This window comes from Capricornis sumatraensis, chromosome 9 (assembly GCF_032405125.1).
Source record: "Capricornis sumatraensis isolate serow.1 chromosome 9, serow.2, whole genome shotgun sequence".
Lineage (NCBI taxonomy): Eukaryota > Metazoa > Chordata > Mammalia > Artiodactyla > Bovidae > Capricornis > Capricornis sumatraensis.
Window position 1 is genome coordinate 8,616,059 of NC_091077.1, and position 139,632 is coordinate 8,755,690.

General features: G+C 51.2%; 6 protein-coding genes across 14 annotated transcripts; 1 reads left to right on the plus strand and 5 right to left on the minus strand.

Moving 5' to 3' along the window:
- Positions 1-3,270: 3,270 nt before the first annotated feature.
- On the minus strand, positions 3,271-34,285 carry AP1M1 (adaptor related protein complex 1 subunit mu 1). Of its 2 annotated transcripts, XM_068979730.1 has the most exons (13): positions 34,119-34,285; positions 28,435-28,591; positions 25,753-25,820; positions 23,970-24,100; positions 22,486-22,633; positions 21,397-21,432; positions 11,865-11,991; positions 10,754-10,896; positions 10,239-10,310; positions 9,476-9,634; positions 4,925-5,050; positions 4,247-4,322; positions 3,271-4,076 (listed from the first exon to the last, which is right to left on the minus strand). In XM_068979730.1, exons 1-13 carry the CDS (start codon positions 34,158-34,160, stop codon positions 4,054-4,056), a joined length of 1,308 nt encoding a protein of 435 aa, XP_068835831.1. In that variant the 5' UTR covers positions 34,161-34,285; the 3' UTR covers positions 3,271-4,053. The 2 variants fall into 2 exon arrangements, with proteins under 2 accessions (XP_068835831.1, XP_068835830.1); XM_068979729.1 differs by lacking the exon at positions 21,397-21,432.
- Positions 34,286-38,627: 4,342 nt separating this feature from the next.
- Positions 38,628-44,916, minus strand: FAM32A (family with sequence similarity 32 member A). The gene is made up of 4 exons (XM_068980639.1): positions 44,805-44,916; positions 44,545-44,686; positions 39,954-40,007; positions 38,628-39,711 (listed from the first exon to the last, which is right to left on the minus strand). The coding sequence occupies exons 1-4, from the start codon at positions 44,876-44,878 to the stop codon at positions 39,643-39,645; spliced, it is 339 nt and encodes a 112-aa protein (XP_068836740.1). The 5' UTR covers positions 44,879-44,916; the 3' UTR covers positions 38,628-39,642.
- A 12,848-nt stretch (positions 44,917-57,764) lies between these two features.
- Positions 57,765-68,076, plus strand: CIB3 (calcium and integrin binding family member 3). Of its 2 annotated transcripts, XM_068980910.1 has the most exons (6): positions 57,765-57,815; positions 58,049-58,083; positions 60,022-60,133; positions 61,249-61,396; positions 62,424-62,619; positions 68,055-68,076. In XM_068980910.1, exons 1-6 carry the CDS (start codon positions 57,765-57,767, stop codon positions 68,074-68,076), a joined length of 564 nt encoding a protein of 187 aa, XP_068837011.1. The 2 variants fall into 2 exon arrangements, with proteins under 2 accessions (XP_068837011.1, XP_068837012.1); XM_068980911.1 differs by lacking the exons at positions 58,049-58,083; positions 60,022-60,133.
- Positions 68,077-70,532: 2,456 nt separating this feature from the next.
- HSH2D (hematopoietic SH2 domain containing) lies at positions 70,533-78,896 on the minus strand. Of its 2 annotated transcripts, XM_068981271.1 has the most exons (8): positions 78,874-78,892; positions 77,595-77,651; positions 76,874-76,924; positions 76,441-76,588; positions 74,257-74,346; positions 72,464-72,629; positions 71,861-71,995; positions 70,533-71,045 (listed from the first exon to the last, which is right to left on the minus strand). In XM_068981271.1, the coding sequence occupies exons 4-8, from the start codon at positions 76,563-76,565 to the stop codon at positions 70,533-70,535; spliced, it is 1,029 nt and encodes a 342-aa protein (XP_068837372.1). In that variant the 5' UTR covers positions 76,566-76,588; positions 76,874-76,924; positions 77,595-77,651; positions 78,874-78,892. The 2 variants fall into 2 exon arrangements, with proteins under 2 accessions (XP_068837372.1, XP_068837374.1); XM_068981273.1 differs by lacking the exons at positions 76,874-76,924; positions 77,595-77,651 and having other exon boundaries at positions 78,874-78,896.
- A 4,098-nt stretch (positions 78,897-82,994) lies between these two features.
- On the minus strand, positions 82,995-103,356 carry RAB8A (RAB8A, member RAS oncogene family). Of its 2 annotated transcripts, none has more exons than XM_068979791.1 (8): positions 103,233-103,356; positions 97,833-97,893; positions 95,511-95,571; positions 91,334-91,411; positions 89,177-89,266; positions 88,555-88,620; positions 87,008-87,058; positions 82,995-84,299 (listed from the first exon to the last, which is right to left on the minus strand). In XM_068979791.1, exons 1-8 carry the CDS (start codon positions 103,354-103,356, stop codon positions 84,207-84,209), a joined length of 624 nt encoding a protein of 207 aa, XP_068835892.1. In that variant the 3' UTR covers positions 82,995-84,206. The 2 variants fall into 2 exon arrangements, with proteins under 2 accessions (XP_068835892.1, XP_068835891.1); XM_068979790.1 differs by having other exon boundaries at positions 82,995-84,281; positions 86,966-87,058.
- A 4,176-nt stretch (positions 103,357-107,532) lies between these two features.
- TPM4 (tropomyosin 4) lies at positions 107,533-132,288 on the minus strand. 5 transcript variants are annotated; one of them, XM_068979747.1, is made up of 9 exons: positions 132,080-132,288; positions 125,745-125,870; positions 121,116-121,249; positions 117,484-117,601; positions 116,854-116,924; positions 115,787-115,862; positions 113,499-113,561; positions 113,343-113,412; positions 107,533-108,972 (listed from the first exon to the last, which is right to left on the minus strand). In XM_068979747.1, exons 1-9 carry the CDS (start codon positions 132,191-132,193, stop codon positions 108,890-108,892), a joined length of 855 nt encoding a protein of 284 aa, XP_068835848.1. In that variant the 5' UTR covers positions 132,194-132,288; the 3' UTR covers positions 107,533-108,889. The 5 variants fall into 5 exon arrangements, with proteins under 5 accessions (XP_068835848.1, XP_068835850.1, XP_068835852.1 ...); XM_068979748.1 differs by lacking the exon at positions 107,533-108,972 and adding an exon at positions 110,578-112,362; XM_068979749.1 differs by lacking the exons at positions 125,745-125,870; positions 132,080-132,288 and adding an exon at positions 125,214-125,423.
- Between the last annotated feature and the right edge of the window lie 7,344 nt (positions 132,289-139,632).

Here is a 139,632-nt window from a genome sequence, read left to right on the forward strand (position 1 = left end):
AACCTAGGTTTACGTTTTCGAACATATTTATTCCTTACTCCTTCTTGCGTCTGAACCTGCCATTACCTTCCTTTTGCCTGAAGTAATATAATTTAATATTTTCTTATAATTTAATATAATTTAATAATTTCTTATAATTTAATATAATTAATATTTTCTTATAATTTAATATAATATGTGAGTCAGCTGCTGGCAAACTAACGGATTTTGTCTGAGAAAGGTTTTATTTCAACCTGTCTTGAAATGTTTTTGTTGGGTGGGCAGTGTTCTTTCAGCACACTGAGAATGTCGCTTTGCTTTCATCTGGCTTCCTTTGTTGCTGATGTAAAGTAAGCTGTTTACCTCACGGTCATGCTTTTGAACTTAATATTTTTCCCCCTGGCTGCTTTAAAGGTTTTAGTTTTTCTATAAACATTTTACTGAAATGTTATATACAGAAGAGTGAGTAAATCATAAGTTGTTGATGCATTTTCAAAAGTAAGACCATTTTTGTAATCTGCATCCAGATTAAAAAAAATTCACTAATATTTCCTAATTTCCACTACATTTTCTTCTTTGACACATCGTAATTTAGAAGAGTTCTTTAAAAGCTAATTATACTTGGAAAGTAAAAAAGAATTCATTTGTTGTTAATTCTAACTCAATTCTCTTGAGAATTTCTTGGAGAATGCAGACTCTAAGAATTCTTAGAAATTTGTGAAAACCTTTTCAGGGTCTGTCAGACTTTTTTTTGTTTTTTGTTTTTTTTCCTGAGGTCTGTTTGGTCTGATATCAATATAACTGCATGAGATTTATCTTGGTATGTTAGCATCTTTCTATTTTTAACTGTGCTCTGTACTTATGTTTTAGGTGTGTATTTGACAAACGGGCTTCCCAGCTGGCGCTAGTGGTAAAGAACCCACATAAAGAGACATGGGTTTGATCCCTGGGTCGGGAAGATCCCCTGGAGGAGAAAATGACAACCAACTCCAGTATCCTTGCCTGGAGAATCCCACGGACAGAGGAGACCAGCAGGCTACAGTCCGTGGGGTCACAGAGTCGGACACGACTGAAGTGACTCAGCACGTCTTTCATAAACAGGGTGGAGCTGGATTTGGGACTTTAGCTCAGCCTAACAGCATCTTAAACGAGCAGGCTTCATCTTCTACATATATGTGTAGGACTCCTAATGTGTGGATTTATTTTTACAATCTACTTTAGTTTCTATGGCACAAAATGAAAAGTCATAGTGCAGTTTTTCCTTTTTGGCCACGCTGAGTGGCATGTGGGATCTTAGTTCCCTGACCAGGGATCAAACCCGTGCCCCCTGCATTCCTGCATCGTAAGTGTGGAATCTTGACCGCTGGACCACCAGGGAACTCTCATGTGGTGCAGTTCTAAGTGCTGTTTATCATTAAAAGATTCTTAGGATACTTGCATTTATTCTGATTTTCCTATGCTTCTCTCTCCTGTTGGTTAAATTTTTCTTTAAATCCTTTCCCAACCACTGATTTGGGAGTTATACATGGATACATGGCTTTTTTAGACTTTAGTCCGTCTTCCTCCCAAACAGTATAAAGGTGTTAGGAGCCACGGATGCCAACCACCTATCTCCTCTATTTTGCAGGATGCTGTGCAGAATTTTAGTTGTACCTTAGGTTATTACTCAGACATTACTTGTTCAATATTATGACTGCTTTATATATAGTCAATGATAGTTTAGATATTCCCAGTGCCTTCCGAGTTTTTTCAGCATTCCTCCTCTTTCCTTCTTCGTGCACTGAATCTCCTTTTTAAAAATAATTTTATAGACCTTTGGCTGTGCTGGGTCTTCACTGCTGCGAGAGGGTTTTTCTCGTTTCTGAGAGTGGAGGCTACTCTTCGTTGCAGTAAGCAGGCTTCTCGCTGCGGCGGCTTTTCTCGTTGCGAAGCATGGGCTCGACAGCACACCCGCTTCAGTGGTTGCTGTTCCGGAGCTCTGGAGCACAGGCTCAACAGCCGTGGTGCTCCGCAGCATGGGGAATCTTCCCAGATCAGAAATCGAACCTGTGTCTCCTGCAACGGCAAGTGGGTTCTTTACTACCGAGCCTCCAGGGAAGCCTTTGAATCTCCCTGATGTACACACGTTGTTGAGGGTTTGTTACTGCTGAACGTTTCATTTTGTTCTTTTGCAGCTTAGCCGGGCACAGAATTGGTCATCAAGACTGGTCATCTTCTCTGAGCAATCTGAGCGTTGTTGCCATCGTGAAGCCAGCTCTCAGCCTGTTTTTTTCTTCTTTTTTGGTGTTCTGTGTTTTTAACCTTCTTTGTATTGCTTTTATACGCTTCACTAAGTGTCTGATGATTTGTGTTTTGACTGTGATGTTTTTTAGTTATAGACTTAGGTTTATTGATCCTGATTTGGGCTCACTGGTTTCCTGAATCTGAGAATTTAAAGATTTTCATTCATCTGGGGAAATTCTGGCCACTGTCTCTTTGTACGCTGTGGCTCCCCAGGGTCTCCTGGAGGGGGCGGCCAGGGCTTGCTGCAGATGCGGGCATGGCAGTGAGGGGTGGGGCATCAAGGTGCCTATAAGGGCTTTGGCCTGAGCCCTGGGCCAGGGCAGCGTTCTTTCCTCCATGTGGCGGATGATGAAGACTCCACTTGGGTTGATGCCCAATAGACCTCCAAGGGGGGGCTGGGTGATACGGGAGAGGGAAAGGGAAAGGGAAACGCAGCCCCTGCAGGCAGGAGGGGGCAGGCCTGTGACTGCAGTGGGCAGACAAGCTGTCTTCTGCCCACGGCCCTGCCGAGACCCCTCTCTGGCGGGGGCGCCAGGCAGCGGTCCTCAGACTCCAGTGCACATATGAATCACATGCGGAGTCTGTTAGCCGGTCTCCTGGCCCCATCTCCAGAGACTGCCACGGCGGGTAAAGGAGGGCGCCTGTGAACCTGCCCGTGCGGTGGGATGCTGTTGCTGCTGGCATTGGACCACACTCTTGAGGAAGACCACTGGGCTGCGGAGGGGAGCAGGCTGCTGGTGGCCCGAGGGCTGAGGGCTGTGACGGTCATCTCAGACGAGACGGAAACGTTTGCCTGTGTGCCCTCCCCTCTGCAGCCCCTCTGGGAGGCCCCTGGGCAATGGCTCTGCTTGCTCATTGCCTGGTCCCGTCTTCCCCAGCGGACACAGGGGCCCCAGGAACTGGTGCCACACTCAGGTTGGTGTGAGCCTGCCCCTCTCCTGGGCACCCAGGAGTCAGCACAACGCTGTACCAGAAGGAAGGCATGTTTAACTGATGGAGTTTAATGTACTCATGGCACAAACATGGACAGGGTTGGGGGTGGCGGTGTCCAAGCACAGATGGGGATGGCCTGGGACCCCCACCCTCTGAGGCTGGGGGCCCGCGCTGGACCCCTCTTCCCCTGGTGGGACAAACACTGATGTGGCTGAGTGACAGCATCATGTGGCACGGGCTGGCCCTGAGAAGGTGTCTCTATTCAAAGCTCCAGACCAGGAGCCTCTAGTCGAAATGCCAGGTGCTGGGAGGGCGAACCGGTGTCAGCCTCACTGGGGAGGAGGGCGAGGAAGGGGAAGCCTGTCCTCGCTAAGTGCTGCCTGAGAGCTTCAGGATGGGGGAGGGAGGCACAGACAGCGAGGATCACGTACACAGCAACGGCCAGAGACAAAATCTAGGAATGCTCGATAAACCCACAGCGTTCAACAGAATGGCAGCACAACGGCGGCCCTGCCAGCCTGGCCAGAGAGCGGTCTGGGCAGTGCTTCCCACTTTCTGTGACCGGGAGCTGAACAGCACAGAAGGCTGTATTTGACCTCTGGAGGGAAAGATGCCTTTCCTTCTCCCTAAACTGACTCAGGGACTGAGAGACAAGACCTCTTGAAGAGGAGCCTCTTCTGGGAAAAGGGGACTTGGGAGGTGAGAGTGGCGGCGGCAGAGCAGGTGCACCTGGGAGGAGGGGCTCCTGGGTGGAGCCTGGAGGGGCACCGGGGTCCAGGGGAGCCCCTCCCTCTGGCAGGCTGGGCAGGCACTTCCACCGGGAGCCCCCGGGCTGGGAGGGTGGGCCACCACGGCTGCTCACTGGGTCCGGAGCTGGTAATCTAGAAAGAGGGAGGGGGGCGTCCACTGTCTGCTCTGACCCTGGAGGAGGGGCCGCCCCACCTGCCCTGACCCTGAGGTTGCTCCCCGAGCACCACGCTGGGGACAGAGGCACGCCCACCAGGGGCCTTTTCAGCAATCCCCCCCTGCCCCAAGGGCGGGTCGCACGTACCTCCGTTCTGAGTGATATAACGAACCCACGGTAAGGCCTGGTAGCCACTCTTCTCGATGATCTTCAGGTAACGCACCTGCGGCACAGGTATCAGGGCCCTAAGCATGCACACGCCACCCCACTCCTGGCTGCCCACCGAGTCACTCCTCCTGGGGCTGGGCTGAGCCCAAGAGGGCGAGGGAGAGGGCGAAGCACCTTAGTCTATATCACACTCAGGCTGAGGGAGGGTGGAGATGCTTCTAGAAGGTGTGGCAAGAGCCAGATGTGCACTCGCAGGCACGACCCTCTAGCAGATTCCTAGAGAAGGGGTCAATCCCAGGGTTTTCTGCCCCATACAGGGCTTCCGTGGAGGTGCCCAGGAAAATGGACCCCACAGTGGCAAGTGTGTGGACATTAGTTTTGGGGGCTGAATGCATCTCTGAGCTTGGAGCACAGGTCAGGTCTGCGTAGACCACTGCGGGCCTCTTTCCATCAGGGCCAGGCTGCCCATGGAGATGGGCAGGGCTGGGGAGCAGCTCGGAGTGCTGGGACAAGTCAGCTAGCACCCTCTGCTAACTGGCTGCACTCGTGTCTGTCCCCTTCAACCCTCTGAGCCTGGACTGGTGCCTGGCCCCTGAGAGGCCCCGCTGGGCCTGCCCATGTCTGCTCCGGGGCCCCGGCAGCCCTGGTCACACGTGCCTGGATGCCAGAGGTAGTGAAGTAGGGGATCTCGAACTTGACGCTGATCGGGGGCTTGCCCTCCTTGTCCTCTGCCTCCACGCTGGGCAGGCCAAAGTGGGCCCGCATCAGGTACTCCTTGCCGCCCTGCGGGAGCAGACCACAGAGGAGATGGTCAGGCGGAGGCCCTGGCAGGTCCATCCAACAGCTGCCCCTGGAGAATGCCAGGCTGTGGGCCTGGCCAACAAGTCCCTTCCTGCATGGTCTGTGGCCACCCCGGGCCTCGGCTCCTGCAACACACTCACACTTTCCTTATCCTCTAAGCCTCCTGGGCTGCCCACACCAGCCCCGCTAGGGAACATTCGCCCTCTAACTCTGAGGATGAAGAGAAACTGCTACAAGTCCCCAGGCACAGAAGCCTAGCTGCGTCAAGGAGAAGAAGAACACTAGGCCTTGGGGAGGAGGGAGGGAGAGGAAGAGCGAGCGCTGGCACGGGGACAGGGCTGCCTGGGACTGGTGAGCTGGCCCTAGGGCTCCCCCCGGGAGGGAGAGGCTCTGGCCCTGGAAGCTGACTCCAGAGCTGGGACTTGTGGTGGGGGAATGAATGGCTGCCCTGGTGGCGCAGTGGTAAAGAATCCACCTGCCAATGCAGGAGATGCTGGTTCGATCCCCGGGTCAGGAAGATCCCCTGGAGGAGGAAATGGCCACCCACTCCAGTATTCTTGCCTGGGAAATCCCATGGACAGGGGAGCTTGGCAGGCTACAGTCCACGGGGTTGCAAAGAATCGGACACGACCGAGTGACTGAACTCTCAGCCATAAGGGGTCAGGAGTCCTGGCCTGGTTGTCCCAGTGCCTGGTGAGTAACAGAGAACTGCAGGGAGCAGTAGGAAATGCAGCTCTCATCACACCAGGACACGGAGGGTTTCGATCCTCAGGCCTTTGGCTACAGGAGTCACTGCTGACCAGGGCTGCCTCTGCATGGCCTCGGCAGAGCAGCGCAGAGCTCTGCCTCTCCAGTGCTGTGCTCACCCTCCCCTTTCAGGGATGAAGTGAGAGGTCAGGATCTGCTCATCAGTGCAGGCGTGTGGACTCTGCCTGACTTGGTGCTGTGTGCTCAGTGAAGGTTCTGGGACAACAAGGGGAGAATAATGCAGTCTCAGCAATAGACAAAGCAGGGCTTCCTTGGTGGCTCAATGGTAAAGAGTCTGCTTCCCAACGCAGGAGACACAGAATCGATCCCTGACCTGGGAAGATCCCACAGGCTGTGGAGCAGCTAAGCCCATGCTCCACAGCTGAGGAGCCTGTGCTGTGCAGCCTAGGAACCGCAGGTACTGAGCCCACGCACCCCAGAGCCTGTGCTCCACGGCGAGAGGAGCCGCCGCATGGGGAGACCAAGCACAACTGGAGAGTGGGCCCCGTTCCTGTTTACCGAAACCAGAGAGAAGTCCACGCGGCAGCGAAGACCAGCACAGCCCAGATAAATAAAATTACAGTCAAAGCAGACAAACAGGCAGCAAAGGAAGAAAGCCAGCTCCGTCAGTCTGTGCATGAAACAGTGACCAGACCAAAACCCTAAGCTCCAGAAAGACCAAGTGGAAAATGAAAGCCAAAGAATGCGTAGATGCAGGCCCTCCCGGTGGGTGGCAGAAGTCTGCAAGCCTACCTTGTGTCAATCAGGTCCATGTAAATGGGTTTAATTTCCTCTATTAATGAGACTTGGAGACTGGCTCACAGACCAAAACCCAACTCTACACTGTATAAGCAGAGTCAGAAAGATGAAACCAGTAGAAAGAAAGGGTGAAGGCATGCCGGCCAAAGTCAAACAAAGCAGAGCAGGGCTGGGTTTCCCTGCGGTCCAGTGGTTAAGAATCTGTCGACCAATGCAGGGGGCACAGATCTGATTCCTGTTGGGGAAGGTCTCACATGCCGCAAGGCAACTGAGCCCGTGTGCCGCAACCACTGAGCCCACGTTCTACAGCCCGCGAGCTGCAACTCAACTACGGAGGCCTGTGCACCCGAGAGCCTGTGCTTTACAGGACAGAAGCCTCTGCAATGAGAAGCCTACGCATGGCAACTAGAGGGCAGCCTTCGCTCACCATAATTAGAGAAAGCCCATGCATAGCAATGAAGACCCAGTGCAACCAAAAATTTTTTAAAAAAAGATTAAAAAAAAAAAAATGCAGAGCAGGACTGCTGCCACAGGGGAGAATTAAGGGCAAAGCATTCCAGGTGCAGAGGACAATTTTCACAGCCCGAAAGGCTGCTGTCCTACAAATCCACAGGGAAGACACAAGAGTTATGAGTATACACCAAGTGACATGGCAGCAACTTCTGTTAAGCAGGCGCTACGAGAGATGAAACAGGAGCCAGAGGAGCCAGAGGAAGGCAGAGCGACCCAGCTCCCTGTGTGGCTGATGCCGCCACGGCATCACAGCAGACCTCACGGTGCTCGTGCCAAGGTCTCTACCCCAGTTACAGGGGCCTTATCTTCTCAAGTACATATGGGATATTCGCAAACTTTGACCTTACATTAACACACAGTGAATACTTCAATAAAGCTTATAAGCAGAAGAGCACGAGTAACCTTCTCTGACCTCAATGCAACAAACTCAAAGTGAGATAAAATGGAAAAGAAAGCCCTTAGGCCAGAAAAACAGGAAACAAACAAAATGAAAAAATACTCATTTGATTACAGAATTTCTAGATAATAGTATCAAATATTACATGCCCGTTCTATGGGTTATATAGCTAAGGCAGGCTTCAGAAGAATATCTGTGGCTTAAATATTTATATCAATACAAATTTTAAAAGAAAATAATAAAAGTTTAAAAACTTGAAAGGCAGGACAAAGGATGAAGAAATTAAAGACTTATAAAACTGGAAAATATGACAAACAAACTAAAAAGTGAATCTGGAAAAAAAATAGACAAACCGCTAGGTAACCTTATCAAGGAAAAGAAGTAACAAAAATGCCAAACAAGGTATAACAAGGGAGGAGTCACTGTCCTAAGAGAAGGGGGAAAAGAGCCCCCTTTCTACAACTCTGTGCAGGCAGATTTGAAAACCTGGTTAGGATGGATAATTTTGTAGGAAAATACAAATTTACCCAAACTGACTCTAACAGAAATAGAAACTCGAAATGGCCTAATTTCCACAGATGAGTTAGAAAGAGTAACAGAGATACAGATGGCCACACACAGCCAAATGTATCAATCCTCTCAAGGTCAGATGATCTCAAGGCCACTTTAAAGCTGTTCTGCAGCATGGAAGAGGGAGACAAAAAAAAAACTATGAAACAGGTACAATATTGATACCTGTTGAGACAGAGGTACCAAAAAAAAAGTCAGTCTCAGTCATGAATCTCAATGTAAAAATACTACGTACACTGTTAACCAACAGAGTTAATGGCTCATCAAAGAAGACATATCATGACCAACTGGAGTCTGCCAGAATGCAAGGATGGTTCAAGATCCATCCTGTGTTGATATCCGAACTGACAGACACTGAAGAGGCATTTGGCTAAATTTGTTGCTGTTTTATGCTAAAAACACAGCCAAGTAGAACTGGAATAAATTACAGCCCAAAGCAGCAAGACACTGAAAAAGGGAAACCCTAGCAGTTCCGGTTGGAGGCAAAGCCAGGAGGTTGCTCTCTACCACCACTTACAGGCATGGAGACAGCAACAGAAGCAGGGAGATGCCAGGAGTCATAAGGTGCCCAAGAATAGGAGAGGAAAAAGGGTAACTGCAACTGCCGCAAACATATGAAAGAGTATCTAAGAACCCATGAGAACTGAAAAAAAAACTACCACAATCAAAAAGATTACAAAGCGTAAATACTCCAGAGGCGAGGCTGAAAGACAAACACCAAACTAAGGAAAACCATCTGCAACTGCTATCAAAGAAAAAGTACTCCCCTCGCCCACGTGCAAACAGCTTTCGGAAACCAACAAGAGAGTGACCAAACTTGAAAGAAAAGTGAGCAAAAGGACAGCTACAACAGCTTCCAGAGCAAGAAACATGAACGGGCCCGAGACAAAGCGAACAGGCACTGCGTCTTTTCCCCATGAGGAACGGGCAGTCCGTGCGGCCTCACTCCTGCCTCCCAGTCCCTGGGCGCTCTGCCCCCAAACCCAGACTCCAGTGCTCCAAACCCTGAACGCCAGCCAGGTGGCCACGCCAGCTTGTGGGTCGGGCAGCAGGTGCTCTATGTTCCTGGAGCCGGTGCTGCTCTGGCCCCAAGGCAGGCAGTCTGCACCCCTGGAGGCAAGCTGAGCTCCAAACAGGAGTGGCAGGCAGAGAGAAGGGCAGCAGGAGGGTGGGGCGGGGGCGCTGCCCTGACTCTGGAGACAGGCGGGTGCACACACAGGAGGAAGCTGGAGCACCCCCGCCCCACCCCGCCCCTGTTCTCCACCCACCCTCCCTTCTGAGCCTCCCCGAAGCCCCAGGCGGGGATCCCAGCCCTGGGCCTGAGGGGCCCACAGCGGTCAGGCTGCCATGCTGCACGGGACCCAGGGAGCAGGCAGGTGTGGGTGGGGGTCTGGGGGGCGCCCTGCCGAGAGGGTGCTCACCGGGAAGGACTTGATGGACCACACGATCTCACTGTTCTCGGGCACCCACTTGACGCTCCCCACTGTCGTCTTGAACTTGGGTGAGTCGGCATCGTTGGGCACAGGGATGTGGATTTCCACATTGTTGGCTGTTGATCGCCGCTTGAACTGGCTCTTGGCCTGGAGATGAGGCAGTGGGCCCAAGGGTGCAGAGGGCGAAAAGTGAGACAGCCCAGCTCCCACCCAGCCTGCTCCCCAAGGGCCACAAACCCCTTAGCCTGGCCTGTGGGATTCCCCCAGCCGATCCTGCCCTCTGAGGTTTCCTTTAAGCTCAACTTTGGAAGGTCACCTCTGCCTGCCTGTCTCCTCAGCCTTTGGGGCTTCCCATCCTTCTCTGCAGTCCTGGCCTCTGGGGACAATGTCTGCATCACCCAGACTGGCCTGAGATGGACGAGGTCCCTGGGTGGCAGAAGTGTGCCACCTGGACACTCGGTCACAGCCTGGCCCCACAGTGGCTGCACCTAGGACCTGGGCGGTGTGTCCTGTGTCCCAGGCCCACTCTCGGCGAGCTCATAGGGAAACAACATGGATGACAGCCACAGGTTCAGCCCCGGGGAAGGGGCCACAAGAGCCCCAGTGTGCCCCCAGTCCTGCATTAGGACCCTGTGTCAAAGGCGCTGGACAGGCCAGAGAGTCCAGAAGGCCCGTGCCAGGCGGGGCCGCCCCTGTCCCCCTCTTACGCCCTGCACATCCGGCTGACGCTGCGTGCAGGACGCACACGCACCTTGATCATGTACTCGATGCGGCTATGGGAATGCTTTTCAATCACGGACTCGATCCAGATCAAGGGCTTGACCTGTAGGGGAGACGGAACACGGCGTTCTCGCCTAGTCGTTTTACAAAGCTCCCTTTCACAGAGGGGAAATAGGGCAAGTGACCACTGGGCCTGGTGTGAGCCCAGCACCAGGGGCTCCTGGGAGAAGCCAAGCTGGAGCCAGGATGGGTCAGAACAAGAGAGAATGCAGAAAGCATCACAGAGGACACTCTGGGGTGCTGCTGGGGAAAGGGGGCAGTGGTGCCAAAGGGTCTGCCCCACCAAAGTTCGGAGCCTCGTGTTGACAAGCAGGCTCCTTGGAGCCCGGGCTGCCCCTGGGGCGCTGTGCCCATCCCACAGGTCACTTCACAGACCCGAGACTCACCATGGAAGAGGCGGCTCCCACGCAGCAGGGAAAAGGGGTGCTGCCGGGGCGAGGCGGGGGTGGGAGCCTGGGGCCCAGGCGCTGGCGACTGTGCACTCACGTGTGTGTTGAGACGGTAGGACATGAGCTCGAACTCGCCGTCAGGCGGGATGAAGGAGATGGTGCGGTCATTCTCAAAGCGCGAGAGCCGCACGCACTGGTGGAACTTCACGTCCTCCAGCTCCACGGACTTGCTTTTGCCACCTGCAGGGAGCGGGGATGTGAGGGCGTGATAGGCAGACACCAGGTCCCCCAGGCCACTCTCTCAGCAACGGTGCCCTGCTGTCTGGGGCCCAGCCCTGCAGACCAGAGCTGCTTCCAAATCTGTGAGAGCGTCTTGGGCCCCGAACACCAAGGTGGCCGGCTCTTGAAATAGCCATCCCTGCCTTTCTTCACCCCCAGGAAGCCCTATCACATCCCAGCAATGGGCTGAGGGCAGAGCTGGTGGGCCAGTTCACTCTGAGCCCCCAGCCTGGGGTGCTGCCTGGGACATGTTTGCTGAATGACGAACAGACCCCACTGGGCGTGCTCAGGGATGATTTGGGGTCCCCTGAGGGCCCTGGGCCTGTCGTCCCTGGGATCCCATCTCAGTTTCTCAGCCCAGAGAGGCTGAGGGTCGAGCCCAGTTCTGGGAGGGGAGCTGTTCTGCTGGGTGGATGTCTGAGAGGCCCTCATGAGCGCTACTGCTGATGTCACTATGACAACCTTCCTGTGAGTGGGAGGGGAGGCTGGAGGTCAAGCTTGGGAACATCAGAGCCCCAGCAGCCCTGGGCTTCTGAGGCCACCCCGGCTGCCACACCACAAAACGTTAAACCCAGGCCAGGGAGGGCGAGCTCGAGCCGCTGTGTGTGGTTTCTGCACAGCTCAGCCCCAATGCCAGGGGTGAGGACAGAAACTGGGCCCAGGAGGAGAGGGGCCCTGCAGTCCCTGAAGGAGGCGGGGCTGAGGACCTCCTGTGTGACCAGCGAGGTGCCCATCTGTACCTCTGGCCTGAGAGCCGACAAGGGGACTGGACGGGAGGATTTTCACTCCCCTGTGTCCTCCAGGCCCAGGCGTTAGCCGACTGGTTTTCACCGTTGTAAACAACGCGACAATGTTTCTAAGGCAATATGCCTAAGGTGAACTTGTTGACCACTCAGGCGGACGCTCCTGGGCCCGGGCAGGGTACTCACGGCCCGTGTTGTCGAAGAGGACCTTGTCGTTGAGGCCCAGGCGCAGCTCGGGCATGCCGGACAGGAAGACGCGCATCTTGATGGAGCCTACGATCTCACTGCGCAGGACGTTCCCGTTGGCACTGACCTGGGGGGTGGGGGGCCCGGGCGTGAGGGGAGGCCCCGCGCCCGCGGCCACTGTCCCCCACCACGCTGTGTGACCCTCCCGGCCTCTCCCACTCTCCCTTCTCTCTGTGCCCTGAGCTGAGGAGGCAGTGTCAGGGCAGACCCCCAAGGCAGACACCCGCGGGCCCCGCCCTCTGGGTCTCAGGCCACAGCAGGCTCCTCCCACTCGGATGCGCCAGCTGATGCTGCGCCTGCAATCCCTCTGAGGGCTGACCCCTCTGAGGTGCCCCCAGGATGCCCAGGGCAGACCTGGTGGCTGGAGGCTGTGTGCTTGGCTGGCCTGGGCAGGGATTCTATCAGTGTCTGCTCATCCACTGGGCTCTGTGAGGTTTTCTCGGAGCAGGGTGGACTCACTTTCCAGAAATCTATTTCTTCATGTGAGGCTGGGTGAGGCTACTTTATGCTCTAGGTGAGCCTAGGGCTGGTTGAACATGGAGCTGCCTGGGTCCTGCTCCCAGGGCTGCTCTGAGGGCTGATGCAAAGTAACAATTACACTTAAGCAAATACAATCCCAGCTCTAACACTGCCTGGGCAGTTCCTCCTTGACTGGGCAGGGCTGTGACTCGGGCAACTTTTAACTCCTGTGCAGACTGGAAGGCATCTGAGGGTGCAACTGAATATCACAGCACATAGGAAACAGCCTTGTGGACACAGTCGGGGAAAGAAAGTGTGGGGTGAATGAAGACGGCACACAAAAGGGAAACATACACCACCGTATGTAACATAGACAGCCGGTGGGAATTTGCTGCAAGATGCAGGGAGCACAGCCCAGTGCTCTGTGACAACCTAGAGGCGTGGGATGGGGAGGGCGGAGGGAGGGAGGCTCGAGAGGGAGGGAACAGATGAATTCCTATGGCTGATCCCCAGGTATGCACATGTATGGCAGAAACCATCACAATATTGTAAATCAATTATCCTTCAGTTAAAAACACATACATTTTTATAAATAAATAAAGTAAAAATCACAGCAGGATGATGGGGAAACCCAGGGGCTGTCCTGAGGGAGCTGGGCTGCTGCAGCACGTCTCCACGGCCCCATTTTAGAGATGAGGACACTGAGGCATGGAGCAGCTGGCAGAGGTTCTGGGGCTGCAGCCTGGCCCACCACCCCACAGTGCCATTCTGTGAGGATGCCACATCCACACCGGCAAGCAAAACAAACTCAGAGACCTGAGCCTACGGGCCACTCTTTGGAGGCCTGGACTTCCTGATTTCTGTGGAGAAGCAGGAAAATCTGTCCAATCTTTAACTCAAATATCTGGAAGTGCCGTGGGCAGGCATGGAAGACCTTCACCTCTGAGGGAAGTGACTCAGAAAAAGGCACAAAACAGCACGGAAGGCCCTTCCACCTCCCATCACTCACCATGCTCTGACCTCGCTGGCCTCTCGCTGACCTTGCTTCAGCAGGCAGCGCATGACCTGACCCCCATCTGCCTGCCCGTCCACCTCCATCCACACTCTGGTGAGGGGTCGGGTCGGGCTGCTCACTGCAGGGTCCAGCATGAGGACGGTGCCTGGGGCAGCACGTACTCGTGAGTCCGTGTAGACACGGCCCCTCGCCCCTGAGCTCTGGGCAGCTGGCATGCCCACTGCCTTACTCTGCGGGTTCTCAGTGCCCTTAGTTCTCCTTCTCTGGGGGGCTATCCCCCCTGGGGGAGGGGGGCTGGGCAGCCCTCTAGAGCTGAACAATGGCAAAGGAGGCTTGGGAAGTGGAGATAAAAGCCACGCAGCCTTTAAGGCCAATGCTGGCCGTGACAGGAGGCCCAAAGCTGGCACCGTCCCAGGGCAGGCGTGGAGATGAGTGTCAGCAATACGGCTGCTAATTATACCCGTAGAACCAGATTTTCAGAATCTGGAGGCCAGTGTTGATTTTGGAGGCCGCCAGCTCTGCAGTCAGACTCAGGAAGGTGTGCTCTAACCTGCCTGGGACGTCCCCACTGCCTCGTGCTGCCCCTTGTATGAGAGGACAGGGCTCGCTGGACAGCGCCATGTGTGCGGACACAGGGGCTGGGGCAGCCCTGAGCTCCCAGCGCTCTCCTGGGCAGCTGCTTACACACTACTCCTGGGATTCGCTTCTCCACCTCAGGACACCCGAGGACACGTCTGGGCTCAGTAAACGATCCAGATGAAGGTCCTCAGGCAGGAGGGGAGCACAGGGAGCCACAGTCACCTCATGGCTTAGAAAATAAGAGGGCAGATACATTTACATTCAGTCCACTGGGAGAATTTTTTAGAAAGTGCTCTCACTCAGAAATTCCATGCCTGGGCACTCAGCCCTCCAGAGATCCTGCCCAGGCAAGGGAGATGCCCAAACACCCATGAGGATGAGCAATCATGCTCATTTCTGCACTGGCTGGAACAGCCAAAAATGGGCAAACCCAAAGAGCCCATGTGACGGGTTTGGCCCAGGCTGCCCTGGTTTGCCCAGGTACTGGGAGTGAGGTCTTCTGTGTGGAGACAGGCAGGCTGCAGGTGAGATGGAACTGGTTCCCGTCACCTGTTCTCTGACACTGACCACAGCTATAATATCTGGGCAGGGGGCTTCCCTGATGGTTCCATGGTAAAGAAGCCACCTGCCAATGCAGGAGACGCGGGTTGGACCCTTGATCTAGGAAGATCCCACGCAACTAAGCCCATGTGCCACAACTGCTGAGCCAGTGCTCTAGAACCTGGGACCGCAACTGCTGAAGCCCACGCACCCTGGAGCCTGCGCCCCACGACGAGAAGCCACTGCAGCGAGACGCCTGTGCACTGCAACTGGAAAAAAGCCCAAGCATTAACAAAGACACAGCATGTGAATTAATTCAATAAAGTCAGCAACAACAGAAAACCCGGGCAGAATGCACGGGCAACTACTGGGAGACCAAAACGGTGGATCCAGAAGAGCTGGCCGAATGAGCAGTGTGTGAGACGCAGCAGAAGCCTGGAAGTGGAAGTGAGCAGTGGGGTGTAGCCAGAGCTTGCAGAAGCCTCTAGTTCTGACTTCAGGGCCAGAAGGGGAACTCCTGCTGCTCGGAGAGAATATGGAAATCCCCCGCTTCTCCCTCTTTTCACTTTTCTCACGGCTGTCTGTGGCCCAGGCAACTGAGCTGCTTTTCCAGGGTTGGGGGTGGTAAACCTAGGATTCCAGCCCCAGTGCAGACCGGCACAAGACTGGGGATCTAGAGCCCTAAGTTTTTGGCTACAGATCCAAAAAAGGAAGCCCCAGGCAGCCAGAGAGCACAGGTATACAGCAGACAGTGAAAGGTTCAGGAAAAGGAGAAAAGGAAAGATATAAGCATCTGAATGCAGAGTTCCAAAGAATAGCAAAAAGAGATAAGAAAGCCTTCTTCAGCGATCAATGCAAAGAAATAGAGAAAAAGAACAGAATGGGAAAGACTAGAGATCTCTTCAAGAAAGTTAGAGATACCAAGGGAACATTTCATGCAAAGATGGGCTCGATAAAGGACAGAAATGGTCTGGACCTAACAGAAGCAGAAGATATTAAGAAGAGGTGGCAAGAATACACGGAAGAAATGTACAAAAAAGATCTTCACGACCCAGATAATCATGATGATGTGATCACCAATCTAGAGCCAGATATCATGGAATGTGAAGTCAAGTGGGCCTTGGAAAGCATCACTACGAACAAAGCTAGTGGAGGTGATGGAATTCCATTTGAGCTGTTTCAAATCCTGAAAGATGATGCCGTGAAAGTGCTGCACTCAATATGCCAGCAAATGTGGAAAACTAAGCAGTGGCCACAGGACTGGAAAAGGTCAGTTTTCATTCCAATCCCAAAGAAAGGCAATGCCAAAGAATGCTCAAACTATCGCACAATTGCACTCATCTCACATGCTAGTAAAGTAATGCTCAAAATTCTCCAAGCTAGGCTTCAGCAATACGTGAACCGTGAACTTCCTGATGTTCAAGCTGGTTTTAGAAAAGGCAGAGGAACCAGAGATCAAATTGCCAACATCCGTTGGATCATGGAAAAAGCAAGAGAGTACCAGAAAAACATCTATTTCTGCTTTATTGACTATGCCAAAGCCTTTGACTGTGTGGATCACAATAAACTGCGGAAAATTCTGAAAGAGATGGGAATACCAGACCACCTAACCTGCCTCTTGAGAAATCTGTATGCAGGTCAGGAAGCAATAGTTAGAACTGGGCATGGAACAACAGACTGGTTCCAAATAGGAAAAGGAGTGCACCAAGGCTGTATATTGTCACCCCGCTTGTTTAACTTATATGCAGAGTACATCATGAGAAACGCTGGACTGGACGAAACATAAGCTGGAATCAAGACTGCTGGGAGAAACATCAATAACCTCAGATATGCAGATGACACCACCCTTATGGCAGAAGGTGAAGAGGAACTAAAAAGCCTCTTGATGAAAGTGAAAGAGGAGAGTGAAAAAGTTGGCTTAAAGCTCAACATTCAGAAAATGAAGATCATGGCATCTGGTCCCATTACTTCATGGGAAATAGATGGCAAAATGGTGGAAACAGTGTCAGACTTTATTTTTTGGGGCTCCAAAATCACTGCAGATGGTGACTGCAGCCATGAAATTAAAAGACGCTTACTCCTTGGAAGAAAAGTTACGACCAACCTAGATAGCATATTCAAAAGCAGAGACATTACTTTGCCGACTAAGGTCTGTCTAGTCAAGGCTATGGCTTTTCCTGTGGTCATGTATGGATGTGAGAGTTGGACTGTGAAGAAGGCTGAGCGCTGAAGAATTGATGCTTTTGAACTGTGGTGTTGGAGAAGACTCTTGAGAGTCCCTTGGACAGCAAGGAGATCCAACCAGTCCATTCTGAAGGAGATCAGCCCTGGGATTTCTTTGGAAGGAATGATGCTAAAGCTGAAACTCCAGTACTTTGGCCACCTCATGCGAAGAGTTGACTCATTGGAAAAGACTCTGATGCTGGGAGGGATTGGGGGCAGGAGGAGAAGGGGACGACAGAGGATGAGATGGCTGGATGGCATCACTGACTCGATGGACATGAGTCTGAGTGAACTCCGGGAGTTGGTGATGGACAGGGAGACCTGGCGTGCTGTGATTCATGGGGTTGCAAAGAGTTAGACACGACTGAGCGACTGAACTGGACTGAACTGAACCTCAGGAAGTTGTTTATGTCTCCAGACCTCTCTAGAACCAGGTGTGCACAGACAAGATCCTACAACCAAAGGCCTTGAGAACCAAACTGTTCCCAGGCCCGATGAAATGCTGGCCACTGCATATTTGGAACAGACGCAAATAGCAAAGGGCACAAAGGCTTTGAAAACTGAACTGATACTCATGGCTCATAGACTGGGGGTTGAAACTTATGGCCTGAACCTAACCAGGTCAATTGTCAGCTAAAACAAACCAAAAAAAAATCAACATTTTCTGTATAAATAAGACTTAGAATCCTACCCCAAGATATAACCTAAAATTACGTAGCATACAAAGAACCATGAAAATTTCAGCTCACATGCAAATACAATCAATAGACAGCAATACTGACATGGACGTTGTGATTCTATGAAGAAGACTTTAAATTGCTATGTGAAAAATCATAAATACTCTTACAACAAATGTCAAACTAGAAAGGCTCAGGAAAGAAATAAGACTATAAGCAGAAGGATCAAATGGAAATCTTAGATCTGAAAAATACAGTGACAAACTAAAAGCTCACTGGATGGGCTCAAGAGCAGAATGGAGATAACATAGTAGGAAAAGGGTCAGTGAACTGAAAGTTGATCAACAGGAATTATCCAGTCTAAGCAACAGAAAGAAAGATGGAGCAGAATGAATAGAGGTTCAGAGACCCTGGGGACAATCATAAAAGGTCTAACATTTATGTTACTGGGGTCCAGAAGGAAAGAGAGAAATAGTAAAAACATATTTGAAGAAATTATGAATGAAAACATCCCAAGTTTGGTGGAATACATAAGTCTGCAGATCCAAGGAGGTGAACAAAACCCAAACAGCAGGAACTCAAAACTATCCATACCGAGACACATCATAAACTATCTACTGTAAACTAAAGACAAAGGAAAAATCTGAGAAGCACCCAGAGAAAAACTACACATTATTATTACCTACAGGGGAACACTGATGTGAGTGACTGTGGATTTTCATCAGAAATCACTGAGCCCAGAAGGAAGCGGTACAACGTTTTTAAGGTACTAAAGGAGAACTGTCAACCCAGAATTTGATATCTAGTGACAGTATCCTTCTGGAAAGAAGGTGAAATAAAGACATTCTCAGATGAAGGAAAACCAAGGGAATTTGTAGCCTGTTGCCCTGTTCTGAAAGAACTGCTACAAGAAGCATTTTAGACAGAAGTAAAACTGTACCAGAAGGAAACCTGGAAAATTGGGAGTGAAGGGAGAGCAAGAGAAACAGTAAATACCTGGGAAAATATGGTAGAGAGTCTTCTTTTCCTTCTCAGTTCTTTAAAGCATGCTTGGTAATTGAAAGCAAAAATATTTAACACTGACTAATATGTTTTTCAGTATAGAGAGATAATTAGGACAACTCTACAATGGGGTAGTAAAGTTTCTAAATTTCAAATGAAGTTGTAAAATATTAACTCTAAGCAAATAATAAGAAAGTATGTATTTTATAGCAACCACTAAAAAATATATACAAAGAAAAAATGATAGAGTGAAGAAACAAAACGGAACACAAGTGTTCAAGTTTAATTGGTATTTACAGAACACTGTATCCAAAAAGGGCAGAATGCACATTTTTTTCAAATGTACATGGACATTCACCAAGACAGATCATATTCTGGATCATTAATCTTAACAAACTTTAAAGACCTGGCAGTAATATAAACTACATTCTCAGACAATAACAATTAAATTAAAAGTCAATGATAAGATAACAGAAAAATCTGTAAACATTTAGAAATTAAACAATACACTTTCATTAGGTAATTCATGGGTCAATGGAAGTCTCAAGGAAAATGTGAAAACATTTTCAACAAAAATGAAAACCCAACGTTATCAGTGTAGAATACAGCTAAAGCAGTGCTTAGAGAGAAATTTATAGCATTAAATGTTTGTATTAGAAGGAAGAAAGCCTTCAAACTAGTATCTTCAGTTACAACTTTAAAAAACTAGCAAAAGAAGAGCAAAGTGAGCCAAAATCACAATGAAGACAAAAGCAGACATCAGTGTGATTGAAAACAGAGAGACAATAGGGGAAGTCAATGAAATCAAAGTCGATTCTTTGTGTAGATCAACGAAACAGATAAACCTCTCATAAGAGTGACAAAGAGAAAAGAAAGACAACATAAATCACCAATGTCAGAAATGAAAGAGCGGTATCAGTACAGACCTTGCACATATTAAAAAGCTAATAAGGGAATGCTATAAACAACACTATGCGTACACACTCAGTGACTGAGATGAAACAGACCAACTTCTTAAAAACTGCAAACTACCCAAACTCACTCAAGATGAAACAGAAAACCTAATCAATTCTATAGCTGTTATATAATTGAAATCTGTAGTGAAAAATATTCTGAAAAAGAAATCTCCAAGCTCAGATAGTTTTACAGGTGAATTCTACCAAATAAAATTAAAAATAAGCAATTTGCGATAGCTTCCCCAAAATGAAATACTTAGGTGTAAATCTAACATGAAAATTTGTACATGGTAGAAACTATAAAATGTTGATGAAAGAAATAAAATATTACCTAAATATATATAGAGAGACATATATTTCTCATGCATTGTGAGACTTAATATACTAAAGATATCAAATCTCTCCAAATTGATTTAACAGAGTTATTTAACGCAGTACCAATCAAAATCCCAAGACAAGCAGATTCTAAAATTCTATTAAAGGAACTAAAGAGCTAAACAATTTTGAAAAACGGGACTGTTAGGAGGATCACATTATCTGGTTTTCAGATGTACTATAAAGGTACAGTTATCAAGACTGTGTGGTACTGGTGAAGAAACAGGTACACGGATCAATGGAAAAGAACAGAAACCAGAAACAGACTTGTACAATATAGCAAATTGATTTTTGACAGAAATGCAAAAGCAATTCAATGGAGAAAGGACAATCTTTTTTAAAAAAATGAGGTGGATGAAACTGAAGCCGATTATACAGAGTGAAGTAAGCCAGAAAGAAAAACACCAATACAGTATACTAACGCATATATATGGAATTTAGAAAGATGGTATGTGAGACAGCAAAAGAGACACAGATGTATAGAACAGTCTTTTGGACTCTGTGGGAGAGGGAGAGGGTGGGATGATTTGGGAGAATGGCATTGAAACATGTATAATATCATATATGAGATGAGTCACCAGTCCAGGTTCAATGCATGATACTGGATGCTTGGGGCTGGTGCACTGGGACGGTATGGGGAGGGGGGAGGGAGGGGGGTTCAGGATGGGGAACACGCGTACACCCATGGTGGATTCATGTTGATGTATGGCAAAACCAATACAATATTGTAAAGTAATTAATCTCCAATTAAAATATATAAATTTATATTAAAAAATAAAAAATGATGTTAGAACAAGGCAAAAAATTGTTCAACATGCAAAAAATTGATATAAGCCTCATACCTTACATAAAAGTTAACTAAAAATTGATCACAGATCTAACTATAAAACTATAATCTTTTAGAAGAAAACTTAGGAGAAAAATCTGTGACCTTGGGTTTGGCAATGAGTTCTCAGACATGGCACCAATAGCATAATCAGTTTAAAATTTTGATATTTTGTTTTTTTTCCTGAATATTTTTTTTCTGTGGACCACTTTTAAATCCTTTATTGAATTTGTTATAACACTGTTTCTGTTTTGTTCTGGTTTCTGGCTGAAATGTATGTGAGATCTTGGATCCTCAATAGGGATCAAAGCTGTACCCCCTTCATTGGAAGGTGAAGTGGTAACCAACTGGATTGCCAGGGAAGCCCCAAAATACTGGATACGTGGACTTTCTCAAAAACCTCTGCTCTGTGAAAGACAACGCCAACAGAATGAAAAATGACAGACTCAGGAGAAATATTTGCAGATCACACATCACATTGGATAAAGACAAAAAAAAAAAAGACTTTATCCAACACAAAGAATTGTCAAAACTCAACAATCAGAAAACAAACTCAACTTAAAAATGATCAGAGACATGAAGAGACACACCTCCAAAGATATATGGATGAGAAAGAGGCATACAGAAAGATGCTCAACATCATTAGCCACTAGGGAAATGTGCATTAAAGCCATGATGAGATACCTAGCAGGATGGCAAAAATAAAACCGTTGAGCAAGGCGGTGGAGCAACTGGAATTCTCATCCACTGCTGGTGAAAATGCAAAAATGTTACTGGAGAGCAGTTGGACAGTGTCCTATAAAGTCAAACAGACACTTACCATATGACCCAGCAATCCCACTCCTGGGTATTTGCCCTAGAGAGATGGAAACTTTTGTCTACACATAAATCTATACAGAAAATGCTCATAGCAACTCTTCACAATTGCCAAACACCGGAAACAACCCAGATGTCCTTTGATGGGTCAATGGACAAACCAACTGTGAATCAGAATATAAAATAAATGAACCAAAGAAGACATAAACTTTGGATAAACAGAGCAATCTGGATGAATCTCAAGGCCATATATTGAAAGAAGTCAGATTCAAACTGACACACTCTGTATGATTCCACTCATACGACAATCTCAGAAAGACCAAGCTACTGTGACGGAGGCCGCAGGAGCAGCTGCCAGGGGCGGGAACAGGCGGGAGGGCGTGGCTGCCGAGAGGCAGCATGGGCGAGGTGTTTGAGGTGATGGAGCTGTTCTGATGCCCGGTTATGATAATGGGTACAAGTCTGTACACGTGCTAAATTCACAGAAGATGTGGTCAGTTACCAACTAACAATAACTTAATAAACAAAACGAAAGAAACAAACATGCACAAAACAATAAGAAGCAAACCCCAAGCAACTCCAAAAGCCAGCTGTAGGACTACACCTTATGTTCTCAGTTTTACACAAACATGTCTGTAAACCTACAGCAGGAGGGGCCGAAAGATGACAACGAATCCTTCTGTGATGTGGCCTTTCTGATTGCGGAGCCCTGCACTTGCTCGCTTTCTAATTATTGCTTCACTTTTGCCTGGAGGCATGCAGGATCCTAGTTCCCCAACCAAGGTCGAACCCAGGCCTCCTGAAGTGGTAGCATCGGGTCAGCCGCTGGCCCACCAGGAAGTCCTGGAGCCCTTGGCTGTCTAACCCTATACATTTCTTTTTTAATGGTATGCATGCATTCGTTCTAAATAAGGACAGAAACGAATGCAGGTAAAACAAGCTCATGTTGCAATGAGTAGCCCTGACCGAATCCCGTCGATCTGCTTTCACACAGAAACTGTTTCTCAGGGCCTTGCTAATTTTAAAAGGCAAGTTGCTTTTATTTCCAATCACGAAGAAGACAACATTTTTTAAAAAACAAAAGGAAGCCTACCAGGAGATTGACGGACTCAATGACATCCAAGAACACCTCGTTCTTCCGGTACTTGATGCCCTCCGAGCGCCAGGACACCGCGTTGGTGACAGTGGCCGGGGGCCGCGGGGCCCCCGTTTCCAGCTTGTGGCCTTCCTGGGTGATGTACCTGTGGGCCCGGGCTCAGAGTTAGCTGGCTCAGGCACTGCCATATTGAAAGCAGCCCCTCCCTGTAGCAGGCGCCAGGAGAGGCAGGCTCTGGTTTCACCTGGGGCCATTTAACACAACAAGATCATGATTTCCAAAACCCCAACAAACTCTTCAGTTACTATGAGTACAGAGCTCTCAGTCGCAGGGCAGCAAGGAGACAGCGCTGGTGAGGAAAACAAGTAGTGGGCATGAAACGCTTCCCCGCTGGGCATGCAGAGACCGCCGACCTCCCTGGGAGAGTAACCTGGTGACCCTGATTCCACTCGCTGTTTAGTCAGAAGTCACGTGCCACCTGACCCTGTAGACTGCAGCCCACCGGGCTCCTCTGCCCATGGGACTTCCCAGGCCAGAAGACTGGAGAGGGTTGCCATGCCCTCTTCCAGGGGATCTTTCCAACCCAGGGATCAGACCCACGTCTCCTGCATTGCCAGGTGGATTCTTTACCACTGAGACACTTGGGGAGCCCGTTTGCTTCCACTTGGGGAACAACAGATGTGGGGTGTGCTGAATTCACACGGCCTCTCAGAGTGTCCCTCTGCTCCCCTGTAAGATGGGAAGACAGCAGCTCTGACTAACTGAAATGGAAAAAAGTGCTCACAAGAGGCCTGCTTCCCAAGACGTGCTTAATCAACAGTGACCGTTATTTGGTGCCCAGGATTCCAAAGGAGGGAGGTTTTTCATCACAATCTCATTTATGACAGTAAAAACAAAGGCAGTGGGACTTCCCGGGTGGTCTAGTGGTTGAGAATCTGCCTTCCAATGTAGGGGACGGAGGTTCGATCCCTGGCTGGGGAACTAAGATTCCACAGGTTATGGGGCAACTAAGCCCACGCGCCTTTATTAGAGAGCCCTCGGGCCGCAAACTATAGAGCCCACTGGCTCTGGAGCCCGCATGCCACAACTGGAGTGGAGCCTGCATGCTGCAAGAAGACCTTGCATGTCCTAACTGGAACCCAAAGCAGTCAGACCTGAACAAACGTGTTGAAAAACAAACACAGAACAGCAGCAGGTGAGTCCCTAGAAACAAGGCACTGAGCGCACTTCTGTGGATGGAAATGAAGACCTAGCAACAGCAAGCATGCTCACGCCAGGCAGTGATGCTGAGTGGGAAAGGAGCCAGAGCTGCCCCAGGAACTTAGAAAACTTCTGGTGGGCTGGAGACAGGCAGGGGACCAGCAACAAGAATGCACATCTGCCTCCTGCAGCTCCAAACCTGCCCATGACTTCAACACAGTGACATCGCCTGGCCTGACCCCCGCTCAGCCCTGTCCCCGGGCCCCATGCCACCCACTCACTCCTGCAGGATCTTGCTGTCTGTGGTCTGGGGGTAGCCGAAGTCCATGAGCTCATCCAGCAGCTCGTAGATGATGACGAAGTTGTCTCGAATGCTCTCCTCCTCCAGCTCCTTGAAGTATTCTGAAAATACCTGCAGTGTTGCCGTGGGAGGCAGATCAGTGTGAGGAGGGATGAGGAGGGATGAACGCCTGTACAAGTGCATTTGCACTTCGTGCCCCGAGGCCCCTGCCAACAGCCCTTCTGTTCATAAGCTGTGTTTGCCCGGTTCCCAGGAGTGCTCGGACGAGGTCTTGGGCTCAGGGAACGTGGGCAGGAGGACAGCAGTGGCTGCCTGTGACGCGGGAACCAGACTGGGGGTGTGCAGGGGTCCTCTGAGACCTGCTCAGAAGCCCGAGTTCCCACCCCTGCAGGCCCACTATCCTTTCCCTGACCGACACCTCCAGGCCTGGGACCCCTTCCCAGCTTCTCTTTCACCCTGACCCTTTGCCTCTGAGTCAGGGGTGATTCAGATGAGGGACAAGGGCCCCTGCGGACAGGACAAGTAGCTCTTTAGGCCTCTCATGACCTCCCTGAACCCCAGTCCGTACCGTTGTGCCTGCAGATAAGCCTGCCCCATTTCAACAGAAAATTTCAGAGGATGAAAGCAGGGGCACCGGGGGAGCCAAGAGGAAGAGGAACTCAACAGAAGGCCTTTCAGGAGCACGAACACGGAAGCAGGAAGGCAATGCCAGTCACTGCAGGGAGAACCTTCCTCCTTCCCGCTTCCCCATCTCTACACCCCAGGACCGCAACTGCTGGGTCACTCCTCGGAAGTCACAAACAGCACCAACTGGCCCACGACAGCTTGGGGAGGCCGGCTGCCCCTCAGCCTGCACGTGGGGCCTCTCCTGCCCCGTGTCCTCACCGCCCTGCCCCCCATCGTGGAGTGGAGGAGACTGCTGAGCGGGCTGCACACAGCACCATCTGGAATATAAAAGCTTTCCCGGGCGCACCCCAAGCTTCCTGGGTCGGACTGTCCACTCTCTTCAACCCCATGAAGCCCCTACTTCAGCCAGGCCCCTCCATCCACCTCCCTCCTGGCCTCCCTGCTGCCTTTAGGTTCTTTTCCCGCTCAGCAGCCAGAGAGGATCTTATATCAGGTCTTGTCAGTCTCCTGCTTAAAGGCATCCCCCACCTCGCATCAGACTTGTAACAAAACCTGAACGCCTCACTAGGCCCTGTGCAGCAAGCCCCACCCTGAAGCCCAGCCCAGCCACCCTGCGGACAGCTCCACCCTCTGTCCGGGAACACTGGGCACCACAGGCACTTCTGTCCCAGGGCCTTTTCACATGCCGCTCTGTCTCCCCATCTCGCTGGCAGCTGGGCCTGGCACGTGTCACCCCTCTCTAAGGTGGGACCTCAGGCCACTGCGCCTTTAGAGGCCCCCCAAGGAGATTCTGAGCAGAACTTGGCTCCACCCTCCTCCTGCTTAACCCATCTCCCCAATCCCTGACTCAGCGGGTCACTCTCCAGCCTTCCACAGCCAGCTGGGGGCACACCTGCCCGCTTGGAAGCAGGGCACACCCCTGGCCTGAGCCTCGCCTCCTGTCCATTTCCCTCTCCTCACAGGCAGAGGGGCGAATAAGGCCGGGGCATCCCACTCACGGATTAGAGCTCCCTCAGGCTTGTTCCTGGGGTCCAGCTCCCCCAGGGACGCTGCGGCCCTCGGGTGGCCGAGATGGGGAGGCACGCTGAAGGGCCAGGGCGACGGATGCCCTTCACGGCCCCTGTGCCTCAACTCACCTGCACCACCTTATAGAGGAAGGAGAACACCAGCGACACGCACGCGTTCTTCTTGGAGGTGGCGACCACTGCATGGCAGCCACAGTTAAGGAGCGTTCAGACGTGGGGCTGCCACCGCCCAGACTCCCGTGCCCTGCGTGTTTTGGAGCTGCCCCCAGTCACTGACTCGGCCCTCAGGGTTCCCCAGCTCCTGGTCTGAGCCAGGCCTGGGCACTGTGGTCACAGACAGGGGCGGTCCCGGCTCCCAGGGAGCGCTCAGCTGACAGAGGGGCAGCAGGGGCACAGGAAACCCACCCCAGTGGCCGGGTGAGGGGCACTGCCCACGGGAGGTGACGCCTGAGTGGAGGGCTGAAGCCCGGGGTGTGGCAGAGGGCACTTCAGTAAGGTGAGCAGCCCCGGGGGAGCAGCGCGACTCATCCAGGAGCGGAAACCAGGAGCACAATCTGCCCTCCTCCAAAGCCCATAGCCTACAGGACCCTCCTGAGGTTCCCGGCTCCCCGGCCTGGGCCGACTCTGGCTCCAGCCTGTGTTGACTCTGGCTCCAGCCTGTGTCCTTCCCCCTGAAGCAAACCCTCTGAATGAAGCCTCTATTTTCTCACCCATGGGCTTCCAGGTGGCTCAGTGGTAACAACCCACCTGCCAGGAAGGAGCTGTGGGTTCGATCCCTGGGTCAGAAAGATGCCCTGGAGCAGGAAATGGCAACCCACTACAGTATTCCTGCCTGGGAAATCCCATGGACAGAGGAGCCCAGCAGGCAACAGTCCATGGGATCACAAAGAGCCAGACATGGCTTAGGAACTGAACAGCGATATCAACATAATAGGGGCCTGGGAGTGGAGTCGCCAAGGTGATGTGTGTAAACTGGCACACACTCCGGACATGGGGACGTGTCCCCAGCTCCTGGGGTCAGTGTGTACTGGGAACTTCCTGTTCCTCTTTCCCTAAGGGTTTGATCACCTGGGAGAACCGTTTCTTTGCACTGCACCCTGGCCACCCCAGTGCCAAGCTGTGGGCTCCAGGAGGGAGAAAGGGGCCATCTTCACCCCACTTCCAGCTTCATCCCGGCCCAGCACAGGGCCACAGGAAATGGACGCTGGGCCAGTCAGGGGAGTGCTGGCTTCCCTAGACCAAGCAACACGGGTTCCAGGTGCTTTCTAAGGAGGGGCAACGGGCACCTCGAACCCTTTGGCTGGGCTTGGAGACTGCCACCTGACGATGGAACTTGGGCTGGAGGTGAGCAGATGCCCACTCAGGCAGGGTGCGCTGAGCACTGGCATCCAGAGGGACGAGCCCTCGCTGTCTCCTCACCGGCTGCCCATGCATGGACACCAGGGCCCCACTGGGAACTGGTCTGACGGCTCCTGCTGAGCCGGCACCGCTACTCCCCCACCCCCCACAGCTGGGCAACCATGCCCAGACCCAGGGCAGCTTCTCAGACAATCTCTTCCTGGCTCACGGGCTGCCTGCCCCACTCTGCACAGCTGCCCCCTCTAGAGAGAGGTGAAGAAACAGAGGTGCACTGCAGGGAGCCAGGCCTCAGGGCAGTGGGCAAGCGCCCCGGGCCAACGCCTTCCACCCCACAACGTGCACACACAGCACGAGGGACAGCCCTGCTCTAGTGCAGCTCTGACCTGGCAGGGCTGTATGGACCCAGGATTCTGCATTCCCAGAAGGCTCCCAGGGGATGCTCTGGCCCCTGGACCACATCTTTGCTAGCAAGGTCGCGTCTGTCTCCAAGAACATGGAAAAGGGGACAGAGCCCATGGTGGCTGGGCGTGATGCACGTCCACAGCTCGGCTGACGCAAACAGCGCTGCAAGGAGGGGTCACTGCTGTCACTGGACCAGGGGGAGGTGAGGACCTGCCTCCAGCCACACGGCGACCGGAGCACGGGGCTGTGGGCTGCAGAGCCAGGCTCTGCCCGCAGCAGTGCAGATACCAGAATGCACCTAGCGGGGTTGACCAAAGCCACGGGATGGCTGGTCAGACCTCCTGGATGGGAACTGGCTTAGCCAGGCCTCCCCATGGGCCTGAGCGCAAGGGGCTCTGAGATCTGGGCAGGGTGGGGAAGAATCTCTCCCCTTCTCTGTATCCCCGCACCCCTCACAGTCCAGGCTTCTGCCCACCCCCACCTCCTATGTCTACTTCTGATCCCTGAAGTCCGGTCTCCACTCAGCAGCCAGAGAAAATGCAGAAAATGCAAATCAGACCGTGTCAGCCCTCTGCCTGAAACCCTTCCAAAACTTCCCAACACACTTCATTCAGGTGGTTTCCTACAGGGCCCTGCAGCGCACACCCTGCTGACCACTGGGCCTTGCTCCTGCCATGCACCCCACTCTAGGGCTCCAGTCACCCCCACTGCAGCTGCCGAGTGAGACTTCACCCAGGCCTAGCATCCCTCGTGCCAGCAGACACCTGAGGCAGACACCTGGCCTTCCTGCAGGTCTCCACTGGGATATTCCTTCCCCAAGCAACCCGTCCTGGCTCCTTGGACCTCTGTCCCACTTGTCATCCTTAGGCAGCAGGGAGCTCCAGAAGACAGGGCTGTGCCTGATGGCCCCCCGCTGGCCTGATCCAGCTAGCCCTGGGGACAGCAGCTCTCAGTTGCACGTGTGTGTGTGTGCACATGCGCACACACAAGCCCACACAGGAGCCATCTCCCCCACCCCCGACAAAGGGATACGATACAGGTTGTTGTGCTTGATCCACATGAAGCGGACGCCTCCGTGGGCCAGGATGGGCGACAGCATGCCCTCCTCCTCCTTCTCCATCAGGATGGGCATGAAGTGCTCCACCTCTGACATGTCCACGTCGCCGCGGTAGTTCCGGCAGATGAGCACCTGGGCGGGTGGGAGAGAGGGAAGGCACTTTCACCTCGAGTTTCACCACCCTCCGGCCCTCCTGGGAACCCCAGTCATGCCTGTCCATCGAAGGGCCATTCGATCTCCACGCCCCAGGGAATTCCTCAAGGAAAGCTTTTCCCCACGTGAACATCTACTGGGGCTACTGAGAGTCCTGTATGGGGGCCCTGGGAGGGGGCTGTGGGGCAAGAGTCCAGGACTGAATCACGGGGAGACGCCAGGTTGTGTCCTGCAGGCTCTAAGCGCAGACCTCCTCCACGCTGTGTTCATGCACCTGCCCTTCTGGCTCTGACAGGAGAGGGGCACTGCTGAGTGTGCACACCTACTAGATCCCGCCTGTGGCCTGAAAAGAAACCCTTCTCGTCTCTCTCATGGGTCCAGACGTGCAGCATCACTGCTGATGGGAATGTGAAATGGGACAACCACTTTGGTAAAGTTTGACCGGTTCTCAGAAAGCTAAAATCAGCTTATAACCCAGCCATTCCTCTCTCAGGTATTTATTTATCCAAGAGAAAGGAAACCAGACGTCCACATGAAGACACATGTGCGGATGCTCACAGCGCATTATTTGAAGAAGACTCAGGTTGGCGAGAATGCCAACATCCTTCAAAAGGTGAGTGGAGACAAGAATTGTGTCCAACCACACTACAGAAAATTGCTCAGCTATGAAAAGGAATGACTCCTGACACCGGTGACAGCAGGAGGGAATTTCAGGATCACTGAGCCAAGGGAAAGAAACCAGACAATGGAGACCGGAACTATGTGATCCCACCTAAACAAACACATCCCGGGAAACGGTAACAGAAAATACATTAGTGACTGCCTGGGGACAGGCTGGACAGGCATGGGTGTGGGGAACCTTTAGGAAGTGACAGAGTGTGTGCCCCTGGTTTTCTGGGTGTATACAATGATTGAACTCATCAAACGATATGCTTTATATGAGCACAGTCAGTTACACGTAACTCACTGAAGGAAAGAAAAGGAGGTGTGAAGCTACACCACGGTGAGCAAGGCTCTATGTGGAGATGCTGCCCAGGGCAGCTGCTGTTCCCGTGCATCCCTGAGGACAGCCAGCTGCAGGACGCAGCCATGTGCAAAGAATGACACCACTGCGCCGACCAGCCTGGGAACCGCCTGCCTCAGGACCTTTGGTGTCGCATGCTTGCTAAGTCGTGCCCGACTCTTTTGTGACCCCCACGGACTGTAGCCCGCCAGGTTCCTCTGTCCATGGGAAAATACTGGAGTGGTTTGCCATTTCTTTCCCACAGAATCTTCGTTTCATAAAATACGTTGTCTTACTGCTGCCAGCCAGAGAGAGTGGTCAAGTGAGTGACCGAGAAAGAACCTTCCTTTCCTAGTTTCTCGTTTGTGGCCTACAGGCAAGGGACCCTGTGCACTTATTGCTGTTCGGAAGGTCTCTTAGAGACCCAGCACCCAGTGGGTGAGCTTGTGGGTACCTGGCCCAGGGACTATGACATACCCTCTCATATATTCTTTGCCAGGAATATATGCTGCCTCATATAAATCCCGCCTACTATAAAGTGGACTGATATTTTTAAAGCGATGAACAGTGATGTCTGGAGAGGTGGCACCACCCGCCTGAGGTCACACAGTGAACAAAGGAGAGCCCAGGTTCTAACCCCACTTCTCACTCCCTGCAGGGCCACTTCCACTCGATAAACATTGCTCTCCTGGGCTTCTTAAGCCCACCTTCTACTCCAGGTTATCCAACTTTGGAGGATGCAATTGGCACGGAGCCCCTGAGGCCCCAGTATATTCTGAGGAAAGAGCAGGGAGTTATATATTTTGCTCGCCTTCATCACACAGGCTGCAGAGGCCCACTCACTCATGCTCTCCGCCATACACTATGCGGGTCCTGGGGACACCAGGGTGACCAAGACAAACAGGGTCCCTGGACTGAGCTATTTGCTTGAAGGGAGATGAGACTCTGCAAGGGTGAGACCTTCAAACTGAGCCCTTAGGACACAGGTGGGATAGAGGCAGAGGGGACAGTGGAGCTAAAGCCATGGGATGGGAGGCAGAGCCCACAGTGGGTACCTAGGAGCACTGGTTAAGTACAGTGAGGGCAGCCTCGGATCCTGGCCCACAGCAGCTACTCAGTAAGTGTCTCTGCAGTGGGCGTGGCGGTGAGGCAAATAAGGGCAGGATAATGCCCAGGTCTCTAAATGGGCACCTGTGTGGATGGCGGTGTCACTCCCTGAGAGGGAGAGAGACAGCAGGGCTGGGGGCTGGTGCGGAGCTCATCTGGGGAAATGCTGAGTTTGTGACGGCTGTGAGACCTCCAGGGTGTCCTGACGGCCCGCGGATCTCCAGATGAGTGCTCTGGACTTTGGTACAAATTCAGGGGTCATTGGCACAGTGACAGAAATCAAAGCCTGCCCCTTGGGACTTCCCTGGCAGTCCAGTGCTTAAGACACTGAGCTTCCACTGCAGGGGACACAGGTTCAATCCCTGCTCGTGAAACTAAGATCCTGCAGGTGGCGAGGCACAGCCAAAAAATAGGAATGAATGAATGAGTCAAAGCCTACCCCAAGTAGAGCAACAGTATGTGAGGCATGCCAGGCCCAAGCAAGAGGCGCCCACATCCGAGGGGAGGGCAGGAGAGAAGGGGCAGCAGTGAGAGAAACAGGGGAACAGGGACACAGCAACCCCGAGGCCAGCGGAAGCTGCCGAGGAGCAGAGGAGTGGTGCCAGAAGCCGCAGAGGCGAGAGAGAGAAGGGCAGCGAAGCGTCCTAGTGGGCTTTCCATCAGCTCAGTGTGGCCTCGCCAGTTTCCCTGGAGATCTGAGGTGCTGGCTGGCAGGTAGACGTGTGGTTGTGAATTTCCTTGATGTCCCATTACCTTCCTTTTTTATTGAACGCAGTTTCTGCAGAAGGCAGACTTTCAAAACACGAGGTCCAAGGGGCGTGGAATAAGAAGTGTGGGATGGTCAGGGAGGATGGGAGGCAAACCCACCCACGGCAGCCTCCTCTGAAAGACATCTATAATCAGGCTTCTCCCAGGCTACAGTCTCCTCATGGCGGCTGTTCTTTCTTGGGATCAAAGTGGTCTCCTCCCGCTCTCCCCTCTGGACCCCCTTCACCCACGGCCCTCTGGGTCCCATCCTCCAGGATCCAGCACTACCCACGACTACCCTGCCTCAGAGGGCTGCCCCTCATCCGTGGGCCTAGTGTGACATCTCCGCGTCCACCTGACTGCCACCTGGTTGCCTGCCTAGAGCTGGCATCTCCCTCCTCCAGGAAGCCTTTGTAAGCACTTCTCCTGCCAGCCCACACTGAGGTTGGGCAACTGCGTTCCCTGAGGGCCTCGACCTTGCCGTGGTAGCTAACTGATCACCTGGACCCAGCAGCTGCTTGGATCCGTCAGCTTCCACGCACCTCCCCTACAAGACCTCAAGGCCCATGGCGACTGTGGACCAGGGGTGGTGCTGCACTTGTCTCGTGTGTCTGCTCGGCAAGTTTATACACTTGCCTGAGGTCATGCAGCTGAGCAGGAGGGGCAGGTTTTGAGCTCAGCCTCCGACCTGCTGCATGCAAGGTGCTCATGAAATGTTTGCTGGAGGAATGAGTGATCTGAGGAGGCAGCCTGCGGGACCTCTGGTGACACGGTGGCCAGGGAGGAAACAAGAACACACGCTACATGGGGTGGGGGGTTGGAGGTGGGTGGGAAGTTCAAGAGGGAACATGTGTATACCAATGGCTGATTCATGTTGATATATGCAGAAACCAACACAACACTGTAAAGCAATTCTCCTCCAATTAAAAAAAAAATATTTAAAACTAAGAAGAAGAAAAAAACATGCTACAAAAACTCAGGGAATACTGCACCGTCCCACCCCTGGGGTGTCCTGTGTCTTTCCTTGCCTCCAAGGACTCAACCTTCTCAACCTCCCGTCCTCAGAAGGGAGCCGAGCACAGGGCCTCACTAGTTGTTGACTTTGGGTGGCATCCAAGGAAGGCAACCCACTTAAGGGAGGTTTGGGAAAGTACTGAGGGTAGGGAGCGAGGGAGCAAGGGGCAGGTATTTCTACTCTTCACTCCCTACTGCTTCTGGGCACACTCCTGCCCACTTCACCTGGGACTGGCACCCATGTTTCCCTCACTCACTGATGTGGGGCTGGTTAAATGTTGTTGGCACTGTCCCATTATTGGAAGCCCTGGTGGCTCAGCGGTAAAGACCCTGCCTGTTCATGCCTGCCAATGCAGGAAACATGGGTTCGATCCCTGTGTTGGGAACACCCCCTGCAGGAGGGCATGGCAACCTACTCCAGTATTCTTGCCTGCAGAATCCCATGGACAGAGGAGCCTGGTGGGCTACAGTCCATGGGGTCGCAAAAAGAGTCGGACAGGACTTAGCGACTAAACGACAACAAACTGTCCTACTCTTGTTACTCCTCAATGCAAGAGACCAGATACTCACTTGCCCTCTAGCCAGGACAGACTTGGGGGAAGGCAGCAGGCCACTTCTGAAAGGCTTCGAGATCCCTCATATAAAAAGCTTTCTCAGAAACCCCCCAGGAAGGCCCCCTGGGAGCGGGTCCTAGGGTTCTACTGCTCCTTCACGTTTCAGCCGGTTTGTCACTCCCCCTGGGCAGTGCTCCAGTATCCCCGGTGGAGGCTGACTCTATCAGATCCTCACTGCTCCACCAGAGCAAGTTACATTTATCTGTGCTTTTTAAGATGAGTGTCCCTCCCACTCACCAGATCGTGGGCTCCAGAAGGACAAGGTTCAGGGACTGACTCTGGTTCCGCTCACCAAAGGCAGCCCAAGGCTTAGCACCCTGCTTGGCATTTAGTAAATGCTCCTCAAATATCAGCTAAATGAACAAATGACTCTGGATTCAGCTCCTAGAGCCGCCACTTTTCTGTGACCGATGTGACCGTGGGCACTTTGTCTGTGCCTCGGTCTCTCCCTCTGCGAAAATTGCACTCGGCCAACCACCTCACCTAGCCCTTGTAACTCAGTGTCACAGTGAACGTTAAGAAATTGCTTCAGGGACTAATACACAAAAATCGCTGGATAAACAAAACGGGCCGAGCTCCCAGAGGGCGGTACTGGCCCGAAGGTACACTGTCCCCGACACGCTTCACCACCGCTGGTCAAGGGTCGCGCAGCCCCTGGGCGCCAGGCTTGGCTTCCCAGCCGGCTGCGGCCCGCGCTCTCCACCGCCTCGGGTTGCCCCGGTCCTCCACAGAGGCCTAAAACCCCCAACCCACAGACGTGGGGATGAGGGTCGTGCAGCCGGTTATCTGGCAACTGCGGCAGCCCACCGCGTTACCTAGCAACAAGGTAGGCCTCGCAGACCTAAGACCCCTTCCTGGATACCCAGCAAAAGGGTGGAGTCCTCAGGTGAGGCCAAACGGCTTCCTTGCCGAAGACCAAGGTGGCTCCCATTGGACGGTTACCTAGCAACAGGGTGGGTCCCCGAGGGGCGAGGCCCCCGCCGGTTGCCTGGCAACGCGGAGGGTTGGGAGCCCTTGGTACCTTGCCCTTCAGGTCCAGCACGTAGACGGCACTGGCGGACATGGCGGCTGCGGAAAGCCTCGGCAGAGGCCGAGGGCGGCGGCGACAGCGGGGACTGCCAGGCGGTGAGCCGGGCCGGGCGCACCCCGCGGCAGTTCCTCTCCACTTCCGGTCGGGGGAGCCGCGCGCGGACCGTTATGTCCGGCCGAGGAGGAGCGGTCAAGAATGCGCCGGCGCAGGGTGCACTGTGCACAGGCGCAGTTTGTCCGATGTGCCCTATTTCCCGCTCCTCCCTCAAGCATCCCGGAAGTAAGCCCAGAGGGGCGGGGCGGGGAGAGGCCTGGAGGCGGCGGGCGGGGCCAACTGAAGCTGGGCTCTGGAAGGTGCCAGGCTGGGTGAAGCCATAGCAGCTGGAAACTCCCACTTTGCAGGCCAAATTAGGTGAGAAAATCCTGGTGGTGGAACCCACCCAGAGCCATACGGAACTCAGTCTGGTGGGGAAGTCTAGGAAACAAATATACAGTCACCAATTGTGACACCCTTTATCAGTTCAGTCACTCAGTCGTGTCCGACTCTCTGCGACCCCATGGACTGCAGCACGCCAGGCTTCCCTGTCCATTACCAACTCCCGGAGCTTGCTCAAACTCAGGTCCATTGAGTCAGTGATGCCATCCAACCATCTCATCCTCTGTTATCCCCTTCTTCTGCCCTCAATCTGTCCCAGCATCAGTGTATTTTCCAATGAGTCCCATCAGGTGGCCAAAGTATTGGACCTTCAGCTTCAGCATCAGTCCTTCCAATGAATATTCAGGAGTGATTTCCTTTAGGATGGACTGGTTGGATCTCCTTGCAGGTCAAGGGACTCTCAAGAGTCTTCTCCAACACCACAGTTCAAAAGCATCAATTCTTCAGCCTTCTTTATGGTCCACCTCTCACATCCATACATGACTACTGGAAAAACCATAGCTTTGACTATTTGGACTTTTGTTGGCAAAGAAATGTCGCTGGTTTTTAAAGTGCTGTGTAGGTTTATAGGAAGCAGTAAGATGGTTGGATGGCATCACTGACTCAATGGACATGAATTTGAGCAAACACTGGCAGACAGTGAAGGACAAGAAAGCCTGGTTTGCTGCAGTTCATGGGGTTGCAAAGAGTTGGACATAACTTAGAGACTGAACAACATCAACAAAGCGGGTGGTTACTTGGAAAGAGGTCAGACCAATTCTCTTAATGGCCCTAAGTTGAGTCTTATCAACAGTGCCTGTCACCTGTCAGTGTTAACACTTGTCAATGAACAAGTGTGCCAGTTTACTGCCTGAACTGATCTCTTGAACACCACACCCCACTGAACATAGGCAAAAATATGTGATTACTATAGTTAGCAGTTACTGTGGGTAATACAGATTGTGATTCCTGATTAATCTAATTCAGTTATATCTCTTTTGCTTTATGAACACTGGAGAAATGCCTGCATTTCATCCCAATGAACCATCGCAGTGCCCTGGGCCCAGTCCATCAGTGTCAGAACCATTTACCCAGGCTGCCTGCCTCTCACTTATCTTTTTATCTTCCCTATTACCTCCATTTGGGGTTTTGAAAGAGAGTTTTTCCAACTCTGTGATTATATATACTATACTTGGGGTAGAGATGTAATTACAAGAAAATCCAGAGAAGAAAAGTAGAATTGATGCTGAGCAGGGCCCTGTGGGACCCTGGGGCATGGAGGTCCTTTTGTCCCCCATTCCTTGTAGGCAGAGCTCTTGGCCTCCATGACCTTCTCTAAGTTCCAAAGGGCAGAAGAGTTGCTAATCAAAGAAGCAGCAACAAAACCACCCGAGAAAGAGACTCATCAAGATTAGGAGCATGAACCACGTAGGACCCTGCAGAAGAAAAAATACAGGACTGTTACTGCCTTGATCCTTATCACATACTCAGCCAATGTAACCTTTCCCTGCTCATGGGGGCAGATGGTGGTGGGGCGTGGGACACCGTTCTTGAGATGCTGGCAGACTGTGCTCCCCCTTTGCCTGGCAAAGTAATAAAGCCAGTCTTTCTTTCTCCTCCATAACTGTCTCCGTATTCCTGTTTGGCACTGGTAATGCAGACAGCCAGGATTTTGACGACAAATCTTTAAAGATTATCAAGTGAATCCTGGGCTGGAAGAATTCTTGCACAATGCAGACAAAGTCTGCACCAGCTGTCTTAAGAAATCCTATATTGCCTGGCCTCATTCTTCCCTAATTTATTGCAGTGTTTTAGAAAAACATGTCTCTTTTCTAATTACAAATATCTTACTGAAGAAAAACTGAGGAAATGACAAAAGCGTAAGACAAAAAGAAAAACCATAATGGGTAACACCTCCCATTTTGAAGCATTTCCTTTTCAGGCTTGCTCTGGGTTGACAAAGGTCCATACAGTCAAAGCTATGGTTTTTCCAGTAGTCATATATGGATGTGACAGTTGGACTATAAAGAAGGCTGAGCGCCGAAGAACTGATGCTTTCGAACTGCGGTGCTGGAAGTCTCTTGAAAGTCCCTTGTACAGCAGGGAGATCAAACCAGTCAGTCCTAAAGGAAATCAACCCTGAATTTTCATAAGAAGGACTGATGCTGAAGCTCCGATACTTCGGCCACCTGATGTGAAGAGCCAATTCACTGGAAAATTCCCAGCATCAGCCAATTCCCTGATGCAGGGAAAGGTTGAAGGCAGGAGGAGACAGGGGAGGCAGATGAGATGGTTGGATGGCTTTATCGACTCCATGGATAGCAGTGTGAGCAAACTCCAGGAAATAGTGAAGGATAGGGAAGCCTGGTGTGCTGCAGTCCATGGGGTCACAAAGAGTCAGACAGGACTGGCAACTAAACAATGGCAACTGGGCATTTTAAATGTTTAATACAGTGTCAGCAGGGCTAGGAGGACAAAATCTTTTGAGGAAACAGACTTCTAGGTGCCAAAAGTACTGTCACAGTATGTGTGCTGTGCTTAGTTGCTCAGTTGTGTCTGACTCTTTGCAATCTTCTGTTCGTGGGACTTTCCAGGCAAGAATACTGGAGTGGGTTGCCATGCCCTTCTCCAGATCTTCCCAACCGAGGGACTGAACGCAGGTCTCCCACATTACATTGCAGGTGTTCTTTACTGTCTGAGCCACCAGTGAAGCCCTGAACACTATACATAAATTACTTGTAACCTGCTTTTCTCCATATTTGGAGGAATTTGAATCACACCTGAATTTCATCCTTGGCAGTGAATGTATAGGACCATAGTTGCTCAGTTGTGTCTGACTCTTTGTGACCCCATGGACTGTAGCCTGCCAGGCTCCTCTGTCCATGGAATTTTCGAGGCAAGAATCCTGGAGTTGGTTGCCATTACCTCCTCCAGGGGATCTTCCTGACCCAGAGATTGAAACTGGGTCTCCTGCACTGCAGGCAGATTCTTTACTGTTTGAGCCACCAGGGAAGCTGCAGTCAATGAACAGACCTCTGTGACATCGCGAAAAAGACCATACTGATTGTGCTAGACCGGAATCTCTCAAACTTTCCTGCACACTGGGGTCACCTGGGGAGCTCTGAAAAACCTTCACGATGGAAGCCCACCCAGGAAGCACCGGCGTGTTTTCGATTCTTGCTGCCCTAGGTCTTTCTTGCAGTGTATAGGCTGTTGGGTGCGTACACTTCTCTAGTTGTGGCGCTTGGGCTTAGCTGCCCCAAAGCATGTGGGATCTTAGTTCCCCAACCAGGGGTGGAACCCATGTCTCCTGCACCGGAGGGCAGATTCTTAACCACTGAACCACCAGGAAGTCCCAGCATCAGCGGTTCTTAATGCTCCCCAGGGGAGCCTACCATAGATTCTGAGAACCACGGTGGTAGACTGTCAGCCCTCAGTGAACCACATCTCCTGGTTGTCCGTGCCCTGTGTAGTTCCCTCCCAGAGAGGGTTTGGCAGTGACTTGTGTTGGCCCCATGGAATAGGTTACAAGAAGAGAGATTCTGGAAGACCTCTGGCACCATGCAAGTCACTGTAACTTATGTGAAATAAACTATACCTCATGAAGCAGAACCTCCCAGCTGAGCTTGGTCAACCCACAAAATCATGAGAGGGAAAGCCCATTGTTTTCAGTCTCTCTATTTTGGAGTGGTCTGATGGGCAGGGAGAACTGGAACAGCTGTCTTCCCCACTGTCAATGCATGCTTTTCACAGCACCACCACATCATGCTTGAAGACCCCAGCTGCTGACTCATGGGTGGTAAAGGCCTGAAAGTGCCTTCCAGTCAATGGGGGAATCTGCCCCAAGGAGCCACTGCTAATGAGACAGTACGTCACCTCCCTTAGGTGGGTTGCAAACCACAGGTGAAAACATGTGTCATCTACTTTTTCCAAATTGAGGGATAGTGGTTTTGCAGTATGGACATTCTCTGTGAGTGATAATAAAAGAGGCAACATTTCTAGTGGTAGTCAAACAGTCTGTAATTAAGCTACTCAGACTTCTATTTAATAGCTTTTTTGTTTTATTCTGCATTCCACATGTGGCAGTCCCCAAACCCAATACTTGGTTTTTCTTCCCTTTCTTATTTTTTCAGCATCTCTGTCAACACATTTTCTCCCAATTGCAAATGCAACTTGATCCTCATCTGGTGGGGACACAGAGACCCTCGAAGATCCTGGCTCTCCAGCATGGGGACCTGAGTCCCTCCTTTCAATTGTGTGCACGTCTGTGCTGGGGCTCTGCCTTGGTGAATGCCAAACGCGTAATGTACCAACTCTGAATAAATACAGGGGGCTGCTTGGAGCCCAGGGTTGAGGGTAAGATGGCAGGCTGTGTCTGACTGGGTTCCCTTACAAAGAAAGTTGTGTTGACTGGCAATGTCTGCCATGGTGACACCCACTAGACCCATGTCTGGAATGGGGATGCTGGGAGAAGAGGCTACACGCTGGCCACAGGATCAGAAAGGGACAAGGTGTATGCTCCATCGGTGCCTTAGGTGCTGGTTCTGTTTCCCAGGCTGTCTAGCCTCACTGGCCAGGTGGCTGAGGAAGCAGTCTGAAGGCTACAGAGCTCCAAGTGGCTTCTCCAGGCCCTAGGAGAGCACAAGACGCAAGCTAGAAGGAACTTAGAAGGGCAGGCCGTGCAGGGCTCTACAGGGATGTACATGCTCAGGGCCGCGACGACATCAGCTCTTTGTTCTCTGGAGTCAGTTTTATCCATGCAAAGCCAGCTGGCTGGCTGTTGAAGAGTCAGAGGCAATTTGGGATTAAGAACACTTTTCCACGGCACTTACCCAGAAATAACCTTCATCTCTGGATAAACTTTTCAAACTAAAGAGGTCTCTCGTCTATGTGCTACTGAGAAATCAAAACTGAGGAAAAGGACAGTCTTACTTTAATCAAGTTCCAGAATGAGGACACACAGCTTTGAAAAGCAGTGTCTCAGCAGAAGACGCAAGGATGTGTGCACAAGAACGTTTCTAGAAAATACCAAAGGCCCCAAACATAGCCAACGTTGCCTTCTGCTCCTCCTTGATGCCACTTGGTACCCAGGGTGGGCCTACTACTTGGTCCAGCTGACTTTGGGAATGTCATAGTGCTCCGTGAGCGTGTCCAGGTGTCTGTTGAAGTCCTGGGAAAGCCGAGGGGAAATGCCATGTCAGCAGTGCCCAGTCCCCTTTCTCCACGTTCTGTCTCTCCTCAGTGAACCCCCACCCGCTCTCAAATCCACCCTGCCAGGCCTTCTGGATGCCCTGACCCTGGGGAGGTTGGGTAGATCTGCCAGCACTCCAGTGCTCCTCTGCCAGGCTCCCAGCCTCATGGCCCAGCCTGGCCCCTAGGTGGCCCAGTCTCCCCCACCAGCACGTGACTTACCTCTACTCTCTGCTTGTGAGTTTTGGATGCTTTCTTCAGGATCCTTTCCATTTGCTGAAGGGAGGAGAGAAGTGGAGGTGAGTCACATGCCTGGTGCAGCCCAGGCCAGCACCGGATGGAAGACAAGAGCCTGGGCCAGCCTGGCTCTCACACTCAGTATGGCTGGAGGTCTCAGGATATGCACCCCGCCCCTCCCTCGACTCCACTCAGGAGGGTCCCACAGGGATGCCTGGCCAAAACATGCGCCACTAGGAACTCACATCAGCTGCCCTTTGGTCTGAGTGGTGGGAGACATACTACCACTGACTTAAGGAGAGACTGGTGGAAGCTGTATATACGCTTCCTGCATCCTTGGGCAATTGACTGCTTTCCCAGTTTGCAGAAAAAAAAAAGTCTCAGAAGAGGTCTGAGGAAGGATGACAAATGAGGAAGGTAAAGGGCCTGACACAGAGTAGGAGCTTGAGTGACAGCGTGTGCGTGCTCAATCGCGTCCGACTCTTTGCGACCCCATGGACTATAGCCCACCAGGCTCCTCTGTCTATGGGATTTTTCCAGGCAAGAATACTGGAGTGGGTTGCCATTTCCTTGTCCAGGGGATCTTCCCAACCCAGGGATCGAACCCGTGTCTCCTGTATCTTCTGTACTGGAGGCAGATTCTTTACCACTGAGCCTCCTGAGTGATGGTACACAGTGTCAAGAGGGCTACAAGATCCAGATCACCTTGACGAGCATAATTCTGGAACATCCATCCTGTAACCACCACGCCCTACCCCATTCCTTGCTTAACACCAGTGGTGCCTGGTATGAGTTAAAAGCGTGGGATGCAGAGTCAGACAGCGGGGGCCACATCCGGCTCTCACTCACTGGCCAGCTCACTGTGGTGCCCCCCCACCTCCCCTGCAAACGAGCCCAGCTGCCTGGAACTGCTGCCCTGGTGCGGTCCCCTACCATGCCGGCTCTGGACTGGTCCTGTGCCACAGTTCACCTAACAGAATTCAGTGCCAGTGCTGAAAACATAAGAAGAGGTCTTAGAAGCTAGTCATCATGCGGGCAGTCTGATGACCTTCCTGGAAAGAACGGACCTGGAGCATGAGATGATGTGTGGGGAGCAATGTCCTAGAAGGAGCACTGAGGTACCAGACACACCATGGTGAAGCTATCTCGGGCGTTCCAGCCTGGCTGGGGCTCCAGCCCCAGCTGCCACCTGGCTATACCAGGTTCCCAGGGAGGCCAGCAGAAGCAGCACCCAGTTCAATCCAGCCAAGCCAGGGAAGCTCGAGAGATACTGGAGACTGCCGCTCTGCCGCCGCCTCTGCTGCCTCCTCATCTCCCTCTGTATCCAGCTGGCGCCCATCTAGCTGACTCTCCCTCTCTCTCAAGTCTCTGCTTTGTCCATCCCTGCCTCTTCCTGCTGTGAGCCCAGTGGGGTCCATGTCTCCTCACGAGAGGCCATGCTGACTTGGCCAGCTGTCGCCAATGCCAGGCACTTGGCGGGGCTCCGGCCTCCCTCCTCCCACTCCATGCACCAAACTCACAGGCTATCATGGGTGCTGTCACATACCCCACTTCACAGACAAGAAAAAACCAGGACCAGAGTGAAGAGTGGGTGATGGAGCTGGAGATGCCAAGCCTTGACCCTTTCCACCAGGCTGGAGCCTTCCTTCTAGGAGCTGTCCAGCCTATAACACCCACTGTGCTCAATCCAACACTGTTTCATGAGGGAATCCGCATTTCCCAACTGTCCTCGCTTTGCCTGCACCTGCTCCCCGACGCCCCTCTCCTCCGTCAAACAAAACCCTCAGGAGTACTTCATTTCCAACAACAAAAATTTCTCCTTGATCTTCTACCCCTCCAGCTGGAGAAGTTTCTCCATTCCCTTTGATAGCAAATCTCCTGAGACTTGTTTCAAATCCTTGTCTCCACCTCTGCCTTTCCCCATCCCCATTTGGATCCACTCAAATCAGTCTTCCTCTCCTCCCCATCACAAACACCAACTAACGCCTTGGAGTGCAGTTGATCGCTTCTAATTAAAAAAAATTTTTTTAAGGAATTCAGGGTAAATCAGATTTATTTATGGCTGTGTGAGGGTGGGCTCCTAATGGTGGCAGTTGGGTGTAGCTGTCCCGCAGCCTGTGGGATCTTAGTTCCATGGATGCTTAACCACTGGACCACCGGGGAAGTCCCGCTTCTTCCTCTTGGAACGCTTTCTCCACTCAGCTCCTACGAACATGCTCTCTCCTGGTATCCTTCTGGCTTGTGCTCCTTTGCAAGTTCCTCTCTCCCACCCTCTGATCGTCACAGGTCTGATCCTAGACCTCTTCTGTCATTATGCGTCCTCGAGGGATCTCATGTAGCCCCAGAACAACTACCCAGACCTTTCCTCCAAACTGCAGGTTCAGGTATCAAAGAATGTCCATGACAATTCTCTACTTGAATTTTTAACGGGCACTCAAATTTAACTTCTAAAACCAAGATCTTTTCTTTTTTTGGCTACACTGGGTCTTTGTTGCAGCATTCGGGGTCTTCACTGCCATGCACGCTGTCTTGCTGCACACAGGCTTAGCTGCTCCAAGATATGTGGATCTTAGTTCCCTGACCATGGATGGAACCCACGTCCCTTGCAGTGGAAGGCAGATTCGTACCCATTGGAGAGAGAGAGAGAGAGAGAGAGAGAGAGAGAGTGTGAGTGTGTGTGTGTGTGTGTGTGTGTGTGTGTGTGTGTGTGTGTGTGTGTGTGTGCATGCACACGCTCTGTTGCTCAGTTGCCCCATGGACTGTAGCCCATCAGGCTCCTCTGCCCATGGAATTTTCCAGGCAAGAATACTGGAGTGGGGCAATAAGAGAAGCCACTTCAATGAGAAGCCCTCACAATACAAGGAAGAGTAGCCACTGCTGGCCACAACTAGACAAAAAGCCCTCACAGCAATGAAGACCCATTACAGCCAAAAATAAATAAAATTATATATATATATAAAAATATATATAAAGAATACTGGAGTGGGGTGCCACTTCCTACTCCAGGGGATCTTCCTGACACAGGGACTGGGTCTATGTCTCCTGCATTGGCAAGTGAATTCTTTACCACTAGTGCCACTTGGGAAGCCCAAGAAGTCCCTGAAACTAAGATCTTGCTCCCCCACTTTACAGAAACCTGCTTTACTTACAGTCCTTCCAATTTCAGTAAACCAGTACCTCCATTCACCCAGCTTCTCCCAGCAAAAATCTTGATCATCCTTGATTCCTCTTTACCAACCCACACCCAACCCATCAGCTTATCTGGCTATTCTTCCTTCAAAACCTATCCCAAACCTGATACCTTCCATTACTTCCACTATGACTGCCCTAATCTGAGGGGCCATTATTGGTCACTTTGACAGTTGTATGAGCCTCTCTCTCCCATCCCATCCCAACTCCAGCAGTAAAATCCCAGCCCTGCCTCTGACTAGAACCTTAAGGAAGCAGCTTAAGTACATTCACTTGTTAAATCCTCACCACAAACCTACAGGTTTGAGGTTGGGACTTGAGTCCATTATAGAGATGAAGAAATTAAGGTGTGGGAGGTGAGCCAGCTCGCCCAGAGTTACATCATCAAGAGCAGCAGAGACAGAATGGGATGCAATCTTGTCAAAGCCAGTTAGTTGTCTCTCTCTCTTTGTTCTTCTATGACTCAATTAGGCCTAGAAGGAATGAGTTAACTTTTGCTGATATTACTGGACCAAATCACCAAGACCAGGGTTAGTGTTTCTCAGCCTGGGCACTAGTGACATTTTGGGCCAGATCAATCTTTGCTGGGCGTTGGGCGGCGGGGGGTGGGGGTGCACACATTGTCTCAAGCATTAGCAGCACCCCTCCCCACCCCTCAACACACCCAAGTTGTAAAAAAAAAAAAAAAATTCTGTAAACATTGCCGAATTGTCTTGAGTGGGGAGGTGGGGGAGGAAACAGCATCTCGCGGGAACCACGGGACCTAGACTGCTTACTCCCTCCCCCAAGCATAATGGGCAGAACTTATCTATCCCACGCTGACCTATCCTTCCGTCACCCGAATTTATTAAATATTTAACATGAAGAGAATTCATTCATCAGAGCTTGAACATACAACATATTTGAAGCTGCCAGCGTTGTCATGGAAACACTTTGCGGTGACTTACAGCAGTGAGTACGCTCGTTTAACGTCAACTGCGAACAACTGAGCGCTGACTTTATGCCAGACTAAGTGCCATTTATCCACGTCACCTCATGCAAAGTTTCCATCCCTCTCAGGAGACAGCATTATCCTGACCCTTGTATTTGTGGAAACTGAGGCACCAAGAGGTGAGTCACTGACCCAGTGTCACGGGGCAAATGAGCGACAGCGTTGGAATCTAAACCTGGGTCTCCGTCTCTCCCCTTTGTGGTTCACTCTGGCCGAAGAACCTTCTTGTCCTGCCCCCCGTGAACTCTTCCTCTCTTACGCACTATCTTCTCCCCGGAATTAAGGTTCTCTCTACCGCTCTCCCTCCCCCGTGCGTCCCGGGTCTTGCCTCTGAATCCATCCAGGGAGACCCCGACCCGCGATGAGAGGCATCCCGAGGCTTCCCACCCGCCTTACCCGCTTCTCCTGCATCTTCTCGAATGCCGCTTGGGCTGGTGTCCGCTTGTCCAGTCCGCGCCGCTTCTCCTCCTCGTTCTTTTTGCTCGTTCCCATCGCTTCCAGGAGTTTCGCCTTGTCTTTGTCTTTCTTTTTCTTCTTCCTGGAAGATGAGTTGGGTAGGAGAGGTGGATAACGGCGCATCAGAGGACAACACCCAGAGGTCTCAGGGAGAGGCTTAAAGAAGAGAATACAGGGTCTCCTAGGATCTCAGGGCTTACCGCTTAGTCACTCCGAGCTCTGCGACGCCTTTCAGCTTCAGGGGCCCCTTTTGGACCTGCTCGTAAGCCTCCATGGCCTCCTGGAAAGTTCGGGTCGTGAAACGCCACACTTCCGGCTTGATAGCCCCTCCCCCACGCCCGCCTCCCTTCGTTTTTATTGGTCATCTAGGCGGTGCGCATGCGGTCTTAGAATCTTGACCTAAGCCACACTTCCGGGTTCCGGGCGGCTGGCAGGGAGAGTCAAGCTCGTCCCAGGCTCTGCATCCTGTCTCCTGCCAATATTGCTGACTTTGGCTCCCGTCCCCGATTTCCCCCGCCTTGGGCGCCTGGACCCGGGAAGCCACTTGAACAGAGCCCGTATTTCCTAAAACTCAGCGTTTTCTTGGTGCTTCCCAGGTGGCTCAGACTGTAAAGAATCCGTCTGCAATGCGGGACATCTGGGTTCCATCCCTGGGTTGGGAAGATCCCCTGGAGGAGGGCACGGCAACCCACTCCAGTATTCTTGCCTGGAGAATCCTGAGGGATAGAGGAGCCTGATGGGCCACAGCCCATGGGGTCGCAAAGAGTCGGACACGACTGAGCGACTAAGCACAGCACAGCAACGTCTTCTTGAGTGGTTTGCACGTATTTGGATATTGTGTTCTCTGTCACTGCCATATTTGAGGGTTCAATGGATAAACTAATTTTGTAAACCGTATAAGTAATCGTTAGTTTTTCAGGTAAATGAGGATAGTATGTGAAATACTTTTGTGGTATTTAAAATATTTTTTTAAATAGATTTAATTGGGGTACAATTTATAGACAGTAAAATGCACCCATTTAAATTGTAATCTTTCACGAGCATTGTAACGTGTATGTTGTTTGTTGTTCTGTCACTGGGTCGTGTCTGACTCTGCCACCTCATGGACTGTAGCACACCAGGCTTCTCTCGGAGAAGGCAATGGCACCCCACTCCAGTACTCTTGCCTAAAAAATCCCATGGGCGGAGGAGCCTGGTTGACTGCAGTCCATGGGGTGGCGAAGAGTCGGACACGACTGAGCGACTTGACTTTCACTTTTCACTTTCATGCATTGGAGAAGGAAATGGCAACCCACTCCAGTGTTCTTGCCTGGAGAATCCCAGGGACGGGGGAGCCTGGTGGGCTGCCGTCTATGGGGTCACACAGAGTCGGACACGACTGACGCGACTTAGCAGCAGCAGCAGCCTTCTCTGCCCGCCACTATCTCCCAGATAGTGCCCAGACTTGCCCAGACTCATATCCATGGAGTCTACGATGCCATCCAACCATCTCATCCTCTGTCGTCCCCTTCTCCTGCCTTCAGTCTTTCCCTGCATCAGAGTCTTTTACAGTGAGACAGTTCTTCGCATCAGGTGGCCAAAGTATTGGAGTTTCAGCTTCAGCATCATTCCTTCCAATGAATACTCTGAGTTGATTTCCTTACAGATTGACTGGTTTGATCTTCTTGCTGTGCAAAGGACTCTCCAGCGCCACAATTTGAAAGCATCAATTCTTTGGCACAACTCATTAGCATTAAATACATTCACAGTGTTGTGCATCTATTTATTTTTTATCAGATTACAAAAGATACACAAACATTAACTGTGGAATATGTAATTTAAAAAAATATAGAAAAACCCAAAGAAGACAGTAGAACCCATCTAGGGAAGAAAAAAATCTGTTGCTGTGTTAATTTCTTTATTTCAATCTCTTATCTCTAATTTTTAAAAGTAAAATCGGGATTTTACTCCATGCTTGCTTTCTCTTTGACTCTTTTCTCTATCAGAATATCACGACTGCTTTTATAGATTTATTTTCTTTTTTCTTTTCATGTATTGAGTTAAAAATTTTATTGTTGAATTTTTAATACTGAGGAAAACAGGGATGAAACCTAAAATCTCCCATAATTTTTTCTAACATAAAAAAAATATATATATATATATGTACACACACACACACACATATGTGCGCATGCTCCATGTAAGAAAACCATGCAGTACAGAAAAGTTAAAAGAAAGAAAGAAAAAGGAAAACAAGAGTAGAAAAACAAACTAAAGAGTAGAAACTTCCCGTTTCCTTCCAAACCAATTAACACATTCATTTTGATTCTTTACAGCACAGAAATGTGTGTTCGTTGTTGTATTGTCTCTTAAGTCATGTCCGATTCTTTGCAACCCCATGAACTGTAGCCTGCCAGGCTCCTCTGTCCATGGAATTTCCCAGGCAAGAATACTGGAGTGGGTTGCCATTTCCTTCCCTCAGGGAACTTCCCAACCCAGGGATGGCACCCACATTTCACAAACGGTAGGTAGATACTTTACTGCTGAGCCACTTGGGAAAGCTAAAAGTGTGTATATGCATATATATATATATATATATATGTATGTATCTGTGTGATGTTCTTTTATTTCTGTCCCTGATTTTTCATTTATCAAAATGTCTCAAAACTCTTCACAAGAAAGCAGGTACACCTCTACCCCACCTTTCTCAAAGCTGCATGTCTGGTGGCTGAGTCCCTCCCCAATGACCATCTACGTGCCCATAAATTTTACCTGACTTTTGCAAGTGGCCTGAATCTGTAGCTGGCATATTGAGTGCAGCACTTTCACAGGCTCGTCTTTCAGGATTTGAAATAGCTCAACTGGAATTCCATCACCTCCACTAGCTTTGTTCATAGTGATGCTTCCTAAGGCCCACTTGACTTCATATTCCAGGATGTCTGGCTCTAGGTCAGTGATCACACCATCGTGATAATCTGGGTCATGAAGATCTTTTCTGTACAGTTCTGTGTATTCTTGTCACTTCTTCTTAATATCTTCTGCTTCTGTTAGGTCCCTACCATATCTGTCCTTTATTGAGCCCATCTTTGCATGAAATGTTCCCTTGCTATCTCTAATTTTCTTGAGATCTCTAGTCTTTCCCATTCTATTGTTTTCCTTTATTTCTTTGCATTGATCACTGAGGAAGGCTTTCTTATCTCTCCTTCCTATTCTTTGGAACTCTGCATTCAAATGGGAATATCTTTCCTTTTCTCCTTTGCTTTTTGCTTCCCTTCTTTTCGCAGCTATTTGTAAGGCCTCCTCAGACAGCCATTTTGCTTTTTTGCATTTCTTTTTCTTGGGGATGGTCTTGATTCCTGTCTCCTGCACAATGTCACGAACCTCCATCCATAGTTCATCAGGCACTCTGTCTATCAGATCTAGTCCCTTAAATCTATTTCTCACCTCTACTGTATAGTCATAAGGGATTTGATTTAGGTCATACTTGAATGGTCTAGTGGTTTTCTCCACTTTCTTCAATTTCAGCAAATTTGCCAATTTTTCAATAGGCCAGCAAATTAGGAAAACACAGCAGTGGCCACAGGACTGGAAAAGGTCAGTTTTCATTCCAATTCCAAAGAAAGGCAATGCCAAAGAATGCTCAAACTACCGCACAATAGCACTCATCTCACACACTAGTAAAGTAATGCTTAAAATTCTCCAAGCTAGGCTTCAGCAATACGTGAACCGTGAACTTCCTGATGTTCAAGCTGGTTTTAGAAAAGGCAGAGGAACCAGAGATCAAATTGCCAGCATCTGCTGGATCATGGAAAAAGCAAGAGAGTTCCAGAAAAATATCTATTTCTGCTTTATTGACTATGCCAAAGCCTTTGACTGTGTGGATCACAATAAACTGTGGAAAATTCTGAAAGAGATGGGAATACCAGACCACCTGACCTGCCTCTTGAGGTCAGGAAGCAACAGTTAGAACTGGACATGGAACAACAGACTGGTTCCAAATAGGAAAAGGAGTATGTCAAGGCTGTATATTGTCACCCTGCTTATTTAACTTATATGCAGAGTACATCATGAGAAACGCTGGGCTGGAGGAAGCACAAGCCGGAATCAAGATTGCCGGGAGAAACATCAATAACCTCAGATATGCAGATGACACCACCCTTATGGCAGAAAGTGAAGAGGACTAAAGAGCCTATTGATGAAAGTGAAAGAGGAGAGTGAAAAAGTTGGCTTAAAGGTCAACATTCAGAAAACGAAGATCATGGCATCTGGTCCCATCACTTCATGGCAAATAGATGGGGAAATAGTGGAAACAGTGGCTGATAGACACTTACTCCTTGGAAAGAAAGTCATGACCAACCTAGACAGCATATTAAAAAGCAGAGACATTACTTTGCCAACAAAGGTCTGTCTAGTCAAGGCTATGGTTTTTCCAGTAGTCATGTATGGATGTGGGAGTTGGACTGTGAAGAAAGCTGAGTGCCGAAGAATTGATGCTTTTGAACTGTGGTGTTGGAGAAGACTCTTGGGAGTCCCTTGGACTGCAAGGAGATCCAACCAGTCCATCCTAAAGGAGATCAGTCCTGGGTGTTCATTGGAAGGACTGATGTTGAAGCTGAAACTAATGCTTTGGCCACCTGATGCAAGTAGCTGACTCATTTGAAAAGACCCTGATGCTGGGAGGAATTGAGGGCAGGAGAAGAAGGGGACGACAGAGGATGAGATGGTTGGATGGCATCACTGACTCGATGGACATGGGTTTGGGTAGATTCCAGGAGTTGGTGATGAACAGGGAGGCCTGGTGTGCTGCAGTTCGTGGGGTCGCAAAGAGTCAGACACGACTGAGTGACTGAACTGAACTGGAACTGAACTGAATCTGTAGCAGTGGAATTGCTGAGTCCAAAAGTAGCTGCGTTTATGCATTTCAGTTTGTATTTCTGTTGCCCAAACTGTGCCAGGGACTCTTTTGGGAGGGGATTAGCAGTGTGGAGAGGGAGAAAAAGTGAAAAGAAGCAAGAAGCAAGCTCCCATAAATCTAGAGGGGGCCTGATGAAAGAGGGCAAGATGTCCGCCTTTTCCCATTCTACCTGCAGGGGGCAGCAAACGACTGCCCAGTTTCCAGCCATAGGCTCACCCTTCGGCTGGCTGGAGTTGATGAGATCGCCAAGCAACAGCTTTCCCATGACAGCGGAAGGGAGCAACCAGGTAGCACCAACTTCTCAGGGAGGGACAGGACAGACTCAGGTGGGAAGATCTGTTCTCCCCTAGGCAACCCAGCAGCTTAGGAGCCCCCTTTTTGTCACTTCCAAAGCTGTGTGCCCTGGAGCAAGTGGCCTGACTTCTTTGAATTTCTCTTCCCTCTTTTATAAACTGAGAATGATGATTACAACAACAGGTAATGCTTATATGAATTCATATGGATAACCTCATTTACTCTCACACTCACCCTTTTATGTAAATCATCCTCAGTTCAATTCAGTCATTCAGTCGTGTCCAACTCTCTGCAACCCCATGGACTGCAGCATGTCAGGCTTCCCTGTCCATCACCAACTCCTGGAGCTTGCTCAGACTCATGTCCATTGAGCCGGTGATGCCATCCAACCATCTCATCTCATCTTCTGTTGTCCCCTTCTCCTCCTGCCTTCAATCTTTCCCAGCATCAGGGTCTTTTCTGATGAGTTAGTTCTTCACATCAGGTGGCCAGAGTATTGGAGTTTCAGCTTCAGCATCAGTCCTTCCAATGACTATTCAGGACTGATTTCCTTTAGGATTGACTGGTTTGATCATCCTAATTATATATTAATAAAACCCTAACCCTAACCCTAATTTTAATTTTAATTAACATCCAAATTTTATATTAATAGGTATAGAAACTGAGGCTCAAATGTAATCCAGTGCATACTGAGTGTTCGGCCCTTGTCACCCACTATGAGGCCATCCTCTCAAATAAGAGGATTATTTTTATAAATCTTTTCATAAAAATTATGCATTATTTTATAAATCTTAGGAAAGTGTTTCTCAACCTTTACTCCCCATTATTACCTCCTAAAGAGACCATTTTAATTTAATTTAAAGAGAAAGTTTAATACCAGTGAATTAAGATTTTGTCAGGGAGGTTTAAGCTTTGGAGGACCACTTTGTGACCTATTGAAATATTTGTTTTCTTGTCCCCCACTCTCCTGAACCAATTTTCATCTTCTTGAGGGTAGTATTAACTTCACTGATAATTTGTGTTCTAAGGGGGTAAACGTGGCAAATAAACTATGATACAATGCTTTTGATCACCTAAATTTTTTATTTCATTTCTTTTAATTTGTATTTTGTTTGGCTTTGTTGGGTCTTAGTTGTGCGGGATTTTTGGTGTGGTGCATGGGCTCTTTAGTGGTGGCAGGCTGGCTCAGTAGCTGCAGCTCACAGGCCCCAGGGCGTGTGTGTTTCAGTAGTTGCAGTGCGTGGGCCTGGCTGCTCTGAGGCCTGTGGGATCGTAGTTCCCCCACCAGGGATTAAACCTGAGTCCTCTGCATTGCAAGGCAGATTCTTAATGACTAGACCACCACCCCTTAATTTATATCCTCTTAAAGAGTGTCTTTATTTTTTGGGGCTCCAAAATCACTGCAGATGGTGACTGCAGCCATGAAATTAAAAGACGCTTACTCCTGGGAAGAAAAGTTATGACCAACCTAGATAGTATGTTCAAAAGCAGAGACATTACTTTGCCAACTAAGGTCTGTCTAGTCAAGGCTATGGTTTTTCCTGTGGTCATGTATGGAAGTGAGAGTTGGACTGTGAAGAAGGATGAGCGCTGAAGAATTGATACGTTTGAACTGTGGTGTTGGAGAAGACTCTTGAGGGTCCCTTGGACTGCAAGGAGATCCAACCAGTCCATTCTGAAGGAGATCAACCCTGGGATTTCTTTGGAAGGAATGATGCTAAAGCTGAAGCTCCAGTACTTTGGACACCTCATGCGAAGAGTTGACTCATTGGAAAAGACTCTGATGCTGGGAGGGATTGGGGGCAGGAGGAGAAGGGGTCGACCCAGGATGAGATGGCTGGATGGTGTCATGGACTTGATGGACGTGAGTCTGAATGAACTCCAGGAGATGGTGATGGACAGGGAGGCCTGGCGTGCTGTGATTCATGGGGTCGCAAAGAGTCGGACACGACTGAGCGACTGAACTGAACTGAACTGAACTGAAAGAGTCTCAAGATTTTCATTATATAACTGCTGCTTTGTCTACAAACAAAGAAAATACAATGAATCAGTTAGGGCTTCCTCAACGTCTTCATCCTCAGAGTATATTCTTCGAAATCATTTTCCAACTTTTCCAGGTTGTCAATATCTTTGCTTGATCACATAACATCTCCCTCTCTGCTATCAAGGACTCTTGCAAGGAGCATTTCTTTAAGACGATCTGCATTGTTTTCAAAGACTAAGGTATGGAAAGGGGGAAAAACACATATTGTATGGCAGGAAAACGGGGGAATAGTGCCTTCCAAGCAAGACAAAGTTGTCGGTAACGTGGCACAGCCCTCGAGTAATCCCTGGTGGGACGTTGCTGGTGGCCCAGTGGTTAAGACATCATCCCCCACTGCACGGGGTGCGGTTTCGATCCCTGGTCGGAGAGCTAAGGTCCCACCTGCCTCATGGCCAAACTACCAAAACACAACACGGAAATAATATTGTAACAAATTCAGTAAAGACTTAAAAAAAAAAAAAAAGGCCCACATTAAAAAAAAAAAGTAATCCCTGGTATGACATGGTAATGAAATTGAGCAGGACCCTGGAGGGCCTTGCCTGAGACAGACCCCCTTGTCTTCTACCGTTTGTTCTTGGAAAAGTTTTAGTGTCCTAGGCCTTTCCCAAGTTCTGAAGAGTGAACTCAATCAGAGAAGTGAGAAAATGTAGAAAGAAAGGAAAACAGTCAAGCAAACAAAATAGTAATAGTTTAGTCATTGACATAGTAAAAGACCTTTAGTTCCTCCTCAAAAACTATAGATGATATTCCGAGCCCTAATTGAGCTGTTTTGGTTTCCCTAATGGCTCAGATGGTAAAGAATCCGGCTGCAATGCGGGAGACCTGGGTTTGATCCCTGGGTTGGGAAGATCCCCTGGAGGAAGGCATGGCAACTCACTCCAGTATTCTTGCCTGGAGAATCTGCATGGACAGAGGAGCCTGGTGGGCTACAGTCCACGGGGTCCCAAAGAGTCAGACACGACTGAGTGACTAAGCACAGCACACACAGCAGATATTGAAACCGCCAGCTGGTGGAAGAAGTTAACTGTATGCTGCCCACAAGCAGGTAACCCCAGACTGGTTGGAATCAGAGGTTGACGATCAAGATTCCCCCAAATAGCCACCTTGATACCTCACCACCAGCCAATGAAAAGGACGTACAAGAGCTGATCATTCACCCTGTGACTTGCTCTTTCACCTTGCTTTTAAAAACCCTTTCCTGAAAAGCATTACGGTCTTCAGGTCTTTTGAACATGAGCTGCCCATTCTTCTTGTTTGGCTCTGCATTGGGCACCTTGCCATAAACGCTGAAATTTCCTTCTGAGCAATCCGGTGTCATTAGATTGGCTTTACTGCAGGCAGGGGTCAGACCCCAGTTTGGTTCAGTTCCAATGAGCTAGGTATATCACCTCTGAGGTCTTTCCCCCCCACCAACCCATAAATTCAGTCCAATCATAAGAAAGCATCAGATAAATCGAAATGAGGGCCATTCTACAAAGGATCTGACTAGTATGCCTCAGGACTGTTGTTGTTGTTGTTCAGTAACTAAGTCGTGTCTGACTGTTTGCAGCCCCATGGACAGCTGCACGTCAGGCTGCTCTGTCCTTCACTATCTCCCGGACTTTGCTCAAATTCACGTCCATTGAGGTGGTGATGCCATCCAACCACCTCATCTTCTGCCACCCCCTTCTTGTTTTGTCTTCAATCTTTCCCAGCATCAGGGTCTTTTCCAATGAGTTGCCTCATCACATCAGGGGGCCAGAACATTGGAGTTTCAGCATCAGCATCAGTCCTTTCAATGAATATTCAGGGTTGATTTCCTTTAGGATTGACTAGTTTGATCCAGACTATCAAAGTAATGAAAAAAACCCACCAAACTTCCCCAAAACCCCAAATGACAGACTGATGATCAGGGGCCTAAGGAGACATGGTGATTAAACACAATGTGGAATCCTGCAACAGAACAAAGGACCTAACTGCTGTGCACACCAGTGTTCACAGCAGTGTTATTCACAATAGCCGAAAGGTGAATGAAAGAACCCCCAAGTCTCCATGGGTGGATGAATACATGAATAAAGCATGGTAGATCCATACCATGGAATATTTTTCAGCCTTAAAAAGAATGGGGATTCTGACACATTCTGCAACACAGGTTCAATCCTTGGTCCAGGAGAATCCCACATGCTGTGGGGCAGCTAAGCCCTTGTGCCACAACTCCTGAGCCTGTGCTCTGGAGTCTGAGAGCAGCAACAAGAGAAGCCTCCTCAGTGAGAAGCCTGCACACTGCAACTAAAGAGTAGCCCCCACTTGCCGCAAGTAGAGAGAACCTGCACACAGCAACAAAGACCCAGCACAGGCAAAAATAAAGTACACATTTTAAAAGGAGCCCTGTGCCATTCACAGTCGTTCCCCATGCCCCCTCCCTCAGCCTCTGGCAACCGTGAATTTGCTTTCTGTCTCTGTGGATTTGCCTGTTCTGGACATTTCAAATAAATGGGATCATACAGCATGTGGCCTTTTGTATCTGACTTCTTTAACTCAGCATAATGTTTCTGAGGTTCATCCGCGATGTATATACCTGTATATACTATATATACCTGTATTTACATGCATACATATGTATCATATTTGTATTGATCAGTATGCATAATATTTATATATTGATACTTAAGAAAGTAGCACAATAAATCCTTTAAATGTTCTGAAATCCATTTGTCTTTTTATTTTTCAAAATGCGTCATTCCCTATTATGACTGGATAATATTCCATTGTATGGATAGACCACGGTTTCTTTATCCATTCACCAATTGATGGCCATTTGTGTAGTTTCTACTTTTGGTCCATTTTGAATAATGCTGCAGTGAACATTCACGTACAAGTTTTTATGAGGACATAGATTTTCAATTCTCTTCACCTAGGAGTAAAAATTGCTGGGTCATATGGTAACTCTAAGTTTAACTTTTTAAAGACCTGCCAGATTGTGTCCCAAAGTGGCTGCATAATTTTGCAATCTCGTCAGCAGTGTGAGGGCTTCCCCAGCGGGGCAGTGGTATAGAATCCACCTGCAGTGCAGGAGACACTGAAGACATGGGTTCACTCCTGGGTCAGGAAGATCCCCTGGAGGAGGACATGGCAACCCACTCCAGTATTCTTGCCTGGAGGATCCCATGGACAGAGGAGCCTGTCGGGCTATAGTCCAGAGGGTCACCAAGAGTTGGATACGACTGAATGACTCAGCACACATGCATGAACATGCACCAGCAGTGTATGCTGGTTCCAATATATCTACACCCTGGTTAACACTGCTTATTGTGTGCCTTTTTTTATTATAGCCATCCTAGTGAGTGTGGTTTTGATTTGCATTTAATTTATCTAATGACTAGTGATGTGGGGCATGTTTTCATGTGCTTATCGGCCATTTGTATATCTTCTTTGGAGAGACGTCTATTCAGATCCTTTAACTGTTTTGTTTTGCTTTAATAGACGTTTTTAGAGCAGTTTTAAGTTCACAGCAAAACTGAGAGGGAGGTGCAGAGACTTCCCTTACATCTCCTGCCCTACTAATGTACCACCTCCCCAGTTACCAACACCCTCCATCAGAGTGGTGCATCTGTTATAATTAATGAATCTACACTGACCCATAATCAGTCAGAGTCCATCGTTTTAAATTAGAATTCACTCTTGGTGTTGTACATTCTGTGGGTTTGGACAAATGTATAATGATGCAAGAGTAATGATGCAGACTCTTCATTATAGTATCATACAGAGTAGTTTCACTGCCTTAAAAATCCCCTGTGTTTCGCCTATTCATCTCTCCCTCCCCTTAACCTTCGCCCGTTTTTCACTTGCATTATTTGCCTTTTTATTGTGATGGTGGTGATGGTGTAGTTCCTGAGTAGTATCTGACTCTTGCGACCCCATGGACTGTAGTCTGCCAGGCTCTTCTGTCATGCGATTTCGCAGGCAAGAGTACTGGAATGGGTTGCCATTTCCTTCTCCTCTTTCTTTCTTTTTTTTTTTTGTAGACTTGTAACAGTTCTTTATGTGGCTTGGTGACCAGTCCCTTGCCAGTTATGTGATTGGCAAATGTTGTCTCTGTTTTGTGGGCACGCGCGGGTTATTGTGTACACATAGGTTTTCATGTCCTCTGGGCAAATGCCCTGGAGATTGCTAAGTCATGTATAAGTGTCTGTTTAACTTTATAAAAAAAACCTGCCAACTCATTTTCCAGAGTGGCTGTACCATTTTGCATCACCATGAGCAATGTATAAGAGTTCCAGTTGCTCTATATCCTTGTCAATATTTGGTATTGTCATTTTTTTCCCCAAAAAAATCATCCTCAGGGGTTCTTTAAAGCTTGATCATAGTCATACTTTATAAGATGGCTTCACATATTTGGAAGCTGAGGCAGGGGCCAGAGGAGCCTGGTGGGAGGAACTGTGATGGTTCGTGCCATGGAAAGCAGGGATGAGGGAAGGGGAAGATTCCAGGGTGGTTCAGGGGGTCTAGGGTGTGGGGCTGGAGGTGGATAGGCAGGAGAGGAGAGTGGAAGGAGGTTAGATCCTGAGTGAGAAGGGCAGGGAGTACCAGACTGGGAGCAACTGACTCCCAAACTTTCTGCCCAGGAGGATTCTGGGTCTTAATAACATTGGCAGCTGCTACGTTGTACAGTAAGTTCTGTGCATATGAACCTTCAAGTTAAAAACTCAAAGATGTAGACACACATCTGACTCCAGCAAGGAATCAGAATCGGTGCCATCGATGTCAGACGGGCGTGAGATTGCAGCTTGCCCATCTCCTATTGCTGATAGTCCTTCAGCTTCACCACATCTCACCTCCTCTCCCTCCTCCAGTCGGCTACTCTTCCTGACTGTTCATTTGATGCCAGCCCCTGTATGCCAACTATTGTACTGTACTACTGTACTTTTCAAGGTACTGTGCTGTAGGACTTGAAATGTTTTATTTTGTGTGTTTGCTTTTTATGTGCAATTTGTGTGAAAAGTATTACTACTGTATGAATAGTACAAAAAGCCAATTGTATTAGTTGAGTGCTTCGACGAACTTTGTTGGACTTAATGAATGAATTGGACTTAAGAACGTGCTCTTGGAATGAAATTCATTCAATATGTAGGGGAAATTACTGAATTTACCCCTTGAGAATACATGGTGCACATTAACATATTAAAGGGTCTGACAAGTCCTGCAATAAAGAACTATGGTATTAATTTAACCCAAACTTAGACATTAGATTGCTTTTCTCAAGCCGCAACATCATTCTCATCATCATCTCCAATGCACACCTCATCTAGCTTGTTCACTATCATGTGTCTAGAATTGGCTTAAATTCAATGGTTAAAAATATTTTTTTTTGGTTGGGGAAGTTGAGTGAATGATCTCACATTTCCTTCTCCAGGGGATCTTTCCCACCCAGGGGTTGAAACCAAGTCTCCTGCTTTGGCAGGCAGATTCTTTACTACTCTATGAGGTAGGTACTAATATAATTTCCATCTTACAAACAAGGCTCAGAGAGGCCAGGTGACCCACCTAAGGCCACACAGTTAGTGGGTAAAGAGCTGGAATTTGACCTGAAGTGTGCTGGCAGCCTCTCCCCGACCCTGCCCGTTTCTCAAAGATGCCCCACACCCCCAGTCTCACTGGTGATGGCAAGTGTGGTCTCCCCACTGAGGGGCTGCCCTGTGACCTCCCTAAGCCCTTCTCCTTGCCCTGATGGCTGTGGACATATACTCAGGCCGTTGCCCAGAGAGCTTGGCTGTAACTTGAGTCTCACCCAGGCTGGGGGTGATGAGGAGGGTGGGCAGGTGACAGCCAGGGCAGGGAGATTTGCCCAGACACTGGTGAACAGCAGCCTGGCAACCAGTGTGGCCCTGAGGAGATCGGGGCGGGGGTGCTTTGGGAGCCTGTTCAAGAGTCCAGGCAGAGGTCTCCACTATGGGCAACAAGCAAACAGTCTTCACTCACGAGCAACTGGAAGCTTATCAGGTAGGGATGATGGACCAAGCCATCGGTGGGTTTGGCAGCCTGGTTGTTTTCTTGGCTGAAGAAATGGGGACAGCATCCCTTCATCCTGGGGGGTGGGGGGCGCAGTCAGCAAGAGGTCCTGGGGTGGCTCTGTGTGTGGATTCAGGCAGCGATGGGTTGTGGGAGAGGAAGGAGGCCCCCCCCACCCCCCGCATCAGGCAGGGTCTGGGTTAAGCCAACATCTCTCTCCACAGGACTGCACCTTCTTCACGAGAAAGGAAATCATGAGGTCAGTCTGAGGAAGAAGGGAAGAAGAGCTGGGAAAGTAACTTTCTATATGCTTTGCAATTTGACTGTGCTCGATGCTTAATGGGGGAATCACGTGCTCAGTTGGTGGATGCATGCAGAGATGGGAAGGCTGCTGAGAAGCCCCATCTGGTCCTATTGCCACATCTCTAGGCTGACGGGCTTGGGCTTCCTCCGAAAGGGGGCAGGGAGCCATAGAGAGTGTGTGAGCAGGGACGATGTGGATCAAAACTTCCCTCTGAGGCCCAGTGAGAACAGGCTGGGACCCCAGGGGGCAGAGTCTAGAGCCAGCTCTGGGCAGTGGGGCTGACATCAAGGTTAGAGGGTGAAGAGGTGGCCCCAGGCTGCTGCAGGTTCCTGGCGTGAGTGAGGCAGGCATGGAGGGGCTATCCTACAGCATCACTCAGCCCATGGAGCCATTATCCAGATTCCGGACCCATGAACTTTGACCTGTGAAACCCAAGCTGGCTGGGGTTTGACTGCAGAGTGATCAGGGCCAAGGTCCCAATTGTGTGGGTGCAGGACATCCATTATTGATGGGCAGAACTTCCACCAGTAAGTCCCACCGTCTGGGCGAGGACAGTTCACAGGGTCACCCTGACCATCACGATCAGATTACTGATGGGGAAACTGAGGCTCACACAGGGGAGGCTGACCTCAGAGCCCTGGGTAGATGGGTAGGGCCCCAAAGAGTTTGAGGCTAACATTTTGTGCGTCTCAAGCTTCTTGCTTCTCACACAGACCTACTGAGCAGAAAGGGGGAAAAGGGGAAGGGGGACTTACTCGAGGCCACATAGAAACCCAAACCCAGACTATTCTCTGAAGGGACCCAGCAGTGAAGTTCCAGATATCCCCCTCTTCCAGTTCCTAGCCATCATATGACCCAGAGGCTTCTATCCCCTTCTGAGGCATCCCTAACAACTTCAGGATCTCTGGCTCATCAAGGATGGTCTGTATAAGGTGACTGCTCAGCATGTTCCAGTGATGGTACAGTATCACCAGGCAAGGGCATTGGAGTAGACACTTGACCCCACCATCTAGGCAGTGTGTATGGCCTTTGCTGTTTTGCAAAATGCCTTTCATTTACCCCTTGGAGAAACCTGAATATTAGACTTTGTCTCTGGCGCCTTGAGGGAACTGCAACCCCCATTATGGAGGCAGAGAGGGAAAGTGTGAGGATGAGTGTCTTGCCAACAGTGTGATGATGTCCAGCAAATCGTAGATTCACTCAGAGTCTCTGAATGCTCAGTGTGAGATGACCTTGCCTTAAGCACTCTCTTTTCTGTCAACCCCATCTGCCTGGTGAGCTCTTATTTGTGCTTCAAAGCCCAGCACCTAGCACCCATGCCCCCTCCTCCAGGAAGTCCTTCCATCTCCTTGGCCTACTTTCCCCACTCCAGTTTCCCCTAGCTTTGTTTGTTTGTTTGTTTGTTTTTTTTAACATTTTAAAAACAATGAATTGATTTTCTGGCTGCTCTGGGTCTTGGTTGCTGTGGAGGTTCCTCCAGTTTTGGTGAGCAGGGACTACTCTCTAGTTGTGATATGTGCGCTTCTCACTGCGGTGGCTTCTCTTGGGAGCATGGGCTCACAGGTGCGTGGGCTTCAGTGGCTGTGGTGTATGAGCTCAGTAGTTGCCTCATGGCATGTGGGATCTTCCCAGACCAGGGACCAAACCTGTGTCTCCCGCACTGGCAGGTGGATTCTTAATCACTGGACCTCCAGGGAAGTCCCTGGGGTCCTGTCTTTACCTTGGCTTTGTCCCTAGGGAGATAAAGGTGTCCCTGTGTGTGAGGGTTGGGCCCAGGGCTGATGGCTCAGCATCCTTCATTGTAGAGTGAGCATCTGTGAAAGTGAGAGAGTAGAGACAAGCCCACCCTCACTCATCTCCCAGACCTTCTCATTGTTTCCCTCCCCATACCAGGCTCTTCTATCGCTATCAGGACCTGGCCCCTCAGCTTGTCCCTCTCGACTATACCAGCTGCCCTGATGTGAAGGTGCCCTATGAGCTCATTGGCAGCATGCCTGAGCTGAAGGTATGCCCGGGGCCCTGGGGCAGGCATGGGAAAAAATAGAAGGGATGTCCCTTGTTGTATTTCTATGAGGTGACTATTGCAATTATTTCTATTTTACAGGTGAAGAAACTGAATTTCAGAAAGGTTGAGACACTTATTTATGATCACACAGCTAGGACATGAGAGAGACACAATTCAAACTCTGGGTTGTGGGAAAGATGAGATGAGATAATGCAGGTAAAGGGCTTAGACATGGCAAGTACTTAGGAACATTGCGCTGAGTACGTGCTGAGTCTCTTCAGGCATGTCCATCTCGCCAGGCTCCTCTGTACATGGGGATTTTCCAGGCAAGAATACTAGAAGTGGGTTGGTGTGTCCTCCTCCAGGGGATCTTCCCAACCTAGGGATCGAACCTGTGTCTCTTATGTCTCCAGCACCGGCAGGCAAGTTCTTTACCACTTGCACCACCTGGGAAGCCCACTCAGGAACATTAGTTCTTCTTTTTCATAGTAGAAGCCATTAAAGACAGATTCTTCTCAGCAGGATGTTTGACACTAGTTTGTGACTCTGGAGGGGACTTGTGGGGTGACAGAGAATAGGGATTATTTTATCACAAGGACAGAAGCCTCATTCAAGAGGGACAGAAAGTGTTGTGCTTTGGAATCCCCCTCCATAATTCAGCTTCTCCCAGTAAGAGTCTTCAGTCTCAGCCACCCTGTTCCCTTGAGGTAGTGAAGGGAAACACCAACTGCCCCAGATTTCCTCCCATCAGCTCTGCAACAAGCAGAAATGAGGTTCCTCCACCGGAACTGTTTAGAAACTCTCCCAAGACAGCCTCTGATTGGCCACCTGGAGTCACATGATCATCCGAGAGGCAATCGCCATTGCCAGGTGAATGGAAATCCCTGATTGGCCTCACCGGGGTCACGTGACTGCCTCTGAAGCCAGAACGGGGGTTAACTGGCACCCAGGCCATAGAGGAGGAGAGTGGAGTTGCCTGGAGTCCCTTCCAGGGATCATAGGAGGAAGAGAGTCTTGGTGAAGGGTACTCAGAGGTTCCCAGGAAGGTGGGGGCTGACGGTGAAACCACACGGAGCCCCAGAAAACCTGGTAAGGGATGGATTTCCTGTCTCTAGGACAACCCCTTCCGCGAGAGGATCGCCCAGGTCTTCTCCGAGGATGGGGATGGCCACATGACCTTGGACAACTTCCTGGACATGTTTTCTGTGATGAGTGAAATGGCTCCCCGTGACCTCAAAGCCTACTACGCTTTTAAAATTTATGGTGTGTGTGCAGACCCCAGGGTGGGGAAGTGGGAACGAACCCAGGTCTTGGGTTAGGGACTGCATGGCCATCGCGTATGTCTCACCAAGGGCTCTGAGGCCCTGCCTGGCCCTGTCCTTCACCCCACCTTGGTACCTCCCCCTCCACTCTATCCCTTTGTTAATTCCATCCAGCTACACTGGCCTGGCTGTCTCCCCAACACATCAAACCCTTTCTGCCTCTGGGCCTTTGCCTCTGCTGTGCCTTTTGTCTAGAATACCTTTCCCCTAGTTCCTTCTTACCTTGATATTTCGGTCCAAAGTCGTCCCTGCCTCACTCCCCATGCCACATGCAATTTCTCTCCTAGCATGGAGCAGTGCTGCTTAACTTCTTGTTCATTCATCTGTTCACATCTTGTTGATTTTCTCTCTGAAGAGACCCAAGAGCAGTGACAGTGTTTGGTTTGCCATCTGTCTCTGGCACATAGTAGGTATTCAGGAAATACTTGTTGAATGAATGAATGAAAACTTACCACAGTGCCTGGCACAAAGTAGGCATTCAATAAATACTTATTGAAAGAGGGAATGTATGAAAACAGTTATCACTCGCTTGACACGTAGTAGTGTTAGTCTCTTAGTTGTGTCCAGCTCTTTGCGACCCCATGGACTGCAGCTTGCCAGACTCCTCTGTCCATGGGATGCTCCAGGCAAGAATACTGGAGTGGGTAGCTATTCTCTCCAGGAGATATTCCCCACCTGGGGATTGAACCTGAGTCTCCTGCATTGCAGGAAGATTCTTTACCATCTAGGCCCCCAGAGATTGACACATAGTAAGTGCTCATTAATACTTGAGTGAGTGAATGACCTCCTAGCAGTTATCTACCCAATTCCAAAGCAAGATCTGGCTGTTAGCCCAGGGTCTTGGGTTCCCTCCAGTGCCTCAGTTTCTTCTTTTGTCACATGGGGACAAGATGTATTCACCACTGGCCCAGCCTGCCTGGTCCCTGTTGTCTGGTCACCCCCATGTCCCCACCTGTCCTGCTTTGCAGACTTTAACAATGATGACTACATCTGTGTGTGGGACCTGGAGCAGACGGTGACTAAGCTGACTCGGGGGGAGTTGAGCACTGAGGAGGTGAGCCTGATATGTGAGAAGGTGCTGGATGAAGCCGATGGGGACCACGATGGGCGGCTGTCCCTGGAAGACTTCCAGAACATGATCCTTCGGGCACCAGACTTCCTCAGGTGATATTCCTCGCCACCCTGCACAATCCATTCCCATGTACCAAAGGAGCGCTCACGGATTAGATCCACAGACTCTGAAATTTCCTCAATTTTTTCATTTGTGACCTTGGGGAACTTTCCCGACCTCCCTGGCCTCAGGCTGTGTCTTTTGAATGGGGCTAATTAGAGACCCTGGGGACACCTCTTGGGGGTGGACACAGCTCTTTGGGTGAGTAGAACATGGTTGGAACTTCAGCCCTCACTTGCCTGAACATTTTGCAGTGAACAGACTGGACAACTGTACTTGGCAACCCTAGGGAGAATCAGCACTCTAGGGAGGATTGTTGTTCAGTCGCTTGATCGTGTCCGACTCTTTTGCGACCCCATGGACTGCAGTCTGCCAGTCCAAGGGATTTTCCTGGCAAGAATCCTGGAGTGGGTTGCCATTTCCTTCTCCAGGAGATCCACCATAGATTAAATGAGTTAATAAAGGGGGTGGGTGGGAATACATGGAAGATGTTTTTATATCTCCTGTGAGCTTGGAATGGTTTTTACATTTTTAAATGGTTGGGGGAAAAAAAACATACTCCACAACACATGAAAGTGATATAAAAGTCAGATTTCCGTGTCCATTGCTGGTTTTATTGGCATACAGCCATGCCTATTTGTGTTCACAGTGTCCACAGCTTTTTTTGAGCTTTAAGGTGACATTGAGTCATTGTGCGAAGTTGTAAATATCAATCATTTGGCCCTTGGCAGAAGGAAGTTTGACTGACCTTGAGCTAGTGCATGGAAAGAATTTAGAGCAGTTCCTTGCACACAGTAGGTGCTCAGTAACTGTGTGCTACTGTTACTGTTGTGGGTTTCATGCCCAGAGGACCTCCTTCCTCTACCTCGGATAAGCAAGGCTGGTCTCGTGGCCACTGAGACATGAATAATGACACCACGATGAGTCCCTTGCCACTGACTGAATACCTGATGTGCGTCCTGCTCTGTGTATTTGCCTCTTTTTAGCCTTCATTACTGACTGAGCCACCAAGCTTCCTTAGAAGCTCAGATGTTAAAGACTCTGCCTGCGATGCAGGAGACCTGGGTTTTATCCTTGGGTGGGGAAGATACCCTGGAGAAGGGAATGGTTACCCACTCCAGTATTCTTGCCTAGAGAATCCCATGGCCAGGGGAGCCTGGGCGGCTACAACCCCTGGGGTCGCAAAGAGTTGGAAATGACTGAGCGACGAACACTTTCCATTTTTTCCATTCTTCCAACACTTTCCACTCGTTACAGTTCAGCTAAAGAGGGATAGCTGTTACCCCCATTTTGTCGTTCAGTCTCTCAGTTGTGTCTGACTCTCTGTGACTCCATGGACTGCAGCACGCCAGGCTTCCCTGTAATTCACCATCTCCCGGAGGTTGCCCAGACTCATATCCATTGAGCCCGTGATGCCATCCAACCATCTCGTCCTCTGTCGTCCCCTTCTCCTCCTGCCTTCAGTCTTTCCCAGCAACAGGGTCTTTTCCAGTGAGTCAGCGCTTCGCATCAAGTGGCCAGAGTATTGGAGCTTTAGTTTCAGCATCAGTCCTTCCAATGAATATTCAGGACTGATTTCCTTTAGGATGGACTGGTTTGATCTCCCTGGTATTCAAGGGACTCTTCAAGAGTCTTCTCCAATACCACAGTTCAAAAGCATCAATTCTTCAGGGCTCAGCCTGCTTTATGGTCCAGCTGCCCCATCCTAGACTACCAGAAAAACCATAGCTTTGACTATACAGACCTTTCTCAGCAAAGCAATGTCTATGCTTTTTAATATGCTGTCCAGGTTTGTCATAGCTTCCCTTCAAAGCAGCATGTGTCTTTTAATTTCATGGCTGATGTCACTGTCTGCAGTGATTTTCGAGCCCAAGAAAATAAAGTCTATCACTGTTTCCTTTGTTTCCCATTCTATTTGCCATGAAGTGATGGGACCAGAGGCATGATCTTAGTTTTTTGAGTGTTGGGTTTTAAGCCAGCTTTTTCCACTCTCCTCTTTCACTTTCATTGAGAGGCCCTTTAGTTCCTCTTTGCTTTCAGGCATAAGAGTTGTGTCATTTGAATATCTGAGGTTATTGATATTTCTCCCAGCAATCTTGATTCCAGCTTGTGCTTTATCCAGCTCGGCATTTTGCATGACGTACTCTACACATAAGTTAAAATAAGCAGGGTGACAATATACAGCCTTGACGTACTCCTTTCTCAATTTGGAACTAGTCCATTGTTCCGTGTCTGGTTCTGTTACTTCTTGACCTGCATACAGATTTCTCAGGAGGAAGGTAAGGGGGTCTGGTATTCCTATCTCTTAAGAATTTTCCAGTTTGTTGTGATCCACACAGTCAAAGGCTTTAGAGTAGCCAATGAAGCAGAAGCAGGTGTTTTTCTGGAACTGTCTTGCTTTTTCTATGATCTAGCGAATGTTGGCAATTTGATTTCCGGTTCCTCTGCCTTTTCTTAATCCAGCTTGTACTTCTGAAAGTTCTTGGTTCACGTACTATTGAAGCCTGGCTTGGAGAATTTTGAACATGACTTTGCTAGCATGTGAAATGAGTGCAATTATGTGGTAGTTTGAACATTCTTTGGCATTGCCCTTCTTTGGGAATGAAATGAAAACTGACCTCTTCCAGTCCTTTGGCCGCTGCCGAGTCTTCCAAATTTGCTGGCATATTGAGTGTGGCTCTTTTAGGATTTAAAGTAGCTCAGCTGGAATACATCACCTCCACTAGCTTTGTTCACAGTGATGCTTCCTAAAGCCAGCTTGACTTTGCACTCCAGGATATCTGGCTCTAGGTGAGTGATCACACCATCGTGGTTATCCAGGTCACTAAGATCTTTTCTGTATAGTTCTTCTGTGTTTTCTTGCCACCTCTTCTTAATATCTTCTGCTTCTATTAGGCCCATACCATTTCTGTCCTTTATTGTGCCCATCTTTGCATGAAATGTTCCCTTGGTTTCTCCAATTTTCTTAAAGAGACCTCTAGTCTTTCCCATTCTATTGTTTTCCTCTTTTTCTTTCCATTGTTCACTTAGGAAGACTTTCTCATCTCTCCTTGCTCTTTCTTGGAACTCTGCATATAGTATAGATGGGTTTATCTTTCCTTTTCTCCTTTGCCTTTTGCTTCTCTACTTTTCTCAGCTATTTGTAAGGCCTCCTCAGACAGCCATTTCGCCTTTTTGCATTTCTTTTTCTTGGGGATGGTTTTGATCACTGTCTCACGTACAGTGTTATGAACCTCCATCCATAGTTTCAGGCACTCTGTCTATCAGATCTAATCCCATGAATCTATTTGTCACTTCCACCATATAATCATAGGGGACTTGATTTAGGTCATACATGAATGGCCTAGTGGTTTTCACTACTTTCTTCAATTTTAGTCTGAATTTTGTTATAAGCAGTTCATGATCTGAGCCACAGTCAGCTCCTGGTCTTGTCTTTTGCTGACTGTATAGAGCTTTTCCATCTTTGGCTGAAAAGAATATAATCAATCTGATTTTGTATTGACTATCTGGTGATGTCCATGTGTAGAGTCTTCTCTTGTGTTGTTGGAAGAGGGTGTTTGCTATGACCAGTGTGTTCTCTTGGCAAAACTCTGTTAGCTTTTGCCCTGCTTCATTTTGTACAAGGCCAAACTTGCCTGTTACTCCAGGTGTCTCTTGACTCCCTACTTTTGCATTCCAGTCCCCTATGATGAAAAGGACATCTTTTTTTGGTGTTAGTTCTAGAAGATCTTGTATGTCTTCATAGAACTGTTCAACTTCAGCTTCTTCAGGCTTGGATTACTGTGACATTGGGGCATACTTGGGGCATAGGCTTGGATTACTGTGATGTTGAATGGTTTGCCTTGGAAGCAAACTGAGATCATTCTGTCATTTTTGAGATTGCATCCAAGTACTGCCTTTTGGACACCCAGGGCAACCCCAGGGGTGGAACATGACTCAAGTCCCCCTTTCCCCCCTCAATCCCTGAATTTCTCAAGGAGACTAAAGCTTCACCTCCTCATTGATTCATCAGAACTGCCAGAGGAGGCCTCTGGGCGGGAATGTCACTCCCTGAGGCTGGCACAGTGCTTTATAGTCACGAAGCACCTGCCATTCTGCCATCGCATTGCTGTGACCATGAGGAGTGCTCCTTTTTTTTTTTTTTGAGGGATTCTTGCACACAGTGATAGATATAATGGTCATCGGAATTAAATTCTCCCATTCCCATCCATCTTAGTTCACTGATTTCTCAAATGTCAGTGTTCACTCTTGCCATCTCCTGTTTGACCACTTTCAACTTGATTAATGGGCTTTCCTGGTGTCTCAGATGGTAAAGAATCCATCTGCAGTGCAGGAGACCTGGGTTCGATCCCTGGGTTGGGAAGATCCCCTGGAGGAGGGATGACAACCCACTCCAGTATTCCGGCCTGGAGAATCCCCATGGACTGGTGGCTACAGTCCGTGGGGTTGCAAAGAATCGGCCACGACTGAGCGACTAAGCCCAGCACAGCACACGTGGATCTAACAGTCCATGTTCCTTTCCAATATTGTTCGTTACAGCATCTGACTTTCACCTCCAGACTGGGCATTGTTACCGCTTTGGCTCCGTCCCTTCATTCTTTCTGGAGCTATTTCTCCACTCTCTTCCAGTAGCACATTGGGCACCTACCGACCTGGGGAGTTCATCTTTCAGTGTCCTATCTTTTTGCCTTTTCATACTGTTCATGGGGTTCTCAAGGCGAGAATGCTGAAGTGGTTTGCCATTCCCTTGTTCGGTGGACCTCATTTTGTCAAAACTCTCCACCATGACCCACCTATCTGGGGTGGCCCTACACGGGGCATGGCTCATAGTTTCATTGAGTTGGACAAGGCTGTGACCCATGTGATCAGTTTGGTTAGCTTTCTGTCATTGTGGTTTTCATTCTGTCTGCCCTCTGATGGATGAGGATGAGGTTTGTGGAAACTTCCTAGTGGGAGGGACTGGCTGTGGGGAAAACTAGGTCTTGCTCTGGTGGGCGGGGCCACACTCAATAACTCTTTAATCCAATTTTCTGCTGATGGGTGGGGCTGTGTTCCCTCCCTGTAGTTTGGCCTGAGGTCAAACTATGGCAGGGACAATGACTGCTGCACTCACCTGGTAGGTAATGAGTCCTTTTTAGGAGGTTGCCATTATCCTCATTTTATAGGGAAATAAACTGAGGCCCAGAGAGGTAGCCTTAGAGTCTGGGGCAGAGCCAGGATGTAATCACTGATCCAAAATGATGTGCTCTTAACCCCTGTAGGGGCCAGGAAGACCATGGCCTAGGGTTTATTGAAGGGGCCATCTCCCCCCTGCACCCCCGCCATGGCTCCTTGCCTGCCTTGGGGACTCGCGGTGGGAGTGTTGGGGAGGCGGATGAAGGGAGGCTGCTCTCTGCCTGCTGACAGACTCCTTCCTCTTTGCACCCAGCACCTTCCACATCCGCATCTGAGGGCACCACGGAGGAGCAGCTGGGCCAGAGGACGCTGGAGTGACCCCTCATCCTGCTGTGAAATCTGCTTTCCCTGGGCTGTGGGAATAAACACATGTCACTGAGTCACAGCTGCCTGGAAAAAATGTGTTTCCCGCCTAAACCGGGGAGATCAGAGGGGGACAGCCTGGGATCACACCTCTGTCCTCACTGTGTGATTCTGGCTTGGCTGCACGCTCTGTGGGCCATCATCTTCCCATTTGTACAAGGAAAGGGCTGACTCTGGACATCTCTCCGCTGTGAGGGCTGGAAGTGACTCACCTGGTGGGCAGAGGAGATGAGGCCCCTGCTGTCCCGCCCCAGGGCATCCCCAGGGGTGGAACATGACTCAAGTCCCCCTTTCCCCCCTCAATCCCTGAATTTCTCAAGGAGACTAAAGCTTCACCTCCTCGTCGACTCATCAGAACTGCCAGAGGAGGCCTCTGGGCGGGAATGTCACTCCCTGAGGCTGGCACAGTGCTTTATAGTCACAAAGCACCTGCCATTCTGCCATCGCATTGCTGTGACATCCCAGCAGGGCTGGCAGAGAAGCACTCCCACTTCCTTCGGAGACAGGGGAGTGACTTGCCCGAGGCCACACCTGAAGTCATTTGCAGGGGCAGACTTGAGCCCAGGCCCGCCTCACTGCAGATCCCAAACCTCTACACCTTGCAGATTTGGGAAGCCACACACTATCCCACTTGGGCTTCCCTGGTAGCTCAGCTGGTAAAGAATCCATCAGTAATGCAGGAGACTCTGGTTCGATTCCTGAGTCAGGAAGATCCCCTGGAGAAGGGATGGGCTGCCCACTCCAGTATTCTTGGGCTTCCCTGGTGGCTCAGACAGTAAAGAATCCGCCTGCAATGTGGGAGACCTGGGTTCAGTCCCTGGGGTGGGATGATCCCCCTGGAGGAGGGCATAGCAACCCACTAGCATTCTTGCCTGGAGAATCCCCATGGACAGAGGAGATTGGTGGGCTACAGTCCACGGGGTCGCAAAGAGTTGGATACAACTGAGCGACTAAGCACAGCACAGCACAGCACTCTACTCCACCTAGAGTCATCTTGGAGGCCCATTCCATGGCTCTGATCCATCCAAGGAGTAATCATTCTTGTGACTGAAACCAGACTCCAGGGACCTTCCCAGACACCTCCACTGTGCATAATTCTAGGGTGCCCCCTCCCATCCTAATCCCCATTTATTAAGCACCAACTGTGCGCCAAAGCCTAGGTTTTATTCGCATTCTGCTGGTTCATCCTGAGAAAAGGGGGATTGCTCTTCTCGTTTTCTGGATGAGGAAACAGGCCCAGAGAGGTCTAGCGACGCACCAAAGGTCACACAGCCCCACAACCCAAGATTTCCTCCTGAGCCCACTCCCAACCACAGCCCTGGGCTGCCTCTCCCTTCTTAAAGCAAAGGGCCTCTTATGCTTCTCCTAAAGCTGCCGCTGATGTCAGGAATGGTACTGTGCCCACCTTTCCTTGAGTCTCATCTCCTCCATTTGCACAAAAACCCAGGGGGAAGGCATGAACAGCTGTGCCCAGGTGCAGGGGTGTGGAGGAAGAGTTCAAAAGCCTGGCTTCAGGTCCTGGTGCTGACACCCCAGCCGTGCGTGTGACTTTGGCCATACCTCTTCTCCTCTCTGAACCTGTCTTCTTCTTTATTTTCTAAATTTAATTTAATTTTTTTTTTTGGTTGCACCTCGAGGTTTGTGGGATCTTAGTTCCCCGACCAGGGATCAAACCTGGGCCCTTGGCAGTGAGAGAGCAGAATCCTAACCACTGGACTGCCAGGGAAGTCCCCTGCCTCTTCTTTAAAATATGCAGAATGAGCCTGCCTGGTGGACCTACACAGAAGGTGAAAAAAAGTGAAAGTATTGGTCCCTGTCAGGCTCTTCGGTCCATGGGATTCTCCGGGCAAGAATACTGGAGTGGGCTGCCATGCCCTTCTCCAAGGGATCTTCCTGACCCAGAGATTGAACCTAGGTCTCCTGCATGCAGGCAGATTCTTGACCATTTGAGCCACCAGGGAAGCCCCTGGGTCTGCTGAGAGGCGTGGAAGAAATAACGAATGTGGAGGGTCTAGTGTGAGGCCTGGCGCACAGTAGGTGTCCTAGCCCCATTGCTACAACTGATTGTTATTATTACTATTATTTTTTGATTGTGCCACATGGCAGGTGGGATCTTAGTGCCCCAACCAGGGATTGAACCTGTGCCCCCTGCAGTGGAAGTGTGCAGTCTTAACCACTGGACCATCAGGGAAGTCCTCATTATTATCATTAAAATGACCAGGTCACCCCACTGGCAATCATAGGACCAGACCCAAGCAATGTTTTATTACATTTCTCAGGTCCCTGAGGGCTAGTGGGTTGCGGCAGAAAGCAAGAGGCCCAGGCGTGAACAGCCCCCAGCAGTGAGGGTCCCAGAGCCAGGGCAAACCTAGCAGTACCCAGGGGCGAAGGGTGGTGGGGGGTGGTACTCCTCAGGGAGAGAGTCCTGGGGTTCTTTCAAGTCTGCTGGGCCTGGTTTGGACGCCTGTAAGGACAGGAACCTCACCACTGTCTGGTGCCAGTCCCTGACCTTCGAGGTTGCCTCGCTCCAGCTGACCGACCTTGAGGTTTTCCTGGAGGGGCTCTGTCTGTTTCTTGGAGCTTGGGGCTGTGGGGGGCTTGCGAGGGATGTGGCCACAAAGGGGTCCTTGTCGACGTTATTTTCCCAGGCTGTGTCACCTGTCCCAGTTTCTGAGCCACCAGTCACTGACGATGAGCTCAAAGCCCCCAGGTGGGATTTCAGCTGCTGCTGGACCTGCCTGCCCATCTTGGGGAGCATCCTGAGATTCCTCCAGAGTTTCTGACAGGCCTCCTCGAGGGGACCCTCCATGGATGCACCTTCCAGCCTTGGTGACAGCTTCCTTTCCTTTGACCGATGGAGCAGGCCTGGCTTTGCAGAGCCCTGAAATGGAGAACGGGTGAGACCTGGGGCCACCTCACCCACCAGAGCGCTGAATCTCCCCCAGAAATTGGGACCCAGGTCCCACCCAGACGCCCCGGGATGGAGAAAGATCCCAAGAGACCCCCCTAAACTTGATCCCACACCCCATCCTTCCTGTCTCAGTACAGGGCTTCACTATCTCCCCCAGCGTGCATCAGACTTTTCCCATAAAGGTTCAGAGAGCCAGTGTTTTCAGCTTTGAGAGTCCAGTAGTCTGTGCTTCATTACTCAGCTCTGCTATCGTGGGAAGCAGCCAGAGATTATAGTCAGTGAGCCAGCATGTCCGTGTTCCCAAAATACGGACACAGAAATGTGGGTTTCACCTGATTTTCACAGTTCATGAAATACTATTTTTCTTTTGATTTCTTTCAAACATTCAAAAACACAGAAGTTGCACTTAGCTCATGGGCCATGCAGAAGGCAGAGAAGGAAATGACTACCCACTCCAGTATTGCCTGGAGAATCCCATGGACTGAGGAGCCGCGAGGGCTACAGTCCATAGGGTCATAAAGAGTCAAACACGACAGAAGTGACTGAGCATGCATGCAGGCATGGGGATTCAAACCAGGATGATGACCTTCTTCCCTGCTGACCCTCCACCTCCAAGTCATTGGCAAGCTCCACCCTCAGACACAACTTAGGGACTTGAATAACAGCAGGATCTAATCTTCATTCTAGAAACTCTCCTCCGGCAGCTGTGGGTCACCTCTGCCCCTGCATCCTGCCACCCCACCTCCCACTTTCCAGATCGGAGATGCCATCTTTGTGTCACATACCTCCTTGAGCGGGGCCATGGGATAAGAGGAGGGAATCTGATGTTCGCTGAAGCCAAGAGCAGAGCTGGAGGCTTCCTCTGCCAGGGCATTGGAGTAAAGGAAGAGATCTTCATAATCCGCGTTTACTGGATCCTTCTGCAGGGCAGAGGGGACCTATAGCTCAGTTCCAAGGAAGGGGACAGGGATGGGCTGGGGTCCTGTCCCACCCATAAAACTTCCCACAGCAATGACTGAGGGCTAGGCTTGCCCTCTGGGCCTTATAAGGACTATGACACACTCACAGCCAGCTTCTGGGGGCCTAGGCCATGCCCATCAATCCTTATAAGGAGATATATCCCTCTCACAGCAGCTTCTCAGGGCTAGGCCCCACCCACTGAGGCTTATAAGGAAATATGCTATTTGGGTAGGTCAGCCAAGGTTATACCTGGTACATGAATCCCTGTAAAAAAAAAAACAGCCTGGGGACCCAGGGAACAAGGACCAGGAGGGGCGGGGCCCCAGGGGAACAGGAACTGCAAGAATGATGGGATCTCAAGAGGCAGAGGGGGCATGCGGGAGCAAGAGTTTGGGGGGCCTGGCCCTTGGGGGGGTCCCAATCCTCACCTGTGGGCAGGGCTGCATCAGCAGGTCCCCGTGTGGCCGCAGCGGCTTCTGCTGATAGAAGGTGACCAAAGCATCTAGAGAGTCATGGACCCTCTCTTCCCCAGGGATCATGAAGCTCCCGTCATCCAGCAGTTTCACCATGAAGTGGTGGCAGCAGTTCTGAGCTCTGTGGGGACACGGCTGGAGCTAGGCTATCCCATTCTCCATCATATGGTTCCCAACCCAGCCCCTCCTCCCCGCTCCACTCCCAGCTCTTGAGCTGGGAGCATCATGGCTGTAGCCCACTGCCTAGATTCCCTTGTAAGCTCCTCCACTCATTAGCCATGTGACACGTGGCAGGTGACTGTACTGTGCCTCAGTTTCCCCCTTTATAATGGGAGGCTACTCAGGCCTTCTTGTGAAGGTGGAAAAATCTACTGCAGGTAAAAGCTTAGCTCCATGCCTGGCAAGGGTAATTGATCAATAGAAATGACAATGAAAATTGGTATAGGTACTCAATAAATGTTTCATTATTAATGAATGAATGCATTTACTTGGTTGGCCACTGTGTGCTTACTGGGCTTCCCAGGTGGTGCTAGTGGTAAAGAACCCGCCTGCCAATGCAGGAGACATAAGAGACACGGGTTCAATCCCTGGGTCAGGAAGATCTAGAGGAGATCTTCCTAGAGGAGGGCATGGAAAACCACTCCAGTATTCTTGTCTGAAAAATTCCATGGACAGAGGAGCCCGGCAGGCTATGGTCCATAGGGTTGCAAAGAGTCGGACACAATTAGAGTGACTTAGCATGAATGCAAGCATGTGCTTGTTATGTCTCGTTTAGTCCTCACATCAAGACTCTGAATTAACTTTAGCATTTTTATGTTAGCGGTGAGGACTTGGAAGGAGGCACAGAAAGAGTGAGTAACTTGTCCAAGATCACACAGCATGTTACGTGGCAGCCTTGGGCTGCCTAAGTGACTGAAGGTGTAAGCTTTTCCCTCTGTGGGTAACTCTGTAATAGGACCATTTAAAAAATTCCTTTGGCCTGGAATCCTTTTGAAAAGTAGTTTGTGCTACTAACTCCTCTAACTGAGATGCCGGATCAGGTGTTGAAAACTTAGGGAGCTGAGCTGCCCTGGTTTTCTGTAACATGTCCCCAAGGAGGTCAGGGAGTTACCATTTATTTGTTTTATTTCTAAGTTAACTTATTTAATAATTTTATTTTTGCCTGTGCTGGGTCTTCTATACTGGGCAGGCTTTTCTCTAGTTGCAGCGACCGGGGGCTGCTCTCTATTTTTGGTTCCCGGGCTTCTTGTTGCCGTGGCGTCTCTCATTGCACAGCGCGGGCTCTCGAGCTTGGGCTTCAGGAGTTACAGGGCTCAGTAGTTGCAGCTCCTGGGCTCTACAGCATAGCTGTGGCACACGGGCTTAGCTGCTCCACGGCATATGGGATCTTCCCAGACCAGGGATCGAGACTGTGTCTCTTGCATCTATTGCACTGGCAGGCGGATTCTTTACCATGGAGTCACGGGGAAGTCCAGGGAATTGCCATGTAAATGGCTGGGGAGAGGGAGTTAGAGAAAAGGCAATAGCTCCTCTTGGGTCTCACGCAATCCCTGTTATCACATAGTCTCAGTTACCACCAAGCCCAAGTCTGCTGGCTACAGCCACACCTGCAGCCGCACACTCTTCAGTTAGATTCTACCAGACCCTCATCGCGATTGCTCACTGAGAAGCTATGGTATGAAGCACCCATGCCCCCTCCAAGTAGGCCCCAGAGTCCCCCTTGCCCCAGCCACTACCTCAGGCCTTACTTGTAAGAGAGTGTGTAGCCCACGTGACTGTGACTGACCCTGAGGAGGAAGGATCCCGGGGGCTGTGACTCCAGCAAGTTCTCAGCATCCCTGGAGGGCAAATACAGGAAAAAGATGGAGAAACATACTGGTCAGACGTCTGGTATACCAGTCATCCAGTAGCGGCACACTCCTCCCCCCACCCCCCGAGCCACAGCGGTCTGTGCTTTTCTTTTCTTTTTTTTTAAAAAAATTTTATTTATTTTAACTGGAGGATAATTGTGGTGGTTTAGTTGCTCAGTTGTGTCCGACTCTGCGACGCCATGGACGGTAGCCCACCAGGCTCCTCTGTCCATTGGAGGATAATTACTTCACAGTATTGTGATGTTTCTGCCGTACGTCAACATGAACCGGCCATAGATATACACGTGTCCCCATCCTGAATACTGCCCCTCCCTGCCTCCGCACCCTCTCCCTCTAGGTTGTCACACAGCAACAGCTTAGCGTGCCCTGCTTCATCCATCAAACTTGTACTGGTCACCTAGTTTACATATGGTGTTCCATTTTCTAAGTGAACAAACAGCTTAAAATCACTTCTTTTCTTGGTTGTTTCAGACCCTGGGATATTCAGAGACAAGGATGTTCTCCCAGAGGTGGTAGGAAGTCTCTGATGACCTTAACCATCTCTCACAGCCCCTGCTTGCCTTCCCAACAACTGGAAGGCAAATCAAAGACAGCTTTGGGTGGCTCAAGGTGTCACAGGTAATAAAACAGGAGCTATTCTCAAATGCTTTTGATTTTAAAAAATTTAAGAAACATTTTTGTAGATTTATCTGGCTGCGCCAGTCTCAGTTGCAGCACGCGGGATCTTCCGTCTTTGTTGTGACCTGAGAACCCTTTAGTTGAGGCTTGTGGAATCTAGTTCCCTGACCAGAGATTGAACCTGGGCCTCCTGCTTTGGGAGTGCGGAGTCTTAGCCATGGGACCACCAGGGAAGTGCCCAGATGCATTTGGTTTGAAATGCATTTGTTTTTCATTAGCTGTGTGACCCCTGGGGAGGGTCAGTCCCTTTCTGACCGTCAGCTTCCTTAAGGGGAAAGTAAACCCTAGCTCCCAGGGCCCATGGGAGGACAGGAGAAATGCACATGGTGTGAATATGGGAACTGCCAGCTGGTAGGAACACACAAGGTCCTCACTGTTATTATTACTATTATCCTGGGTTCACACCTAGTGAGAGGTAGCCTTCTAGGAGACAGAAGGGGGATTTTGGACCTGAGCTATCTACTACAGTGGAAAAGGAAATGGAAACCCCCTCTAGTATTCTTGCCTGGAGAATTCCACGGACAGAGGAGCCTGGTGGGCTCCAGTCCATGGGGTCACAAAGAGTCGGACATGACTGAGTAACTAACATCTGCTACAGAGGCCACTGGCCACGTGTGGCTGCTGAGCACTTGAAGTATGGCTGGTAGGAATCGAGATATACTAAAAGCATATAATACATGCCAGATTATAAGGACGTAGGGCTAATTACATGTTGAATATACTGGTTTAAATAAAAAAATATGATTAACGTTAATTCTACTTCTTTCACCTCTTTTAATAAAGCTACTAAAATGACATAAAATTACAGTGTATGGCTTACATTATGCTTCTGCTGTGCACCGCAGAACTTAGAAACCATACCCAATTCCTCCTTTCTGTGGCTTTCACAAGGTTTCCTCAACTTCCTGCATTTAGAATGTGGCAATAAATGTTCTTTTCGCTGTTTATTTAGAGTTAGCCCCTGGGGGTGACTAGGTGGATTTGTTCGTGTCCTAGGAGCTCAGTCGGGTGTAGAAAGTGCATTCTGGCTAAACCCTAATGGACTGAGAGCAGCTGCCGGGGGGCACTGTGTTAAGAAAGATTCTGAAGCTGCATTTCACCATCACTGACTCTGTGAGGTTGCAGCCCTGCCTGAGCGAGGTGAGGGGAAGGGGCCTGTCAGATCCCTGGCAGGACTGCTCTGGTGGCCACGTGTATAGAGAGAGCTGAGGTCCAGTAACTTGCCCAAGGTCTCATAGTGAGTCCATGGAGGAGGCAGAATTTAACTCTCTTAACTCATGTAGCGCAGCTGAGCCCAGGCTCCTAAAGTCAAAACCTGCCTAGGGTGGGGTAGACCAGGAAAGAAGGTGACGGGCAGGGTGGAAGGCGTGGCTGTGTCCTTACTCTCTTGAGATGGCACCGTGGAACCACTCAGGGACCCCTTCACAGGTCAGCTGGTCCACCTGTGTCTGCACGAACCAGTCCAGTCGTGGAGGCAGTGGTGGGGGCAGCCTTCTGGGCTCAGTCATGGCTTCCAGGGGTGAGGGCTGACCTGGCGATGGGAAGGAGGAAAGAGAGTCATGTGTGGTCCACTTCCCACCTTCGCTTCATTCATGCAGTTCATGGTGCCTCCTTCTTTGAGAAGTCCTCCAGGTTGGACAGAGCAACAGGATTGAAATCGACTTGTTTCTTGAGCACCTACTATGTGTTGGCACTTAAAGCACATTCATTCACTGACTCATCCCCCAAAACCCCCTCCCAAGGATTCTTCCTTTTCCTTTTATTCTTATTATGTGTACCATTACTACAAATATTAGAAAGCCCCTTTTATACATACATGTACTGAAGTTTAGAGCTTCCCTGGTGGCTCAGTTGGTAAAGAATCCACCTGCAATGCATGGAGACCCGGGTTCAATCCCTGGATAGGGTAGATCCCCTGGAGAAGGAAATGGCAACCCACTCCAGTATTCTTGCCTAGAAAAATCCCATGGACAGAGGAGCCTGGTGGGCTACAGTCCATGGGGTTGCAAAGAGTCAGACACGACTGAGCAACTAAACCACCACCATTTAAGTTTAAGAACCAAGCTTGTGTCACTCAGACATGTCTGGCTCTTTGCGACTCCATGGACGGTAGCTCCTCTGTCTCATGGAGTCGGATGGAATTCAGCAATTGGATGGAATTCAGTATTCCAGGCAAGAATACTGCAGCAAGTAGCCAGTCCATTCTCCAGGGGATCTTCCCGACCCAGGGATCGAACCCAGGCCTCCTGCATTGCAGGCAGATTCTTTACCATCTGAGCCACCAGGGAAGTCCAAATTTATGTAAAGATTAAATTTAGTAACCATCTCTTTCCCAGGAGGGATGTGGAGATGGCAAAATAATAAGTGAATGAATGAAATAGCAGGTACACAGTGGGTGTCATAAAATGTTGCCATGGTTTCTTTAAACACTACAGAGATGTGGCCCCAAACAGCTGCTTCCGCCACTGTTGTCACCAAGGGTGGTGGCCACAGATGGCACAGCCGTAACTTGACAACTGCATGATTAGTTCACACACGTTCTCAACAGTTTTAAGCTCAGGTACCAATGGACTTCATGAGGCAATGACACAGAGCTGGAAAACAGAGAAAGAAAACACCAGCAATTCGCAAAATGGTATTAACTCAGTGAAAAACCAGCCAAAGGGTTGTGCCCTGCTTGGTTGTCCACACATGACCCTTCACTCTTACCCTTAATTCTGTGCCCACGCCAGAGCTCAACCCTCCCCCATCCCCCACTGGTCTGATTTTTCAGTATCTCAGAAGGTCTTTGTTACCAAGCTGTTTCTACAGGGAGGGTGTGTTTATCAACCCAGTCAATATTGACTTTCTCTTGCCAGAAGACAGATGCCAAGCACACCCTCTGGGGAAGAACCCAAAGAAACTCTGTAGTGAGTGAAATTAAACAAATCTATTAAGAAATGTTTAATAAAGCAGGGTGATAAATCAACTGAGCCCGATCAGAGCCAGACCACCTGGGTTCAGACCGCAGCTCTCCTACTTGGCTGTGTGATCTTGAGCATCTCACTTAACCTCCCTGTGCCTGAATTGTCATCTGCCATTTGAGGCTAATGATGGTAATTGCCCGAGTTAGCACAGAGGTCAGCATGTATGCATATAATGAATATTCATGAATTCAGTAGTGACCTAGAATGAGGAAATATTCACAGGCTTGTTCTTTTTGCTACCTGGGAGAACTCTTACTTATCCTTCAAGATCCAGCAAGAATATCCCTCCTCCAGGCAGCTTTCTTGCCTCTTCTCCAGGACAAAGCCCTGGCATTCATCTCTGTCTTCCATCTTTCCTATCATTCCCGCCTCTGGCTTAGCCTTGCCTCTTAGAACATCTGTGTCTGGCTCTGTCTCTCCCATATTAGGAGCTCTTGGGGATCGGGTCCAGGGCTAGGTTCTTTGGGAATTTTCTGGGTGCCCAGCATCACCTGGCACTGAGAGGGTGGCACAAGGGAGGGTGCAGGGTGATGAGTGAAGTCATACTAAGTTTTCAGCTCCTGACCACGGCTTCGGAGCCTCCCCCACCTCCTCATCGCCTACATCCTTCCTCTGCTCCCACTGACCAAGCTCTCTCTCTCTCCTCTCCATGTCTCTGCCCCGGCTGTGCCCCTGTCAGGGATGCTCTTTTCCAAATTCCAGCTCTATTTTCCAATGGTCACCTACCAGTGCCCCCAGAAGGTTCGTCCTGCCTCTCTGGACCCCGCCAGCTCTGGCTCTCCTTCTGGTCCAGCCTGGTTCCCATGTGTGTCTCACCTAGCACGGGGTGGGCACAGAAATAGGCACGTACCTGGGAGACCCTGCGGGGCCCAAGGCCCTCACTCTGGCTGTGCCTCGTCAACTACAGGAGCCTTGGGTTTCGGTTTAGGGTCTGCACGTCAGCAGGGCGGGGCACTCTGCCCCAAGTGGTTCCTGTTTCCTTAAGTAGGTGAGCCCTGGGCGGGGACTAGGACACCAACTGGCCCCACCCCCACCTTCGGGCCCCCGTCTGCGGGGCCAGCTGAGCCGCTGCACTGTGTGCAGGTGGATGGACACCCTTCTTCCATCCAGACCTTGACAAGTCTTTTTCCCTTTTTTACTATTTTTTTGGCTGGGTCTTTGTTGCTGCCCATGGATTTTCTCCAGTGGCGGTGAGCTGGGGCTGCTCTTCATTTCGGCTTCTCCTGTTGCAGAGCATGGGCTCCAGGGCGTGCAGGCTTCCACAGCTGCAGTGCATGGGCTTGGTAGTTGTAGCTCTCGGGCCTCGCGGGTTCTCAGCATGTGGGATCTTCCCAGACCAGGGATCGAACCCGTGTCCCCTGCAGTGGCAGGCAGATTCCTATCCACTGTGCCACCAGGGAAGCCCAGACCTTGACAGGTTTTTACTGAACACCTATTGTGTGCTAGATCCTCAGAGGACACAGAGGTGACCCCAAGACAGGCATAGGCCCTGCCCTCCCAGCACTGATAACCTGGCAAGCAATGACGAGGAGTGAGAAATGATTCATGTCGTCGTTTTAAAGTGGACAGCCTATTAGGAAGGGGGAGCTGGTGTTGCAAGAACCCCCAGAGGAGGCCAAACTGATCTGGAGGAAGGGCTAGGGAGGGGCAGGTTGGAGTCGACTGGGGGACTGTTGTGTGGAAAGAATGCTCTGGGTGAGGGCGGGGTGAGAACAGCAGAAGCCAAGGGCCTGAGGCAGCAGGACTGAGCCTGAACAGGCAAAGGCCTCACTGTAAGCAGGGCTCCATTACCTTCCTCTGTAAGCAGCAAGCAAAGCACCCATGTAACATTCTACTGTATGCCTGCCTTGACAGCAAGACCAAAGCAGCCCAGGCTGGATACGTTTTATACCTTCATTATTATTGTACCCATTTTTTTTTTCTGATTAAAAAACACAAACAGAACTAAGACATTTTGAGGGCATCCCACACACACTGGGGGCCCCGAGGGTGGGAACCCGGCTAACGGGTCAGCCAGCTCCATGTGTGCTGGCCGCCTCACCCCTCCCCGGCAAAACCACTTCCTCCGACCTTCTCAGACAGAAACGGCCCAGATCCCTGCGGCTGAGCTGCGGCCTCCCTGCGACCTATCGCCCTGGTACAGCTGGTCTAGATAGCTGCCTCCCCGCAACCCCCACCTCCAACTGAAGGCTCCAGGGGGATTGCTCCAGCCCTCCGCTGGCCCCTCGCACCAGGGGTTGTGACGGGGGTTGGGGGTGCTGGTCCTGGAGCCCATCATGCTCGAACAGGGGGTGCGCTCACTCACTCACTCACTGAGTGGCTTTGCGTGAGTCACTCAGACTCCCTTTCGGTTTCTGCATCTGTGAAGTGGGCACAGGGTCAGCCCTCCCTAGCCACATGATGAGAAGCTGAGACAACCTGGCAGCACGCAGCACGGCGTTCAACCAAGAGGAACACGGGGACTCTTCAGCCTCTGTTCCTGGCGGAGGGAGAGGCGAGCTTGGCCTCCCCACTTCATCTCTAGGATCCTCTATGCCTTCCCCGGCCCGGTGGATGCGCTCCCAGCCTTGGGGAGAGGAGCAGTGCTGTTGGGGAGGGACAGAATCGACCAACAGACCTTTGTCACACAAAGTCTGACTATCAGGGACCTCATTTACATGAAGCTCAGTCTCGAGAAACGAGGTTTTTCAGTCTCCAGGCCACCTCCCTGAGGCCCCACCACGAAGGGCGCCACCCTGATGATGCTGACTGCGTGGGGGATGTGTTCTTTCACAGGCCAAGTCCTCCCCTGAGGCTGTCACAACAGGATCACCCCCACCTCTTGGTGACCAGTCTTTGAACCTGTGAATAGACACATGGCCCTCAGAGGAACATTCCAGAAGGGCACCAGCAGGGAGACAGTAGGGCGGGGGGCTCTAAAAAGTCCTGTCCACCCGCTTAAGTCAGCCCCTTACTCTAGGATCTGGGATCCTCACTGGAGGCCTCAGCTGGTGTGACATTCAGTGGACCCCGTGTGGCGTGGCTCCCCGGTAGCAGTGGCCACAAGGGAGTCTCAGCCCTGGGACACACTGGGCTGTGGACGTCAGGGCTGAGGAAGCCCTGTCAACTAGGCTCTGTCAACTCTGGGCTTCACGTGCCTTCACGGTTCTCACATTTGTGCTCCAATGCCTCCATTCTATCATTCATTCGTTCATTCCACAGACACTGGCGAGTCCCACCTGTGGGCATCACGCCAGATGCTGGTAAAGAAGGCCAAAGAGATTCTGTTCTTGTCCTGCTGGAGCTCATTATGGTCCACGAGGAGACTGATGCCATGCAAGTCCACACGCGGGAGAGGCTGGCAGAAGAGAGGACAGCAGGGGAAATGTCCTGGGAGAGGAACAAACTTGGCAGGCTTGCGTAGCAGACAGGCAAAAGTATCCAAAAGGTGGAGACAACCCACACATCCGTCAACGGGTGAGCGCAGAAAAGATGCGGTCCATTCACATAGCGGGATATTACCCAGCTGTAAAAAGGCGTGAAGTGCATGACTGATCCCCAAAACTCTATGCTGAGTGAAAGCAGCCAGATGCAGGTCTCACCGTGTACGATTCTATTTATATGAAATGTTCAGGACAGGCAAATCCATAGAGACAGAAAGCAGATTAGTGGTTGCTGGGGGCTGAGGAATGGGGAGTGACTGCTGACGGGTAGTAGGTGATAAAAACATTCCAAAACTGACTGTGGTGATGGTTGTGACTAGTCAGAACTACTGAACTGCACACTGTGGTGGGTGAATGCTATGTGTATGAATTACATCTCAGTAGAGCTGTTACTGGGAAAGACACTGATGCTGGGAAAGACTGAAGGCAGAGGGGAACGGCAGATGAGATGGTTGGATGGCATCACCAACTCAGTGGACGTTGAGTTTGAGCAAACTCCGGGAGATGGTGAAGGGCAGGGAAGCCTGGCGTACTACAGTCCACGGGGTCACAGACTCGGACACAACTGAGTGACTGAACAACAAAAGCTGTTCCTAAAAAGAGCCAAGGTATCATGTGTCTCAGTACAGGGGGGAGATGGTAGCTGAGAAGCCGATTCTCTACCTGGCCCCTCATCAAGATCTTTAGAAACAAGGAAAAATCATGACTCTGAGCAAGAGGCTGATACAAGGTGGGACTGAGGAGCTTAAGGATCCCACCTGACCTGGTTGGGAGCGACCGGTGAAAACTTGGGGCATTATGGAGCAAATACTTTACAGCTCAAAGCTGTTAACCTGGATGACCCGCCCCTGTTAGACAAGATGTAAAACAAGAGGTGAGCTTTTCTCTTGGGAGATGAGTAACAATGCTAATGGTCATGAATCAGATGACAACAGAGGCCTTAGCAGCTGGCCGGGGATGTGCCCTCTCATGGGCTTCTCAGAGCCATCCTGCTAGGTGGAGACCATGACAATGTCCCTTTTGCAGATGAGGGAACTGAGGCTCAGCCCCTGGTTGAGTGGTGGGTCTGAAGCAGGATCTCCTGATAGGTGGAGGAGGAGGCTCACAGTGGAGTGCTCAGCTTGGCAAAACAGGTGTCAGCAAGGACCAAGAGAAGCGTGGTGGCACACTAGGGTCAATGCGGACCCAGTGGGTTCAGCAGAGGGCATGATGCTGGCAGCGAGCGTCCTGTTTCCCTATGCTGTATGTGCGTGCGTGTCTGGGGGTGCTGGAAAGCTTAGTTTCCCAAGTCAGTCTTCTTGTAACTGTGTCACCTCCTCAGAGCTTGGGGCTACCTTCTCCTCCAGCTTGGGTTAACCTGCCGCCTCCACTTTGATCCCATCCAGACCCGAGGCCCCTGCTGACCTGGGCTGCGTTTTAAATAGCAGGTGTCCTGTGAACCCAATGTCTGGCCACATCCGTGTACCTACACGGAAAATGCGGACATAAAGATCCGTTAGCTTTGAAATGGGCTTTAATTTGTTTGTTTTCTGTAAGTGCATTTATCGACGTAAACAGAGCAGGTTAAAGAGATTTCCAGGGGAGAGCAGACTATTGCTGGTATGTTGGTTTTAATTCAAAGAAGAAAGAGAAAGGCTCCCTGGTGACACCCCTCCGACCTGGTGACCTGGTCCTGACTGCCGTCTCTCCGGGAACTTGAGCTGCTGAAACAGCAGTGGGCGACGACGGCAGTTGAAAACCCACCCAAGCTGCTCTGCAGCCGGGCCCCGCAGGCCACCCTGAGCGCTCGGCACAGGAAGGCTGCGTGCTCCTGACAGATCACCTGGGCCTGCCACTGTGAATCGAAGCCGGAATCACCTCCTGACACTATGGATCTGGAAAAATAAAAATCTCTAGAAAGAGCGTCCAATTTGGAGACGACGGGAGGAGGAGGAGCGGGCACCCCCGCGGAGGGCGGGCCGAGTGGAGACGGTGTTTGAGTGGGGCCCCCGAGGCACACACGTAACCCCTCGGTGCTCAGGTGGGGGCTGCGGGAGAAACCTACCGGCCGAGCCCGAGGCCCGGCGGGACCAGGGGGCCAAACCTGGCTGTAAACAGGAAAGGCCACGCCAGGCTGCTTCTTTCCTCAGGATTTCCTTAATTTGTGCTTCCCTTTGGTTTGACAGTTAAAATGAGATGGGATGAGGGGAATGGGGCGGGGGTGGGGATAATGGTTTCTGTCCCTTGTCCAGAAACTGAGAGAAGAGGTGACCGTGGGCATCGGATGGGCAGGGCAGGTGCTTCCTGGCCTGACGTGGGTCATCGCGCTCAGCGTGCAGAGCCGGGCGCTCCGGGAGTGATCGCCAGCCTCTGGGGGGCCTCGCTTCTGCCGCAGGGGGACGTGGATGGTGGACGGGCTTCCCAGTGGGGCTCTGGCTGTCGAGGCCCAGAGGTGGCGACCTGCCGCGTGGGCTGCTACTGACGGCCGCGCTGCGACTCCATCTCTCTCTCTCTCTCTCTCTAGTTACACACGGTGTGGAACCATTCAGCGGACGTCGCAGGAAAAGACAGCAGGTTCTTTCCACTCATTCCATCTCCAGAGTTGAAAAAGAGCAGTTGCTAAAATAAACAATTTCTCGATTGTGTTCTGGTGGCCGTGGGCCCAGTGGCCGCGGCGTGGCGGGGGGTGTTGGAGGGGGGAGGGCCCCGGCTGAGTGAGGGGCTCACTCAGGACAGGCACAGTCAGCTGGGCCGAGCGAGGCTCAGAGTAAGGCGGCACTCCTCACAGAAGAACACATCGGAAGAAGCTGCTCCTCTTCTGCTGGTCTGGGGTGATTTTGACTCCTTGGTTGCTCCCCTGGGGGCTGTTGCCTTCCTGAAATCACAAGGGGTTTCCTGGGGTTACAGCCAAGCAACATGAGCTCTACGTCCCTCCATCAACCAGCCAGTGTATCCATCTGTCACCTTCCAACCTACCGTCCACCCGTCTCCTTCCTTCCTTCCATCCAACCATCCATCCATCCCCTTCCATCCAACCACCCACTCCCTCCCATCCATCATCCATACACCCCCTTCCTTCTTTCCATCCATCTCCTTCCAACCAACCACCCCAACCATCCCCTCTTATCATCCATCAACCCTTCCAGCTGTCACCTCCAACTGACAACTCAAGCTCCTAACACCCACAGAATGCTTTTCATCCACTAGCCATCCATCGCTCCTTCTAACCGGGTGTTCCTTCCATCACTCATTCATCCACCCATCCACCCCTTTCCAACATCTTTCCAACCACTGGTTCACCCATCTCATGCTCTTCTCCCCCATTTTCTTTTTTCCAGTCACCCATCCTTTCCTCCTCTCCGTCTCCTATCAGAGAGGCAGCTGAGGGGCAGCGAAAGGCTCTGCCTCCTGGGATGTGGAGGTGCTGCGTTCCAGGTCCCGTTGCCACTCACACCCACCGGCCTCCCTGTCCCTGTGGCAAGGCTCCGGCTCCCACCTCTCCCCACGGTTCCCCCTCCGCCCTCCTGCAGGTGAGGCACGCCCCAAACTCGAGCCCTTCTGAAAACCCATCAGTGCTGCTGCCCAGCATTTGAAGCCTCTGATCTGGCCCCTGCCAGCCGACATCTGAAATCCTATTTTTCCCGACATGTTTGGAAGGGTGCAGGTGCTGTTTCTTTGACTAATTTCTTCTCACCTTCCAGTTCTCAGGTAAAATCTGAATTTATTCAACAGTAACTGCTGAATGTTATAACAATGCCCAACTTATACAATGTCCCATTTCAATTACATTAAAAAAAAAAATAAAAAGACCGACAGGAGATGATCCGGGACTGCCACTCTGAACATAAACAAAGGTAGTAAGAACTGCACAAAGTTTCACTGTTAGTGATTTGCAACTTAGTTAAAAAAAAAAAAAAAGAAATTACACAGATTATCGCTGAGCATCAGCATCTCATAATCTATGCCTCAGAAGGGGGCAACCAACAGGCCTGTATGAAAAGCACAGGCAGGGAGGTTCCTGGTGGGCCAGCGGTTAGGAATCCACCTTCCCATGCAGGGAACGTGGGTTTGATCCCTGGTAAGGGAACTAAGATCCCACATGTCATGGGACAACTAAGCCTGTGTACTCCAGAGCTCACGCTTCGTACGAGACGCCTACGTGCTGAAACTAGAGAAAGCCTGCGTGCCACAACAAAGATCCAACACAGCCGAAATAAAAAATAATAATCGTACAACAAAGTAAAAAAATAAAAGCATAAAGTGTTGTCATGATGCCCAGTGTAACTCCCAGTGGGCCCAAGTGAGTCAGAACGATGGTTGAGAATCAAAATTTTATGGTTATATTGAAGAGAAAAGAATTCTAAGAAAATTGCAACTGTAAGAAAATTTTTCTAAAAGTACGTTGGCTTACATAGACTGTTTCCTGTTTTGGCTAAAGAGCTGCTACTCAATCCATCATGTGCCCTGCAATTCAATTCACAGCATCTTAGAATTAATGACCAGATGTAGAATGGGTCATAAAGAGAGTGCTTCAAGCTCTTGTATCAGACAACAGGAAGCATCACTCGGCAGAAAAAGAATGGTTCCTGGAACAGAGGCCCTGGAGCAAGGCTCACGACAGCATGTAGGTGCTAAACATGCCCAGAACACAGTTCAGCATTCAGACTCCACGAAGAAAGCGCTAGTGATGCCGAATGCTTGGGACTATGAAACTGCTCGTGTGGTAAACCAACAAGCTGGAAATGAGTGAAAGGGTCTATGAGGAGGGACTCAGGCAGGACCTCTTAGAAGCCTCAGAGCCCTGGGATGCACTGAAGGTTGCCACAACTTGCAGACAGAGGCTGGAAGGAAAAAGGCTATCAACCTGTCAGACTTGTCAGGATGGAAAACCAGCAGCTGTCAAGACACAAGCCTTGCTTGGGGGCCTTGCTACTGGGTAGACTGTGGTTCTAAGCCTGCCTGGCGGGTTTTTCTGCAGAAGGCCCTCCATCTTCCTGCATGCTTGGCTCCTGAGAGGGGAGGAAAGGGCCCTGTGTCCCCAGCCAGCTGGTGGGGTTAGTGAGCAGTGGGTGCTACTGAGTAGCTCTGGGCCCGAGGAAAGATGAAGCTCACGATGGACTTCCCTCGTGGCACAGTGATACAAACCTGCCCGCCAACGCAGGGGACATGGCTTCGATCTTCCATCTGGGAAGATCCCACATGCTGTGGAGCAACGAAGCCCATGCACCACTACCGAGCCCGCTCGTTGCAACTACGGAAGCCCTCGAGCCTAGAGCCCGTGATCCACAACAAGAGAAGCCCCCGACTGTAATGAGAAGCCAGCGCATCATCATTTAGAGTAGCCCCCGACTCTGCAACAAAGACCCAGTGCAGCCAAATAAACAGTAAAATAAACAAATTAAAAACAACGAAACAACTATGTCATTCCTAAAAAAAAAAAAGATGAAGCTGATGAGCAAGCTCAGGGTGGATGCCCCCACCCCACCTGCTAATTCGGCCCCGCTTCCTAAGGGCAGCCCTCAGAAGCAGGGCCCTGACCACTGGTGGCGATGCTGGCCAGTTCCAACAGGGACACCCACTCACCAATTTTTTATCCATTTTTGCTTTGATGTCTCTGGCGAGAGTGTAAAATGCCTGTGGAATAAGCACACAAGTTAGCACCCTGGGAGTGGGAAGCAGATGGGGGCTGGCTAGTTCCTGGCCCCTGCCAAGCGATGCGTGTGGCTCAACGGTGGAGCCAGTGGGGGTAACGGTGTTAGGACAGAGACCCAGGCATGGGGCTCACCCATCCATCCTCATCTATCTCCTGTGGCTGCAGGGATACCCCCGCTCACCCAGACCACCACTTCCCCTGAGCCAATGACCCTGGAGGTGGGATCACCCTTGACCGGTTAGACAGGACACTGAGGCTTGGAGGGGCCACGTGACTTGTCCCAAGGCAGCCAGTGGCTCACTGACTCCTCGAGCTCTCGTCCTCGACCCCCGTGCTCTGTCTGCCTGCTCCGCCCTGCTTCTAACAGTCAGAGGCAGGGCAGAAAGACAGGAGGCTGGGTCCCTGGCCAAACAAGCTTCATTTTGGGTCGCTGCCCGCAAAGGCCTGGTAGGTAGGGTCAAAGGTTCATCTTCCCAGGATGGGTGAAGGCTCGAGCTGACCTGACCCCAGGCTGCTGCTGGTCCCAGTCTCCTGACCATTTATTTCTTCCCTTCCCTCATCTGGGCAACACTTCCAAACCCCACTCTGGTACCAGCCCTGCCCCGGGCCTAATACAGGGATGAATCAGCCTTAGCACGATTTGTTGAGGGACTCCTGGTCTGGGGAGAGACAGAGTCTCACCGAAGACACGTTGATGTGGTCAAGTTCTGCTGTGGAGAGGGTCTCGGGGTGCTAGGGATGCCCAAAGTGGTGGGCCTAAGGGCTTGGGGGATGGCACAGGCCTCTTGGGGGAGGGGCCGCACGGGCTTGTCCCTAACAGGAAAGGGAAGGGGGGCAGGACCACGGTAAAGGCTTGGAGGAGGGCACGGCCCAGGGGGCCAGGGACAGAGAGAGATGGGTGAGGCCTGAGAGATGGGCGACACACACTGGCTGGGCCAGCTAGGGACGGCTTTCTGTGCCTCTTGTAGGTGGCTGAGGTCGGGAGTGGTGTGGAAGATCCATTCTGGAAAGACCTCAGAAGTGGCGTAATGCAGCAGAAGGCAGGGGAGCTACAGGGCTGGTGGAGCGGAGAGGAAGGCCTCCTGGGCCAAGTCTCGGCAGGGCCCCGGCTCTGGATAGGGGGGCGCTGCGAATGAAAGCGCACATCTGGAGGCGGGCCTGGGTGCCGGCCGCTGCTGCGCCTTGGTCCCCCACCCACAAAACCGCGCCTGCTCCCCAGGGCGGCCCGAGAGCCAGTGAGATCCTGTCCCAGGTACCCAGCTGGAACTGGCCCCTGCTGGTGTCAGAACAAGGGGGCGATTCCCCAGACTGCTTGGGCCTTGCAAGGGGCCTGGCACGTGGTGCTGCTCAAGGAGAACCTCACGGTCATCAGTCTAGAGGCCGCGGGAGCCTGTGGCCAGTCCCTGAGACAGCCTCCTTGGAGGGTGCTATCTGACCCTTGGCCCAAAGGGGCTGGTGCTGCGAGCCCGGGACTCACGTTCTCCACGTTGATGTTGGCCTTTGCGCTTGTCTCCATGAACTTGATTCCATAGTCCAGGGCCAGCTGGGAGGGAGGGAGACACACATGTGAACATCAGCTGCTGGGTGCCTTGACCCCCACACAGCATGCTAAGTGGGTAACAGTGAGGGGGCCTACGCCCTCCAGCCCCCGGCGGAGAGCAGGTGGTGAGCGTCCCTGGCAGGAGGGTCGCGGGGCCTGGCTCAAACCATGGCTCTGGTCTCTGCCCCTCTGGCCTCACGGGGACCCATGAGACGCTGGGTGGGGCAGCAAGGCGCGCCAGGAAGCCCTCGCTGCTTTCAATCTTTGGGCTGAAGCCTGGCTAGGCACGTGCATCCCCCCTCCCTTCCCACGGCACGTGCCCACTGACATCCGACTCCACTGTGTGCCTTAGCTAGGCCTAGCATCCCGCGAAGGTGGGTCATCTTTGTTCATAAAGATGGTGAGGGATTCTCCCCGTCTAAGCCTGCCCCCCAACCCCATCGGGGGGCCCATGTGGGGCAGGGCAGGACTGGCCTCCGTGCAGGGGACTCTAGACCCTGAGGTCCCTCTGCCCCCTGGCACCTGGCAGTGCCAGGCCCACGCCGGTCACCACACCCACCTTTTCTCCCCGCTCCTTGGAAACTTGTCTCTTGTCGTTCACGTCGCACTTGTTCCCAAGGATCATCTTTTCGACATCTGCAGAGGCGTGCTGGGGAGGGGCGGGGCGAGGGGGGGAAGGGGAGGGGTAAGGCAGACTGGACTGTAGGCCCGCTGCCAACCCGCGCCCAAGGTCAGAGCAGCGTGACCCGGACGGCTAGACACACCCTGAACACAGGGCAAGCTGGAGCTCAGAGAGGCTGAGGGGCCCGTGTCTGAGAGCCAGTGCCAGGGCCGAGCGCAGGGTTCTGCCTGCCACCCCGACCAAGTGCACGCTTTCTGGCGGTCAAGGACGCCTTCTCTATGGGCTGCATCAACCAGGCTACCGTGCTTGTCCTTGGACTCCTGGCGGTGTCTGGCCTATGGGAGGCAAGTGAGGTTGGGGTCCTGACCCCTGCTCGCCTCTCTCCTTCCCTGGCTCCTGGGCTGGAGGCGTCAGCCGCTGCTCTAGCCAGCTCCCTTGTTTTGGGCTCCAGACACAGGCTGTGCCCGGGGTGGTCCTAGCCCTTGGCAGTCAGCAGCCCTGGGTGCTGTGCCTTAAGGGCGTTTCCGTAACTCTGCCCTCATGCCTGAAAGGGCTGCCCTGGTAGCTAAGCTGGTAAAGAATCTGCCTGCAAAGCAGGAGACCCGGGTTCGATTCCTGGGTTGGGAAGATCCCCTGGAGAAGGGAACGGCTACTTACTCCAGAATTCTGGCCTGGAGAATTCCACGGACAGAGGAGCCTGGCAGGCTATAGTCCACGGGGTCGCAAAGAGTCAGACATGACTGAGTGACTTTCACTTTCACTTCATGCCTGAAAATGGTTCCTTCTTCCCTCTCTCCTCTACACCCCACAGTGGGCCTCACTTCCTGAAGGATTAGGCCATGAGAGGCCCTTAGAGATACACCAGTGTGCAAGCTATTACAGGAGGGTTTCAAAGCACAGGAAGTGGAAAGTTATCCAGACCCACGATCGAGCCTATCTAGTTTCTTAAGGAGGGAAAAAGGGTGGGCTGACTTCATGGCCACTTGCTTTAAATCAGAGACATCAGAAAAGCAGAGGAGGGCCTGAATCTCAGCTCTGCCACCCACTGACAGTGTAGCTTTTCACCACTCTGATCCTCGGTCTCCCTTTTGGTGTTATAAATGAAGTGATAATGTTTCTTATCTTTATATAAGGTGGGTCAAAGGTGACTAAAGCAAACAGAACCTTTCTGTTCTCAAAGATATAGTTCTTTTTCAAAAAGTGTGTGCGCCTTTTCATTTGCGCAAAGAACGGGTTTAATGTTATTACTTCAGATAAATAAGTAAATACACTTTTTTTTAAAAAAGAAAAGGTTCTTCTTGCTGTAGCTTAGATCTGGCTTCAGAAAAACGCTCTCTGCTGCTCCCAAATGTCCTACTAACTGGAAGGCTCTCTTGCCCACTGGTCGGAACGGAGAACTTCCAGAGACTGGTGTGAGGCCCCCTCCTGCCAGCACACGTGGGGTCCTCAGCCCAGAGCACCTGTCCACAGGTGCTGACCGTGCTGGGACCTTCAGCCCTAGCTTCACAGGTGCATGAAGTTCTCAGATCGGAAGCCTCACCCAGTGAGTCATCAAAAGCCACAAGTTTGTCACTGGGGGAGGCTTTGGGGGTGAGGGCAAGCTCTTTGGAGAGCAGGATGATGACCACTCTGGTTTTGGGACTGGTGGGGCGGGAAGGGGGGCCTGGGGTTCTCTTCCCTTGGGGTTCTAGGTCTCCTCCCATGGGCTGCTGCGGGGCCAGCACGGTTGGCCTGAGCATGGGTCCCTCCTCCCAGCTCACAGCCCGCTCTGTGGCAGCCCAAAGTCCGGCCTGACACGCCCTCACCACACCCTCCATGTACAAAGGTCACGCCACTTGGAGACCCTTCCTTCTTTAGAAAGCAGAATGCTCACGGAGCCTGGGTCTCCTTCTTCCATGATCTCGGGGTTAAAAAACAGACAAACCCGGCTGGTGGAACGGCCTCTCGGGGCTGCTCTGTGACAAAGCCACGCGTGGGTGGTTTCCAGGGTTGACTGTGTGAATTCCCGTCCCTCTTTGTTCCTAGCGAGCTACTTCGAGGTGCCTCTGTGCTCAGGGATCTCACGGGTAAACCAGGGCGCTCCTGGAGACTTACCTCTTCAATGTTCCGAATCCAGTTCCGGATGTTATCAAAGGACTTCTCGTTGGTGATGTCGTAGACCAGCATGATGCCCTGAGCAGGGGAAGACAGACACATAGGCTCTGGACAAGCTGCGAGCTCTCTCCGGCGGGAGGACCCAGCAAGGCGGGCAGCAGGGGCCCCGACAGGACGCCCTTCCGGCCCCTTCCTCCTGCTGAGCTCCGGCACCAGCCTCTCCCTGGTGGCCCCGGCTCTAGTCCTGTTGCTTGGCCACCGATGTGACCCTTCCTCCAGAAGGCCGGACACTACTACCCTCATGCTCACAGAGGAGCCCTGCGGCGGGAGAAACACAAGCCCGCACGCCTTGGCAGCCAGTGAGGTCCCAGTGGCTGGCCCCCCAATCTCGCCCCCTGCAGCCCCTGCTCTACAGGCTGTGCCCCGTGATCCTGATGCCCACCGTGCTCCCCCTCTTGCCACCCCTGGCGATGCTCGGCCTCTTCCACACCCTCTCACCCCGCACCCTGCAGAGTCGTCTCCTAGACTCAGCCAGGGCTGCCTCCTCTGCTCATCCCAGCATCACCCCTCATCTAGTGCCCACCATGAGCTGGGCACTGTAACAGGGTCTCCCTGAGACCCACAGGCTTGGGTTGGGTGCCCCACTGTGCCCACTGTGAGAATGGGGACCCTGAGGCTGCAAGTGGCGGTGGGGGGAGGGGGGCTAGGTCCCTCTCTCCAGACACACAAGAAAGTAAAGGACACAACTGGGGTCTAAGCCTAGGGGGACAAACCCTGATGCCCATGTGCCTTCCGGCAACCCCACCATTATTGGGCTGGCTTCAAGCCCTGAGGCAGGCAATGCTGAGGCCTCTGTGGTTCTGTAACCAACGTGTGAGCCACTGGGAGATGGTCCATGGGTACTGAAACAGCTGCAAAGTGAACCCGCCTCTGCTTGAGCCTACAATCTGCCATCACCGAGAAGGACAAATACCCCACTTGATAAAAGAGGAAACTGAAGTGCAGAGAGAGGTGGCCTTTACGATTCCAACCCAGCTCTGATGGAGCTGATGACAGGACCTCCCTGGACCCTCCACAGGATCAAGGAGTGCTCAGGACCACCCTGTGACAGGACCCCTGCGGCCCTGGACATCCCCACAGGGCACGTGGTGAGCCAGCCTGCAGCAGGCTATCTGGCCCCCGTGTGGCTCGGCCCCTGGGTTCCGAGGCACACGGCCCCAGCTGTCCTGCCGAGGCCCAGCGCACTCCATTCCCTCACCTGACACGCTTCCCTGGGGGGTCAGAATCTGCCTGCAACGCAACGCAGGGGCGTGGGTTTGATCCCTGGGCCGGGAATATCCCCTGGAGAAGGAAATGGCAACCCACTCCAGTGTTCCTGCCTGGAGAATCCCATGGACAGAGGAGCCTGGTGGGCTACAGCCCATGGGGTTGCAAAGAGTCAGACACGACTTAGTACCTAAACAACAACCACCTGCTCCAGGGGCCTAAACCCTCTGTTCACAAGCTCTGGTGCTGGCCAAGATGTCTCTAAGGCTGCCTGAATTTGCAGAGTAAGAACGCGGGCCATGTGTGCTGGGCAGATAACCACAGGGCGAGGCTGTGACAAAACCACAGAGAGGGCAAGCAAGCCGCTGCAATGCCCAATCCCCGTTCTGAGTGTGAGGCTACCTAAGTGGCCATATAGCCCGCCACAGCCACGACTTCTCAAACATGCCACCTGGCAACCCTCGCTCAGTGGTCTCTTGCGGAGACTAGATGGAGACTGAGGACAGAAGGCTTGGAGGAGCTCTTGGTGGCTGTGAAGTGTGCCACGCTCCAGCCAAGGTGAGCGTGAGAAGACGACTGGCGGGTGGACACTCTGAATCGGGCATCACTGGGGCCTCTACCCATGTGGCAAGAAACCCCACAGGCCTGGGAGGCCTTTCTGCCCGTTTATTCAGGGACTGGCCCCTTGGTGGCCTAGGATTCTGCTGCCACCACTGCTAGGTTGGTGCCATGGATGCAAGGTTCCAAGGTCCCAGATTTTTACCTGCAGGGGCTTGGCGGGGAAGGGGGCTGGGGGATATGAATACAACTCTATCAGGAAGGCACAGGAGGCCCTGGAAAGCAACTGTTGTTGCTCCGTCATATGTGACTCTTCCGACCCCATGGACTGCAACCCGCCAGGCTCCTCTGTCCATGGGATTTCCCGGGCAAGACCTGCTTACATTCCCACAGAAGGTAAAAGTCTTTCGTGTAAGAAGTGGGTTGCCATTTCCTTCTCCAGGGCATCTTCCCGACCAAGGGCTTGAACCTGCGTCTCCTACATTGGCAGGTGGATTCTTCACCGCTAAGTCACCAGGGAAACCCAAAACACAGGATCACTCTATCTCTGGTCCTCCCTGACGCTCCCCTCAAGGCTCCAAGTGAGCATCTTCCTGGCCTGTTGGGGCACAGCGCCCCAGATCTGACTGCAAGCTTACAACTGGACACCGGATGTCCGATGCTCCCCAAACTTTGGACCCAAGGGTCTAGTGCCACAAGGACAAAGAGAAGGTGATGACAGGGCTGCAGCAGTGGCAACATTCCCTGCCCTATCTTTTACGGTCACCCCTGGCTGTACAAGGCTCTGGGGCACCGGAAGTGCGGCAGGAGGGACTGAGGGCCTGGGTCGCCAGCGTTAACAGATTTAGATTCAAATGGCCACACTTAGCTGGCAGCTTCTGTATGAGTTAGCGTAGGTCTGGGAGGACATGGTCACCTTGGGACTGGACAGGGTCTCACAGATGGCTCAGTCCTGCCTCGTCGGGAGCTCGCTGAGGACATGAGGGCTGGGAAGAGCCAGTCACTCACTACCAGCCCAGACATTTATGTTCTGTGTGAATTTAAGCAGGGCCTGAAATGGTGCCGAGCCTCAGGCTCCTCATCTGTAAAATGGGGACGATCATGGCACTTACACTCAGGGCTTTATGGTCAAGATCTAGGCCCCCTGCCAGCTGCAGAGAAGGGTTTGGCGAATGGGGCAAGTGGATGGTGGGTGGGGGTATTATTTCAGCCCAGAGAGGGACAGGGTCTGCCTGAGGCCACATGTCAAAAGCGCCCCCAGGACCCAAGTGCCCCAAGACCTCGCTGTACCACAGCACAGCAAGGTGAAGGGAAAATTAGTAAATTAATTTTAATGAGGAGCACTACGGTTGCACCCCACATGATTGAGTTTCTATTATGTTCAGATGCTGTGCGGGATGCTCTAAATACTTAATGCTTCTATTCATTGCTGCTGTCTGCCGGCACTTCCCAAGCTCCTAGCACCCTCAGTTTGGTCCCAGGCATTGGGCATGTGCTGGGAACCCAGAGGCAGCCCAGCCCTCTTGGAGCTTTCGGCCTAGTGGAGGAAACAGGTCTAAGCAGCTGACTGATGGGGCAAAGCTGGAGCTGGAAACGGGGAACTGGCCATCTGTGCTCACAACTGCCTGGGACATTCCTGTTCTCTATACCACTTTCCAAGTAAGGAGAACGTGCTCAGAGAGCGACCCAGGTGGCTGAGTAGGTCTTGGGGACCTTCCTCCCACTCCCCGCAGCCCCTGGGCACCCTGCTTTGTATACACTCCTCATAGGTGTGGGACCTGTTTGCGGATTGTGAGGACAGGACCCTGGCCCAGGACAGGTTGCCCTCTGCATCTGATTGGGGCCTGGCCTGGAGAAGGTGCTTGGTGAAAGTATTTGACGGATGAAGAGTGAGTCCCCCCAGTCGCCTCATCCTGCCTCAGGCCCAGGAAACAGATATAACAGACAACAACCCAGAGCAAGTCAGCTCCTGGAAGATCTTCAAGTTTTCGGTAGCAAATTCCACAGAGACTGACGCGGGCCACGTGGGCGCTCCTCAGCGTTGGGGCATGCCAGCTCCGAGTTACCTGACCTCACCTGGAAGAACCGGCTTCCTGTGTCTTCCTTCACTCCTGGGGAATTAAGTTTCCTTGAACCCTGCATTGTCTCTGGAGCTGGAAGGGGATCCATGGATGAGGGGGTGGAGGTGGGGCACAGAGCCTTTTCCTAAAACTAACCTGGGACCAAGGACCCCCGAGGAGCCAGACCATGGGCTCTTCAGAAACTTCCAGGTATCAGTGTCTAAGGACGAGATGTTCATTTGACTTGAAAAAAAAAAAAAAAAGCCCCAAACCCCACGCAAACCAATACATACCATTGCACCCCTGTAGTAGGCCGTCGTGATCGTCCGAAACCGCTCCTGACCAGCTGTGTCCCTAATGATGAGAAGGCGAAGAAGGGATATTAGCGGTGACGCAGAACAAGAGCAATCGTCACGGTGATAACGAGGGGCATTTACCCAGGACGGACAGCCAGCTTTCTCATGGGTCATCATCTCCTGATTCATTACTCTGCAGTGGGGCACTGGCCCCCATCATTAGAGAAAGAACCACGGCCAGGGCAGCTGTCTGACGTCTCCTGGCTGGGGATATGCCAGAATGGCTCCTCTTCCATACCCTGTCTTCCTGGGGATTTCCCCCAGGGTTTCTGGGCCACAGAAGAGCCAAGGCTGGGTGGTATTATCTGTGAAAATCTGGGGCCAGGTGTGTGGAAGGGGCTGGGCAGGTGGCAGGGGGACACAGCCCTCGTTGGTGGGCTGAGTTAGGGGAGCCCCAAGAAGCTCAGGAAGCAGCTCCCTGCTCGCCATTCTTGGTGGAGACCCCAGGGGAAAGGCCTTCCTTGTGGGTATGGTGGCGACACCTAGGTCAGACATACCCCTGCCCAGCCCAGCTTCTGGCACGGAGGGTATTCAGTATTCTGTTTGAAGGTGACAACTGGCCAGTGGCAGAGCCAGGGCAAGACCACAGCTTTTGTCTCTGGGCCCAGGGCTCCTCCTGCGACCCTGCACCACCCTCTGCTCAGGGCTCGGCATGTCCGGACCAGACAGACACACCTGGTTTGGGGCCATGCTGACTTTTGGCCGCCAACAGCAGGTGACGCTAGCAGTTATGATCGGTTATTTTACGACTGTTCTAGAGAAGTTTTAAGAGTCGTTAACCCCACTGTGACCGCTAAGAGCAGAAGCAGGAGGAGGGGAGGAAAAGAAAGCAAAGCTTCTGCTTGCTGGTGCAGTGTCCCTTTGAACTTGGGCCCTGAGGCTGCAGGGAGCCAACGTGTTGTAAAATAGAGGAACTTGAACGGCCTGTAACTTACGAGGCGGCCAGAGACTGGCTGCCTCCCGAGCTCAGGAGGATCAGTTAGGCCACACCCAGATTTCAGTTCTGAAGTCGGCCTCAGAGGTAGAGACCCCTAAAGTTGAGGGGACCCGCTAGGTGGGTGGGGCAGCGCTCAGCATCTGAGACTTGAGCTGGGGAGAAGAGCTGCAGGGAGGGGGCTCCACAGCCCATCTCACAGGCCCCATCCCACACACAGGCACGTGCCCGGACTGGAAGGACCGAGTTGCCCTCCCCAATGTGACCTCTCTCTGTGTGGTTCAGGGTTTGCGTTTCCCCTGCGAGTGATGGGGCTGCAAGCCGAGGCCCTCCTACATCTGACCACCTGAGCCCAGCCTTCCTAGGGTGGTGGCCTACAGACCACAATCCATGATGGGGACTCACAAATTCTGATTTTATGGAGCACAGGAAGTCAGTCCCAGGTGAGCCGAACAGAAACAGATCTCCCTGTTGGGCCTGGCCTCAGCTCGTTTTCGGTTCTGGGGTTTCAGGTCTGCATGTTAGGAAGTGAGGCCCGGGTGTCCCCAGGAGAGAAAAGAGGAAGTGATGTTAGGCCTCCCTCATCAAGCTGATGGGCTCATGGAGAGGCCGGGCAGAGGTATCCTGCTATTTTGGTGGCCTTCACTGCTGCCACGAGGGTTCTCTGTGAGCTCAAGGGGAGCGGACTGCTCTGAAGCACAGTGTGTGCCCACATGTGAACTGGGTCTGGTGGCTATGTCCTCAGAGGGGGTGGACACCGACTCTAAGCCCCACCAACCAGCAGAGCACCGTTCCTGGGGCTTCTGTTGGCTCCTCCTTTCTTTTTCTGGCCATATACCTGGGGATATGGGGCTTCCCTAGTGGCTCAGATGGTAAAGAATCTGCCTGCAATGCAGGAGACTTGGGTTCAACCCTGGGTCGGGAAGATCCCCTGGAGAAGGGAATGGCAACCCACTCCAGTATTCTTGCCTGGAGAATTCCATGGACAGAGAAGCCTCATGGGCAGTAGTCCATAGGGTCGCAAAGAGTCAGACACGACTGAGCGACTAACATTCATGTTTCTGGGCACGTGGGATCTTAGTCCCCGGACCAGGGATCGAGCCCATGCCCCGTGCAGTGGAAGTGCAGTCTTAACCCCTGGACCACTGGGGAAGTCCCTTCACCTGGGGCTTCTGAAGAAGGCCCAAAGTGTTTGGGCTAGGCACAAAGAGATGAGGGCCATGGTCGGGGGGCATGGGGTTGGGGGGTGTGGGTGGCGGGGAACCAGGGGCTTCTAGCTCAAAGCACTTGCTGGTGGAGGGGCTGATGAAGGCCACAATGCTTACCATATCTGCAGCTTAATCCTCTTGCCATCGAGCTCTATGGTCCTAATTTTAAAGTCAATTCCTGAGAGAAAAGAAAAAAGGCACGTCACCGTCAGCCTCCTCCCCAAGCTGCATCTACGGCAGGCGCTGCCAGCCTATGCCGGAACAGCTGCCGTGGCCTCGGGGGCCCTGCTGGCGCTCGGGCATGCAGGATCTCTGAAGCCCTCAAACAAATCTGGAGGTGCCTGATGAGCTTTCTCCTCTCACAGATGGGGAGGCTGAGGCTCGGAGGACAGAACGGAGCTGCACAGAAGGAAGCTGGTGAGGCGCAGGGCTGGCAGGCAAACCCCGACAGCCCAGGTGCCAGAGCCTTGCTCTCTTCCCTTCCCTGGTCAGCGGCCTCATGGAGTGGGTGCCAGAGCCCCCCACTTCCCACCACCCGTACCTGGCCCTCCGCGCACACGGGCGCTGGGCCGAGATGTGCCCGATGCAGACGAAGTGCTGGCATTTACACGTGTAGCTCCTTCCCTGTGAGTGGCCCCCACCCGCCTGCCTGTTAGCCTGACAAAACCTGCTGAAAGGCCCCCTCCCAAGAAGCCTTCCTGACCCTGCCCTCCTTCTCTCCCACCCTCCAGCCCTAGGCCTCCTTCCCCCGCATCAGGGCGACCTCTCAGCCTTCTTAACTGCCCTCCAGGCTCTCCTACCACCGTTCCCTCAATCCCCTCCCTAGCTTCCCAAACACACACTCAACCATGTCACTGAGCTGACCTCGGCTCCAACCTTCCAGGGTGTTCACCAGCACATGAGTGGATAAACAAAACGTAGTCCGTCCCTACAGAGGAATATTACTCAGCCATAAAAAGAAGTGGAGCCTTGACACACGGTGCTATGCAGATGAACTTTGGAAATATGACACTGGATGAGAGAAGCCAGACAGGAAAGGTCACCTAGTATACAATTCCAGTCATATGAAACATCCAGAAAAGGCAAATCCAGAGCAACAGAAAGGAGACTATTGGTTGCCCATGGGTGTGGGGGAATAAGACTGACCAGCGGGTGTGGGCTGTCTTTCTGTCATAATGAAAATGTTCTCAAATTGACTGTGATGATGGCTGCACAACTCTGTAAATGGGTCTGAAGCCACTGACTTATACACTTTAAATGGGTGAGTTGAATTATATGTCAATAAAAGTATTTTTTTTTTTTTTTGGCCATGCCGTATGACGTGCAGGATCTCAGTTTCCCGACCAGGGATTGAAATAAGCCACAGCAATGAAAGCCTGGGATCCTAACCACCAGACCACCAGGGAACTCCCCAAAGCAAGACTGTTTAAAAATTTCCCCCAACACCTTTCAGTGGCTTCCCACTGACTCCTTGGCCCCGGAATAAAGTGAAGACAGTTGCCCAAGTGCTCTAACCTGGCCCCCTCAGCACCCATGGCTCTCAGCCTCCTCTCTGGCCACACCACCCAAGCATGTTTCAGCCACAAGGCTTTTAGGTCTGCTCTTTCCCCTCCGGGAATGTTCTTTCATTCCATGGCCACCTGGCTCCCCTCTCTCTTCACTCAGGTCTCTGTTCCAGTCACCTCCTCGAGGAGCCTTCCTAACCATCCTCTTTCCTCCAACCTGCTTCCTCTTCTTCATGTATTATCCCTCACATTGTTTATTCACTCCATGAAGCCAGGAGCAAAACGTGATGATCTGAATGGCCTGTGTGGAGGAGTAATAGCTAAGTGCAGTCTTTGCCCCTAAGAGTTTGTTCTCAGTCTCTACCTGTGGGGATTTCCCTGGAGTCCTGTGGCTGAGACTGCACTCCCAATGCAGGGGACCCAGGTTCGATCTCTGGTCAGGGAACTAGATCCCACACACAGCAACTAAGAGCTCACATGCTGCAATTAAGCCCTGGTACACCCAAATCAATCAATCAATATATATATATTTTTTAATCTCCGCCTGTGAACCTTTGAGATTGAGGCCTAGCTTGACTCCTTAGAACCTAGGGTTCATGCGCGTGTGCTCAGCTGTTCAGTTGGGGTCAGACTCTTTTTGACCCCACGGACTGTAGCCTGCTAGAATACCTCTTAGGGATTCTCCAGGCAAGAACACAGGAGTAGGTTACTATTTCCTTCTCCAGGGGATCTTCCTGACTCAGAGACTGAAGCTGGGTCTCTTGCGTCTCCTGCACTGGCAGGCGCATTCTTTAACCACTGAGCCACCTGGGAAGCCTAGAACCCCACAGGGGAACGCTAATTCCATCCTTGCCTGCCTTAGGAGCTGTCCTGTGGACGAGAGGGAAGGTAAGCCTGCATCTGAGTACCGGCCTTCAGAATATAAGCTCCAGGAGGGCAGGTGCTCTTTTATTTATGACTGCATCTCCAGTGACCAAGTGCAGCAGGGGTTGAGTACGTGTTTGCTAGAAGCTGATCACCCAGTCCTGCACACAAACTCTGACTGCAGGCCTAGTTGGTTAACAGTTCCGCTTCCTCCTGATCCATCCACGTCACCCCTCCAGCTCCTACACTGAGCCAGATGCCTGGTGCGCAGCAGGCAGTGGGGAAAAGATGGCTGCGTGAAAAAAAATGAAGAGCAATAGATCTACGTGGTCCTGCGTGGTTTGGCAAGCACTTTCACGTACATCATCCACCTCCCTGAAGGAATGAATGAATGGGGCTCTAAGGAGAAGCCAGGGGTTGAGCCAGGCTGGGGAGAGCTAACTCCAGGAACCACGGGCACAAGTTCACACCACAGATGATTGATGGAGCTTATGGGAGCAGGCTTTGGCAAAATGTAATCTGGGCAGAAAATGAACAGCCACTTAATCCCCAATCTATAAAGAAAATACAGAGGTACGCTCAGTGCCAATCGCCTCTATGCATTAGGCTGTATTTCAGGACTAAGCCACATGCAAGTGGCTTCTTAAAGCATTCTTAAAGTCTTCCTAAAACATCCCTTACTCCTGTTATACATGCGTGCGTGCGCGCGTGAGTCGCTCAGTCGTGTCCAGTTCTTTGCGACGCTATGGACTGTAGCCCTCCAGGCTCCTGTGTTCACGGGATTCTCCAGGCAAGAATACTGGAGTGGGTTGCCATTCCCTTCTCCAGAGGACCTTCCCCATCCAGGGATCAAACCCAGGTCTCCTGCATTGAAGGCAGATTCTTTACTTTCTGAGCCACCAGCAAAGCCCACATACACGGGAATGAATGTATGAAATCAAGACGCACTGTCCAATCGACAGAACCCAAAGCACCACTCTAGCTGCCTCTTGGGTTTTACTAACACACCAAGTTTAATTAGGAAGTGTAAACTTTACAAGGCCTAAGAGTTATGAGGCCATAACTTCAAGGACATGGGGAATTAAATCTTCCTAGAAAATAGAGGCCAGCAGGAAGGCTACACATGTAATAAGGATCCCGGGGTGCGGGGGTGGGATTCTGGGTTTAAGTGCCACGTCCACCGCCTTAGATGACCTTGCCCAAGTGACATCCTCACCTGTAGGTGGAGGCTGGCCTCCTCAGAGACTAGATTGGGTTTTCCCGTCAAGAACTAAGAAGCAAACAAAAAACTCAACCCCCAAATTCTCACTAGGAAGGTTCTGACTCTGGGAAACCGAGGTCTGGGCTGAGAGCGAGCCACAGTCTACCAGGAGTGAATACCACTTCCTGATTGGTGGGGATGCAAAGGTAAACCCCAAAGTCTGACCTTGGTGTTAGCGAAGGGGAGGAATCAGAAGGACCTGTGTCCAGGGAAGGACGCTCTCACGGTAGGAGACACTGCTTCCTCTAGATGGCCACTGACAATGGTGAAAGCCCGCTATTCACTGTACAGCTCTGATCCTCCACCATCCAGGTGCTGGCCAAAACAGAGACACCACTCCTAAACTGAATAGACAGGGCTCGGAGAGGTGAAGTGCTTGTTCAAGGGCAAACAGCACCTGGACATCAGAATGATGAGTGCCAGTCCAATTCTCTTTCCATTTGGCAGCTAAGAGTCTTGCAAAGCGCAGCTCTGGAGGAAGGCAAAGACGGAATCGGCAGCTCACTATGGGGATTAGGGAGATCGGGCACACACGGGTAAAGCAAAGCCCATTTCCTAGGTTTTTTCCCCCAACCCCTGGGCTTAGTGATCTTTCTCCCAGTTCCCCACCCTACAGCAAGGCTGCATAGTTTACAGGCCATGGGCTTGATGGATGTTACTTTCAGGTCAAACCTTTTCATGTGGACAACGGTCATTTTTGTGGGGTGGGGAGAAGCCAGCTCCACTTTCATGGATGTCGGAACTGAGAAGCAACAACTCTGTTCCACCACAATGTGGGTTGGCCCCGCAGGCAAGGGCTGTTCTGCAAAGTGACAACCAGTGTCCTGGGCCGAGCGATAGGGAAGTCAGGGCTGTCAGTGGCAGCGGCTGATTTTGGTTTCTCACTGCAGCTTTTATCTGGCATCCGCCTCGAGATGACAGGTCCCAGAGCAGACAGCTATCAATTGCCATTTCTGTCACCCTCGAGTGGGATGGAAGGCTGGGCACGGGCAGGGAAAGTCTCTGGACTCCCTCTCACCATTCCTTCTAGAAGAAATTAATCCACGGGGGAAACAGGTCAGGGAGAGGAGTGCAACCCCTGAATATTCCAGAGGAAAGAAGAGATGTCTGGGTTGGAGTCCTGGCTTTGAGATGGATCAGCTGTGCTTGTCCTGGGGGTGAGTGCTCACATCTCTCTGGGATGGTTGAGCCTTGATTTCTGGGTTCAGACATAAAGTGAAAGTGAAGCCGCTCAGTCCTGTTCGACTCTGCAACCCCATGGACTGTAACCTATCAGGCTCCTTCGTCCATGGGATTTTCATACATATCTGGGAACAAATACCATTTTTGCCACCTGTAGACGGTGTGACCACAGGCAAGTCTAGTGTGCTCTGTGAGCCTCAAATTCCTCATTTGTGAAATGAACTGGTAACAGCAACTAATACAGAGCATTCGGAAGTGTGATAATGCACCATAAAGCGCCTGGCACACAGTAAATGCGTAATAAGGTCAGATGTCACTTGTTGCTGTCCTTTCCCCATGGACAAATTCTCCATGCCTGTTTCCAATTAGTAAGACGAGGAAACCAAAAACTGCTTCAGGGCTGCTGCAAAGACAGAACAAGACGACGGGGGCCAAGACCTCAACCAGGACATATACTCCCTGAGCAGGCTGAGGGTTGGGGCCTCAGTCTTCCCATCTGCAAAATGGGCACCTGGTCCCCACTCCCTCCCATGTCCGGGGAACCCCCAAACGATGATGCAGGCGACTGCTCTTTAACCCTACGCCTCCCTTAGATCCTCTGAGATCCCTGGTCCATCCCGCCCGGCCGCTCCCTCAGCCCCAGCTCCTCAGGGGCGCGCCCGGCCCGGGCCTCTCGCGCCCCCAGCCACTCCCCAGCCCCGCTACCTATGGTGGAGATGAAAGTGGAGTTGAAGGCGTCCTCGGAGAAGCGGAACAGGACACAGGTCTTCCCCACCCCCGAGTCCCCGATCAGCAGCAGCTTGAACAGGTAATCGTAGGTCTTCGCCATATTACACTCTCTCCCCGACGGGAAGTGCTGCTAGCGCCTCTCCACTGGCCGCTAGCCCCGTCCATCAGCGCCGATCCCGCCCCCGATTGGCTCCTGGCCCGACCCGCGTCACCGCGGCCGACGCCAGCCCCCGCACCCCCGCCCGCCTCGGGAAGACGTGGGGAAGGGGCGAACTGGGCGCAGAGCCGGAAGCGACCCAAACACGCCGCTCATTGGCCGGCGCTCAGGATAAGGCGGGCTGCGATTGGCCAGTGGTGAGACGTCAAGGAGCTTCAAATACGGAGAGGGAGGAGGCGTGGCATCCCCTGTCCCCGCCTTCTTCCCTCGACTCTGGGGCGACCCCGCCCCACGATGGGATGGGGATAAGCCGAGAGCTTGGTCAACGGCTTCGCGCGCCCTCAAACCAGGGGCTGGTCTGGAGCTTGTGCGCACGCGCGCCGGGAAGACCGTTGGTGCCAGCAGAGGGCGCACGCGCCTGGGGTCTCTGGCTCCCGCGCTCCAAGACCCGCGCAGCCTCAGTTGGTACCCGGACAAGTGCTGGGAGGCAGCGTGGCTGTGATGGTGCGGTGTGGAGACGTCGGCGTCGTTCCAGGGGAGCCAAAGAGCAAAGGAGAACAGGGGCGCAGTGATAGTCGAAGCGAGGTCCCCTGGAGACCTGCTGAGGGACCTCGGCGCTGGCCAGGGGACCTACCTAGAGACACCCAGACCTCATTCACCAAGCTGCGCCCTGAGGCCTGCAGGCCTCCTCAGGACCGGCCCACAAACCTGTTTAGAAGTTATCCAAGTCTTACCCCGGAGCCTCGCCCGCGGCAAACCAATCAGCTCTTTGAGGCGCACCTGGGGGCTTCGGAACCCTCTGAAGGAGTTAGCACAGTGTGAATTATAGGGAATACTTAACAGGCGTTGGCTCTGTGCCTGCCAGTGTTGTCAGTATTTACATAGTGTTTTATCCCCACCCCGACTTCCCTGGTGGCTCAGATGGTAAAGCGTCCGTCTACAATGCGGGAGACCCGGGTTCAATCACTGGGTCGGGAAGATCCCCTGGAGAAGGAAATGGCAATCCACTCCAGTACTCTTGCCTGGAAAATCCCATGGACAGAGGAGCCTGGTGGGCTACAGTCCTTGGGGTCGCAAAGAGTCGGACACGACTGACCGACTTCACTTTCACTTTATCCCCACCCCAACCCACTGAGGTAGGTATTGTGATGAGGAAACTGAGGCCAAATAGGTTAAGTGACTTTCCCAGGGTCTTAACCAGGTGACTTTCCCAGGGTCTTAACCAGGTAGGCTGGATTTTGAACTCAAAGGGACCAGCTTCAGAGGTTGAGGTCTTTTTTTTTTTTTTGGTCTCCACCATGTTGCTCAAACGGTAAAGAATCTGCCTGCAATGCGGGAGACCTGAGTTCGATTGCTGGCTGGGGAAGATCCCCTGGAGGAGGAAATAACCCACTCCAGTATTCTTGCCTGGAGAATACCCGTGGACTGAGGAGCCTGGAGGGCTACAGTCCATGGGCTTGCACAGAGTCGACATGACTTGAGCAACTTACACACACGTACATGTTGCGTGTGTAGACCTTGGATCCCTGACCGGGTATTCCTCTGCAGTGGGAGTGCAGATCCTTAACCACTGGGTCGCCAGGGAAGTCTGGAGGCTGCGGTCTTGATCACGATGTTTTCCTGCATCGTTGAGATGAGCCATGGGCTTCCCTGGCGGCTCAGAGGATGAAGCGTCTGCCTGCAATGCAGGAGACCCGGGTTCGATCCTTGGGTTGGGAAGAACCCCTGGAGAAGGAAACGGCAACCCACTCCAGTATTCTTGCCTGGAGAATCCCATGGACAAGAGGAGCCTGGCGGGCTACAGTCAACGGGGGGCGCAAAGCGTCGGACACGACTAAGTGACTTCACTCACTCACATACCACTTTGCATGGCCACCGCTAGGTGTCGCTCTAGGGGGTATCATGCCTAGAGACTTGCCCAAGGAAGTTATAAAAGATGGCCCCTACCTCTTCCACCCACTGCAGCACATTCTTCTGCTAATCTTCCTGTGGTTAGGAAGAGCTTCAGCCGGAGCCATTGGCCACTTCGCAGGCTTCTGCCTGTGTTGTTTGCTACTGTTGACCACATTCTCCGGTGGTCCTCTTCTTGGTACTGTTCCCATTCTATTTCCCTGTTTCTTTTTATTACCCACACCGCCTCTTCTCTGGGTGCTGCTTCTTAGAGTCCATTGCAGTCTTGGGAGGGGTTTTTGCTTGTCTCTTTAGATATTGCTGTTCCTCATGGTTCTCTCTCTGTTCCTGCTCCCGGGGTGATCTTACTCACTTCCTTGGCTCCTATTATCTCCATGCTGGGTGATTTTCTAGCCCAGAGCTGAGCCGTCCCTCCACGTCCCAAGTACTTTTTGGGTATCTGCCTTTGTATCTGTTAAAGATACCTCAAACTCATCATATCCACAACTGAACTTGTCATCTTCTACTCATACTAGCTTGAGTTATCTTCTGAGTGAGACCTAAGTTGCTTTGATACTTTTTCATCCTTCACAGCCTGGTTTTTAGAGGTCCTAAATGGCTCTTAAATCTTGTCCTTCTATCTCTGTTGCTTGTCAGATCACATCTCTCCACTAGTCTCCCCGATCATTGTCTAATCCAGATTCTGCCCTTCAGTGTGCTTAGTCTAAAACATTTATCCCCTATCCATCCATGGTCTATCGGCAGGATAAAGTCCTCACAATCTGGTCCTAACCTCACCTTCTGTCCCACTCACACTTCATGGGATTGGGTACTCCCCAAGAGCTGAGACAGGTCAGTTTAACAAACATTACTTGTATTAAGTGCTGAGGCAGCAGGATGACTAAAGCGGTATACTGAGATTAGATTACAGCCCAAGGGGGGAGGGGGGAGATGAGGAACTTCAATCTAGCAATGGTTGGGCACTTAGAGGACTGCATTATACTTCATTCGATCTACCAGCTTAACAAGCTCAGTGTCAGCGGAACTGTTGTTTTTGATTGTACTAGGTGACAAAAAAATTGTTTGCCTTAATGTCTTAAAGGCTTTCGTTTCTCCTTTTGATTCCCTATTCTCCTTCCTCAAGATCAGATCTTAGAGCAAATATCAAAGCAATTCAGGTAGTGAAACTGCAGTCATCTTGGACCTTTTCTTCTTCCAGTTCAGTTCAGTCGCTCAGTCCTGTCCGATTCTTTGCGACCTCATGAACCGCAGCACGCCAGGCCTCCCTGTCCATCACCAACTCCCAGAGTCCACCCAAACCCATGTCCATCGAGTTGGTGATGCCATCCAACCATCTCATCCTCTGTCGTCCCCTTCCCCTCCTGCCCTCAACCCCTCCCAGCATCAGAGTCTTTTCAAACGAGTCAGCTCTTTGCATGAGCTGGCCAAAGTATTGAAGTTTCAGCTTCAGCATCAGTCCTTCCAATGAGCACCCAGGACTGATCCTTAGGATGGACTGGTTGGACCTCCCTGCAGTCCAAGGGACGCTCAAGGGTCCTCTCCTTTAGGTTCTTCTTTAAGTTCCTGCCAACCGGCAAACTAAGTCTTCAGTTACTTCCCTTCGTATCACTTCTCCCTTCTTCTTCTGTTGTGGCGAGCACTATATCCTGGGCTAACTGAGATATCGTCCTAGCTGGTCTTCCTGCCTCTAGTCTGCCCTCACTCTAGTCCTCTGACAGTGAATGCTAAGTGGATGTTCCTAAGTAATGATTAAGTAATTTCTTCAACTTATTGGTGACTGATCAGTGGCTCTCCACTCCTGACCAAATTAAGGTCAGGCTCTCATCAACGTGGACCCTGCCTACCTTCCAGCTTTCCTACACCCTTCCTTTATGTGTCAACAGAGAGAAAACCTTACTCAGGCCGGCCTTGTGCTTTCCTGACTCAAGCGACAGGGACCATCTTTCCTGCTGCTATCTTACCTATTAAAACCTCTCTCATCCTTTTAGGCTGGTGCAGGCAGGATTGGAGATGACAGCGGACCAGAGGTTTGAGTTACTAAGGCAAAGAGCTCTCCCCTGTAATATAGAGATCATAATCCTTATATCAGGTAGTCATGTAAACAGCAAATAAATAACATTTGTTGAATTGTTGGCATTTTCCCATTCACATTGGTTGAACCAAAATGCTGTGTTATGTCCCCACACATTCTAAAATTCACACAAATTGTGGAGTTTATGTAAAAATTTATTTGACCAAAATGTAGAAAAAGTGATACTATTACATATGATACAGTTGCAAGAATCTAAATGGAAAGTGTGGGTTTTATTCAATTGCACAATTTGCTAGTGTATCTCCTGGGTAGTGTGGCGCTTAATAAATAGGAGTGAGGGGCAGAGGATTCAGATAAGCTAGAAGCAGGGTGATTTTTTGAGTCAGAATTGTAAACTTGAGTTGGCCCCCACACTGCTGGGGAATGTGGAATGTTTCAGCTCTGAGATGTTAACGGAGAAAGCAGAAATATAACAAAATACAACACATTATGTGCAGCCCTGTGTACAAAATACTCCATATCCAGTTTAATCAGGAGTTTCTTGGTCTTTCATTAACTTGGTCCTGAAGAAGGAATTACAGTTCTAGATAAGTAACTCTCCAATTTGCCATTCTCTCGAGTATAGAGATGAAGTTACGCCAATTTTTTGGTTTTTACTTTGCTGTCTGAGAGGGCCATTCTGCCTAATATTTGTTCACAGAAAAACAGTCTTGCTCAGTTACTGATGGTTCTGAAAAAGACTGCTTCTCTGAATAGGACTGACTGCTCCAACATTCGCTCCTCCTGAGTGGATGGCCTCCTATCAGAGCAGATAAGCACGGGTCATTATTGGAATAAGACGTCAGCTCCTCAGAGAACTTTAGATTGAAAGAAACATATAGAAGAGCATATCAAGGATCTAGTCAAAACACATTCGGCTAATTATTATGACTCTTTTCTAAGCATTCTCATGCTGACTGCTCAGAGGATGTCTGTTCTGTTCTGCACGGTGGAGTGCGGAAAACAGCCGCGATGATCAAGTTAACCTCTCCGTGGTTTATGACTTCCCACAGTAACCCCACCCCCCCTTTTTGGTCTGGATGGAAAATCCCCACCCATTTTAATGTGATGATCCCTGGCCTCCTACCACATGACCAATGGTGGACATTCTCCAACCTTTTAAACTGACCCATGACTAGACATCAGAATCTGTGTTTTTGAAAGTGTGGGGTTGTCTATTCTCCCAGGAACCAAATGCCCTCAGTCTTAAAAGAGAGTAGGTATGCTCAATAGGAAATACCCTGCCTACCTTAGGAATATATGCAATTTAAGGATAAAAATAGAGCTGAAAAAACGTGTCATTTTGAAAAACAGGAAGGAACAGATTAACTGGTGCTCAAAGCTTCTCTGATACAAAATATTTGGTCATGAATTCATAATTTGCTTGACATTTCCAGCAAAGCGAAGAGGCAATAACAAAAGAAACTTCTTACAAGAGAAGAGAAAGACACGGCGCTCTGGAGCTTCTGTTGGAACAAGACTCTTCGGTTTCGGTTATATACAGTTTAGTTCGTTTAGTGTCTGATCCAGTGTCTGATGTAAGCCCACGTTCTCTTCTTTGGCCTGGGCAAGTTTTTCTGGTGAAAATTAAGAATGAGGGAAAAACAAATTGATAAGCACCTTTATTAAAGGGGGGGGGGTTTAAACTCCACATTGTCAGAGTGAAAGAGCAGAGAAAGTACTCTGCATTCTAATCATAGCAGAACACCATGGACTTCTAGATACTACATACCAAATCTGGGAGTTAGACAGGGTTGGAAAATGAAATACAGGGTGCTCGGTTAAATTTGAATTTCATATAAACAAAAATTTTGATGGAAGCGTATTGCAAATGTTGCCTGAAATACACTTACGCTCAAAATTTATTCATTGCCTATCTGAAATTAAAATTTAACTGGGTGTCTTCTATTTTAATATGCTAAATCTGGCAATCTTAGAGTCAGAACACCTGGATTTAAGCCCCGTGAAGTAAATGCCACTTAACCTAAGTCATTTAAACTTTCTAGGTCTCAGTTTCCCCATCTGTCAAATGAGGGTAACACCATTGTGTGGCAGAGGGTTATTATGAGAAACAAATGAGGAATGCTTCAGAACTTAGGAAACGCTACACAAACATAAGCTTTTAGTCTGAGATATGGACGTGTTAATACGTTTTCTCTCCAGTGCTGGTTAGTCCTTGAGCTTATGGAAGGGCAATATAATCCTGTAACCCATCTTTCCTTTGGAGCTTCTGAGAATAGCTGTTCAAATTCCAGGAATAATTGTGTTACTGTTCTTATATGTCCATTTATGGGTCCACGGCAGTCAAACTCCAGGTAAATGCAGAATGACTGAAATTTAAGCCAGACTGCTGCTGCTGCTGCTGCTAAGTTGCTTCAGTCGTGTCCCACTCTGCGGTATGTTATTAAATGGTTGAGCTGATAAAACAAACAACCCCTCCCAAACTAAACAAATCAGCAAAACTCTAAGATGCCACCCAGAGCGATGCATGACAGAGCAGGAGAGAAAACTGGTTTGCAAGGCGTGATAGCTGATAAGGGACTAGGCCAAGGCTCATTAAAATACCAGAGGAAAGCAAAACGTCTCATAAAATGTGATATGATCAGCTTGGAAATATTCAGAAAGAAATCGACCGCAAAAGATGGCCACCTTTCAACTACAACCACTGCAGCTTTCATGCGATGTGATACTTTAAGAAAAAACTAGTGACTTATGGTCTGGGAGGATTCTGTCAGAGAATAGTGACCTGGGCCCGTCGAGTCTGGATTAACACAGTAACTGAGTGCCTACTGCATGCAAACCCATTTGTTCTCAGTTATCACATTTATTCCTCAAGAACTCGGCTATCACTTTTATTTTGGCAGAAAAGGGCTAGACAGCTCAAATGGCAGAGCTGGGGTGCAAAGCAAGGTATCCCAACTCCAAACCCCAACCTCACTCCACCTTGCTACTTGGATTCCCTGGCATCTACTTTGTTATTAGGTCTGAGAGAAAGAGTCCCTTAAAAGTGTTACTTGCCCTTGACAAAGGTGACAGCAAAGCCCACCCTCCACCCACCCCATCACACTGCCAACAGGCAGCAGATGTAGCATAGCCCTGATCTCTGAAGTTCCACCTAGGCGCTTAGGTGGAATGACTGGATAGGCAGGGCTGCAGTTATTTCAAAGGGTGGAGGCTACATATGTCTGGAAAAATCCCAGGAACAAATACCTGGAGAGAGCAAACAAAAAACACCCACCCCTACACCATTTAATCTTTCCAGGGTCACACTCATGGCAATATGTGAGGGGAGTGGTTTATGCAGAAGTTCAGGGGGGAAGCCAGGAACAGAGGAAAGTTGGGGGTGGAAGGGTGTGGGTAGTTTAGTAAAGTTCTATTTCGCAGGAATGACCATAAAGAATTGTGACAAAGGTTCCCACCTGAATAAAAAATTACTAGATGAGGAATAAGTTATGGTGACCAAAAATAAATGATCTACTCAGAGGTTCTCATGCCACTTTCAGGTTCAAGGAGCAATCTAGAAGATGGCTTGGACTTCAAAATGTCAGTGTTTCTGGGACAATTTGAGGTGGTGGTGGTAGTGGGGTACAGGGGAGGACCAGATAGATTATTTGAAATTTGTGGATTCTCTTGGGGAAACTGATGAGCTTTTGGTTGCTAGAGGTTTTTAACACCCACCCACAAACTTCATGCTGCTGCTGCTGCTGCTGCTGCTAAGTTACTTCAGTCGTGTCTGACTCTGTGCGACCCCATAGACGGCAGCCCACCAGGCTCCCTTGTCCCTGGGATTCTCCAGGCAAGAACACTGGAGTGGGTTGCCATTTCTTTCTCCAATGCATGAAAGTGAAAAGTGAAAGTGAAGTCGCTCAGTCATTTCTGACTCTTAGCGACCCCATGATCTACAGCCTACTAGGCTCCTCCGTCCGTGGAATTTTCCAGGCAAGAGTACTGGAGTGGGGTGCCATTGCCTTCTCCGCACAAACTTCATGAGCCCTCACTAAACCAAAGCTCCTGGTTCTAGTTACCTATGAGGGGAGATACGTGTTGCTCAGGAAAGTTGCTTTGGAACTCAGGAATCACCTCACTTCCTTTGTTCGGCATTCTAGCAGCTTCCATTCCCTTGCCCTGCTACGGGACGCCCTTTAATTCCTTGCTGAGTTGTTTTCTAAGCGTAGGGAATAGAGGTGAGCTTCTCTGGTGAGCTGCCTCCCAGAAGTGGGAGCTGAAGAGGTGCTTTGTGAACAGTGAAGACATGGGGAACCCCAGACACCATTCTTCAAGTATAACAGAGAAAACAAGAGAAAAGGACTAAGAAGACCAAAATGCCATTGCCGCTGTCTGAATCCGCAGATGCAGTTCCATCCCAAGGTAGCTTCTGTTTAGAGATAAGCCTGCTGGTTTTTGCATGTTCTGCTGACTCTCTTAAGCTGCTCAAGAGGTTGGATGAGTCTCCATTGAAAACAATTTCTATGTAAGGGAAAACTGCTAGTGGCATGCAGATACAGTTAGCTAATACATTTGAGAGCTCAGGCCAAGTTGGCTTTTGTTTTTATGTTGTCAGAAAAGAATCACATGAGCATAATTTTCTTCTTTTTGAAACCAGCTCTTCATGTGAACCACTCACTTTTGGTTGCAATCACGGTCAAGGGCCTCAGGCTACGGCTCAAAGGCAGCAAGTGGAGAAAATGGAAATGAGAGGGCATGAAGATGAGGGCGGCCTGTCTTTATTTCAGTCACACAGTCACAGACACAGCAGCAAAAGGCTTGAAAGATCAAACCAGGAGGCAGGAAACTGGAGCTTCTAGAAGCCCACAGGAGTGGAGGCACCACAGTGAGAAGGCAGACTTCAGTATGGCAAGGAGAGGGTGGCACCCCAGCCGCCTCTCAGAGAGAGGTCGTGTCGGTGAAAGCATGGGCCAGCTCCTCGCTGACAGCTTTGTATGTGAGCATCTGCGCGTACAGCTCGTCTGGAGGGCAGAGGGCTCCAAGGAGAGAGTTCAGAAGAGGTACAGGGGGTAGAATGCGATGGTTGGAACGGAGAGCCACACGTTGAGCGGAAAAAACAACTGAGAGAACAAAGCACGAACTAGGACAGGGTTGCGTCTCACGTGAAACAAACGAGAAAACGTAAGCCCTACGGGGTGATTTCTAAGTGGAGTGAAGCTCTGCAGGGGATTAGCCATAGTGAAACTTTAGAAAGAGTGGCGACTGGAAATGGTGAGAGCTTCTCCCCGCCAATCTCCTACCCCAGGTTATTTGACTTTCAGTGATGTCATCCAGTCCAAAGGTCATACTTTGGAATGGCGGCATTTTGCCTTATATGGAAACCTCACTTCCCAAACCAAACACTGGGACACATGGTCTGAAGAACGAGTTCTGTACCCTTTCTGGGTGGGACAGGCAGTTTGGGAGAACTGAAATTCCAGGATTCTGGAATTTCCGGGTTACTCCGCGAAGAGCACAGGACAGAATTTTTTTTTAAAGTCGAAACACTTCAAAAAATTCTGGGATACGTGGGCACCAGACTCACAGACTGGAGTCTTTATTCAGGTCTCTACGGTCTCTAAATTTCCATTTTCTCATATTGTGATAAGCTTTGCGTTCTCTGGGAGAGAGTTTCCATAAAAAATGCAAAGGCATTTAAAAAATGCGAGGCATCTCAGAAATGAGCAAATTGAAGGAAACTCTAAAGAGCTAAAAAATCAGCCATATTTGGATCTCTGTACTTACATATGGAGTTAATTACGCAGAAATATTTTAGTTCTGGAAAAACGGCAACCCTAGTTTGGATCTGATTTTGCACTGTCCCGTCCCAGGGCTCCAGACTTCCAGAAGTGACATCACTCTGCTCTCCTGACGTGAATGAAGCCCAAACCAGCCTTTCCAGATTTCCCCCGACTGTGGATGTGTCGTGTAAGGGGGAGACAATTAGATGGTGATTTCATACCTTCCAGGTCATCAATTGTCTTTTCCAGTTTTGCAACTGTTCTCTCTGCAAATTCGGCACGGGTCTCAGCCTAGGGCAGAAGGAAGGAGTCACCAGGACTGCTGCAAGACCAACCCCAGGAGAATCCTGAGCCAGCTGGGTGGGACTCACACTCACCTCTTTCAGTTTGTCAGACAGAAGTTTAATTTCTTCTTCGTATTTGTCCTCCTTTTCAGAATACTGCGGGAGAGATCGAAACACTACTTTTTAAAATGGACGGAGCGGGAGGAAAGCACAAGAGAACGCACATTCCCCGATGCTTGGAGAAAAGCGCCTGCTTGAAGCTATGAACCTGCCTAAGAAGCAAAGTAGAGACAGGCACCTTTGCAGGCAGATGAAATGTGTGGGAAACAGAGAGTCTGGGAGGGGATCCCTGTGGGATGGGGCTGATCTCAAGACCTGAGCTGACAACTCGAGATATACGTGTGATGAAGACGGAGGCAGATGAATGAATGGAAACATGCCTCTCAAGGCCCTCCACAGCAGCTGGCCCAGTCTGTTTCCAACCCTGCTTCCCTCCAGCTTCCCGCCACTTCCTAACCCTCTTCTGAGCACTCTGTGGTGTCCCAGCCCTTGCCTGAGTCTGGGCCCCCAGGCATGGAATGTCCCATCCCTCATTGCTGTCTGTCAGAAGGTAGGTTTGTCTTTTAAGGCTCAACGCAGGTGAGTATTAGCCAACCTTTATCATCTGCCAGCTGTGTGGTTAGCACCAATCCCAGTGTACAGATTAGGAAAGAGTCACGGAAGCTTTCTAATTAGTCAAGGGTCACATGGCTACCATCTGACCAAGCCACAGCTGGAACCTGATTCTGGAATATGAGCTCCTGGCATCCTGCTCTATAGTTTTTTTCCCCCCTAATAATTTTATTTATTTATTTTTGGCTGTGCCGGGTCTTCCTTGCTGTGAGGGCTTTCTCCAGTTGTAGCAAGTGAGGAGGGCTGCTCTCTAGGTACACTGCACAGGCTTCTTACTGCGGTGACTTCTTGTGTTGCAGAGCACAGCCTCTGGGGTGCTCAGGCTTCAGTACTTGCAGCTCCTGACTCTAGAGCGCAGGCTCAGTAGCTGTGGTGCATAAACGTAGCTGCATGTGCGATCTTCCCAGATCAGGGGTCAAACTCTTGTCTCCCGCACTGGCAGGCGGATTCTTTACCAGTGAGCCACCAGGGAAGCCTCTACGGTCTTTTCTAAGGTCACCTCCTTGCGACACCTTTCCCAGCTTTCCAAAGTCCTTCTGTGGAAGCCCTACCACACCCTAATTACTTTGTCAACCCTTCTACTCAACTAGACTACAAACTCTTCAAGAGCAGAAGATCACTGCAGCATCTCTCCCAATGACCAGTCTCTGGCATACCCACATTTACTCACCAACTATCCCAGCCTGAAATACCCGCCAGCCACCATGCTGGGACTAATGACACAGCTCTAAACGAGACCAACAGAGTCCCAGTCTCTACAATCTAGCAAGGAAGGCATGCAATTAATTATAATAAATGTGATCAACCCTCATGATAGGGAAAGAAGTAGGTGGGGCTATGCAGCTGAGAAATACCTAACCTAGATGAGCAGTCCGGGAGGGGTGAACAAGGGGTTGCCAAGCAGAGAGAAAAGGCAGCAGCCACTCCAGGCTGACTGGACAGAAGGTTCAAAGAAAGCACTGGAAGTGACCAACATGGAATGTCTGTGAAACTGAAGTTCAATGCAACTGGAGGGGAGTAGGAGGAGGGAGCGTGAGGAAGAGCTGAGAAAGGGGAACTCAACAGCAGAGGTTGGGAGGGGAGGGAAGGAAGGTCACGGAAGGGCCTGTGCGTTCTCTCTCCTGTAATGACTAATACTCTCTCCTGTAATGACTGCTTTGGGTACTGTTTCAGCAGCAACAACAAAAAAGCTCAACTCCAACTGTGACTGCTGCTCCACCTTCCAGAAAGTATTTCTGGAGGAACCTGGGGATGCAGTTGAGAGAGAGGCTCTGTAGGCTCTGTATTTATATGATGAGGCTCCGAATTCCCAGGTCTCGATCTCAGATTCTAAATTCATCTTCAGGGGACTTCCCTGGTGGTCCAGAGGTTAAGACGCCTCGCTTCCACTACAGGGAGTATAGGTTTGATCCCTGGTCGGGAAACTAAGATCCCACATGCTGCCTGGTATGGCCAAAATAAATAAATAGATAAATAAGTCCTCCTTCGTAGGAGGTTGAGATAAAAGCTGGCATTAAGACCCTATGAAAGAGGGAAATCTAGCCATCGGACACCCTTTTCTATAGGAGGAAAAAAACCAGGCTGCTGGGTACCAAAGCTACTGTTAGCAAATACAGGCTCAGATCCCCGATACGCTGGCATGCTCCTGCATTCCTTGGGGGAAGAAAAAAGTCCAGCAAATCACCCTCCAGCTCAAGCCAACCACCAACCTTTTCAGATGCAGCCTCTAGTGACTTCAGGTTGTTAGTGACATTCTTGAGTTCTTCTTCCAGGTCACCACATTTTCTGCCCAAAGACAAAAGAGGATTTTTGGTGTCTTATCTTTTTGCACAAACTGCAGTCTCCTAAAAGAAGTTTTCAAAAGCAGGAAAAAGCAGGAGTCCGCACTGTCAGGGGCCCCCAGAAGGAATGTGGGGAAAAATGTTAATGGCTTTCTCTGAGATACAGTGCTGTGTACTCGTCAAAACCCCATCGTGCCAGGCAAAGGCGCGGCAGGCCGAGGAGTATTTGGGAGGTTTGTAAAGCTCTTGGGATTTGGGCTCCCGCCAAGTCTGAGGCAACAGGGACTTGTGAAATCCACGATTGATGAGGCTGACTCCGGAAGGTGTTTAAGAATGAGATGCAGTGCAGGAGGCTGGGAGACGGCAATCCGAGTTTACACCAGACATGCCAGGAAGCAGGCCTGGAACGGATTTTGGAAACCAGATCTCTCTCAGCACTGCAGGAATGCTCTGGGGAGCTTGATTCCTCACCCGAGTCTGAGGGGAGAGGCTTTTGGGGTTTTGAGGTGGCAGGGGGGGAGGGGAGCTTATGAGGACTCTGGTCAAGCTTGTCACCTTTCCTCGCCACCAAGAATGTGTCCTAGCCAAACAATGACATCAAGAACAAGGCATTTAGACACAGACACGGCAGACTGCCCTCAGTGCTCCCTTAAGAAGGCACAGCCTCCTGAGGATGCCTCTCTGGGAAAATGGGACTTCTGGGCTTCTCGGCTACTGCCCGACATCTGTATTTCCCAATACCTTTGTGGCGAGAGTCAATACGTGGGCGGTACTTCCCAGGGTGGTGAGAACAAACATTTGCCTGTCACTCTGTCAGCCAGGGAAGCAAAGAGGAGGGACTGATGGATGAGTCCCAGACACCCATCTACTTGACCAGAGGCCCTGGTCGATATCAATTCCCAACATAACTTACTCCCTCCCAGCTCCCCTACCAACCCGCATCCACCATATCCAGAGCTGAGCTGGACACCACCCAACCCCGCTCTGCCACTCACAGTTCGGACACCTCGGCACGCTCCTCTGCCCTCTCTAGCTCACCCTCCAGGATGACCAACTTACGAGCTACCTGCAGAAACAGGAAGGATCAATTAAGACACCCCCAAGAGCCACATCTAATAGGATACCCCATCCCTACCCGGTGCAAACAGCAAGGCCACATCCAGCAACCTTGGGGCTTTCTGCTGCTGCTCCAAGTCTAATTTCCAAACCTAAATTCTCTCCTGTGGGCCCCAGGAAGGGGAAGGAAGAGACGAGGCCATGGGGGCAGGCAGAAGGAGAACTGAGCTTTCATGGTCTGAAGACCCGTGGCCGGGGACCGCACGTCCCCATTTTAGCCTAACGCCTAGCTGGAGGACAAAGAAAGGGGATCTGATCACTTCGTTTCCCCTTTAAGTCTAAGTCCCCACTTGTCTGAGTGTCACAGAATTTCCCAGGACTTCTGGCATCGTGGAAGATACGGTTTCCTAGCCAAGTGGCTGTCTTCGGAAAAAAACAGATGTGGATGCAGGACAGCTGAGCTGACCAAGAGCTTCCTTTAGGCGGCCCCAGGGTTTTCCCTATCACAGGTCCATTTCTTCCCCGCTTCCTGCTACTGCCATCCACCAGCCCCACGCCCCGCCACTCACCTCCTCGTATTTGCGGTCGGCCTCCTCGGCGATGTGCTTGGCCTCTTTAAGCTGCATCTCCTGAATCTCCATCTTCTCCTCATCTTTCATGGCGCGGTTTTCTATCACCTTCATCCCCCTGCGAGGGGCAAAACTTGTCAAACACACATCACCACCTCACCGCGCACCTCCAGGCATCTGCTCATCTAAACACTTCACTGACACCTACCAAGAACCACACTCCAAAGAGGAGACTAGAGCTGCTCACACTCACGTGCATCTTTGCTGGACGCCAGGCACCATTTTTAAATGTCACAACCCCCGTCCCTAGAAATAGGTACAGTACCCCCATTTTACAGAGGAAGAAACTGAGGCATAGAGGAGCTAAGTAACTTGTTTACGGTCACACAGCCAGTAAGAGGCAGAGCTGGGATTCAAACCCTGTTGATGTGGCTCTGGAGTCCACACGCCTATAGTTTCTCACTAACTAGTAACGAGGGGGACTTGGATGCCAACAGTTGCCCGGATCTGATCAAAGGTCTGGGCTGGCCTGGCTGTGGAACGATGAATTCTGCTGCACTGGGGTGGGGAGTGGGGTAGGGAGGGTGTGTTTGTATGTCACAAGGGGCTTCCCAGAAGAGAGTCCACAAGCGAACAAGGAGAGGAAAGGCATTCTTCAGTGAGAGAGAGAGCTATACAAGAAAGCCTCAGAGAATGGATAATGAACATGTGGTATACACATACAATGGAATATTACTCAGCCTTTGAAAAGAATGAAATGATGCCGTTTGCAGCAAGATAGATGGACCTAGTGGTTGGCATATTCAGGGAAGTAAGTCAGACAGATGTGAAAGTCGCTCAGTCGTGTCCGACTCTTTGTGACCCCATGGACTACACAGTCCATGGAATTCTCTAGGCCAGAATACTGGAGTGGGTAGCTTTTCCCTTCTCCAGGGGATCTTCCCAACCCAGGGATCAAACCCAGGTATCCCACATTGGAGGTGGATTCTTTACCAGCTGAGTCACAGTGGAAGCCGAAGTCAGACAGAGAAGGAGAAATACTGTATGACACCACTTATATGTGGAATCTAAAAAGAAGTGATACAAATCAACTGATAAAACAGAAAGAGACTCACAGACTTATAAAACAAACTTATGTTGCTGGGGGGGAAGGGATAGTTTGGGAGTCTGGGATGGACATACACACACTGCTAGATTTTAAATGGATAACTAACAAGGACCTTTTGTATAGCACAGGGAACTCTGCTCAATGTTATGTGGTAGCCTGGAAGGGAGGGGGGTTTGGGGGAAAATGGATTCATGTAAATGTAGGGCTGAGTCCCTTGGCTATCCACTTGAAACTATCACAACATTGTGAATTGGCTATACCCCAATACAAAATAAAAAGTACAAAAAAAAAGAAAGCCCCAGAGGAATGAAAGAATATGGCAGGGAAGTCAGGGTGGTTGCACCACAGGCCACTTGAATGACAGGCTAAGGGTTTTGCACCGAGGGAACAGGGAACCACAGGAAGGTTTCAAAAACAAGTGTGACTGGAAAGCAGAATGATGGCTGGCACTTCAGTGGGAAGAGCAGGTAAGAGGCAGATATCCACAAAGTGATGGGTGAGCAAGGCCTGAACTGAAGCGGATACATCCACTGGGGAGAAGGACGGTGTCCTGGGAACAGCTGGAAGTGCCCTACAACTTCTGACCATGAAATGGAGCTTACTGTGGCCTGCACTGTGTGGAGTGGACACGGTAAACTCAGATATCTCCAAAGAAGAGGCCAACTGAGTATAATGTATCAGTGTGTATCAGGCCTGCCCACAGCAGAGGACCATTATCACACTTCTAATAAACACTTCCATTCGGACCGTCACTGCCCTTCTCAGCTAACTATCAAAACACTCTCCAGGCCCGTATGGGCTTTCCAGGTGGCACAGTGGTAAAGAATCTGCCTGCCAATGCAGGAGGCGCAAGAGACTTGGGTTCGATCCCTGGGTTGGGAAGATCCCCTAGTATAGGAAACGGCAACCCACTCCATTATTCTTGCCTGAAAAATTCTATGGACAGAGGAGCCTGGCGGGTTACACAGTCCATGGGGTCACAAAGAGCTGGATACAACTGAGCATGCATGCCTGTACCAGGCCCTGAGATCAGCAAGCTTGGAAAATCCTCTGCGGTCAAGGAGCGATCAAAGGGACTAGCTCAAGGCCCCATAGTAAATGGCAGTGGAAGGACTTCAATCTAGATTCTTCAGCTCCCAAGTACAGAATTCTTTCCACCTAAACAGCAGTCTCTAACAAGGGTGCCATCAAAGGCTACTGGTAACATGATACCAACAAGCGAGGGGCCTTCTGACCTGGGGAGGTGCGAGAAGTGAGTGAGACACCTGGCCAGGCCGGTCTGACGGTGAACAAGGGAAGCACCTAGCTGAGGCCCCTGGCATAGCCGTGAGCAACTTGTGACTGGATCCTTCAGACTTCCACGTGGCTGCCCTGAGCTACCGCCCTCTCACTCTATGAAGTGGCTGCGGCCTCCCTAAGGGCCATTCTACTGTACGGCAAAGAAACTTCCCACTTAGACAACTCCAAAAGTCAGTCTCCAAGATTCTCCAGTTGGTTTAGCCCCTCCAGTGTAAGGGTGTGGCAGAACCATCAGGAATGGATCCTTGGGAGAAGTTTATACCAGAGAACTATGGTGCATGAGTGCCAAGTTGCTTCAGTCGGGGCCCACTCTTTGCGACCCCATGGACTGTAGCCCGCTAGGCTCCTCTGTCCATGAGATTCTCCAGGCAAGAATCCTCGAGTGGGGTTGCCATGCTCTCCTCCAGGGGACCTTCCTAACCCAGGGATCGAATCTGCATCGGTTGCATTGGGAGGCGGGTTCTAGCACCACCTGGCAAACTTGAAAACTATGGTAGATGAGTCCAGTGAGATTTCTGGTGTGATGCTGTGGCAGACATGTGAGGACCACTGGCCCAGCCCGCACCACCACCACACAAGGAACCCACTGACCATCACACAGAAACGGCCACTTCTGTGAATTACACAATCTGCCCATAGTCCTCCAGAGCCCGCACCAAGGCGTGCTGCTTAAGGACACAGCACCCTGCTGGAGGCAGCAGAATGCCCTGGAGGTAAGAAGTGCTATCAGTTGCAAATACATTAATCAGAGTGGTTTGTGCATGTCCCTGATACACAGTCCAGTGATCCAAAGCCTGAAGCACTGCTAATAATCATTCATGCAGACAGCCCATTCCCAGTTTTCATCCCCCGTCTTCTCATATCACCCTGGAAACCGATGTCTTGAGAATGCTGACAACCAGATGCACAGTGACTTTCAGAGAGAGAACAGGAGACACAGCGCTCTGCAGACTGCCGACGACAGTCACAGCTACAGCCTTACATCTGCCCATTTTTTGCCTTCCTCTGTCTGGTGGTAGTTTTCCTTCATAACCGCCACGTCAAATGCCTCCACACATAGCATGATGGTTTACAAGGTATGGTTGCCCATCTGTATGTATGTGTACACACGTGTGTCCTTGGGACCTCACTGACTCTCACCCCAGCTCCGGGAGGTTGGCAGTATGGCAGGACCCCAATGTCCCTGCAGTAAACGCTCATGCCACCGGGCTCAAAGCGCCCTTACCTCTCACTCTCATCTGCAGCCTTTTCTGCCTCCTCCAGCTTCTGCAGGGCTGTGGCCAGTCGTTCCTGAGCCCTGTCCAACTCCTCCTCAACGAGCTGGATGCGTCGATTGAGAGCCGCCACATCACCTTCGGCCTAGGGAGGTCAGAGGTGGGACCAGGTTAAGAAGGAAATAGGTCGGCCAGCCTTCCACTCACACAGTGCGCTTTTCTCCAGCTAACACGCTTCCCCCGCCAAAGCCCACCCAGGAATCCAGGCGGTAAGGAATTCAGACTGTCTCTTCTGGACAATGTGAATTTTCCATATGATCTTTTCCGCCAAATGTCAGTGAGCACTCCCCACAATAGGACAGGCTTGTGAAGTCATTACGGGCTTCCCTGGTGTGGCGCTAGTGGTAAAGAATCCATCTGCCAATGCAGGAGATGCAAGAGACGTGAGTTCAATCCTGGGTCAGGAAGATCCCCTGGAGGAGGAAATGGCAACCCGCTCCAGTATTCTTGCCTGGAGAATCCCCATGGACAGAGGAGCCTGGCGGGCTACAGTCCATGGGGTTGCAAAGAGTTGAACGTGAGTGAGCACAACACTCAAGTCAATACGGGACAGAGAGAGAAGTAAGCTGTATCTTCCAAGAGGATGGTGCTGGCCTCTCCATGGGACTTCTAGAGAGCAAGGCCACCAATCAACGGGCTCACTGTCATGTAAGGTCTGCTCCTAGCCACCTGACCGGTAAGACAAATGCAAGACTCTAGACGCCTCAGTTATACGCTGACCATACAGTGGGGGCAGTGGGGGGTTGGGGTGCTGAGTAGGGGCAGCCTGATGGAACTCCATCCTTAATCAAGGCTGGTTGAGAGATGTAGGGACAAAATGATACAAGAAAGCAAAGCAAATTTGGTTACAGGCACAGAGAGATGGCGGAACGGTTTTACTGGCTTTTCACCTACAAGGAAGGTAATAAATACGTTGGCATGCATAAGAGCAACAATTCAAGGATCAAAACGTACTGGTCAGAATCCTTGCTCCGCCTGCGTTCGGCCATGTGGCACGGAGCAGGCAGCCTCCCTGCTTGCTTTGAGCCTATCCCAGGGGCTGTTTCCTTCATACCTTTCTGGGGACTGTAATGCAAGGGTGTGGCATTGCAGCTGGCATGTGGGAGGCCCCACAAAGGGCAGCTCTTGCTGCCATGATTTCTCCCCCATTTAATCCTCGTGGATCTCACCCATTTTACAGTTGGGAAAACTGAGAGATGCAGGAGAGGTGAAACAGTCTTTTCCAGTGTCCCACAGCTGGCAGGGAACAGATTCTTGAGCCCTAGACCAGGGTTCTTCCATTGCCAGATCTACACCCTCGGGTCCTGTGGGGGCTTTGAGGCCTCACACTTAGGAATACTGGGAACTGGTTAAAACGGGGCCCAACCGATGGGAGAAATATAGTCACCCTGGCTTCTTCAGAACAAGACAAAGAATCTCCGAAGGGGGGAGGGCTGTAAAAAATTAGTGGAGTAACAGAATGAGGCCAGAGTTGCTGAAAAAACACAGACTCAGGAAACTTTTCTCAGCTCCACTATCCTAATTGCGGAAGGAGAGGAAATTCCCCCAGGTGTTTCGGATCACAGCTTCCTTCGGAACACCAGTTTGGAGAATCCATTTAAACCACTGATGAGCTATTTTAAGAAATGTCACCCACTCCTTCCAAAGAGTGGGTGCTTTTTCTTCTTAAAATTAGATGAATCTTCACTCCTTCAGCAACTGGGGCAGGAATGGACTCCTCCCCTCAACGTTTTTTTTAGTACACTCACAAAATTGTGTAACCAACACCACCATCTAATTCCAAAAGCTTTGTCACCCCAAAAAGAAACCTCACACCCATCAGTAGTCAAGGCACTGATTTTTCAGATCACGTGGCGGAGCCTGATTCATGAGGAGGTTTTGTGTTTTTTAAAAGTGCCCCTCCTTTTATGGAGGATTCTGAATCCCGACAACCATGCTTTTGGCACATTTTCAACTATCTGGAACGGAAATAGTTCTGAGATACATTCTTCTATGTACAGATATACATATATATATATTCTTGAAAAACTGCTAGTCACTGCTAGTCATTTTGGGCTCCACCCCTTCCTGCAATCAAAGCTTCTACACGCTACAAAGGATTTTCCTTATAAGGTAAAAGAGGCTTGCTAGATACATGTGGCAAAGCAACAGGAAGATGTCGGTTAATCACACAAAAATCTAAACCAGCTGTCGGGGAGGCAGACCCAGAAGTCTGCCACACGCCGGCTCTTGGCTTTCTCTACAAGAGCCTGAAAAAGGCCTCCCCTCCCCCCTGGGCTTCATTCCTTCTAACCAGGAACCTTCTTAAGGCTTTCTCCCCTTTTCCTGACCAAGAGAAGCATGCTTTGAAAAGTGAACTTTTTAAGAAGTTCGAAACTTTTCCAAAAACATCTTTCCTCCCAACTGGATGGTCCCATTCCTGAGTCTTGGCTCCAAGCTGAGGGCCATTTTTAAGCAGGAGTAATTGTCCTCCAGCGAGATGGCTTGGGATGAGATCAGAGGGAGGGTTATGCCGGTTACGTGTGTGAAAGAGGCCAAACCAGCTACTGTTGGGAGGCTTACACCAGGTTTCTAAGGGCTCTTCACGCCAAGGCGGCCCTTGCAGGATTAAAGGCTTTGACTCCAGTCAGCACGGAAACAAGTCTTTGGGGGCGTGGGGGGCGGTTCTTACCCAGATCTATCGATCCCCACAGCAGTGCCCTCTGCCTGGGCATCTTTTCCACTTCTGGGGTCCCACCCTGAGTCTCAACACTCCAGCTTTCCGAGACCCTGGGCCTCCACACTCTTCCCCCAACTTTCTTTCTGAGTCTTTGCAGTCTCTTGTCCCAGCAAACTCTTACTTATTCTAAGACTGCTCGGCCTCCATATTGAAGCTTATCCCACTGGCTGGTTCTTTCTGTCATGCTCCCAGTTAACAGAACACAAACTCCCGCCACCCGCCATGGTAATCAGCCTTATCTGTCTGACTCCCCTTGCCCCCACTAGGCTGTAAGCCCCTCTAAGGGTAGAATGCGGGGAGAAAAGCGCAAGAATAGAGCACCTAGTAGGTGCCAGGCAGAGAGGTTTTCCTCCACAGTCCCTCCCAGCAATCCTACGGGAGGGGGGGGGGCATTATTGTCACCCCGACTTTGGAGATACGCTCCTCCTAGGAGTCAAGTACCAAGTGGGATGGGACTGGAATACAGATCTCTCTCCAGTTCCAGAGATGGCCACCACCTGTCCCGTCCCAAGGGTCATCAAGGGACGGAGAGAGGGCGGTGAGCCCCCCTGCCCCCATTCAGCCCCAGGCCTTGCATTTTGCAGCGGCCGCACACAAAACGACCGTGGGTCGAGGGCCCCGAGCTAACATTCCAAGGGGCTTCGCGAGCCAGGCAGGGTCCCGCGGCCCTCGTTCCCGCAGGGGACCAGCTGGGGAGGGAAAGGCCGGCGGCTCGGGAACTGAACTTCCGCCCCCCGCCTGGAGCAGACACGTCGCCGCCGCGCCCCTGGGAACAGCTGGGAAAGTTCGGCAGGAACCGGGAAGCCCTGGAGGTGGCGAGAAAGTGCGGCGCCCCCACCCCCACCCCCAGTATCGGCCGGTCCAACCCCAGACAATGGAAGCTCAACGTTTTCACTCTCACTTCCCGCTCCTAGGTGGAGCCGCAGCTCCCCGCCCTCTCCCGCCCGGACCCAGGCGCCGGCGGCGGCGAGTCGGAAGGCAGCAGGGTGCCCCCTACCTCCACTCCCCACTCCTGGATCGCGCACCCCCCTCTTACGTCTCCCCCATTTCCCGCTCCACCAGCCCCGCCCGACCCGGATGCGAGGCCCCCTCCCCCCGTCCCAGGCCAGGGAAGGAGAATGGCGGTGGAGGATGGGGTCTCTGCAGCCGGTCCGCGATCCGGAGCGCTGGGGTCCGAGGGTGCGAAAGTGGGATCAGGAGGGGGCGACAGCGGATGGCGGGCGGGGGGCGCGAGAAGCGGGTGGCACCGGGAAAAGGGAAGAAAGGAGGGTGACGGCGGGGCCGGGGGTGCGGGAGCCCGGGCGCGCGGGGCCGGGGCGCGGGCTCTCACTTTCTCGCGCCGCTCGCGCTCGCCGTCCAGCTCGCGCTGCAGGCCCTGCGCGCGGTCCTCCGCCTCATCTGCTTGCTGCTGCAGGGCCTGGATCTTGCGTTTCACCGCCTCCAGGGAGTTGAGGCCAGCCATGGCGCGGAGGCGCACGCAGCGGGCGGCGGGCAGCGGCGGGCGCTCGGTTCGGCTCGGCTCCGGCAAGAGCTGCAGCTGCCGCGCCCCGGCCCCCGAGCCTTTGCCTGCACCGGGGCCGCCCCCCGCCTCTCCCCGCCCCCGGCCCGGCCGCCGTCGGGGCGATGAGGTCACCCGGCCGGGCAGCCGACGTCAGCACCGCTGGGGGAGGGCCTGACGTCGGCACCGCTGGCCGCAGCTGCTGGAAAGTGCCCCTTTTCGGGACTTATTTGGAGAAAGCGCCGGGAGGCACCGCCTTCTCCTCTTCCTCCTCCTCTTCCTCGAGCGCTTCCCGCCCGCCCGGCCCCCGGGCTCCTGCCCGGCCCGGCCCGGCCGCGGGCGCCCCCGTTACTGGGCACGTACGTCGGAGGCTTTCTTCTCTGTCAGCTCCAGCTTCTCCTGCGCGTCTTTCAGGTTCTCGGAGTATTTGTCCAGCTCGTCCTCGGTCCCCTTAAGCTTCTTCTGGAGGTGGGTCAGTTCCTCCTCCACCTGGGGACAGATCGGGAGACGCATCAGCCTAGGGGGCCCCGTCCTCGCGGTGCAGACGCGCCCCCCACACTCACAAGAATCCACGTTTCCTGATCTGTGGAACAGGGAGAAAAATGTTCTGCCCCACTCACTAAATGCAACACTCATACCTATTAACACGGCTTTCACATCCTTCCCTTGTCCTGGAACCAGCTGTGTTTATCTTTTTTGGGGGCCCCCCAGTACTCTTGCAGAATCTATCACAGCTTTTGAGAAACAAGTCCCGACACGTTTTCTAGAAACTCGGGTTCAAGTTTGCAGCCTCCCCGGGGGAGTCTCATACTCTGGCCTGGACCATCAACCTTCCCAACATTGGCAGCCAGACCCTACCTCTGGGGAGAACCTGCTATGGTTCCCTATTGCCCAAAAGGGTGAAAAAATGAAAGTGTTAGCCACTCAGTTGTGTCCCACTCTTTGTGACCCCATGAACTGTATAGCCCACCAGGCTCCTCTGTCCATGGAATTCTCCAGGCAAGAATACTGGAGTGGGTTGCCATTCCCTTGTCTAGGGGATCTTCCTGACCCAAGGAGCCAACCTGGAACCTGTCATGGTTCCCTATTGCCCAAGAGAGTGGTTCTCACAAAATACCCTGAAGGTTTGAAAGGCTCAACCCCTGCCCCTGTCCCCCACACCTGGGACTGTGTGAAGCTTACTGGAAGAGAGCTACTCCTTAAAGATCACTTTCTTGGAAGATTCAGGTTAGGGCTTTTCAGTTCTTGCAGTCTGGCTTGTGTTTAATAAAAATGTCCCCAACACTCCCCAAATTTTCAGTCCTTTTCATTTATCCAGAGAGTCTTGCCCCCTCCCGGCACTCCCAGTTTGAGAAGTCCTATGGAATACAAAGACCCCTTAACCTTTCCATCACCCCTCACCACACCAGTCAAGGGTCAACTCAGAAAGCTTCTCTGTCACCTTCCTTCCCTCTGCACCTCCCCTTCCTGCCCCTAACTTTGGGCTGGGGTGCTCAGTCCCGCTCAAGTCTTGGTCTGACTTTATGTCTCAGGTGGTCTGAGCCCTGGTCCTATCCATGCTGCCGAGGTGAGCAGACAGCCCTCTTGGGCCCTGCATCCTCCTCCTGCTTCCTCCTCATAGCAGGAAGCCCAGAGAGGTGGAGTGACTATCCGTGGACCACACAGCACTGGATTTGCATCCGCATCTGAACAAGCCCTCCTAACCGACCTACTTTTCTGCAGCCTCCCGTGGCTTGCTCCTGTTCAGTCCTGAGACGATGTGCAAAATGTGCCAGGTGCTGTGTGTGTTGTGTACGTGTTTCGCATATGCGTGTGTGCGCACATGCAGATTCTTAAAAGGGCTGCTATTCCAGCCTCCCATTCCCAGGACTTCTGAGAGTCTTACTGATGAGCTGAGGAATGGAAAAGGGGTGGGGATCTGAGGAGGAGGAGGGTGGCTGCAGCTTCCGCCTACAACAGGGTTCACCAGCCCTGACCTTGACATCTAGGCAAGGAGCCCGGAAGGCTCCAAATCCCTGTTGTCTGACCCCGTCCCCCTTTCTGGTCTCTGTCGTCATCTGCAAAATGGAAGCCTTGACCTGGTGGTCTCCCAGCACCCTGGCAGCTGCTTTTGAACATCCGCTGTCACAGAGAAAATGAGCCAGTTTCCTTAAAGAAACAGGTCAGCCTGACCCAACATCCACCTGACTTCCTTCCAGCCCTGTACAGTGCAGCATTTCCTAGGTGCTAGGACTTCCCCTGACAGTCCAGCGGTCCAGACTCTGTGCTTCCACTACAGGGCATGGGTTCGATCCCTGGTCAGGGAACTAAGGTCCTGCCTGTGGTGGCCAAAAAATTTTTTTTCTATAGCAGCATTTCCTTGGTGCTGTGTGCCAGGTACAATGCTCTTTTAACAGGAAAGACTGAGGGCAGATTCTACAGCGTCAGGCTCATTTGGTGGGTGTCAAGATTGTTTTTGATGACTTTTTCTGGACAATAAAGGGTGGGGACTGTGATAAGTTGGGCAGGGGGCTATGAAGCAGTTAGAATGCCAGTGTCACAAAAGGGGAAAGTGAAAGTGAAGTCGTCTCCGACTCTTTGCGACCCCATGGACTATGGCCCACCAAACTCTTCCGTCTGTGGGATTCTCCAGGCAAGAGTACTGGAGTGGGTTGCCATTTCCTTCTCCAGGAGGTCTTCCCAACCCAGGGATCGAACCCAAGTCTCCTGCATTGCAGGTAGACACTTTACCATCTGAGCCACCAGGGAAGCTCAAAAGGGTAAACAGTCCCTAAATGAAAATGCGACCTGCCTGAGGCCCTTCAGAGAGGGCATTTGAACCCTTGTCAGACTGACTTCAAAACTGGTTTGCTTGACCTCTAGGCTAGGCTGTGTGCATGGCCCAGCAAGCCCTCCTCCTTTTAACCTCCCCACCCAGGTCCCTTCCCTGGGTGGTCTGCACTGTTGCACCGGGCCCCTAGTCCCTGTCCCACCCTCTGGCCCCACCCTGACCCCTGGGGCAGGGGTACGCCTCTGTGTTTGGTGCTGTCTCCCTTAGGGATTTTCCCGATGGCTCAGCTGGTAAAGAATCCACCTGCAGTCCAGGAGACCCAGGAGATGTGGGTTCAATCCCTGGGTTGGGAAAATCCCCTGGAGGAGGAAATTCTCCAGTATTCTTGCCTGGAGAATCCCCTGGACAGAGAAACCTGGCGGCTACAGTTCAAATGGTTGCAAAGAATCGGATTCAACTGAGTGACTAAGCACTGCACACCCCCTGGGGCTGCTGGAGCCCTTAGTGAAACAGGCCTACGTCACTCTGGGCTCCAGTATTGCCCAGCACAGAACTGGGCTCAATGTTCACCATGGAACCCCGGGGGAAGTTTGCAGAATGAATCAATGATACAATTGCCAAGTCCCTCAGTGGTTGGAGCCAGGTCTGAAAAAATAAAGCTGACATGGGTCAGGTTCCTGTCCCTCTGAACTGCACACACACAAAGCACCTAGGATGTGTGGTGTCTTGCTGGGGAGGCTGAGCCTCGCACTGGCTCTCCAAGGTCTCCCTCAAGTCACTTCCTTCTTGGAGCCTCAGTTTCTCTGCCTGTAAAATGGCCAGGAATGTCGTGGACGGCAGACCTTAGTCCCTGCAAATGGAGCCTTTGGGCTGGGCTGAGGCAGGATGTGGGGTCAAAGGCCAGTTGGGGCTGATGTCACTGCCCTGCGAGGGGCGTGGGCAGGAAGCAGGCCAGGGAGGCCCGGCCCATTCCCATACTGGGCAGAGAGGGTTTGGAATGGGGGCTTTGCTGCAGGATCCCTGAGTGTCAGGCTGGCCCAAGACCCATTCTCTCTGGCCTCCTGAAGCATAAGGCACTCCGAATAAGCTTAGCCTTTCGTGATCTCCTGCCTTTGTTCCCAGGCAGAATGGGCTATCTGCTCTATAGGGCTCAGGCTTCTGCTTCGCACCTCTGGCATCTTACGTACCCTCTATCAGAAGGCATCATTTGCCCCCATTTCTCAGATGAGAACACTGAAGGAGCTCAGTGAAAGAGCAGCAGCAATGTGCCCTGGTTACAGAGTTAGATGATGTGGACTGGATGTGAGCGCAAGTCCATGGGGTAGCAAAGAGTTGGACATGACTGAGCATGCATGCATGAACCACCCTAGTAGGCAGCTTTGGGCAAAAAAAAAAAAAGAACAAAAAAACCAGAATGAAAATCCAATTGGAGATCAGAGACCCTATCCCCACCTCCTTGGCTGTGCAGCTGGTGGGATGCTTGGAGGAGCCTTCCCTTTTGGACTTGTGTCTGCCCTGGGGCTTCCCTCATGATTCGGTGGTAAAAAATTCTCCTGCGATTCAGGTGATTTGGGTTTGATCCCTGAGTTGGGAAGATCCCCTGGAGAAGGAAATGACAACCCACTCCAGTATTCTTGCCTGGAAAATCCCATGGACAGAGGAGCCTGGCGGGCTGTAGTCCATGGGGTCACAAAAGAGTCATACAGGACCGAGCAACTAAACAACAACTACTTTGGTAGAATATGCTATATCAGTCACTCACACTTTAGTGTGAGTTAGAGCCATTAAATTGCTTTTATCTGAATCCCTGGCTAAAGCCCTCATGCTGAACACTTAGTCGCTCGGTCATGTCCAACTCTTTGCAACCCCATGGAATGTAGCCCGCCAGGCTCCTCTGTCCATGGGGATTCTCCAGGCAAGAATACTGGAGTGGGTTGCCATGCCTTGCCGCAAAGCCCTCATGGTAAGTGCTAAATGGTGGATGGAGGCCGCAGCTCAGGGCCAGCACAGGATGGGCGTTTGTGTTTGCCAGGGAGGGAGGAGGGTTTGTGGCAGGGAGCACTGAGGGTGGGGCTGTCCTGTGCGGATATGTTACGGCGCACTTAGGGTAGCTCCGGGACACTGGGGGATGGGGAGCCCAAAGGGGAAGTGGGGTGGGGTAGGAAAAAGTCCTGAGTTACTGGAGCGCTTACAGTGCGCCGGGTACCACGCCAAGGGCTCCACCTGCCTCGTCACCTCTAGTCCTCCCGCGGTGGTAAGGGAAGCGGCACTGTCACTTCCTCATTTCACACATGTAGCCGCAGAAGCACAGAGAGGTGAAGCCGGCTTCCCTGGTGGCCCAGCGGCAAAGCAACTGCCTGCGATGCAGGAAACCTGGGTTTGAGCCCTGGGTTAGGAAGAACCCCCTGGAGGAGGGCATGGCAACCCACTCCAGTGTTCTTGCCTGGAGAATCCCACGGACAGAGGAGCCTGTTGGGCTACAGTCCACAGGGTCACAAAGAGTCAGACACAACTGAGGTGACCTAGCATGCAGCAAGCATGCCCAATGCCTGAACTGTGAACCTGGCCAATCTGAGCTCAGAGCCTGCACTTTTACCTGTTGAGCTGGCCTGGCGCCCAGGATGGGCAGGGCTGGGCACTTGGTGTCACCATCCTGGGCGTCTCCTGGGGCTTATCAGAGACCCTGAAGCTCCCCAGGGCCTGGCAGTTGACCCCAGGTGGGGCAGGCTACTGTGGGGGGGATCAAGACTCCCTTCCCTCCTCTCACTGGCTGCTCTGACCACCCAGACCCAGACAACTGACTCCTGTTCTCTGCCCCAAGTCAAGGTCTTGGGACTGTCCAGCCCACCTCCCTTCCATTGGCTCTCTGATGGACCCCTGTTGTCCTGGCCCCTGGGAATCTTATCGCCAAAGCTCTGAATCCAGGGCCTCTGCCTGCCAGAGGCACCCCACCTTCCCCTGCCAGGCTCACAGCAAGGGCACCCTCAGAGACACATTGAGATTCTCAAGTTCACCCTGAAATCTCTACCCACCCCAGTCCCCAAACCCTCATCAGCTGCCGTTGCAACCAGTCACAGCTGCCCCACCACACACCCATACCTTCGGCCACACTTCCCAGTCTGTCACCCACACTCACACACAGATACCCCAACTTAAACACAACCATGCAACAGGCGCACACATACCCTGACAAACACGCACGCACCCACGCCAGCCCAAATGCAGTCACCTCAACACACACACACTCACCCTGACACACACAATTTCATCAACATCATGTCAACATTTGCACAAGAACACACAGCTAGTCTCTTCCCCTGTTAGTAAAACCCAGGGCAATACCACCATCAATACTTGCTCAGACTCACAAACACATCCATACTTTTTCACACCCACTGTCAACAGCTACACACTCAGGCCTTCCTCGGCACATATTCTCAGCCACCTTCAGGTTTCCACACAGCCAGAACACACACAACACATGTAGACACACAAATGCTCAGACGCACACAAATACCTTTCACATACACACAGCAGCCCTAAGCCACCCCTTCTAACACACCCCGCATGGTGATCCCCTCACCCCAACACACCTCCTCAGACTCTCGTCTTTGCACACACACACACGAGCAGCCCACACAAATGCCCCTCCCTTTCTTACATGCTTTCCCACTCTCTCTCTCACTCACTTTGCTTCCACTGGCCTTGCTGGAAGTGGGTGCAGTCGGCCCCCTCTCTCCCAGCCCAGGAACCCCTCCAGGGAAGACAATAGTCCCCTTACTCTCTCTCAACCAGAGCATCACCCCCTGTCTCAGCCCCGGTCTCCCAAGTCCTAAGGTTTCCTGAGATTCCCACCCTCCACCCAAGAACTTCACCAGCTCAGAGAGGGTGCTGGGCAGCCTGGTGCGGCCCAGCGCAGGTACATCACCTGCTTGCACTTCTCCTCGGCAGCTTTCTTATCCGACTCCGCCTGCTCGGCCCGGTCGATGGCGTTCTCCTTGTCCAGCTTCAGCATCTGCATCTTCTTCTTGATGGCCTCCATGGCTGGGTGGTGGGGGGCCGTGGGTGCAGAGGGGCCTGCGGCGGCTGTGGCGTCGAGTGAGCAGCCAGGGCGGCGGAGAGGCCCTTATAGGCTCCTGGGGTGCGCCGCCCTGCTGCGGGGTGAGTCTTGGAGGAGGCCCAAACGCAGGCCGCCTGGGCCAGCCGCCACTTGCTTGCTTGCTCAGGAGGACTTGGCCAGCTCACCAGCCTCCCTGCAGCCCTCGCCTTATTTGGGCCTAGGATTTTCGCAAAGGGAAAAAAAAAAAAAAGCCAGACCCATTTCCATTTTTAACCTGGTGATACAGGTCCCGTGTGGGCAAGCGGGCACAGGGCTGGCCCAGGAGGATGAGGCTGGCCTGTGTACCGGCCTCAGTTTTCCCATCTGTGGTTGGGTGGGCTGAAGAGGGCTGGTGGGTGGGTAAGAGTTGGAGTGAGGTGGGCAGAGGAGGCTCCTGTTCTCCCTTCTCCCCGCTCCTTCTGGGTCCCTCCAGGTACTGGGGATCAGGGCTGCACCCCGTCTTCTGCCACCCCTGGAGGCCTCCCTGGATAACTCCCACCTCTGTCTGCCCAGTCTGTCTCCTTGAGTTTATCTTCTGTCTTCCTTTTGGTGACTGTCTCTTGTGTCTCTCTCTCTTGCCTTTGTGTCTCTCTCCATCTCGTTTTGTCTCTGTGTCTTTCTGTCTCTCTGTGTCTTTCTCCGTTTTTCTCTTCCTGTCTCCCCTTCTCTTTGGGTCTCTCCCTCCTTGGAGTTTCTCTGCATCTCTTTGTCTCTCCCCGCCCACCCCCTGTCTTTTTCTCTATGACTCTGTCTCTGTCATCTCACCTGCCCCTGTTGATCTGACTCACCAGGGCTAGATGGACCCGGGCTGTCTTTCTCTAGGAATCTCTGGGAGGCCAAGGCAGGCCCAGACCAGACTCTGAACGCCTTCCTTGACTCTCGCCCTCTCCCTCCCCTGCTCAGAATCTGGCCACGGCTCTCCAGCACTGGCAGGGACAGGAAGTGGCTTACCTCCTCAGCCTCTCACTCAGGACTCCTGCCCACTCCCACCCCTGGCTCTCCCCCCACTCAACTCAGCTCCTCCACTGCTTCCCCAGCAGGGCATTTATTATTGTTATTATTTGATCATCTGTTTTGGACTGTGAGCATCTTTGGGGCAGTCCTGTTGCCTGAGTCTTGTCTGTGGCCCTCTGAATGCACCCCTGGAAGATCAGAAAGTCCTTATTAATTCAAATGAGCAATTCCGTCTGTACAGTCATGCGCTCACTCATACATTCACACGCAGACAGATCTCTAACTAGGAAACTTCTATTCATCCTGCAAAGCCCAGATCAGATGGCCCCTTCCTCCAGGAAGCCCTCCTGTACTCTAGACAGAGCTCTGGACTCCCAGCCCAGCATCAAGACTTCTATATGGGATTGAGCAGAGGTAGGGACTGCAGAGGGAGTGAAATAAAGGCATTGGGCAGTAGGCAGCACCACTGGGGAGTGTGGGGGTCAGGCTAATATCTAGAGTCCCCAGCACTTCTCTGCCACCTCCTGATTCCTTCACTGCCCCTTAAACCAGCTTTCTTTTCTTTGTCATGGTGAGATCAGGGTGAGACCATCTCCCCTGCATACACCCCCCACCCCCATTGGCACAAAGGCCAAAATGGTAGCACACAGAATATTCTAGAACCTTTCTCATGCTCCAAAGACACGTTTCTCCCCATGTTCAGGAGCTGAGATGCTCAACCCAGACCCCTCCCCAACTCTCTTCATCCACCTCCCTTATCTCACCCAGCCCTATGTCCTGGCTGTGCAGAATGCTTTCCCTTATGATAGAAGCATACCGTCATAATTGCATCTTGAAAAATTGAGTGACAATTAACAGACACTAGATAAATCGCGGAATACCGCTCATTAATTGTACACCACGTGCGGGACGCCATACTCAGCATCAGACTCACAGTGACTCACTGAAACCTCCCTGAACCCTAAGAGTTAGGGAACTGACTTTTTTTTTTTTTTTTAAGAATTGTAGAATTTGGCTTTTTGTTTTATGTTGGAGTTGATTAGCAGTGTTGTGTTAGTTTCAGCTGTACCACAAAGTGATTCAGTTATACATATACATGTATCGGTTCTTTAGCAAATTCTTTCCCCTGGACTTCCCTGATGGTCCAGTGGTTAAGAATCCACCTGCTAGTGCAGGAGACACAGGTTCAGTCCTTGGTCTGGGAAGAGCCCACATGCTGTGGGGCAACTAAGCCCATAAGCTGCAGCTACCAAGCCCACACACCTAGAGCCTGTGCTGCGCAACGGAGGAAGCTGCCTCATGGAGCCTGTGCCCCTGCAGCTAGAGAGTAGCCCCCACTCGCCGCCACGAGAGAAAGCCCTCAGCAACAATCACCCAGCACAGCCATAAATAAATAATTAATTAAATTAAAAAAAAATTCCTTTCCCCACTTAGGTTGTTACATAATATTGAGCAGAGTTCCCCTTGCCACACAGCCAGTCCCTGCTGGTTATCCATTTCAAATACAGCAGTGTGTACATGTCAGCCTCCCTGAACCTTAAGAAGTAGAGGACTGTTTTTATCCCCGTTTTATAGAAAAGGAACCTGAGGCCCAGAGTGGCCCATGCAGGGTCCTCGAGCTTGCGAGTCACTGGATCCCACTGACTCTGAAGTCCTAAGACCCTACCCTTCCAGTGTATCTTCAAATGCCCCAGCTCCCATCCTCTGACTGTCTCAGGGCAGGTCATCAGAGGTCAGCTCTCTACACCCCTGATGTCCCCCAGGGAGACCCTGGGACCCAGCCTCATCGCAGGTGCTGAGGCTCAGTCCTGACATCACCGACTTCAAAAAGGGATCCTTCCCCCAGGAGACGCTGGCTTGCTCCATGGCCTTGTAGGGTAGACCCTTGTCCCTGGAAGAGCCACTTGTTCAGGGAGCTCCCGCAGGTGGAATCCGATGCCAAGGAAGGGACAAGGCGGTCAGGAATGGTGTTAGAGCCCAGCCCTGGCCCCTGCCCTGCAGCCTTAAGACTGGACTTACATGTTCTCTGTGTATCTGCCCCAGGGACACCCCAGAAGTCCTGGGCAGGGCCGGAAGGGTCATCTGGGGTTCCTGGCCCCTGGAGGCCGTGGTCCAGCTCTCCAGACTGTGTGGCCTGGGGCATGAGGTGGATGAAACCTGACATTTATAGCTTAGAAGGAGTGAGCTCCCTTCTTGAACCTCACTCTCCAACTGGGGGTCCTGAAGACCCGGGTGGGGGCAGCGCTCCATGCTGCCACCTGGCGATCCCACATCCCTGAGACTCGGGGTCACTTATTGAGCACCTACTACATGCAGGCACTGTGCAGGGTTTGGAGACAAGGACATGACTCAGCCCAGTGGGGAGAGACCAATATCTGCAAACCATTGCCGAATTTGTTAGGTAGGATAGGGCAAACTTCTGTCTTAGGTTGGGATTCCCCAGAAGAGGATTCTGAGACAAAAAGTCAACAGCAATTACTTTATTTGGAAGGTTATGCAAAGACGCACAGATAAGGGATGGGAAAGTGGACAGAAAGGAAGGAGGCTGATAAAGTCTCCTTTATGGGGAAGCCAGTTACCACTCTTGAGATTGGGGCACAGTCCCACAATGGACCTCTAGAGGGCAGCAGAGAGCATGCCTTTTGGAGTTTGAGGACCCAACAGGGGAAGAAGCTGGAGCCTTTATCCAATTCCCGTCCTCATCAGTTGAAGGCAGCCCCTGGGTGTGCTGATATGCCAGCCTTCTATCTGGCCTTTGTGTGGGCCACCTCCAGCTTCAGCAGCTGCAGAAAGACCCTTCCCTTGCTTCTCTGCCCCTGCATAAGTGCTGGGAGAAGGAAGCCCTTGGTGTAGGAACCTGATTAGTTTTTTCTCATTCTTTTTTCTTTAGAACTGGAGGATAATTGCTTTACAACGCTCTGTTAGTTTCTGCTGTGCAGTGAAGTGAATCTGCTATATGTGTAGGTATATCCCCTCCCTCTTGAACCCGGCTGCCCTGCCCCCCATCTCACCAATCTAGGCCATCACAGAGCGCCGGACGGAGCTTCCTATGGTTTACAGCAGCTTCCCACTATCTGTTGCACACATGGTAGTGTATATATGTCAGTTCTAATCTCCCAATTCATCCCACTCTCTCCTCCCACCCTGTCCACCTGTCCGTTTGTGTGTCTCTGTTCCTGCCCTGGAAATAGATTCATCTGTGCCATTTTTCTAGATTCCACATATATCTGTTACTATGCAATAGTTATTTTTCTCTTTCTGACTTACTTCCCTTTGTTTGACAGACACTAGGTCCAGCTACATCTTCTACAAATGACCCGATGTCATTCCTTTTCACAGATGAGTGATATTCCATTGTAGATATATGGACCACATCTTCATCCATTCATCTGCCTTTGGACATTTAGGTTGCTTCCATGTCCTGGCTACTGTAAGTAGTGCTATGATGAACACAGAGAGACATGTGTCTTTTTGAAACCTTGATTAGTTTTGGGTGGAAATCAGGGAAGGCTTCCCTGAGGAGGTGGCGGTAGAGGTGAGGTCTGAAGGAGGACTGTAAAGGGGTTGCCCCTGCTCCTCCCAAGATCTCTGCTGGAATTTGAGACACACAGAGAGAGTGAGGGGCTAGACTGAATTTAGGGACTACTGAAGGAAAAGAGCAAAGATGTTCTTAGGTTGCATCCGATGGAGTCTTGCTCTTTCAATAACAACATGAAAATGTTAATGACTGAAATGACGGCTGGCTAAAGACGACCCAGAGCGTGTGCTGAGTGGGTCGAGTGCAGCATGTGGGGGTGGGGTGGGCAGAAATGGAGGACTCATTCACCCTTCACTGAGAGCCTTGTGCTGTGTGTACTTGGAGTCCCCTCAGCAGAGAACCTGCTCAGCTTTCACATCCCAAAGTCAGGATCTGAATTTGAGTCTGTCTGATTTCCCTGGACTCTAAAACCAACACTGCTTCAGGCCTGCTCCCTTGTTCATTAAGAATCATTGGGGGAGGAGCCAGTGTGGGGAGGAGGGAGCAAAGGGCTCTGTGTCCTCCCCAAATTCTTGGAGACTGATTCTAAGGGAACTGTGTGGGTTACAGAGCTTGCCCACAAATGCTGAAAAACAGGCATGACCACAAGCTTTAAGGCATCGTCATAATAATGAATCATAATTACAGTGAACACTGACATGGCCCTCAATCTGCCTGCGCTGAGTGCCTCACATATATAAGCTCATATATTAATTTTCACAATAAACCTATAAGATAGGGGATGCTATTTTTACATCAGGAGAAACTGGAGCACAGAGAGGTCAAGAGAGTTGCTCAAGGTCACACAGCTGAAAAGCGGCAGAAGCAAGATTTGAACTTAGGCTTGTCTGACTGCAGTTTCCACGCTGATCACCTATACTGAAGAGCCACCTCATATGCTTGGTGTCCAGCCCAAATTACCTTCACAGACAACAACCATTGCCCATTGGGTATCAGAGCTACCTCTATCGGGAGAGGATCCTCTGTGAGTCCCAGGTATTTCTATACAGCTTGCGAGCAAGGATGTGGATGGCTTGCCTTCTGGCTATCTTTTCAAGGATGTTTGTAGAGCAAACAGCCCTGGAAGACAGGATTTCTTGCTCTGGAGCAGAGAGCAGGTTTGTTTGCTGTCCATATAATAAGGTTAATGCTTCCTTCTGACATAAAGGTAGGACAGGTTTGTTCATAGTCCACAGAAAAGACAGACGTTTCTAAACTCAGAGTTACTCAGCCATGGTGCAAACCCAGTGTGCACCTGGGCCGTCCCTGTTGGGCACTTGGAGGAAAAAGCAAAAATGTGAAGTTCATGCCGCCTCCTGTGCTGTGAGAAATAAAGTCCTTGATCTCTGACCCTGGAGTCTTATGTCTTCTGTCAACATCCATGAAACTGGCAGGTTAAATAAAAAGCTTAAGCTTTTTGGGGGAAAAAAAAAGGAAAATAAAGATTAAATAATCAATAAAGTTAAAGGAAATTTATTCATAATATTTAAAATATAATTCAAAGTAAAATTCAATAAGTGAGCAATTTTAAAAGACACATATAGTCAAGATTAGGAAGATAGAGACATATGGGGCTTCCCTGGTGGCTCAGCAGTGAAGGAATCCACCTGCAATGCAGGAGACGTAGGAGATGAGGGTTCAATCCCTGGGTCTGGAAGATCAAACTCTTTTGCAATCTCATGGACTGTAGCCTGCAGGTTCCTCTGTCCATGGGATTTCCCTGGGGGCAAATACTTGAGTATTCTTGAGTATTGGCCACCTCATGCGAAGAGTTGACTCACTGGAAAAGACTCTGATGCTGGGAGGGATTGGGGGCAGGAGGAGAAGGGGACGACAGAGGATGAGATGGCTGGATGGCATCACGGACTCGATGGACGTGAGTCTGAGTGAACTCCAGGAGATGGTGATGGACAGGGAGGCCTGGCGTGCTGCGATCCATGGGGTCGCAAAGAGTCGGACACGACTGAGCGACTGAACTGAACTGAACTGAATACTTGAGAGGGTTGCTATTTCCTCCTCCAGGGGATCTTCCTGACCCAGGGATTGAACTTGAGTCTCCAACCTTGGCAGATGGATTCTTTACTACTGAGTCACCAGGAGAAGGAAATGGCAACCCACTCCAGTACTCTTGCCTGGAAAATCCCATGGACGGAGGAGCCTGGTAGGCTACAGTCCATGGGGTTGCAAAGAGTTGGACACGACCGAGCGACTTCGCTTTCACCAGGGAAGCCTATATGGTAATTTATAAATTACCAAGTCTCAAAAACTAAAACAAAAAAAACTGTGAGCTTGTAAGTAAAGTCTCAGACCCTTCACATTTCTAGATACCTATTTACTCTCTCTCTGTGATGTTACCTGACATCAAGATGTCTCACCTGGGATCCTGGATTTAGCCTATCTAAGCACCTCTGCTGCTGTCTTTCTGACCTCATGAAGAATGGGGTGGTAAAGAGTTAACACATGTCATCCTTTAAGGTTGGTTTCCTAGTCTTGGTGCTATTCACATTTTGGACTGGAATTCTTTATAGTATAAGTCTATCCTGTGCACTGTGGGATGTTGAGTAGCATCCCTGGATTCCACCCACTGGGTGCCATTAGCCCCTCACCCCCAGGACTAACAACACAAAATGTTTCCATGCATTGGCAATGTTCCTTGTGCATGCGTGTTGCATGTGTGTGTGTTTCACGCATGCTAAATTGCTTCAGTTGTGTCCAACCCTTTGTGACCCCATGGACTGTAGCCTGCCAGGCTTCTCTCTGTCCATGGGATTCTCCAGGCAAGAATTCTGGAGTGGGTAGCCACTCCCTTCTCCAGGGGATCTTCCCGATCCAGGGATCGAACGCTTGTCTCCTGCACTGGAGGCAGATTCTTTACTGTCTGAGCCACGGTGGGTTAAATCCTCCTGCTCAT

Excerpts from the sequence above, each read along its gene's own strand:
- AP1M1 (XM_068979730.1), bottom strand. The coding sequence starts at position 34,160 with ATGTCCGCCAGTGCCGTCTACGTGCTGGACCTGAAGGGCAAG. Across the intron at positions 22,634-23,969 it reads GACAGCAAGATCCTGCAGGA|GTACATCACCCAGGAAGGCC; the intron begins GTGAGTGGGTGG and ends CCGGGCCCACAG. Across the intron at positions 4,323-4,924 it reads TCACTACCTCTGGCATCCAG|GTGCGTTACCTGAAGATCAT; the intron begins GCACGTGTGACC and ends CCTGTGCCGCAG.
- FAM32A (XM_068980639.1), bottom strand. The coding sequence starts at position 44,878 with ATGGAGGCTTACGAGCAGGTCCAAAAGGGGCCCCTGAAGCTGAAAGGC. Across the intron at positions 44,687-44,804 it reads GAGCTCGGAGTGACTAAGCG|GAAGAAGAAAAAGAAAGACA; the intron begins GTAAGCCCTGAG and ends CTCATCTTCCAG. Across the intron at positions 40,008-44,544 it reads AGAAGATGCAGGAGAAGCGG|CAAATGGAAAGGATCCTGAA; the intron begins GTAAGGCGGGTG and ends TCCTCCCTTCAG.
- CIB3 (XM_068980910.1), top strand. The coding sequence starts at position 57,765 with ATGGGCAACAAGCAAACAGTCTTCACTCACGAGCAACTGGAAGCTTAT. Across the intron at positions 61,397-62,423 it reads CTACGCTTTTAAAATTTATG|ACTTTAACAATGATGACTAC; the intron begins GTGTGTGTGCAG and ends CCTGCTTTGCAG. Across the intron at positions 62,620-68,054 it reads CGGGCACCAGACTTCCTCAG|CACCTTCCACATCCGCATCT; the intron begins GTGATATTCCTC and ends CTTTGCACCCAG.
- HSH2D (XM_068981273.1), bottom strand. The coding sequence starts at position 76,565 with ATGACTGAGCCCAGAAGGCTGCCCCCACCACTGCCTCCACGACTGGAC. Across the intron at positions 71,996-72,463 it reads TGATGCAGCCCTGCCCACAG|AAGGATCCAGTAAACGCGGA; the intron begins GTGAGGATTGGG and ends TCTGCCCTGCAG. Across the intron at positions 71,046-71,860 it reads CCATGGCCCCGCTCAAGGAG|GGCTCTGCAAAGCCAGGCCT; the intron begins GTATGTGACACA and ends TCTCCATTTCAG.
- RAB8A (XM_068979790.1), bottom strand. The coding sequence starts at position 103,356 with ATGGCGAAGACCTACGATTACCTGTTCAAGCTGCTGCTGATCGGGGAC. Across the intron at positions 97,894-103,232 it reads CACTTTCATCTCCACCATAG|GAATTGACTTTAAAATTAGG; the intron begins GTAGCGGGGCTG and ends CTTTTCTCTCAG. Across the intron at positions 91,412-95,510 it reads CCTACTACAGGGGTGCAATG|GGCATCATGCTGGTCTACGA; the intron begins GTATGTATTGGT and ends TCCCCTGCTCAG.
- TPM4 (XM_068979747.1), bottom strand. The coding sequence starts at position 132,193 with ATGGAGGCCATCAAGAAGAAGATGCAGATGCTGAAGCTGGACAAGGAG. Across the intron at positions 115,863-116,853 it reads CGTGCCGAGGTGTCCGAACT|AAAATGTGGTGACCTGGAAG; the intron begins GTGAGTGGCAGA and ends GTCTTTGGGCAG. Across the intron at positions 113,413-113,498 it reads TGTCTGACAAACTGAAAGAG|GCTGAGACCCGTGCCGAATT; the intron begins GTGAGTGTGAGT and ends CTTCTGCCCTAG.